The 123203-nt window shown below is 32.8% G+C and overlaps 5 protein-coding genes across 10 annotated transcripts; 4 read left to right on the top strand and 1 right to left on the bottom strand.

Annotated features, from left to right (window-relative positions):
• The first annotated feature begins 18469 nt into the window (after positions 1–18469).
• On the top strand, positions 18470–24589 carry LOC114177942 (ubiquitin-conjugating enzyme E2 2). Of its 2 annotated transcripts, XM_028063554.2 has the most exons (7): positions 18583–18727; positions 18826–18869; positions 19445–19578; positions 19703–19728; positions 20396–20485; positions 21930–22018; positions 24307–24589. In XM_028063554.2, the coding sequence occupies exons 3-7, from the start codon at positions 19454–19456 to the stop codon at positions 24433–24435; spliced, it is 459 nt and encodes a 152-aa protein (XP_027919355.1). In that variant the 5' UTR covers positions 18583–18727; positions 18826–18869; positions 19445–19453; the 3' UTR covers positions 24436–24589. The 2 variants fall into 2 exon arrangements, with proteins under 2 accessions (XP_027919354.1, XP_027919355.1); XM_028063553.2 differs by lacking the exon at positions 18826–18869 and having other exon boundaries at positions 18470–18727.
• Positions 24590–25364: 775 nt separating this feature from the next.
• On the bottom strand, positions 25365–28868 carry LOC114177941 (Leucine-rich repeat protein kinase family protein). The gene is made up of 7 exons (XM_028063552.2): positions 27358–28868; positions 27090–27223; positions 26736–26979; positions 26455–26648; positions 26320–26360; positions 26123–26234; positions 25365–25780 (listed from the first exon to the last, which is right to left on the bottom strand). Exons 1-7 carry the CDS (start codon positions 28604–28606, stop codon positions 25547–25549), a joined length of 2208 nt encoding a protein of 735 aa, XP_027919353.1. The 5' UTR covers positions 28607–28868; the 3' UTR covers positions 25365–25546.
• Positions 28869–74299: 45431 nt separating this feature from the next.
• Positions 74300–75456, top strand: LOC146887836 (protein FAR1-RELATED SEQUENCE 5-like). Its single transcript, XM_085670425.1, has 2 exons — positions 74300–75380; positions 75437–75456. The coding sequence occupies exons 1-2, from the start codon at positions 74300–74302 to the stop codon at positions 75454–75456; spliced, it is 1101 nt and encodes a 366-aa protein (XP_085526551.1).
• A 695-nt stretch (positions 75457–76151) lies between these two features.
• On the top strand, positions 76152–77178 carry LOC114175374 (uncharacterized). The gene is made up of 3 exons (XM_028060148.1): positions 76152–76595; positions 76684–76875; positions 77014–77178. The coding sequence occupies exons 1-3, from the start codon at positions 76152–76154 to the stop codon at positions 77176–77178; spliced, it is 801 nt and encodes a 266-aa protein (XP_027915949.1).
• A 6301-nt stretch (positions 77179–83479) lies between these two features.
• Positions 83480–87330, top strand: LOC114179925 (protein IQ-DOMAIN 29-like). Of its 5 annotated transcripts, XM_028066433.2 has the most exons (8): positions 83572–83589; positions 83722–83836; positions 84181–84325; positions 84647–84910; positions 85083–85271; positions 85505–85585; positions 85933–86854; positions 87031–87330. In XM_028066433.2, exons 3-8 carry the CDS (start codon positions 84230–84232, stop codon positions 87060–87062), a joined length of 1584 nt encoding a protein of 527 aa, XP_027922234.2. In that variant the 5' UTR covers positions 83572–83589; positions 83722–83836; positions 84181–84229; the 3' UTR covers positions 87063–87330. The 5 variants fall into 5 exon arrangements, with proteins under 5 accessions (XP_027922235.2, XP_027922234.2, XP_027922233.2 ...); XM_028066434.2 differs by lacking the exon at positions 83722–83836 and having other exon boundaries at positions 83480–83589; XM_028066432.2 differs by lacking the exon at positions 83572–83589 and having other exon boundaries at positions 83597–83836.
• The last annotated feature ends 35873 nt before the right edge of the window (positions 87331–123203 follow it).

The following is a 123203-nucleotide window of genomic DNA, read 5'->3' as shown; positions in this document are numbered from 1 at the left end:
GGATTTAAATTTTTTATTGGCCTTGAACTTTCTAAATCCAAAACAGACATATTCATTTATGTGTTAGTGATACGATCCTATCCAGGAAAGAGTATGATCGTTTCTGAATTTGAATCCTTAAGAGGCACGACACAAATAAATCAGAGAAGAACGCGGAATAAGACATAGATGGAGGACGCCACAATCTAGCAGATTGATAAGTCAAGTGAAGATTCACCACAAAGATGTTAATCTTTGATAAGAATTAAAGGCCTAAGCAAAGAACAAAGAGAATCCTCTCTTTAATGAAATCAAATTCAATATATGACTAAAGGTGTCTACATTTTTTTTTTGTACCTCTATATATAGGCACATAAGTTTAAGAAAACCTGAGAACCCTACAAGATGACCCAAGCCCAAAACATCAAAACATAAACTAATTTATAAAAGAAAGCCCAAAGCCCAAAAATATAGAACATAACTAATTTCTAAGAGGAAACTTAAAGTCTAAAAACATAAACTAATTTTCCTAAAAATTATCCTCCAAATGTGCTTCAAGCTATGATCTTCATATTCTTTTAATTTCAGATTGCTTGTAACATTAGGAGCCTTGAATAGTTTTGATCTTTCAACCTCTTGTTCCTTGCCCTTGAATTGTAAAGGTTCATCTTCAAGTTCTTCTTGTATGGAATCTTGGGATAGTCCTCTATCATTCCCTCCTTCTTGAAGAGAATTTGACCTCAAATTTGTCTCACTTGAAGATTCTTTATCATTCTCTCTTGTTTGGAGAGAATTCAACCCGAATTTTAGAAGGTCCTATGCACAAACACAAACACAAACATAAATCAATGACACAAATCGAAAATAAAATAATAGAAATTCTACTAAAATGAGATTTGGATCCTGAAAGAGGTCAATCTCTTATTATAAAAGATTTTGGAGTTCTACCTCCAGGGCCAAATACCCACCTGCACCAATCATCAAACAATTTTAAATTAAAGATAAAATGCTCAAAGAGAAGAAAAGGAATATTGCTCAAATAAACAACCCAATTATCGGTATGACTTTGATCACCCATAGGTTTGTTAGAAGTGGATAAACAAGCTAATTCATGAGCATATATTTCTAAGCTCATGTCTTTTTGTATTATCATTTCGTCGTCCCATTGTTGATCTCCTTGTTGCTTGATGAATAAGTCTTCCCTAAGTATCCTTTCGTCTTTCCATTATTGATGTCATTGCTCTTTGATGAATAAATCGTCCATAGGAAATAAAACAATAAGAGGAAAATTAGTAACTTTTTTCATTGACAATTCATAATGCTCTCTTATTTCTTTTTCTTTTTCTCTTTTTTCTTCCTTCTCTCTTTTTCTACTCTCTTCTTTCTTTACTTTTTCTTGCTCTTCTTTCTCTTTTCTCTCTCCTTCTTCTTTCTCCTCTCGCTCGCTTTTTTCTTTCTCTTCTTTTTCTCTCTTTTCTTTCTCGTCTCTTTCTCTCTTTTCCTTTGCTTCATTTTCTATAAGTGTTTCCTTCTCATGAACTCTTTTTAGCTTTCGCTCTTGCCTTCTTTTCAATACATCTAATTTTTGCATTGTCCTTTCTTCCTCCTCTCTCAAGTATGAAATGTAGTTCTTGAGGTCTTCATGAGTCATGGGACTTGCATCCCCATTAGGACATTGATGAGTTTCATGCCCATAGCCTTCACATTTGGAACATCTTAGTGTACTTGTCTTTGGCAATGATTTTCTATCAAGATTGTGCTTCCGTCTAATACTAGCAATCTTGCCAATTAGCGTTATAATTCTGGATTCCAAGGCATTGACGTCCTCTACCAAGGCCTCATAAACACTAGGTGTATCTCTACGTGTCACTCTCTTGGTACATTCAAATCCTCTAACCAAATGATCCTGGTTAGGAGTAGGATAATTTAGACCATATGTTAAACCATTTCCAGAAGGATGCCTATGTGGAAACATGTTGCATTACTCAATATTGGTAGTTCCTGTAAGAAAATGTTAGTAATAATATTTTTTTTTTGGATCTCACCACTCTGCTAAGTGTTTCACTCAATTTTCCACTTGTGTATCACACTTATAGGCTTTTTCTTAAATGTACTTTCTTGTCTTTTACCACTCAAATTCCTTTTAGGACTTGGCAAAGAACTCTAGTAACTTAAGCAAAGAGTGAACAAACAAAGTGAAAAATGTTGCGAGATCTAAATCTTGACTTTAAGAGGACAAAGAAAATTCAAAACTCTAGACAAAACTTCAAGGAATTTTAAAGACACAAAACAAGAAAATTAAAATTAGAAAATAATAGGACTACCAAAGAGATTTAAATGAGACAACACAAAGACTCTAAGAGAAAGTTTGATCGAAAGTAGATATCAATAAACTACAAATAAAATTGCAAAATCTTGTGTTGAACTCCTTGTTTTTTTTATCCTTTTTTTTTTTCAAATATATATTTGTTTCCTTTTGACTTTGATCCACAATAATTTATTTTGTTGTCTTTTTTTTTTTGCAGTTCAACACAAACAAACTAAACAATTTATCCTTCAAACCCTCAAACTCATGTAAATAAAAGTAAATGCACTTGCAAATCTCAAACACAAAAACAAATAATTTCCACGAAACAAATGTAGAAATACACAATTTAAACAGAGAACATAAAGGGGAAAAAACACCAAATTAAAAATAATCAACCAAATTGGAAACAACCTTAGGGTTTTACTCCTTATAAATGAAACAAACAAAATTAAAAATAAAACATAAGACAAACAGACATTGAAAAATTGTAGTTTTGTTTTTTTTTTCGTATGACATAAAAATAACATAGAAGAGGAAATTCAAACCAGAACCTTCCTCTAGATACCAGATGATACGATACTATCCAGGAAAGAGTATGATTGTTTCTGAATTTGAATCCTTAAGAGACACGACACGAATAAATCATAGAAGAACGCGGAATAAGACAAAGATGGAGGACGCCACAATCTAGCAGATTGATAAGTCAAGTGAAGATTCGCCACAAAGATGTTAATTTTTGATAAGAACCAGAAGCCTAAGCCAAGAACAAAGAGAATCCTCTCTTCAATGAAATCAAATTCAATATATGACTAAAAGTGTTTACATTGTTTTTTTGTACCTCTATATATAGGTACATAAGTTTAAGAAAACCTGAAAATCCTACAAGATGGCCCAAGCCCAAAACATTAAAACATAAACTAATTTATATAAGAAAGCCCAAAGCCCAAAAATATAGAGCATAACTAATTTCTAAGAGGAAACCCAAAGTCTAAAAACATAAACTAATTTTCCTAAAAATTATCCTCCAAATGTGCTTCAAGCCATGATCTTCATATTCTTTTAATTTCAGATTGCTTGTAACATTAGGAGCCTTGAATAGTTTTGATCTTTCAACCTCTGGTTCCTTGTCCTTGAATTGTAAAGGTTTATCTTCAAGTTCTTCTTGTATGGAATCTTGAGATAGTCCTCTATCATTCCCTCCTTTTTGAAGAGAATTTGACTTCAAATTTGTCTCACTTGAAGATTTTTATCAATTAGTGTTATTACATTTTATCCCTCCTTAAAGATTGTGACATGCTTACTTGCAAACCATCTTCCATTCCTATGCTTCCCAATCTAAATCTGCATAGTGAATCTAGCACTCCCATTGTTGACCTTGGAATTTATAGACATCTTTTAGGACATTTATTATGTTTAAATATCTATCGTTTTGATATATGTTTCTCTGTTCATAAAAGTTAGTATATATATCCAACCCCCACTCTGAACACATAAAGGCAACTATTGTCCTGCTCTGCCACCTGAACACACTGTTGGCCAAGGCATTATGTTCAAAGTTGAAGCCAACACTAATCTTCATGCCTATGTGGATGTCGACTAGGGGTCATGCCTTGACAACAAACTTCTACACCTAGTTTTTGTGTTTTCTAATCTCCTATAAAGAAAAACGTCAACAAATTGTCAGCAAATCCTAGGTAGAAGTTGAGTGCAAAGCACTACCTTTTGTTTCCATTGAAATTATTCGATTATGGAATTTATTGACTTACTTTCATGTTTCTAATTCTTTTGCACTATTGTCTTGTAACAACAAAGTTCCTATACATGTTACCAACAATCCTTCACACCATGAAAGAAACAAACATTTGGAGATTGACCTCCAGTACGTTAGAGAACAAGTTGAAAAAGGCATTCTTAGACCTATTCATGTTCGAAAGCACCACCAAATTGTTGATGTCTTCACAAAAGCCTTGTCCAAAACTAGTTTTCTACCAATTATCTCCAAGATGGGCATTAACAACGTCCTCCTTCCATCTTAAGGGGAGCTATTGGTTGGGTTTGTTAGTTTGTTTTTAGATTAGTTTTCCTTAGTTCTTTTTTCTCTCCATGTACCTCTTATAAAGTGTGCTTTAAATTTGCGCCTTTTTTCCTTTTGTACAAATAATCTTTTGCCCTTTTAATAAAAAGTTGTTTCCTTTTTTCTTGAACCTTCATTTTATCTGATATGTAAAGATTAAATAAAATGTTGAGTATCATAATAACCAAGTTGTGCACTTAATTAAATGCTCTAATGGTTGGAACAAGAACGTATGTAGTTGTGAATGTAGGTGAAAAGAAAAAAAGGTATTAATAAATTAGAAAGATAGTGACTTTATTGCAAAAGAAGCACTAAGGCATAGTAAGATAGAATACATTAATCCCAATCTATTTGACTGAAATGAAGGGAGAGATAAGGAAAACAACAAGCTACCAGTTACAAAGGAAGAAGATTTGGACTTGGAAGGCCAAGTATGAACAACCGTTACAAAAAAGAAGAAGAAGAGGAGAATTATATAAGGGATTGGAAAGAATCCTAATGCATAAAAGGAGAACATGCAAAGGAACTGACATGTAAGGGGTAAGTAACTAGAAGCAGAATGAACCAACGAACCAACGACGAGGATGTTACAATATAGGAGAAAAGTAGAGAAGAAAATTAAAGGGGTCTAGCAACCAACCAGGAAACTTGGAAGATGTAGCATAAAAAAGGAACTAGGAATATACCAATTATGCAACTGAGACATCGTTAACAAAACTCATAAAAGGCTAGTTGATAATAACAAAGTGGAGGAACAAAATTTTAAGAACAAGGAATGAGTGTAAGATGTTACACTACTATATTATTGATATACTTCATGATATGGAGTAGATGACTTATGGATGATATGGTGGTAACATTTTATGCTAGAGTTTGATTATGTACGAGGATGCCTTAAATTTTTTAATTTATTCAAGTGTAGAAAAACTTACACATTTTTTTTTGTAAATATTGTTATATATTTATATTTTTTGTTGATGATAACAAAATAACAATAATAAACATCAAAGTAAATTTTCTTTAATGTGAGACTTCTCTCCTTATATTATCCCACTCTAGGATATTGATGAAATTAATCATGTTTTCACACCATAACTTATTCTTTGTCGTTTGTGTTTTTTAGTTTTTCAATAGATTAATGTAAGATTGAACCTATATAAACATATTGATGCTTAGCCTAATCAACTTTGTCATAACATCTACTCAATTTTTAGTATAATTTGAATCTTTTGAGTATCTAATCAATTCAAAATAGCTAAAATAATGTGATGTATACGGTTGACCAATCCATTCAATTTTTGACAAAGGATTGATGATTAACGTAAAAGAAAAATACATGAACTCTAGAGATGAATTAAATAAATATTTTAAAACATTTGAAAAGTTTTTGCCAATACGCTCATGAGAAGGTAATGTAATGTTCCATTTAATTAATAAACCAAATTAAAAGGAAATGTCACGTAGAATAATATGTTAAGCAGTCCTAGAGTACAATCACAACTCCGTACAGTAACCAAGGCACACCACGATGCCAAAATAAAACCTAGAGGAATAACGACAAAGTTTTCAAAAAAAGAAGCCCAAAGGCCAGAAAATACATGGGTCATTGCCCTAAAAGAAAAGCCCAATCAGCACAAGAAGTCCAGCCTAAGAAGACTATGCAACGGATTCATCTCTCCCCTATTGACCACGATTTCCTCTCGCATCTGCTCCCATCAATAAAATGATGATCATCGAAAAAGTAGAAGAACAACATACAAGCAATCAAATAAGCAAAGGGTAAGCTAAAGCCAAAAAGATTTTCATCATGCAATCAGGTTTACTTTAACAGTCCAATATACATACAACACCCAAGCATGTTATGACTTTCAAATCAATACACTAAGACTCGACTCGACTCATTCGGATACATATAACCTGGTCAGATTTTGCCGATGCTTGCACTTGTGGTGGATACCTCTGCTCACACCCGAGCTATGTGTTACAAGTGTTATAATGAATCAATTTCCTCACACACAAGGTTAGCCCTTAATGAGTTTCAGGCCTCCTACTACTCTCACAATAGGAGTCAGTCCGCTCTAAGTGAGACTAACTGACTCCTTAGAGTGTCAGGATGCAATCCTTACCTTGAATCCTTACCAAGTTATATAGATAGGGCACCACCATGGACACCCACTAACAAGGGCCATGGAATTACGTCCCAACCACTGAAGCACGACCTTGAAATCTCACATAGAGATTCCAAGGAATTATGCACTGACACAGGCCAATCATACTCCATCAATCAAGAAAGATTTATCATACATATACATATATACATGTCACATACCAACCCTTCATAATCCACCTCTTTCATGTTCCTAGTGAATCCATACCAACCCATTATTCTCAAACCATAAATGTGGAATTTCATCTCATGTCAATACCAGGCCACTTTAAATACCAACTATCTCATTTGTTTCACATGCCAAGATCACACATTCTCATCATTCACCCTCCATAAATCACATCACTCATACATCACTGTTCATCACATATTTTACCATAACAATTATATCCAAGCAAGTGCAACCATCCAAGAACAAGAAATAACCAAACACCACACTTTCCTCGCCTAACTCCTCGCTCAGGTTGAAGGGTCTTGCTTAGGTGAGAGACTCTCGCTCAGGCGAGCCTCCTTCGCCTAGGCGAGGGCTCGAAAAGGGGGAACAATAACCTCACGCGGGATCTCGCTTAGGCGAGACCCCTCTCGCTTGGGCGAGATGTTCGCTCGCTCAGAAAGAACGTAGGTCGCCTAAGCGACTACTAGCGTGAAGTAGCTTGAGCGAGCCTTTGTTGATCTCGCCTAGGCGAGACATGCTCGCTTGGGCGAGAAAACCAGTGCTCATCGCTGTTCTCTCGTGCAACAGTCCAATAACACAGCCTAAACAACACAATACGATATTTTATAAGCTGAAAGCAGTAAACAATCCATGAATCACATAATATCATCAAAGGCATCATGAAAAATCAATGCTTTAACGGAACCCTAACTTCCCTTACCTGGAAATAAGCTAGCAAGGACTTTGACACCCAATAGCCGAGCACAGCAGCTCACGGAATAGATTTATGAACTGAACAAGATAGCAGAACAGATTTTAAAATGAGTTTACTACAAATCCTAATTGGAAAATATGAAAATATGCCTAGAGAGGAGAAGTATGAGCTGGAGAATAACTTACATGGAGCAAGAAATGAGATTGAGTTACTTGACCAAGATTGGGGCTAAATCCTAGCAGAGCCTCTTAGAGAAAAGGAGAGTGTGAGAGTACTATTTCTGCAAGAATGACAGAAGTGAGAGGGGTTTGGTTTCCTTAGGGGCCTTGGACACCCTATGGGCCAGCCCTTAGGCCCGTTAGATTAGGGGCAACCCTTTAAAAATTAGGGCAGAAAAAGAGGGTTTTACATTCTCCCCAACAACAATATTTTCGTCCTCGAAAATTCATCGATGAGATAGGAAGGAGTTATGTTCTCCTTATCTCCTCTGAGAACCACCACTCAAACACGACTGATATAACGACTCCAACAACTATAGTCACTGGAAACTTTGCCTCTATGCTAAGCGATATGTGTTCAACTATGTAAATTAGTTTAGTCACTACTCTCGAAGCACTCCTAATCCTCCAACCTTAAAATTGGAATGGTCCTCCATACTGCCCCACTAACTTGTATCCGATATACTGACTCACTTACCATTTGTACTCCATTATCCCTCGTAGGTTTTTACAAAGCCTCAGATGCCTTCAAGTCTCAAACTAAAGCATGTTAGTCATCACCCCACACTACTTTGTTCCCTGAAGCATCACTCCACTGACTTGATCACCCTTGACTTCTGGTTTATTGCCCCATATCAACACTCTTGGTTACCTTTATCCATGACGACACTCATAACATCTTGCCTACTTTACTAACTTAAACCAATGGTAAGAAGGTCCTCAACCAAGTTATTCCATTTCTAAATCAAGCTTTCATATATTACAACCACCCAATTTATTTCAGCATCTTCCCTTCATCTTTGATCTACTAACTTGTAACCATCCTTCCATAACAGCCTTAGAACTATGTCTTTCCTTGACTTGAAATTTCTAGTTTGATTTATACCTATCAACTCTAAGATACTTTTCAACTAACATTTTTTTCTAAATTGCTTCTTCCCCAACCTTGTTGAGAGACTCACTAGTTCTAGTTGGATGACTAAACTAATGAAGTTTCCTCACACATTCTCTTCCCAACCCAGACACTTATGTTTCTCAACCAACCCTTAATCTTAACTCGTCAAATCACGGATCTTGGATTCCATTCTCTGGCTAAACATCTACTCTCACTTTCTCACTTCCAAGTTGGTATTCCAACTTGAAATCATAACTCAAACCATCTCCTACTACTCTTGCACAACTTTCTCTAAGTAACCCCATAATTCCAACTTTAAATGATTCTCTGAACATCTTTAATTGATACTCATAAGAACGACACTTTTGTTGTTCAACAAAACTGGTTGTCGTAGTAACACTTTAGGTCGTGAGTAAGATAGTTCTTTTCACGCACCTCTTACCCTTCATAAGTATCACTTGTCGTCATCCTATTGCGCTACTTTGATCAACACACAAAGTCACTTATCTGTTTACTCAAAATGATGCTCCTTTCATGTCTGCCGTGACAAGGAATCAATCATCGTTGAGAAACCTTCCTCCAAAACATTTATGGAACTTGCAAAACCCTTTTGACTCCCCTGTTTATAGCCTTAACATCCTATTTTCTCAACATCGCATCCACCCTTTTTAAACCATATGTCTTACTAGTCACTCCGACCTTTGTCAATACTCCTCTCGAACATTCTAAGGACTCTCTTCACACTTGGAAAACTCGCCGCTAAACCTTGATGATACCGCTAACCCGTTTGAAATTTCTTATCTTCATCATGTTTCCACCCTTTAAAACCATAGGCCAAAAATTTTATCCTCCCTTATCCAACGTTTACCCTTGAACAATTTATCCTCCCACTTCCTCTCCTTTAAGATTCCCCAGACTCGCAGTCATCCTTGTCGTTATATTTAGTATAAGCCACTACTTCTCCAACATTTCCCCCACTCTCGTATTTACTTCAAATTCTCAGTAGGAACCATCCAATTAGAAATTATTGGCACAAGTCCTCTTTCAGACACCAATGCAAAAGTGAACTCCACGACATCAAGGTTAAATTTCTAATACTTGCTTCAGAATACGTCTACAAACTCTTCTGTTATCGGGATCCTTTGTGTCTATTATTCACTTCCCTTTATCATATGACTCTGATTCACGTGACACTCTGCCCCCCCCCACTATTTAGTTTGATCCGTACTTCATACGCAATCACTGACTTATCTCTTTTAAATCAAAGAACACCACCTTGTTGGTCCTCTCAGCTCATCGGAATGAGATTGAGAAAATAACTAATTCACCCTTGAGACTATGTCCCAACCTTGCAAAAGAAACAATTCAAATTGGGTTTGAATTTAACGTTTTGATCACCACAAAGGCACCACACACTCGAGCGAATCTTCACTTGGTCGCTACTATAACAAAAACCACATCCTCAAACTCAGCTCTTTTTTGCAGACAACCATGACTCATATACCATACTGGCGACATCAAAGAGTGTACGACCCTAAGCGAAGCCAAAACCCATAATCCGATCACCACCTTTGTAACATGTATCTTTTAAATTAGATCACCTGTGCTGGCCACTTTAGTGCCAATCCCCGCAAACACTCTCATAGCTACACACAAAAATTTGTTTTCCTTTCCCATTTCCTCGTGTTCTGACATTAGTAATTGTCTTTTCCTACAAGAACAAACTTAACTATGTGCTTCTCCTTCTGATGCTTGAAATCATCCATCTCATATCCAATGTCAATCCTTCCTCTTTTGTGGGCCACTTTACTTAGAACATCCATTCTCCTCCTAACTTAGGTAACTACTATTGCTGAGAAGACTCGACTACTCCTTTCGGAATTGATCTGATATATAACTCCTAATATACTCCCTTCTCCTATAACATCATCACACTTGGCTTATCTCTAAAGCTCTGCCTCCCATAAGCTTTCATCTTCACGTCTGCTTTCCATATACAGTTTAGGGCCTCCACCCTCAACTTCAAACCTCCCACATTGTTACCCTTCGAACCTTAGACATTGTCAAGGTGTAAAATCAAGTTGATTTCTCAAACCTTGCCACATGACCACACACCAATATCTTCTCATATATTAATCTCTGAGCTCAACTCTTCTTCTAAAACTTGTGGTGTACGATCTTAGAACTTGATCTTGTACCTCTCTCTCAGCCCAAAGCGTTGCTTCTTAACTTTCAACATCATTTCTCAGCCCTCTAAACCAAGATTCAACTTTCATCATCTATCAATATACAATCTTCTACATCTTCGCACCTTTGAGACAAGAGATTTCCTCCTAGGCCCCACCAATCTTTGTAAGGGTGAGTAGGTCAAGTTTCCCTCATCGCTACAGACACGAGACACAAAACACATAGGCATAACAGGACAAACTAGAACATACAAGGCAACACTCCATCATCTACAGACATCTAACCTTTCGTCTATCACCCTTCCTTCCCCAAACCATTAGAATTAAGAAAGGAAAAACAACCTTTGATCTAGTCATGAGTGTGCACCCTCATCACTTTATCAAGACGTTTTCTGTTCTTAATACTTTTGGTTTCACTGACAATCTCGACTAGACTTGGCAACTTACGTCCGCGAGGCATGACAAACCCACAACCTCAGGTCATCCTAAGGACGAACTGCTCTGTTACCATTAATGTAACGTCCCATTTAATTAATAAACCAAATTAAAAGGAAATGTCACATAGAATAATATGTTAAGCAGTCTTGGAGTACAATCACAACTCCGTACAGTAACCAAGGCACACCACGATGCCAAAATAAAACATAGAGGAATAACGACAAATTTTTCAAAAAAAGAAGCCCAAAGGCCAGACAATACATGGGCCATTGCCCTAAAAGAAAAGCCCAATCAGCATAAGGAGTCCAACCCAAGAAGACTATGCAGCGGATTCATCTCTCCCCTATTGACCACGATTTCCTCTTGTATCAGCTCCCATCAATAAATTGATGATTATCACAAAAGTAAAAGAACAACATACAAGCAATCAAACAAGCAAAGGGTAAGGTAGAGCCAAAAATAATTTCATCATGCAATCAGGTTTACTTTAACAGTCCAATATACATACAACACCCAAGCATGTTATGACTTTCAAATCAATACACTAAGACTCGACTCAACTCATCCGAATACATATAACCTGGTCAGATTCTGCGGATGCTTGCACTTGTGGTGGATACCTCTGCTCACCCCCGAGCTATGTGTTACAAGTGTTACAATGAATCAATTCCCTCACACACAAGGTTAGACCTTAATGAGTTTCAGGCCTTCAGCTACTCTCACCACAGGAGTCAATCCGCTCTAAGTGAGACTAACTGACTCCTTAGAGTATCAGGATGCAATCCTTACCTTGAATCCTTTCCAAGTTATATAGATAGGGCACCACCATGGACACCCACTAACAGGGGCCATGAAATTACGTCCCGACCACTGAAGCACGACCCTGAAATCTCACCTAGAGATTCCAAGAAATTACGCACTGACACAGACCAATCATACTCCATCAATCAAGAAAGATTTATCATACATATACATATATACATGTCACATACCAACCCTTCATAATCCACCTCTTTCATGTTCCTAGTGAATCCATACCAACCCATTATTCTCAAACCATAAATGTGGAATTTCATCTCATGTCAATACCAGGCCACTTTAAATACCAACTATCTCATTTGTTTCACATGCCAAGATCACACATTCTCATCATTCACCCTCCATAAATCACATCACTCATACATCACTGTTCATCACATATTTTACCATAACAATTATATCCAAGCAAGTGCAACCATCCAAGAACAAGAAATAACCAAACACCACACTTTCCTCGCCTAACTCCTCGCTCAGGTTGAAGGGTCTTGCTTAGGTGAGAGACTCTCGCTCAGGCGAGCCCCCTTCGCCTAGGCGAGGGCTCGAAAAGGGGGGACAGTAACCTCACGCGGGATCTCGCTTAGGCGAGACCCCTCTTGCGTGGGTGAGATGTTCGCTCGCTTAGAAAAAACGTAGGTTGCCTGAGCGACTACTCGCGTGAAGTAGCTTGGGCGAGCCTCTATTGATCTCGCCTAGGCGAGACATGCTCGCTTGGGCGAGAAAACCAATGCTCACCACTGTTCTCTCGTGCAACATTCCAATAACACAACCCAAACAACACAATACGACATTTAATAAGCTCAAAGCAGTAAACAATCCATGAATAACGTAATATCATCAAAGACATCATGAAAAATCAAAGCTTTAACGGAACCCTAATTTCCCTTACCTGGAAATAAGCTAGCAAGGACTTCGACACCCAATAGCCGAGCACGGTAGCTCACGAAATAGATATGAACTGAACAAGATAGCGGAACAAATTTTAAAATGAGTTTACTACGAACTCTAACTGGAAAATACGAAAATATGCCTAGAGAGGAGAAGTATGAGCTGGAGAATAACTTACGTGGAGCAAGAAATGAGGTTGAGCTACTTGACCAAGATTGGGGCTAAACCCTAGCAGAGCCTCTTAGGGAAAAGGAGAGTGTGAGAGTACTGTTTCTACAAAAATGACAGAAGTGAGAGGGGTTATACTGTCTTAGGGACCTTGGACACCCTATGGGCCAGCCCTTAGGCCCGTTAGATTAGGGGTAGCCCTTTAAAAATTAGGGCAGAAAAAGAGGATTTTACAGATAATCTAACACTTTATGATTAAAAAAATCTACAAAAATAGCATATTATATATTTTTCATCTATAAGACTATATTGTTTTAGCACTTAAATATTTAATTAATAATATAATATGCGTTAGTTGATTTTGTATAATGAAATTATATTTATAATGTACGTAAATATTTTATATTTGTGTCCTAATTAATTAATTGTAAAAGAGGTTAATATTTTATATCGGTGTCATGATTAATTATGAAAGAGGTTGATAGCTTGTATCTAAATTATCATCTTTGTCACTCAATTTATTGTATTTAAAGTAGTTCTAGAAATCAACATCTCTCTTCTTATCAATGACAATAAGATGCAAAAGACGTTTGCGTATTAATATAAGTATAAGACTCAAAGCGAGTCCAACGCAAAAACAAATGAAATGTTTCTCTAAGCTATTTTACACAGAATAATGTTTCAAATTTAAAATCTTATCCATAAATTTATAATAGTAACAAAATGGTTAAATTACTCTTTTTGTCTCTCTATTTATTAAGAAATTTCAGCTTGGTCCTTAAGTTTTTCGTTCTCTCAATTTGGTCCTTACTGTTAGTTTAACCAGACGGTGTTAAAGTCAACATCACGTGTCAATTTATGGTTTTTTTGAATTTTTTATAGATTTTTTTTTAAGTTTTTTACATGTGTTACTTTATAGTTGTGCCACGTGTCAAAGTGACTCAATTTGGTCCTTATATTTGTTTTTAGTTTCAATTTAGTCCCAATTTTTGTAAAAATGAAGTAATATTGTTCTTCCTTAAATTGACACTAAATTTACTTATTTATAAATCTTATGGTGATATTCTTACTAAAATTAACGTTTTTATTAAATATTTCTATAAATATTTTAAATTAACTTTAAATTCTATCCAAAACATTAGACTTTGGTTTTGTTTTGAACTTGAAATTTAGTTCATAAACTTATGTGTGACAAGCTATAATGCACTGATACTTCAACTTTGGTACTTTGGTTACGTATCTGTGTCCGACACGTATCCGTATTTGATATTTTAAGATACTTTATCGATACTTATCAGTGAAGTATCTAATTTACAAAGTCGTAGTACAATACAAGAAAATATTTTAATAATGATCAATTTTAGTAACAAAAATAATTAGACATTATACAATGACTAATTTAAGTATCAATTTAAAAACTAAAATATATTGACAACTAAAATAGTTCCAAAAAATTATAATTAGTCTTTAAATTGATAGTTAAAATAATTTTTATTATGAATTGATTTCTAATTTGGTCACTAGCATTAGTTATCAAGATTTTGACTACCAAAATAATTGGTTTCTAAATTGATCACTAACATTAGTTACCAAGGTTTTGACTACCAAAATAATTAGTCTATAAATTGGTCTCTAATTAGAAAATTGGTCTCTAACATATTTTATGTTACTAAAATTGGTCATTATTTAAGAGTTTTCCCACAGTGCTACTTTTATGATGACAATAATTTATATTTTTTATGTTGATAACTTTAGTACATATAGTTTTAATTTGGATTAACACAATAACAATCATATATTTATTATATTTTTAAGAATTATTGTACCCACTTTTCAATATTCATATATTTCGTATCTATCACATATCGTATCCTATTATTTTCAAAATAAATGTATCGATGTATCAGATACGTGTCGTATCCGATAAACGTATTGTATTCGTGCATCATAGGTGACAAGTTATTTGATTTTTAATCTTCACTACGTTTGTATAATATGATACACTTGATGCCTTTATATATGATGACAAAATTGTTAATTTTTGAAATTAAGTTTGGGGTTTAACTTTGTTTAATAATAAAACTTAAAAAAAACTTCTTTAAAAATATTTCTACAAATATTTAATAAAAACGTCAATTTTATTAAGAATATCATCATAAGTTGTATACAAAGATTAAATTGAGTGTCAATCTACGGAGGGACAATATTGCTTCATTTTTACAAAAATTGGGACTAAATTGAAACTAAAAGCAAATATAGGGACTAAATTGAGTTATTTTGACACGTGACACAATTGTGAAGTGACACGTGTACAAAATAAAAAAATTAAAAAATATATAAAAATTAAAAAAAAAAACAGAAATTGACATGTGGTGTTGACTTTAACACCGTTTGGTCAAAATTAATGGCAAGGACCAAATTGAATTATTTTTAAGAAAATAAGGAGCAAATTGAGATAATGAAAAAATTGAGGATCAAACTGAAATTTCTTGCAAATAGAGAGACCAAAAGAAACCATTAATGCATATCAAGTCATTCAACACAATTCAATGTTTTAAATATAAGATATATAATAATTACGAACTTCTAATAAAAATATTACAAGATAAATATATATACAAAAAAACTTATATATTAACTGTGTAAATATTTCATTGAAAGAAGTCATTCAACGGTAATAACTTTATATATATATATATATATATATATATATATATATATATATATATATATATATATATATATTATAAAATAATGAATATATTTATAACTTATTTAGTTTTATTTTTATTATAATTTGAGATGAATGTATACTGGTGCAGGAAAATCGACGTAACTGTAGCAGCCTCCCTCACTTCCTCTCACCAATTTCGACGTAACAACGATGATGGTGGTTTTCGAAGAAGGTAAACCCAACAGTAGTGGGGACAATGATGTTCTCCTAACCCAATAATAGCAACGTTCATATGCTGCTGCAGGACAAGAAGATGCAGAGTGCCGTGGTGCTGAAAACGCGAAGAAGAAGATGCAGGAAGCACTAGGGTTCTGCCAAACGTGAAGGAGAAGACTAAAAAATGAAGAAGAAGAAGACGCAACGCGCAATTGTCAAAATTCTCCCCAAATTTTATCCCTAAAATGATATTATGTTGCAATTCAATTTTTATCCATATTGCCTCGGTCAAAATCATACTCGAGGCATAACCACCAATTTCACCAATTATGCTTCGGTCGAAAGCACCTCGTGGCATAACCACTAATTTTGTCCAAAAAAAATAATTGTTAAAGTTTCTATACTACCTCGGCCCAAATCACACCCGAGACATAACCACCAATTCTACCTCAGTTATTTTGACACCCGAAGCATTAAAGTTTGTTTTAATTTCAAAAATGCCACTGCATTTTAATATACCTCATTTCCTTCCAAATCGAGACAGAATGAGCGAGTTAAAAAGCATAAACTGCACTAGTGGCAGTTACTAGATTCATATTAGTAGTAGGAAAAACTACAACTATATTTTTTAAATTTATTTCGTTTATAAACTAAATCGTAATTTTGTATTTTAGCAAAAAATATTATCAAAATCAAGTATGATAGAAAATGTGGTGACATAACATTTAGGTTAAATTATGTCTTTGATCCCTATTTTCGTAGCAAAATATTGATTTGGTCTCTCTATTTATTTTTTTATCTTAGTTTGGTCTCTATTTTGGAAAATATGATGCAATCAAGTCATTTTCGTTAGTGGTGCAATAACAACATTAAAAGGGGTGCCACATATAAGTTTCTGAATTTATTTATTTATTTATTATTTTTTAATTTAAAAAAAAATTAAAAAATTGTCATGTGTCAAGCTGATGTCGTGCCACGTGACAGTGATAGTGTGATGTGACCATGACAATGCCACATGTCACTATGATGCCATGTGTCATTTCCTCATTCTCAATTTGGTCCCTATATTTTTGTTTTTGTCTCAATCTAGTTTCAATTGTTGTAAAAATCGAGTAATTTTGTTTCTTTCCAAATTGAAACCAAATTTAATTTTTATATAAGTGTAAACAAATCTTTTTATCAAAATTGATATTTTTAGTAAATATTTTTAATAAGATTAAGTTTATTTAAATTTATATTTTACATTGAACTAATAGAAAAAAAATTCATAAATTATATTGATGTTTTATTACATCATACTTTAATATTGTTTTTTATTTGAATTTATATTTCAAATAATTGTATATTTTTAAAATGTGTAAAGTTCAATAATTTCTATACAAATGTTTGAGTTGGTATAAAAATAACAATTATATCAATTTTTAAACTAATTTTAACTAGTTTATGTAAGAATCGAAGACAAATAAATTTAAAATTTGAAAACAATTTTAAGTAAAGTTGAATGTGAAACACAAATTTAAATAAACTTAGTTTTGTTAAAAATATATAATAAAAATATCAAATTTAATAAAAATATTTGTATAATATTTATATAAAAATTAATTTTTGTTTCAATTTGGAGAGGGATGAAATTGCATAATTTTTATAAAAATTTGGACTAAATTGAGACAAAATAAAAGTACAATGACTAAATTGAGAATGAAGAAATAACATTTGGTATAATAGTGACACATAATATTGTCACTGCCACATCATATTATCATTGCGATGTGGCACGATGTCAACTTGATACATGACATATTTTTAATTTAAAAAAAAATAAAAATAAAATTAAAAATTAAAATAAATTCAAAAGAAAAATAAAAATAAAATAAAAAAATTTAGGAACTGACACGCGACACCCCCTTAACGCTATTAATGCACCACTAACAAAAAGAACTTGATTGCATAAAATTTATCAAAATAGGAACTAAATTGAAATAAAAAATTAGAGGACACAAATCGATATTTTACTAAAAAATAAAAATAAAAAACATAATTTAACCTAACATTTAACTAAGGAAGTAAAAATAACTTAAGAAAATTATTTACATTAACATTAACCGAAAAACACAATACATCTTTAAATATTTGAATATCATTAATCTTCTTTTTCAAAAAAATTCATATACAAGAAATACAAGACAATTTTACAATTATATGTAATAAACTTGTTAATTTTTGTAACAAACACTTCTAGAAAAAAAGACATTAACAATTATTTAAATTTCGTTAATTAAGTAAAAGTACTTTTGTACTAAAATTCAAAATATTATAATAGTAATAACTATTTGAAGTATAAGATTGTTACATATTATTCATAACTAGATATACCAGAATGTGTTTATTTTTGTTTTACCTTTTATTCGTATTTTTTATCTTTATAGATTGAAAATTGATATATATATATATATATATATATATATATATATATTGTATAATTGATGATATTTTAAAAATAGTGTAAGTGAGTGTGTATACATAAGAAAGTCTCATGGGTTGTTGGGAGTTTGTAGCAAGTTGCCAAGAAAAGCAGATATCACCCCACAAAGAGAGAGAAAGAGAGCGCATTTGGGATTGGGACCGCTCAGCTGACCTGACCATTCTATAAAATCAAAATAATTGGAACAAAAGATTCTCTCTCTCTCTCATTGGAACCATTTTCCTCAAAATTCTCTGTTCCCATTCTTTCTCTTCCTTTTCTGGGTTCTCCTCAATCCATTCAAAGCTTCAATCTTTTCTCTTCCTCTGCCCCTTGCACCTCCCCTCACACCCTTCTTCACTCACAACAAGTCAGAACCCTTTCCTTTTCTCCTTCTTCCGATTTATCCTAAAAATCTTTTTTTTTTCTTTTTGTGTATGTTTTTTCCTGATATTAATTCATACCCAGATTGATAATTGCTTTGGAATTTGTTTCAAAGAAGTCCTTGTCTGGTGGGTAGCTTCTCGCATGTTAAAATTTCTTTTGCTGTATGTTGTGGTGGAAATGAAGAAATCGATCTGAGATATTTACTAAAGATATCGCTTTTGCAATTGTGTAAATAAAGTTTCTTGGGTGTTTAGAAACCCTTGATTTTCCTTTCTCTTGTTCTGTTTTGGGATTTTTAAAGTGTTGAATGATCGTATTCCGACATCGTTGTTCACTTTGCGAGTGAAATGGTTTTTTCTTTCAACTCATTGATGCATGCCCTTAGGACTGTCTTATGAGTTCAGATAAACTCCTGGTATTAGGTTGTTCAGTTTTGATTTCTTTTTGGAAATTCTGGATTTTACTAATAAAGCATCAGTATCTTTGTAATTGTTAAGTTCTGAGAGTGTAAGTTTAGCTTTATCGTTCTCTTTGTTTGCATTTTCTGAACCCTTGATGTTTCCTTTTTTTCTAAATTTTATAAAATATTGTGTTGTTTCACTCACTCTCCTTTTCTTTCTCTCAATTTGTTTTTACCTCTGTATATGAACATGTCAATGGCTGATTCCTATTGTCTGAATTGTGTTTGATTGAGATATAGGTGGTGAAGATGTCGACTCCGGCGAGGAAGAGACTGATGAGGGATTTTAAACGATTGCAGCAAGATCCTCCTGCTGGCATCAGTGGGGCTCCCCAAGACAATAATATTATGCTTTGGAATGCTGTTATCTTTGGGTGTGTAGTAGATTACTAATCCTGAATATTTTGTTTTCTTGACTGTGTTTCTCTTTACTTTGTGGTTTTGGCTGATTAATATATAGTAAATATCTAATTGTGCTCTTCTCTTACTTTTTTTCAGACCAGATGACACCCCTTGGGATGGAGGTACAGTCATCTTCTACCATATATATATATATATATATATATATATATATATATATATATATATATATATATATATATAACTGAGACTCTGTATCTTATTTGAATGTTTCCACATGTTATAATAATTGTGTCTGAGTTTCTAGTCTGTCTTTTAACTGTTTGGAGATAGCATCTGTCTTGCTAAGCTTAGTTATGACCAACATTGAATGCAGAGGATCAACCGGCTTTCATTAAAAAAGTAAACAATCGTGTATGATCAGCAAAACATATGCATATGTATTAAAAAGTAGTTGATAGAGATTAGAGTTGAAGTATTGAACTGCACAGCCAGTTCTATTATGTATATGTTTTGTTGCTTCAATATTATTTAATCAAGTAAGTTTGTTGTTGATCTTAAGAGTGTCTGCTTTGTTCCAATTTGGTTTCAGAAACTAGAAAGTAGAACAATTCAAATTACAATTGAAAGTGTCTTATATGATGTTATTCTTTTATTTGATTCATACAAACACAAGTTCAACTTGTTCGCATGTCACACAAGGTTTAGCTTTTGATGTATTTTAGGTGCATAAATATAATGGTTTAAATTGGCATGTGTAATTTAGTTGTGCCTGGGTACAGAGTCTTCTAATTTCTGGATGTTTGTATGACTGATATCCTTGTCTTTCAGGTACGTTTAAGTTGACACTTCAGTTTACAGAGGATTATCCTAATAAGCCACCTACTGTGCGCTTTGTTTCTAGAATGTTTCATCCAAACAGTGAGTACAAAACTACCCTGCCATTTCATTTTAGTGTTAGAAACTTATAATGACTAATAAAATATTTGTACAATGAATACACTAGTGTTATTTTGAACTAAAAGCTTCAAACAGAAGTGGAAAGTTTCTTTTTTTTTTTTTTTTAAATCAACATCATTCATGTGCTTTTGGAAGTCATTGTTGAAGCAGCTTCTGTGGTGATTTAATCTACCTGGAAGCTTTTTTTAAAGAATAATATGCCTAAAATATAAGGGATCAATTTTTTATACTTCAGTTCAGGCTTGACACTTTCCTTCTTTGAAGGACAGTGAATGTATTTTCCCCCTTTAATATAGTCTGTCTTTTCGGTTATGTTGTCCCTTTGCTGATTGAAAAGAAAACATAAATTTGTCTATAGAGGCTGAAGGTGTTTTCTCATATATCTGTCTCTTTCATGCACAAGCTGGTTTTGGTATTGGTATGATCAAAATAAAAATCTTGAAAATTCTTACGTATGTATTAATTTGTCTGGATATTCTGAACTCCATCTGTAAGGTTTTATGTTATCAAATGGCAGTTATGGCAGTGCCATAAAGGTTTGATATGGAGGTTTTGCCCCCTCATCGCCATCTGCCATATGCTATTTTGAACCTGCAACCTAATGACCTAAATCTTGAAATCAAGCGGTTGTTTTTCTTGTTTCTTTATCTTCTTGTTCCTTCTATTTCTTTTTTTCTTCCTTTTTCTCTCTTCTCTTTTCACGTGTTCTTCTTCATCTAGTTGCTGTTCTGTTTTATAGTTCTCTGTTTTTGTTTTTCAAAATTTCAGAATCAATTATTTGTTTATTGTTGTGTTTTCTTAGAGAACATTGTTCCCAATTTTTTCCACTTATAGGATAATGTCAAGCGTCCAAAACCTAAACAATGCATCCTAAAACTACTAAATGAAATAGTAGTGTTTTTATAAGTTATGTTTAAGACATTATCTGATGAAAATCATGGGAATTTATAAATGTTATGAAATTAGTTTTTGATTATGCTATTTTTAATATATTGTCATTTTTTTTAGTTTTTGTTGTTTGTATATTTATATAAGAATTTGTCTGTCATGAATTTCCACCATATGCTGCTGTGTGCCATCAGCCATATTTGTATGGTAGATTTTTGGCTTACCGCCATAGCCCATTATCTGCTATTGCTAACGTTGATATAATAACTTCATATACATACTTTTTCCAGCGATCTAATCATTGAATTGTATCTTGTTAACAACTTAACATGTTGATCTTACAGATCAAACTTCTGATTAATTTCAACAATAACAGAAATGTGATCAAGTGGTGAATATTTCATTTGTTTTAAAAACCTTTTCTATTTTAATTTAAATTGGATCAGAACTATTTTGTATCTCTTTACGCTAATAACTTCCAATCTAGTTCTAAGCCCGTCTTAATTGGCAATTTTAGTTTATGCGGATGGAAGTATATGCTTGGACATTTTGCAAAATCAGTGGAGTCCTATCTATGATGTAGCTGCAATTCTTACCTCAATCCAGGTAATTGCAATTCACTTAATATTTCAGACTTGCGTTGAGTTGAGACAATACTTGCCAAAAGCGATTTGATTGCACCCTTTCTTTGATTTATTTAAAATATATTTGATATTAGTGTGTAGCCAATGGGGAACTTGTTGAAACCCCAAACATGGATCAATCATGAAGCATTGTGTGTGCAAATGCTTGCCCATTATTTGGAGGTAATTACAGTGTTAAATGAGCTAGAGTCACTACAGTGGCTCCGGAATGTAGTGTTAAATAAGAAAGCTTCCTCACATTTTGTTTTTGACAAATGTGGGTATTTTAAATATTTGTACTTTGACACGAAAGTATTTACAGCTAGTGGTTGCCATGATTTGAAACTTTGCTCATTATTTAGAAGTAATGTACAGTGTTAAATGAGCGAGGGTCCTCACTTTTTTCGTGACAAATGTGGGTATTTGAAATATTTGTAGTTGGACAGGAAAGTATTTGGAGGTAGCATTCACCATGATTTGAAAAACATGCCCATTATTTCGAAGTAATGCACTTGATCAAATACAGTGTCAAATGAGCTAGAGTCACTACACTGGCTCCCAAATGTAGTATTATATGAGCAAGGGTCCTCACACTTTTCTTGACAAATATGGGGGTGTTTGAAATATTAGTACTTCGACAGGAAAGTATTTGGAGGTAGTAGGCACCAAGGTTTCAAAATGTTTTTTTGGAAAGCAATGGGACTAGATGGAAAGAAGTGTGGTAGTATTGTGTAGAATTGAAAAAAGAATTTGGTGGGTGTAAAAAAAATTTGGCAAAAGAATCTCTGAATCTAATCTTTAAAATTAGTGGAATATAACAAACTATCAATGCCATTAACTTTTATGCTCCACAAATAGGGATATGAAGTGCTTGTGTAAGAAAAGTTTTGGGAAGATTTGGGTAAGGTTGGTTCAAGGCTTTCTAAAAGAAGAAATGGTTCTCATAGGCAAAGATCTAAATGTGTTGGGTTGTAGATATTAACTTTAGAATCAAAGCCTTTTTACTTGAATTGTGCAATAAATTACAATTTTAACAAGGAACAAGGAAAATGCTTTGGTGGTAAAATGAGAGATCCTCGTATAAGTTTTGAAATTTAAGCATTTGAAATGAACAGTACAAATTGATGGGAAAACTAATAAAGATGTTAAACATAGGATACGATTTGAGTGGTTAAAATAAAGGAAGGCTTTGGGGTTTATTTGTGATCATAAAATATGTAATGTTCAAAAGTTTTATCGGGCTGTTATACAACCAACTATACATCGTTGTAAATGTTGGGATTTAAAGAAACCAAACCAGAAATAAGTGCAGGTGCATGATACAGAATATCTGTATATTAGGAGACGTGTGTGGCATCTATGAAAAAATGATTAAAACTTGTTACGTTTAAGGTAGTTTAGACATCTGCAAAGAAGGCAATAGAGGCACTAGTGAGGAGAGTAGAAGGCCTAGTTTCTAGCTATGTCAAAAGGGGTAGTGGTAGACATTGGAGAAAAATACCAAAGGAACCTGCATTTGCAAGACTTATCGCTATAGTACTCCATATACCTGAAAAACATCTCCTTATTGCTATAGCCATGTGAAATTCATTTCTAATTTGGTATTGGGAAAAACCTTAGTCCCGCATTGATTGGATATATAACCAAATAGGATATATAAAGGGGGACCCTCATCTCAAAGCCAATTTTGAGGAGTTAAGACTTAAATCCAAATGCTAAGAGGTATGGGAAAAATAAAATTATATATACATTCGCCAGCATTGTCGTTGTTAATGTCAGTCATTTCATTGATTCCCACATTTATAATCTGTTTGGTAAGGGTATATATAGCAATCACTTGCATACTAGGTTCAAAACTCTGGTAAGTGACGGGCATAATAGTGGTGAATATACTTGCAAATAACCTACCAATTAAAGACAATTGCTAAGAATCAAACGTATGCCCCACTTTATTGATACTTCACGGTCGTACAATGTTAAATAATTAAGATAAATTAAAAACAGAACAAATCAATTAAGAATTTGTATGTATCTTGATGGAAGAGAAATTTTAGTTTCTAAAACTCCTTCTCTTACTGGGTTAAATTCATGTAGGTCCCCACTAAATGTGCAGGTCGAATTCCCTAATCAGTGGGATTCATATATAAATTTCACCTAATGGGAGAAAGAGTTGAAAAGAGTGTTACTTTCAAACCCAGACACACTGTTACATTATTTGTGTATTGCTCTGGATTCTTGGTATTTTCCACTAAAGTGGTTTTGTTGTTGCAGTCATTGCTGTGTGATCCAAATCCTAATTCTCCTGCAAATTCTGAAGCTGCTCGGATGTTCAGTGAGAACAAGCGTGAATACAACAGAAGAGTCCGGGAGATTGTTGAGCAGAGTTGGACTGCTGATTAAATCATCATAGATAAAGATAGGGCCTCTGTGGCAATCAAAAGGTTGTCAAAAAGGATATGATTGAATAACCAAGACTTAAAGGATCATTATGATTTTCCAGTCCTTGACTATGTGTTTGCTCAAACTGAGTTAATATTCCACCTTATTTACTCCATTCTGTGGTTCATTTATATCTTTGCTATTTTATCATTATAGCATAGGATGGCGGAGCTACCTTGCGATTTCCATTCCAATAAGCATAATTGGTGGCAACTCGATTAAAGAGTCCAGTATAATTTGAGGACCACTATTTTATAGGGATGAATTTCTTTAAGTAAATCTATTTGTTAGAAAAATACTCAGTAATGAATCATGTTATAAGGCAAATAATAAGCATATAACGTAGAAAATGTGTAATATGAGCATATGTTCGCTATTTAGATGGCTCAATACTGAAGATTCCTTTTTGATCGTGTTCTGTGTCTTCATAACTAAAAAGTTTAGAGGAAATATAACAGTTCGATGGAGATTGAAAATTGAAAAGTTAAGCTGATTAAGTGGAGAAGGCATGAAAGAAAGAATTATTATGAGCAGTGTAGAAAAAATGGTTAAAAGGATTAATAGCGCAGTTTTCTGAAATTTCAGTAGTAATTTTATGTGATTTGTAAGTATACATGTGTGTTTGGTTTTGTGTTGGTTTTGTGTTGAAGTGATGTAGAATTAGTTAGAATTAATTTTCTAATGTGTGTTGAACCAAACACATTATATACAAGTGATTTTAATTGGAGTATTTATTGTTTTTCAATTAGTTGTAAGTTGTTTTTGAATTAGTTACTATTAAAGACAAAGAAAAGATCAATTGTTGGGGGTGTATATGTAAGGATCTGGTCTCTACACAGTTGTGCTCGCGATGTAAATGCTATCGAAGTCAAAGGAGGAAGGAAAATACATTTTGATAGGAACGTAGTTCAGATTTGTAAGAACTTTAGTAACAATACATTATACATATAAGGAAAAATGCAGGCCAAACTGTGTTTTTGGGCCTTAGAGTCACATATGTACATTACCATTTATTATTCATTATGATAATGAACTTATGAAATGTAAGCAAACATTTTTATTAACAAATGGTTTAGAACTTTGTGCTGAGGTTTCCACTGCTGGTCCATGATTCTTGAACTTGCATCGAGTATTGTAAATTCCAAAGAACATCCTCTATTGAAGGACGCTGGCTAGAAACCTTGGAGAGACAGTTGATGGTAATCTGAACTGCAGTCTTCATTGATTCATAGGCATAAGTTCCTCGCAGTGAAGGATCAATTACACTTTTAAGTACTGATGTCGCTTCTGATGAACCATTCTCCAGCTGAACGTAATATAGAGACAGTTAAATATAAGAAAAATAATAGTGTACTTGATTTGGTTACCATAAATTTTTGGTATTCGGTGGGGTTTGGAACAAACATTGTAGGTTGTGAGCATTGTATTTGTCGTTACATTAAGGACTACATCAATTTCAACGACAAAGTTACCTTATTAACTATATTGTATAGTTACACCTACATATCTATTATTAGTACTTTGTTTGTTGAGGATATTATTGAAAAAAGTAATCAGTACATTCTTCATATTACAGTGACATAATTTGAGGCAGAAAATATTCCAAAAGTTGCAAATAAAACGATAGGCAAAAAGTTTTAATGGATACCTCATTCTTCATCTCCTCTATTTCACTAGGGGAAGCAATTTGTTTGCCGGTGATAACTTCAAGAAGAATAACGCCCAGCTGATAGATGTCTTCCTTTTCTGCATTATTTGTGCTGCATATGGGTTTAACAACAAATTATAATTGGCATATAACAGTGGAATAGAAGAGAAGATTTTTCTTTTTAAAAAGAGAAATACCTGCCAATATGATTGGTGGCAGTGTGTTCATTATGTGCACTCTGAAAATTGATCGATGCAAGTTAGATTTATAGATTCAATTCTATTGTACAAATATTAACGAGAGAATGATCAAATTATTTAGTTTGTCCAAACCTTGAATGGCAATGGAATACTGTATCTACTGACTTTTGCATTAAGACTATCATCCAACAAAATGTTCTCAATCTTTAAATTGTTGCCATATATGCCAGGAGCAACTCCTGTGTGTAAGAACTGGACTCCTCTTGCAATGCCTATGCTCATGGCCATTCTTTGTGGCCATTTCAGCATTTCCCTCTTTCTCCCATCTGTTGAATGAAGACTCAAGTTATGCTACACTTTTCAGGCATTCCTCTATTTGCATTAGCATTTCATTCTATGTGAATGTTGTTTACCTTCAAGTTGATCCCTTAATGACACATTTGAGATGTGCTCAAATACGATGAAGACTGTGCTTGTTGTCTGGGGATGATCCTGTTCAGTAATGATACAGTGTCCTAGAACACTCACCATATGCCTGTGCCTCAAATTGGGCAATACCTCTATTTGCTGCATGATGCTGTGGGGGAGACCTTTCTGCCTTATTTTAACACAGTTAACTAGGACCACTGAACCATCTCTGAGCCAACCTTTATATAGCTGTATGAATATGATAGTAAATGCATGTCACTAACCCTTGTCCTTGTGGGTTCCATCTCATTATAAAACGCAGGTTATGAATCCATAAACATTATAGAAAAATATTTTACCTGTCCTTGTGATCCCTCTTCTATTAAATTTGATGGGTCAAAGTTATTTGTTGCATCTTCAATTTCCTCTGATGTGAAAATACGGTATGGTGGAAGTCCAAGTGCAGCTTGCTTCATGGCCTGAGGAATATGTCCTATTCCCGCAGGAGAAACCAGATTAATGCATCACTTAAATGAAGGAAATGAACTTTAAAGAAGATTTGAGATTTTTATGATATCATATAGAATCAATTAACAGTGATAGAAAAAAATATAACAGTGGCCTTACTTGTACCGTTTGGTCCAGGAGATGCACTGGCAGAATATTTATTAGCAACAGATTTGTCCATTTTGTGATGTGTTCTTTCTCCATTGGTCTTTCTAAAGATGAACACAATGAGAAAAACTAGAAGTCCAGCAATTACTACAGCTCCTCCAATTATTCCAATCACTAGGCCTAGTTTGGCACCAGAATTTGATTCATTCTGCTGCTTTTTGGCTGGAGGCTTAACAGCTAAAGCTCCCTCTCTCTTGCAAAATGACGATGGATGTTGATTATTTAACCTTTTGGTTGATAAACAATTTCCAGAATATAGTACTGTGGCCTTTGAAGACATTGAACCAAGGCACGCAGGCAATTTTCCAACCAGAAGGTTGTGTGAGATATCCACAAATGTTAGTGAAGAACTACATGCCATATTCACTGAGAGGTTACCACTTAGATGGTTTGCGGCCAAGTTTAGGGAATGAAGGGAAGGCATAGACATCAAAAAGGACGGGATGTTTCCAAAAACATCATTGGAAGAGACATCAAATACCTGAAGTTTGTCAAAGTGCTCAATTTCTGGAGGAATTCGAGATCTCAGTGAATTATTTCTCAAGATTATAGTGACAAGATTGTTTCCCACTGAAGGGAATTCAGGACCCAGTTTGTTACCTCCCAAGTTGAGCTCTTCAAGAGAAGTTAATCTTTGGAGATCAGGGACACTTCCATTGAAGAGATTATTAACCAAAACGAGACTCCTTAGATTCGTCATTGAGGATATGGATGGTGGAATTTCCCCATAAATGAAATTTGAGCTAATGTTTAGCACTTGCAGAGACCAAAACCTGTTGATTTTGGATGGTAAAGGACCCCACAAACCCAAGGACACTAAGGACAACACCTTCAAATTTGAAAGCTTTGTCATGACAGTGAAGAAAGAATCGATGGAGAATTTTCCTGAAAGTGTTTGAAGGGAAGTCCAGGCACCTGCCTGAGGGGTGTGTGAAGATGGGGAGGTCTTGTTTCCAATGATAGTTAGTTCTGTGACATGCCCATTTGCGCAAACTATCTTGAGGGAAGAAGAGGGAGGGAGGAAGCACACGTTGGTCCATCTTGTCCACCCTTGAAGAGCTTGAGGATATTCAAGAAGCTTCTGAACTTGGAATAGAATTCTATTTTCACTTGTTGATAGCTGTGCAACCGAAGAAGGAGTAAGCAGAAGAAGAATGATTGCAGGAAACAAGTAAGTGAAACAAACCCTCAGGTTCTTCATGTTATGAGGCTAAAGTATTTGTACTAAGACAGAGTCTTGTTAGTCACACACAGCATACTCAACTGCAGAGTTCAGAGTTGAAAATATTGGATTAACATACAACACTGGAATTGCTCAAAAGATTGTATAGCTATGATTTCACTGAGTAGAGCTACACAAAGCAGAACAATCCATGGTCTTTCATGGCTTTGTTTCTTTAGTTTTTTTTCTCACTTTCCAGCTGTGCAGAATCTAATAATTTGCAAAGAAAGACTTTTAAGCAGAAAAGCTATTTGTCATGGGATAATGATTGCAGGAAAAAAGATGTTTTGATGGGAATTATGGGAATAAAGAATTTCAGTAATGTGGAGCAGGTGGTAGGACAATGGGGGAGAGGACTGAAGTTTGTAAAATGAATCTGAGATGAGATCTGAAAAGAAAGAGATTTCAAAAATTGTGAGTGAAGCCACCAAGAAAGTACCACTAGTTTAGTTTAGTAAAGGAGCTTTTATGAGAGATGTCACATGGAAGCGTGCAGAGACATTAAAACGGAAATTCTGATTAGAGAGTGTTCAAAGCATTCTAGTATTAAATAGCCACTTGGTTTGCTAGCTGCTACATGCCCCAATAAATCCAACCTCGCAACTCAAAGTCAACACAATGCTGCTGAAATCAATGTTGCAAAGTGCAGAAACTTTGGTGCTGACCATTTTATCATGGACCTGCATGTACCTTAGCACTACTTTCCGCTAGTAAAGAATTGTTCATGTAATAAACCACGCGCCATCACACGTGATCGCACTGAAGGGTAGATAGGCTCTTTTATTTCATTCAAATTTAACAAAAGGTTACTGCATTATCCAATTATGAACTGTAAAGTACAGGGAAATTGTTAACTTACTTTAATATGATTTAGTGAGATTTTTTGAATAGTATACAAGTACACTATGTAATATGTCTAACCATTACGGGAACTCATAAATCATATATTACATGAGATTATCTGTAATTAAGTTTAATGTTTACATGAACATCATTGTCTTCAAACAGTGTTTTTCAGAAACATGATTCTCTCAGTAAACAATACTTACATTCTCCCTTAGAAGTTATCTTGTTATTATTTTTTTTTTTATAATATCTGAAAATTTTTTAGTACTATTTTTCTAGATCAGTTCATTTTTAGAATAAAGCAATACTAAGTCATTTCATTTGGTTATAAGTGAGAAAGTAAAAAGTTGGTGTTGAATAATGGATCATGATTAAGGTCTTTTTATCCACAATAATTTAGCTTTCATTGTCTATAATAATGCCATAACTGCTAAATGGTTGGGTGAGGTGAGCTTTGGAATTTGGAGCTTTGTGGTGGTGGGGGTCTCTGTCGGTGAGATGTTTCCTCTGAAGTGAAGACAGAACAGAACAGAACACCGAGGTTGCCACACATTCTCGGTAAAATGCGTGACACCAAGACATATACTTTAATATACATTGTGCAGAAAATCTTTGTTAATTTTTGCTCTGAAAATTTGTTCAGTCTATACAGTGATATTATCACAATTAATCTATTAAATTAGAAGTAACCAGTTGCAAGAAAAAAAAAATACTAAGAATTATTATCATAGGTGTTGGCTGCACATAAAAACGTGCTGGACAACCTGTCATGAAAATGAAAATGGAAGTAAAGACAAGATCTGAAGAAGTATTAGCATCGGTTTCTCTTGTATGCATGTTGCTGGTATTGAGCCAGGGATTAGAAAAGTAGTATGCAGCTTTTGGATTTTCGTTTTTGTCACGATTTGATCATTATAATAATTCTGGTAAATTAAAGTATAATCACTATTTTGTTTGTGTGTGTGTATGGTGATGGAGAAGTCAATTTTACTCCTAATAATGAAGAGAAGAGTTTTGACTTTGAAGTATTTGGTTGATATTTTATTGAAACCGAGAATGGAAGAGTTTTTGCATGGAGATGGATGAATAATAGATAATGCATGTGTTCAGATTTTGCAGAATCTTGCAATTTGTTTACGAAGTTTGATACTCTTTACCAAAGAAGGTCATGAAAAAGCGACGGAAGTGTTCACATTGTACTTATCTTGTGGAAATGTTTGATTGTCATTGAGAAAGAGATGACGTGTCAGATGAATCTTAGAAGGTGTCTATGTCGAAATTCTATGTCAATTAAAAAATATAATGATAGAATGCCTCACTTTTTTGACCCGAAAGTTATCCGCCTACGTGGCATTCATTATTTTAATAATTTTAAACGAAACGGTAATTGGAGGCAGCGACAAAGGAAAGTTTGCGTCATGTGCACGCGCTTTGAATTGGAGAAACATTTTAAAAAAACACATTGCGTTGCATCGTTTTTCCTCGTTTCTTATCCACAAGTTTCTTCTTCGAACAGGTTCACACAAGCACAGAGGCATTTGTATCGCAAGACATTCTCTTCCCCAAAAGGCTATCCTTCCATAAAGGTTGGTGTTGTGGGTCGCAGTGGAAGCGGATAGCGGAGTTGTGGAGAATGGTTTGGGTTGTTGGAGGCGGAGGGTTCCGCGGAAAGTGGTGGGTACCGTTCGGTTCATTGCTTGGGCGCTCTCTTGTTGGCGTAGTTGTTGGTTGATTAAAGGTCATTCACAAAACGAAGGGGATCGTGTGCTCTTTCAAGTGGATCACGCTAATGCCGATGAATTCATTACAGTCTTTGTCAACAAATGTTTGTGTGACGAGTAACTATGATGTTCAAACAATTACATGTGATGTAATGAAAGTTAAGTTTTTTTTTAAAAATCTGATATTTGTGTGTTCTGGTATGTGAATGAATTGTCCTTTTATGATTCCATTAATGTCTTTTTACATTGAACATTTTGTACTGCCAGTATTGGAACTGCTTTTAAACTGTATTATTACATGAAATATGGTTTGGACACAATCGAAAGGCCATCCAAATAATTCCATCACCAAACAACTGAAACAACTAAAAGGAACTGCACATTGAATTAAAAACCAACTTTTCTGGTGCGAGATTCAACTGTCCTTTTATGATTCCATAAGTGTCTTTTTATGTTGAACTTTTTGTACTACCATTAGTGGAACTGCTTTTAAACTGTATTATTATCTGAAATATGGATTGAACACAATCGAATGGCCATCCAAATAATTCCATCACCATGAATCATCACCAAACCACTTAAATAAGTAATTGGAATTGAAGATTGAATTAAAAACCAACTTTTTTGGTTCGATAATCAAGTGTCCTTTTATGATTCCATAAGTGTCTTTTTACATTGAACTTTTTGTACAGGCAGTACTGAAACTGCTTTTAAAATGTATTATTACATGAAATATGGTTTGCACAATCGAAAGGTCATCCAAATAATTCCATCACCATGAATCATCACCAAACAACTTAAACAACTAATTGGAACTGCATATTGAATTAAAAACCAACTTTTCTGGTTCGATAATCAAGTGTCCTTTTATGATTCCATAAGTGTCTTTTTACATTGAACTTTTTGTACACGCAGTACTGGAACTGCTTTTCAGGTGTATTTTCACATCAAATATGGTTTGGACACAATCGAATGGCCATCCAAATAATTTCATCACCATGAATCATCACCAAACAACTTAAACAACTAATTGGAACTGTAGATTGAATTAAAAACCAACTTTTCTGGTTCGATAATCAAGTATCCTTTTATGAATCCATAAGTGTCTTTTTACATTGAACTTTTTGTACAGGCAGGACTGCAACTGCTTTTAAACTGTATTATTATGTGAAATCTGGTTTGGACATAATCGAATGGCCATCCAAATAATTCCATCACCATGAATCATCACCAAACCACTTAAATAAGTAATTGGAATTGAAGATTGAATTAAAAATCAACTTTTCTGGTTCGATAATCAAGTGTCCTTTTATGATTCCATAAGTGTCTTTTTACATTGAACTTTTTGTACAGGCAGTACTGGAACTGCTTTTAAACTGTATTATTACATGAAATATGGTTTGGACACAATCGAAAGGTCATCCAAATAATTCAATCACCATGAATCATCACCAAACAACTTAAACAACTAATTGGAACTGCAGATTGAATTAAAAACCAATTTTTCTAGTTCGATAATCAAGTGTCCTTTTATGATTCCATAAGTGCCTTTTTACATTGAACTTTTTGTACACGCAGTACTGGAACTGCTTTTCAGGTGTATTTTCACATCAAATATGGTTTGGACACAATCGAATGGCCATCCAAATAATTCCATCACCATGAATCATCACCAAACAACTTAAACAACTAATTGGAACTGTAGATTGAATTAAAAACCAACTTTTCTGGTGCGAGATTCAAGTGTCCTTTTATGATTCCATAAGTGTCTTTTTACATTGAACTTTTTGTACTGCCAGTACTAGAACTGATTTTAAACTGTATTATTACATGAAATATGGGTTTTGACACAATCAAATGGTCATCCAAATAATTCCATCACCATGAATCATCACCAAACAACTTAAACAACTAATTGAAACTGCACATTGGAAAAAAAAATTTTCTGGTTCGAGATTGAAGTGTCCTTTTATGATGCCATAAGTGTCTTTTTACATTGAACTTTTTGTACATGCAGTATTGCAACTGCTTTTCAGCTGTATTTCCACATGAAATATGGATTTGTACAATGTTACAGCCTTTTCACAATACCAGAACTGCCTATCAATAACTCCCACAACACAACAATTCTTAAATTTCAATAACTGTCTTTTTGAGATATGGTTTCTGTACCACAGACTTACCACATTTTACTTACTAAATAAATGCACTACAAAACAACACAAACACTTTAGAAAAGTCATTATTTATTAATTGCACCATAACGGAACAGAAACACAACAAATAGAATTGTACACAACTTCATGTTTCATAGGTTTCATTTCCATCAAACAAAACAAAATAGATACATATTGCTCATACTCCAACAACTATTTATGTATCATTTTCTTCTTTCGACTATAAACTGTGAACGGAGTTTGGATTACACGACTTTTGAACCGTAACCGTGGATCATTCCTCATATGCACGTACATATCGCTGTTGGTTACATTTTTGTCTTCTGCAGCTTGACTTGGAACATCCACTTCATTCAAATTCATAGGAGAAACAAATTCATCTTTACTTCTATTTTCCCTCTCAGCCAAAGTTGATTTCAATTTAGCAATCGCTCCACCAAGTTCACGAATATCATGTTCTTGCTGCTCAATTACACCCATAAGCTGCTCCTTTTTTTTCGTTCCACCAAAGACACACTCTTTCCTCTTACTTTTATGACGCTCGCCATTACCTTTTGATAAAGCTTCTTTCACAACTAACTCACCTATTTCTTCCTTAGAAAGACAAAGATCATCCACAATCTGAAATTTAATTTCAAACAAACAACATCAATAAACCACAAACAATGCAGGAAAAAATAATAGAAAAGTACCATATTATTTTTCAAACTACTTCTTATTGACACATCTCCAACTTTGTAATCAATCCAACACAACAACCTTGGAAATTTGGATTCAATAACTGCACTCTTTCTCTTCACAAACAGGAAGTGATCAAAAGCCCATAGCTACATCATACAATAATACAATTCATTTCAAACAAAGTTACTCATTCATAACAATAAACCAAAATGCTACAAAACACGAAATTGGAGAAAAACAAACGAACTTACCTGCAATAAATATACGCATCCGACAACATGGAAGTGTTTTTTATCTGATTGCTTCTTTAAAACAACTGACGCATAACTCAAACTACCAACCAAATACGAATAAACCACACCACCCCAGTTATATTTAACAAGACTAGTCAAATCATCTACAATTCTAAAAAGTGAAACAAAGACTGTTCCATTTCTATTAGGCAAAAGAAACTCAGAAATGCCTAAAAGAATGTACAACCGACAATAATCTTCTACATCAAGACACTCACACTCAGTCAATAGATAATTATATACCATACTAATTGTTACCTTTTTTTTTTCAGAAAATTTCTTCCTACAAACACTATCAACGCCAACCTCCTCTAAATCAATTCTATCTCCATAAACCCTCAACCCTAGGCCTATACATACATCTAATAACTTAAACGCTACAAATTCGGAGTTAATCATGAAACCTCCTCTACTCTCCACCCACACATTACTTAACTCACAAAGAAGGTTTCGACTAATCTTAACTCTTTCATGCAAGAAAACAAACCACCAAAATGGTGTTTGTTGAATACATTGTTTTTGCTCCATACTTAACTTCTTGTTCAACAAACCAATATATTGTGTTTTACAAGAATGTCTGAAACTAATCTGCAAATATTCATATTAAAAATCATAGGTTAAACTTAGTCTACTAAAATATAAATTAAGTTACAAAGCAACAAAAAATAAAATACCTGACTTATATCACTACAATCTCCAACCTCACAACCTTCACTACCTTCACTAATGCCACTCATGTCAACTGACCTGCAATTATAAAACGCATTAACTGTCACTCATATCCAAGAACACAAATCTAGTTTGCTTTTTGTACCCACCCAATCCTAAATGTCGAAACCAACAAACTCAGTTTTGAACATCCAACAACACAACTGCACTTCGCATTTTGTACCCACCCCACCCTAACTGCCGAAACAATTCGCATTTTTTGTTACACAAAACAGTTCACATTTTCAATTAACAATCCACAACAACATTTACGATTTAGAGAGCATCCATTTGGGGAACAACACATCAAAATGCCATTTCAATCGTCGAACAAGAAAATACGAAAATGGGGTTTCATTTGGGGAAAAACATCACAAAAATAGGGGTTTCATTTGGGGAAAAACATCACAAAAATAGGGGTTTGTAATCAGATAGTAAAGCATACCAAAGTGCCCTTTGATTTGCAGAAGAAGAACACCAAAATTAGGGCTTCCAATTGTCCACACGAAGCTATGGCAGCAATCCACCTCTGTTATTCTTTCCCAACAAAGCACTGGCACTGTCGCTTTTCCCTAAACCGCCGCACTCTCGCCTTTAGTTTAAACCGCAAAGTTCAGTTCTGTTTTTCTTACTTTTCCTCACGTGCGCGTGTATCACAACCTCAACGTTCACTCCACCTTCTCTCACGCGTCACTGCTCCTCTTTCGTTTAAAATTATTAAAATAATAAATGCCACGTAGGCGGGTAACTTTGGGGTCAAAAAAGTGAGACATTCTATCATTATCCTTAAAAAATAACACAACGACTAAGATCAAAATATTTACAAGGAAAAATTATTTAACACCAACGATCATTTTACAACTAATATATGAATAAAATACATAAAATAAATAAATTTTTGTATTTATATAAAAAAAGTAAAAAATAATAAAAAATAGTATTAAATACGTGTAAAAAAATTGAATGTTAAAATACTATTTTCTTATTTACAAATTCATCATGTAATTGCAGAATTGCATAAGTATTTCATGTAAAATATAATTCTGAACGCCAATTTTGCAACCCTAAGATTATAGATGAAGTACATAACTTAGGGTAAAATCCACATAGTTAGCGGTAGTCCCAATAACAATCCTCAATATAAAAGAAGAGTTTGAACCTATGTTGAATTTTATAATTAGGTTAAAGTTTGAATTTGAGATTTATTGTATAATGTTAATTTTAAATTGTTTAATAGGTTTGATTATATTGTCATATTTAATTTCTACAAAAGTAAATTGATTACTAAACTTATTTGGTTATATTTATGAATGTAGTTTTTTTTTTATATATTGAATTCATCAATGAACTCTTTAATTTCTTGTTTGAAGTTTAATAAAATGATAATGGTTTTGAACTGTAAGACAATTTAGAATATTTGTTTCTTGGTTATTTGATTATTACATATACTTTAAGTATCCAATTTTTATGAAATTTAGGTATATACGCATCACATTTTATTTTTTGTCTTCATACTTGATTATGATGAATTTAATTTAATTATTTTTGTCTTGTATATATCAATGCTGAAAGTAGAGATGACAACGGGGTGGGATGGGGACAAAATTCTCATACCCATACCTGTAGAAAAAAATCACCCCATCCTCATATCCAAACTCAACGGGTATTAAAATTTTGTTTCATCCCATCCTCACCGGGTAACGGGTATAATTTTGTATCCATACCGGTACCCATTTTCTTACTACTTTAATATTAATTTTAATTAATTTTTATAAAATAATAAAAATTACAGTAAAAAAAATATAATATTATCAAATATTCAATGTTAGGAGGATGGTTGTTTTTTGATATCAAATACTTTGAAATAAATTATAATTGTTTACATTTTAGATTTGAATACCAAATAAATTTTCATGAGAACCAAAACATTTATTAAATTTGCAAACATTAATGAAACCTAGTTGATAAAATTTAAAAATATTTTTAAAAAAATATAAAAGGAAAAAAATATTCAAATTAAAATATATTTTAAATGTTTGTTTACTTCAAATTTTTAAATTATATTAAATATCTTTTTTATACACTAATAAAAGATATAATACATCACTTGATCAAAATGACGCAAAGAACAAATAATAAACATAATAATAAAGTTTTAACATAGATATTGTATCTTTTGAACTCTAATATATGTTGGATGATGATAAAAAAAATATTCATGACAATTACATTAAATTTTATATTGTAGTAAATAAATGTCATTTATACAATTATAGTGAAAAAATTACAGTATGATAGATAATGAGTTAAAAAATATAAAATAATTAGATAAAATATATCGAAATAGTATTCTACATGATGAAAATAAACAACAAATAAAAATATTAAAAAATTAATAAATTAATAAATGTGTGTCTTATAAACAATTTGATAGACTATTGAAAAAAATTGCTTAAAGGAAAATAAATGTATAATCAATGGTATGATAAGATGAAAAATATCTAAAATATCTTAGAGATCTAAGAAAACTTTTCAAATATCAATATATATTCAATGGTTGAGAAATAACAAAAATTATTTTAGCGAAACAAAAATTTCTTCAAATGAAAAAAACATTAATAATAACAAGTAAAGATTTTTTTTTTTATGATACCTAGTAAATGAAAGGTTTATGCTATTAAATACTTAAATTGAGAGAGTAAAATATACAATAAATATAAATATAAAAAAATAATATAAATATTCAAATGTGAGATATAAATTTTTTTTAATTGACATACATCATTTTAACATAATTACATAAAAGTTATGATAAGATGAAAAAATATATTAGAGATGCGAATAAGTTTCATGACAAACCAAATAATTAAACGGGAACGAAGATATTGCAGGGACGGGTACTATGGTGGGATATGTACATCTTCATACCTATGCTCATATCCAATTGAAAAAGTATAAGATTTTCCATACCTAATCAATACGGAGATTTTTCGTAAAAATGGAAACAGGTTCAAATAATACTCCCGAAATAGGTTTATTTGGCATATGTAGCCGAAAGGTTACTGAAGTTTTGAGAAAAAAGATGAATGAAACTTTTTTTTAATGTGTATTGGTAGAAAATGCTTTCTTTTTTTACGGAAAAGAAAATGTGACCATTTTTAAAACAAGAGTGACATTCATGATATAAGATGCCTTTCAATACGGTATTTGAAAAATAAATTAGATAAATTCAAGTAGCGGGTCTGAAAAGTACTATGAGGAAGTTGAACACTTTTGGGATTTAAAAACAAAATCGATCTGATAACAATGAAAGAGAAAGATTTCATTACCATAGCATTAATGGTGTGAATGGAAAAATACAACAAATACATATAATATAATAATATTTTTTATCTTAAAAAATTATACCTTCAGAAACCTCGATCGGTGACTCATGTCAAAATTCTAAATTTTTGACTTAGGTTCAGTTAGATCAAACATTAGTTCTGGTTTAACCAACTCTTGAATTTTAATCAAAGATCAAGTTAGTTTAGACTTATATTCGAGTCGAATGGGCTCAAATTAGATATTGAAATGATTCGACTGTTTTTCATCCAAATAATTTACTTTTACTTCAAAAAAAAATTAAATCTTTCATTGTTATCAGCATAAATATCAAATAGGAAAATGTTTTTTCTCGATGAGTTAAAAAGAGTTTTCGAAAAAGCACATGCTCTCATATATGGTAGATTGTAGATTGATTCAAAGACACCTTTTGTAACTTGGATGCACAGGTTTCACAAGGTTATCATTTATTTTAAGTTGCGAATTTTATACAGAATATCAATGGAGTAATTTTCATTAAATTATTTGAAGTTTTGGAAGAGATACTACCAAACAAAAACACAGTCAAATCATGTGTTGAATAAAAAAACTTTGTTCCATGAGTTTAGAATAAAAAGAAATATATATATATATATATATATATATATATATATATATATTATAATGATCGCATACTATATAAAAAAAAATTAAATCTTCACACAAGTATGTATATATTGAAATGTCACACCGTAAAGATAAAGATAAGAATAATAATCAAGAAAATGAAATAAGGGTTCTTCAAGAAATGTTTATTCTAACTTTGATTTTTTTTAAAAGTAAAATGACTTGTTTATGAGGAAATTAAAAGGAAATTGAAATTGAAAATTTTTAATAAGGCATTTCAAATAACTAAAATAGTAGAATTTGAAATTCATTCAAACAGGAAGAGAATTGAAATTCCATAATTTGTGAAATTTCTTATTGTTCAAGATAAAAAAGAACGGGTCAACTTGGTCGACAATAGACAAGACTAACTCAGTCGAATTTGATCAAATTTCGGTTGGTGTGAACTTGGTTGCAATTCGGTCTAGACTATCGGGATCGAATTCGGTCTAGACTAACTGGATCGAATTCGGTCAAATTTCGGTTGGGATCGACTCAATCAAATTTGACTGAGTTCGGCCAAATATTGTACTAGCGCCAACTCGACCGAATTCGGCCAACTTGACCAAATTTGGTCAGAGTTGACTCATTCGAAATTTGGCCGGTACTAACTCGGCTGAATTCAGCTGGGATCGTTTTTGCCGAGTATTGCCAAAATTTCTTTGAGGCCAACTTGACCTAATTCGGTTGGAGTAGTCTAGGTAGAAATTCGACCAACACTAACTCGGTTGAATTTAGTCAAATTTGACCGAGTTGATCAAACAGAAATTCAGCCGAATAAGGGTGAGTCAGTCTTATCCGAAATTGGACCGAATTCAACAAAGTCATCCCTAACAAAAACTTGGTCAAATGCAACCGAACTTGAATCTAGCCAAAATTTGACCGAATTCCGCCAAGTCAGACATGTCCAAAATTTGGCCAAATTTGATCGAGTTGATCCTGGCCGAAATGTGGTTGAATTAGGTGGAGTCAACCTTGGCCGAATTTGACTGAATCTGTTTCGACAAAAAATTTCTCCAAGTATGACCTAATCGGCCTTGAGATAAATTCGGCAAGATGACCTCGTCTTATATTCGTCCAAATTTGATCAAGTTAACCTTGACCAAAATTTGGAAAAATTTGGTTGAGTCAACAACGATCGAAATTTGACAGAATGTGACCGAGTTGGCTATGGCCAAAATTTGGCCGAAATCGGTCAAGTCGACCTTGCCTAAAATTTGGTCGAGTCGACCTTTACCGAAATTTAGCCGAGTCGACTTCATTGAAATTTGACTGAGTCATCCCTAGTCAAAATTGATTGAATGCGACGGAGTTGGCGTAGCGAAATTTGGCCAAATTCGATCGAGTTGGATTCGACTGAAATTCAACCAAATTTGGCCAAATTGATCTTGGCTGCATTTGGTCAAGCCGACCCCGACTTAAATTTGGCCAAATTTGATTAAGTTTATGCCGACCAAAATTTGGCTGAATTCAATCGAGTCGGCTCGATCGAAATTTGACCAAATTTAAATATTTTAAATTGACAGTTATATTTTTTAAATTTAATTTCCAAATTTTATATATTAAAATAAACATTATTAAAGTGAAATTTTATGTCATAAGAGAAATTCAATTATTTTATCCAAACGAAAAATTGAAATGTAATGTAAGATATTGCATTTAGTTTATTCAATTAGATTATTTAAAAAAATAAAGGAAATTCGATTAAAAAATTTCAAATACAATTATTTTAATTTCTTAAAATTATTGAAATGCTTCGTACAAATAAAAAGTCAAACAAGTAAAAGAGAATTATTTATTTTTGATAAACATGTCAAACCTCTTCTCTAAATAATGTAAGATTTTGAACTCAGTTAAATTCTTAGTAGTTTCTTTTTTTCCTAATGTTTTTTATATGCAAGGACATTTCAAGATTTAGTGACTTCTAAACTTTGTTTTTTGCACATTGTATATATCCTCAAACAGGCATTTGTGGTTAAAATTAATGTCGATCTCTTTGATATTATTTATACAATTGCGAACCATTGAGCTGCTTTTATATGCAGGTAAAGTGAAAAATTATAAGTCATTATATAAATTCTTATTCAAATATTTATATTTGATTTGATATTATGATAACAATATACGTCAATCATGTAAATACTCCTCGTGTTTCCATCTTGTTCAATATTTATGTTTATATCAACTATTCCTTTCATAACATTTAATTCTCTCTAAGAACCGACAACTTCAATATTACATAAATTCAGGTAGAAGAGCAAGATACTATATTTAATTCAAAATAATAATTTGTAGATATTTTTTTCCTAATCGTATACTCTTCTAACTTATTTGTATTCATTTTTTTTATCGGCAATTTGTATTAAATGTGACCTAATATAGTTCTAGAAGTTTACTAATTCAGATAAAATGATTAATCACATGGAAGAATTAGGGACGATTACGGGTCGGATAAAGTATGGATAGTGTTTATCCATAACCTAGTCTGCAAAAACAAATTCACTCGTTAGTCTTTCGTTTATCTGATGGGTACTCACTTAAAAAATATCTATGAATTTTTTTAAAACCCACGGGTAATTGTGAATGCCCGCGAATATTTAAAAAATATATATATATATATATATAAGTTTTTTAAATAAAATTTAAAATAAAATATAAAATGATATAAATTAAATATTAATTTAATTTAAGCTAATAAAATAAAAATTTAATTTAATAAAATAAAAATAAAAATTTAATTTTAATTTTGTACATGTAATGGGTACTCGTGGGTATAGGTACATCAGACCCGTTTATAAGCGGGTATTAAAATACTCGCTACCTGCAAGTACTAACTATCCGCTACTAGGGATGGCAAGTGGGTGGGATTGGAACGGTTTCACTATCACATACTCATACCCATCGAAAAAATTCATCCTCATCCCCATACCCAAATCCAACGGGTATCAAAATTTTGTCTCATACCCATTCTCACCAAGTAACAGGTATATATTCGTACCATACCCGTATCCGCTTTCTTATTATTTCAATATTAATTAATTAAGTTTTATAAAATAATAAAAAATTACAACAAAGGAAATATAATATTATCAAATATTCAATATTAAGAGGATGTTTGTTTCTTCAATATAAAAAATATTTATAAAGAAATTATATAATTGTATAGATTTTAAATTAGAATACCAAATAAAATTTCATGAGAACCAAAACATATGTTAAATTTGCAAACCTTGATAAATTCTAGTTTCACTACTAAAAATTCTCATATTACATGGGATTTTTCTTGTAAATTTGTTAAAAAAATGTGTAAGAAAAGACTTTTTCCTGTTATTTTTTCTAAGAATCTTAATTGGCAAATAATTCTTTCGTAGGTAATTATTTCCTACAGACTTATAAAATTCGTAAATATTTTCTATAAAATTTGTTGTGAAAAATGTTTTATACAAAATATTTTACAAAAATATTGACAGCAATTTCCTGCAAATATTTTTCATAACAAAATTTATACATATTTCCTACAAAAAAAATTTCAAAACAAAATTGGTAGGAAATATGAGTTTTTTTTAGTAGTGTTGATAATTTTTTTTTTAAATATAAAAGAAAAACAAATATTCAAATTAACTTATATTTTAAATGTCTGTTTCCTTCAATTTTTTAAATTCTAATGAATCTATTGTTTATAAATTACTAAAAGTTATAATACATCACTATATCAAAATAATGCAAATAATAAATATTAAAATAATAATAATAAAATTTTAGCATATATATTATATCTTTTGAACTATAATATATGTTGGATGGTGATAAAAAGAAATTCATGGCAATTACATTAAAATTTTATATTATAGTAAATAAAATTGATTTATACAATTATAGTAACAAAATTACAGTATGGTAATGAGTTAAAAAAAATTAATAAAATATATCAAAATATTATTTTACATTATAAAAATATTAAAAAATTATCGAATGTGTGTCATAAAAACAACTTGAGAAACCATTGAATGAAATCGCACAAAGGAAAATAAATATATAATTAAGGGTATGATAAAATGAAAAATACTTTAGAGATCTAAGAAAATTTTGCAAATATCAACATAATCAATGGCTGAGACATAACGAAAATTGTTTTAGCGAAACAAAATAGTTCTTCAAATGAAACAAAAATTGATAATAATAGAGTAAGGAAGATTAATTTTTTTATATTACCTAGTAAATTAAAGTTTTATGTTATTTAACACTTAAATATAGAGTGTTAAACATTCTCATTGAAAGGAAAATATACAAGAAATAAATAAAAAATAGAAATATTCAATGTAAAACATAAAAAATATTTAATTAACATAGATAAGATGAAAAATATATTGGAGATGCGAATGAATTTTATGTCAAACCAAATTAGAATAAATAAAAAATAGAAAGTGTTTACTAATATATATATATATATATATATATATATATATATTTACTTAATGGACTAATAATTTAAACGGGGAAGGATATTTTGGCAAGTATGAGGACGGGGACGAGACAAATATGTACATCCCTATACTCTGCAGAAATCATGCAGCGAAATGATTAACGTTTGAATAAAACTCAAGAGGGGAGTGAATTGGTTTTAATATTAAAATTAATACTTTAAAATTTTCTCTGAAATTTTACCGTTTAATTTAATATTAGTTATTTTAAATGCAATCGTAGATACAATAAAGAGATAGGAAAGAAGATTTAACACAAGTATTTATACTGGTTCAGATCAAAAGATCATACGTCTAGTTGTTAATCTCTTTAAACAAAGAGATTAACTCAATCAATAATAATAACATATTACAATCAAATAATCAAGATAGTAGGGAAAAGAAAACACCTATCTTGAAGATAAGAGATGAAAGTAACTTTCTCTGAATCACACAGAAAACCTTGACCTAGCTTTCCTAGCAACAACAACAACACTCAATCTCCTAGAAACCCTCTTAGGAAAAGTTATCGCTCTACCCACACTAGACTTTTCAAAACACTTTTAAGAACTCTCAGAGAACTTCTTTGCAAACACAACACTAAGACTCTACCTCTCAAAAAGGTAAATTTCGAAGTAGCACTGTAGTTCCTTAAATATAGGTTTCAAAAATTAGGTCAAAAATTGAACGGTCATGTTTAAATTGCTAGGGATAATCCACTATCACTTATGATAATCGATTATTTTAGTGAGTTTTCTAAAAGAAAAGTTTGAGCAGATAATTGATTATTCTAGTAGGTTTCTGAAAAATCAGCTTAGCTTAAGATAATCGATTATCATAGTGATTTTTACAAAAATAAGAGAATCAGAGAAATATTTTGCTATTGATTATAAGCTATTCATAACAGATTAAGACAATTAAAAGATAACTTTAAACATAGAACACTTGGCTTTAGATTATCTTCCAGATGACTTTTGAGTTTCTTTGTCATCATCAAAATTTTGCTTCAACATTAACTAGTCTTCTGCTTTTGTCAACATACCCATCCTCATATCCAGTTTAAAAAGTCGGGAATTCCCCATGCTGATACCTATACCCAGTTAATGCAGAGATTCCTCGTCAAAACGGGAAGGGTTGGACAATATCCACTAGGACAAGTTTATTTGTCATCCCTACCCGTCGTGGATTTTATCCCCAAATACGCGAGTATTTTTACCGTCCTTAGGAGGAACTCTTGATTACTTTCTTTCTGTGTTTGCTTTTTAAGAAAAACTAAGGCTTATATGGAGAAAATTATTTCATAAAATAACTAAATATAGTGTAAGAAGAAATATACTACAAAAAATTGCATATTAGCTACGAAAAAATTCACAGCTAATTCGTAGCTAATCTCTCACTAACAACTTTTGCTATAGATTAACTATGAAATTGTTAGGGAATCTTCTGTAGCTAAATCCAGGTAGCTAATTAAAGAGGGATAAAATTCCTCGCTATTTTGTAGCTAATTCGTCTTTAATCCCTCGCTAAAAAGAAGTGTGAAAGTTTTAGAATTTATAACTAATTCGTAGGTAATTTGTCGCAATTTGCCTCTCGCTAATTTGTAGCTAATCTATCGCAACTTTTCTCTCGCTAATCCATAGCTCATCTGTCGTAAATTATCCCTTGTTAATCCGTAGCTAATTTGTCACAATTTTTCTCTTGTTAATTTTTAGATAATTTGTCGTAACGTTTCTCTCGCTAATCCATAGTTAATTTTCACAACTTTTCTCTCGCTAATCCATAAATTTATAGCTAACTTATCGCAAATAAAATTTATAATAAAATTTAAAAATATATAATTTTATTTTACATTATTTTTAAATTACAAAACAACTTATAAATGATTTATTAATTTTACTAATATTAAGACATGAAAAATAGTACTTAAACTAAACAAAATGGAAAAAGCAATGTCTCGATCAAGTATTTTATATGTTGAATATATTATTAAAAAATTAATTAAATAATTTGTGAAAACATAAAATAATTTAAAGATTCCTTAAATAAATTAACTATTTATATATAAAATTACACCATACATAAATTTAATTAATTATTTATTTATAAAAATCTAAAATAAAATATTCTATTTATTAATCTATAATAATGTTATAATATATAAATTATCTATGAAACTCTATTAGCATTAAAATATTTATTTAAATCCAAGCTCAATGTAAATAATCCTCCATTTTAAGAATAACAACGACAAAACTAACATTATTGAAGAAAGAAATATCATTACTATACACCCACAACCCCTCACTATTATATATTTCACAAACATCAATAATGAGATTAAAAATCATGCTCCATGGAGTTATCCATTTTGATATTGATATATAATTTCATCTCTGTTAGTATCTTCCTTAAGCAGATCAAAATTCTTTTAATCGTCGACTTTACTCAAATCCCGTATATTCACAGAACAATTATTGATTTACTTTAACTGCAAGCCCATTTCCTACACCAACCGTTATAATAATATCGTAAATATTATAATAATAATAATAATTTTGATAATAATATTAACAATAATTAAATTACTTATTATAATAATAATTATAAAAATAATACAAAATAAAAATATTTGTAATTGTAATATTAATTATACTTGATATAGTTAAAATCATAATTCATATATTATAATAATAATATTACAAATAATAATATTAATTATAATTATATAATTGAAATTATAAATCAAAATTCTAAAAGTAAAAACAAATTAGCAGCAGTGGGTATGAATCCCGTCCATCAACGACATCTGTTCTTTGGACGTAAGTAAATAAATGATAATGGGGCATTCAAGGAAAAGAAAAATTTAAAATGACAGGAAAACCAAATAAATAGACAGCTGTCACTAAAATAAAAAGGGGTAATTTAAGAAATTTCCAATGTACATTGTTTCCTTATCCGTGTAGTAGAGTAGATAGTAGATTAACTAGTAGGAGACTCATGCATATGCACATGTTGTGTTTTTTTTTTTTTTAATTTTGTTATTTTGAAAATAAATTTTAATATTATTGTGTATAAATAAATTATTTATAAATAAATGATTTTAAAAATTTTAATTGTTAATTTAAGTATATGTACTTATTACATTAATTTAATAAATATATTATTGATATAATTATGTTGAATTAATTATTATTATGTTTTTTTTACTATATATTGTTATTTAATGTTATTGTGTATAAATTAATTATTTATAATTAAATCATTTTAAAGACTTGATTTGTTAATTTGAGTATATGTAATTATTACATTTATTAAGGAAATATAATTTTGATATAATTACATAGAATTAATTATTTTTATATATTATGTTTTTTTTAATTTTGGTTATATTTGTAATGTTATTGGTTTATAAGTTTATTAATTGTCAATAAATTTAAATTTAACGTCATTAGGATTAAATGTTATATATATTGTCATTAAGTTTTTAATTGTTGATTGAACCTACAATAGATAATTTAAATTCTATCACAAACATAATTTTTTTGGGTTAAATTAATATAATTAAATTCAATATAAAATATTTATGGGAATATGAAGAGATGGCGGCAAATGAAATTATTGTATGTCTTATCGAGAGGTGTACAAATTGATATTTTGGAGCATGTTAATCTATATGGTCAGGACGTTTGGATTTGGTGGAGATGTTTCCTTTAGTTTGCTTAAAAGGAAGTTGGATGACTGGGGCTTTGTTTGTTCAAAAACGAAGAAAGAAAGTAGTTATCCTCACGAGTTACAAATGTAGCATCTCTATCTCATATTATGAGTTTAAATAATAAAATAAAATAAGAAAATGAAATCCCATTAATTATAAATCCATTTCCCAAAAATGCGGGAAATTTCAAACTTATTAAATCATTAAAAGCAACCTCAAATTATAAGTATAAAACTCCATTACAAGATCAAAGTTTAGCAATGAAACGGTTTACAATTTATTCCAAGACATAATAAAAATCTGATAAAAACTCTTCCCAGGTCTAGCCCCGCTCCAGCTCTAAGCCTCACCAGATCCACCTGCAACATCATCTACTCACGTATACCACGTATACGATCATCGCCACACACAAGCAGATAGGGTGAGCGAACAAAATAACCATATATTTTTATAGCACACACACACACACACACACACACACACACACACACACACACACATATATATATATATATATATATATATATATATATCACAATCATACCAAATGAATCCCATCCTTTGATTTCATACCACTTGGCCACAACCATGTTAACCGTGTTCTACATCTTCTAATGACTACCTCAACATATCTTGTTGCCATACCTATCGGCCACAACCGATAGAGCACGTGCGGAAAAACCATGCTATGGATCATACACCGTAACACCAGGTGGAGTTCCCAAATACGAACATAGTTCATAATGTCCTAAGACTACCAAACTCATAATCTAATCACTGAGGAGGGCAATCCATCTGGACCTATCCGTACTAGCCATAACCAGCACACTCACACCGGCAACACTCGCCAACCCGAGCTCAACTCAAGGGTTCCTCGTGTTCATCCGTAATCCCGAGCTCAACTCGAGGGATGCCATTCCAAGCCACACTCGAGGAATGCCACATGCTTAACCCCTATCCCGAGCTCAACTCAAGGGATACGTTCCGAGCCACAACTCAAAAAACACCAGCAAGCTGACCTTTAAGGCATCACTAAAGCTTTGTAGATCACGCACGTCAAGAGTAAGAACACCAATACTGTTGCAGTAAAATCGCTTGGAGGGGGACACGTACAACCAGGCGCTGCCCGCTTCCAGATCGCTTGGAGGGTATGATGGGTCGAACCTTTGCTCTCATTAAGTGTTTAAATTTTGGGGATTTATATCACTTTTGCTCTTAAGAATTGTATTTAGTTGCATGCTATATTATTGGATATTCTTGAGTTTAATAATGCAACTGTAATTTAATTTAGGTCCTTAAGAGTGTGAGTTAGGAATATTTCAAGTCATAAAATAAGTCCAAAAATAAGAAATTTTGGAGATAATTAATTCAGGAGCTAAATGCACCTCAATTTTCATTCTTACACCCCCTTCTACAATTGGCTATCTAATTCTGAAAAGGAATATTTTTGGAGCTAAATGCTTGACACCATCACACCAACGCCACCGTCACCTCCATTTTCTCCTCACGCTCCCATTGTTGGCACGAGTGCGAGGAGGCGAAGCAAGATCACGCATCTGTACGCAAGTCTCGGCCTACGCAAACCTGCACCAGTTCTAACCAGATTGAACCACCATTACGCGGTGTACCGAGAGCCTCATCGAAAGTGTATTCGGAGCCATCGCCAACCACCTACGGCAGTCCGATCTGCCACCATCGCAATAATCATCAACCATGAAAGAAACACATAGGGAAACCATAATTCTGGAGAGAGAAAGCACACTGCCACATGTCTGCTTCTTATTGGGCAGTCAAAGAGTCATAACTGGTCAACCAGTCAACTCTGGGCAAGGCTTAGTCAAAGTTGGTCAAATAGACTATTTAGCACTATATTTGGCAGGTGGTTCCTCTACAAGAATCCTGAACATGTCGAATATTTTGTATGTCAACATTAATGTATTTTGGTATGTTGGCATGTATGTTTATGAAGACCTGAATATTTATTATTAAATGGAGTACATCTACTAATTATCTCTACTAATTCTCTCTCATGTTTGTTAAATAATTTTAGATTAAATTATACTTTTAGTCCCTATTTTCGTAGCAAAATTTGAATTTGGTCCCTCAATTAATTTTTATCTCAATCTGGTCCCTATTTTGGGAAATTTGACCTAATCAAGTGCTTTCCGTTAGTGGTGGAGTAACGGTGTTAAATGGGGTGCCACGTGTCAGCTTCCGAATTTTTTGAATTTTTTTATTTTTTTTTATTTTTTTATTTTTTTTGAATTTTTTTAAAATTTTTAAAAAAATTAAAATTTTACCACGTGTCAAGTGGACATCGTGCCACGTGGCAGTGACAGTGCCACGTGTCACTATTTGGGAGGTGTCATTTTCTCATTCTCAATTTGGTCCCTCTATTTTATTTTTTGTCTCAATTTAGTCCCAATTTTTGTAAAAATTATGCAATTTCATCCCCCTCCAAATTGAAACAAAAATTATAAAATGTTCTACAAATATTTTTATTAAATTTGATTTTTTTATTCAAATTGGTATTTTTATTATATATTTTCAATAAAACAAAGTTTCTTTAAATTTGTTTCACATTAAATTTTACTTAAAATTGTTTTCAAATTTTAAATTTATTTGTTTTTTATTGTTACATAAACTAGTTAATTTTTCTTAAATTATATAATTGTTATTTTTATACTAACTAAAATATTTGTATAGAAATTATTGAATTTTACACATTTTAAAAATATGCAATTATTTAAAATATAAATTCAAATAAAAAACAATATTAAAGTACAATGTAATAAAATATCAATATAATTTATGATTTTTTTTATTAACATTATTTTCTATTAACAACTTTAAAACAATTTTAAATAAAGTTTAACGTAAAATATAAATTAAAATAAACTTAATCTTGTTAAAAATATTTACTTGAAATATCAATTTTGATAGAAATATTTGTGCCTATTTATATAGAAATAAAATTTGGTTTCAATTTGGAGAGGGACAAAATTGCATAATTTTTACAAAAATTGGGACTAAATTGAGACAAAAAATAAAATACAGGGATCAAATTGAGAATGAGAAAATGACAACTCCCAAATAGTAACACGTGGCACTGTCACTACCACGTGACACTATGTCCACTTAACACGTGGCAAAATTTTAATTTTTTTTAAAATTAAAAAAAAAATAAAAAAAAATTCAAAAAATTCAAAAAATAAAAAATTCAAAAAATTCAAAAAATTCAGAAGCTGACACGTGACACCCCATTTAACACCGTTACTTCACCCCTAACGGAAAGGACTTGATTGAGTCAAATTTCCTAAAATAGGGACCAGATTGAGATAAAAAATAATTGAGGGACCAAATTCAAATTTTGTTACGAAAATGGAGACTAAAAGTATAATTTAACCATAATTTTATTCCAATAGTTTATATTTTGTTTAAGTAGATGATTATTAGAGTAACAAAAAAATTTGAATAAATTTAAAAATATATATTACCAAATTTAAATTTTCATTGGGTAGATTATTTCAATAAGCAATAACTTTGAATAAATTAAAATAATATATTACCAAATTTTGCATTATATGAAACCTAGTGCAACTAAAATTAAACTTTAATTAACTTATTCTTAATAGCAATTGATAATTAAAATTGGTAATTTATATAATTATCATTATGTAAAAATGCATCCAAGTTACAAAGAGTATAAGTATTCTAGTTCGGAAATATTATTTACTAAAAATTTTTAATTAATTTAATAAAGTTAGTTATAAAAATTAACAATTCAATGTGTACGTTTAAGATTGACTATAATGTTATACTATTATAAAAACTATAATAATTTCCAAATAATAATATTAGTTATAATTATTATAAAAAACTCAATTCAAGAAATAATTGGAAAGATCGTAATTTGATGCAGTTAATATAGGTTTGGATAGTTAGAATTACAATATCTTCTTAATATATGAACATGAATCACCATTTCTAAAGCTTATAACAATAATAACGTCAAAGATGTAGCACATGCACTACAGAATGATGGTGGTTTCTTTAGTTAAATATTCAGTATGAATTTGGCTGGTTATAGGTTTGGAAAGTCTTGGTTGACCTGACAACATTAATAACGTGACAATTATGGCAGGTCCACTACATAATTATGGTGGTGTGTTTAGTAAAAATATTCAGTATCAATTGGGCTAAATATAGCTTTGAAAAGTCATTATTTTGATAAGTAATTACTATATGAACCTACATGAAGACTTATTTGACCTTATTGTGGCAGGTGTACCAAATAATTATGGTGGTGTCAATATAACTACTAACATCAGCTGGTTGAATCTCTGCATATTATTAAATGTTGTTGTGTTGTTGGTGTATGGTAGTTTCGATTTTTAATGCATCTTGGCAAATAAGGATTTCTTAAAAAAATGTAATGGTAAGTTAAAAACATGATAAAGCAACGTATATGATCGCAGCAACAAACCATTTACTTGAATCTCCATCTTTTATTACAATGCATTCTAACAAAAAATCAATACATGACACCAAAACAACATATGAATGCACAACAATTAAGCATTCATATATTTGTAAGTAGTCTTTAACATGTATTTTTCAGAAAATATAGGCCCACAGGTATGTTAACATACATTGCACTTATACATTGTTAAAAATTTCTTTGAAAACTACATTTGTGGTAGTAGTCAAAGGCCTGTTTTCAATGTCATGGATTAAAATCCTTAATCCGAACTTGCTTTTAACTCTAGAAGTTGCAACATATATTTGACCATGACTAAAAATTAGTGTTGGCAAATACAACCCAACACAATCTAAAGATTGTCCTTGGTATTTGTTAATGGTCATAGCATAAGATAACATGATTGAGAATTGTCTTCTAATCAGCTAGAATGGCCAAGGGGACTAGGATGGTGACATAGACATACGTGAAATGTAAATCTCTGTTCCTTTCATTTTCTAGTAATAATCTTTGCATTGATTACATGGTTTTCAAGTTTAGTCACTATTAATCTGCTACCATTACACAAACCTTGAGATTGATCCAAATTTCTTAAAAGCATAATTGGGGCACCAACCTTTAGTTTAATACTATGGTTTGGTAATCCAGATGTTCTTAATGAATTTAGAAATTCTAGTGTAATACCATCGTATGCTTCAACCTCTATTGGCTCAGATGTATCTCTGCAGTCAGATCTTAGATATTCTTTATGTTCACCTGAAATACATGAATCAGATTAAGTTCATAGTTCTTACTGATGATTTAGTAAATTGTTAATTATGAACAATGCCTAACCTGGAATTGATTCCAAAATAGATTGATTGATTTCATCAATTGTTTCAATTCGACTGGCTAGAATAGCTCTTGATATGAGAAACCCTTCATCTTTGTATTTTTGCATTAATCATGTATATATGGTATTGACAATGGCTTGGATAGGATCATTATATTATGATATTAGTAATTCTGATGGGATTTCTATATCAACTAATCCATCGTTCGCCAATTTTTATTATCCAGGAAGAAAAATCTTCAATTTCAGCAATAGTAGACTGATATAATTCATCTTGTAACAGTTGAATGTTCTTTTTCAAATTCAAAATATGGCAATGGTCCCACAAATAGGACGAGTTGATAGTAGCATGAATAATATCAGATCTACTGCCCCGTGGAATAACATGAAGTATTTGTCTAAAATCTCCTCCAAAAACTACTACTTTGCTATCAAAAACAGAATCATATTTGTTCTTTTCTCTCATGTTGTCTTTTAAAGTTCGATCTAATGTTTCAAAACAATACTTATGTGCCATTGGTGCTTCATCCCAAATTATTAGGTTTGCCAATTTCATCAGGTCTAATAGTTCACTACCCTTTGTAATGTTGTAGACAGAGTGCTCTAGTGTAGGAATTGGAATCTTGAATTTAGAAAGAGTTGTCCTACCTCCAGGCAATAACAAAGAAGCTATGCCACTTGATGCAACTGTCAACACTATTTTTCCTTCAGCTCGAAAAGCAGAAGATAAGGCTGTCCACATAAAAGTTTTTCCTGTTCCTCTATATCCATATAAAAAGAACATCCCCCCTTGTTCATGATTGACAACATCTATAATCTTTTGAAACATATGTCTTTGCTCATCTGCAATTCATCATTAATTATTATGTTATATTTTAATGTGTTGTATGTCTAATGCATACAGTTAAAGTTAGATTCAAATATATGTAACTCATCATCCTTGTTGTAATCAAGTTCTATATATACGAATCTATTTCCACAATAATTTACCACAAAATCATTGGGATAAGGCATAAATGACCATTCCTTTAATGTTCTCCTGTTATTCTACAAGAGCTTCTTAATCTCTATCAAGGTTAAATTTTGAAGAGTTTCAATATTCAAATTGAGTTCTGCAACAGAAAAGTTAAGTTAATATACTTTAAACATGAAAGATAGATTTTATATGGTTTAATTGATTATACCTTAGATTTGTAGCAATAATCCTTTCGTTATATAATATTCCATCAGATAACCATTCTCATGTTTTACTCCACAACTCTTTAGGTTTTAAGATACTATTTGACATGAGGATAGTTATAAATAATTTCCTTAAGAAGTGCCCCGATCCCCAATCTTTGGCTTCCTTAATAGCATCGACATATTCGGTATCCTCTGCTAAAAATCCACAAGCTTTACAGGCTTCTCTAAATGTAGGATACGTTATGTTGTCAACAGTTCGAATATCTACATATGATAGTGGACCTTTTACTATTCTTAGCATCCTCCTTAAGTAGAAAAGTTCACTAGTTGCTAGGGGAACCCAAATAAGTCTTCCAATGGTGTTGCCCTTTTGTCTTGGTTTCCAATATCTTTCATTCTTATTATAAACATACTTAGATACAAATTGTGGATATGTTAAATTCCTTGCATCAAAATATTTTTTGTTGCACTCCATCCAGGTTGTAAACATCGACTCCTTAATTGTTGGTTTTGCCATGATTTCATCAATATCATTATCATCCTTGAAGTACAATGACTGTTCACCAGGCAGATGAAAAATAGTCGTTCAACAGCTGGATTTCTTCCGTGAATAGGAAATGAAAATATTCTCCAACATGCTTCACATGGTGAAATATATCTGCAATCAATATACTGTTTGATTTCATCTGTGTCAAATTGAGTAATTCGTTATCATTGGCATTGGAAACTATAGCAGTTGTAATTCTATCATATCCTTTATTGATGTACTTAAATAAGTACTTGATTGAATTGGAACGGTTACACCATTCAACATTGACATGAGCTTGATATTTCAGGATTATATTGTAGGATTATAAGGGACAACAAAACGATTATCTAGTGCTATGTCATTTTTGACAGCAGTGATTTCATTGCTTCTTCGATGATAATGAGGAAAACCATCTTTTGCAATTGTGGTAGTATTTTGGAATTTCTTCGAATAAAATCAGGAACATGATCCATTCTTCATGCATGGAGATGATATATTAGCTAATCCATATGGTTCGTGTATCATATGTTCTTTGACACAAGCATACAATTCTGGCTCCTTTTTGGCACATGGTATGACAGTTGAAATTACCTTATCTATATCCAATGCTGTTAGATATTTGCTAGAAGGATGCAAGAATATTAGCAAATGAGCATGTGGTAAACCACATTTCTGGAATTCAATACTATACATGTCTGTCAAAAATAAATTAAGAATTACGTTGTTAGAATAAAAGAATAATTGAAGTTATTACATTCTATCATAAAAATATTAATACTTACATGCTATGACTATGCCCAATGTATGCTTTTTCGTTAAATCTGATAGCAACTCATCAAATTTGATTCTAAATACTCTTGCAATAATATCTGGCCGATTTGAAGGACTTAATTTTGAAGACTTTAATATTCGAGAAATCTTTGGCCGTTTCGGGTTATAGGTAAAAGTTACAAATAGATCTGGGAATCCTACATGACCATATATTGTCATTCCATCAAAATATAATTGATCCATAAATCTTCTGCCACCAACAAAGCTTGATGGAAGCATAAATCGTTTCCCTTTTTTGAGAGGCTTCAGTTTGGCTTTCATTACTTGGTTAACAAAGGTTATTATATTTATCAACCCTAAGCTTGGATTGATTATTTCTGATGAATGATAATCTCACAGACTCAATCATTGTGTATCCATCAACAAAAAATTGTTGGAACAATCTTCTAGATCTAAGAATAGTCATTGGCTCACAATCTCGAGTTTGAATTCTAAAACAAAACCATTCCTTGATTGATAAGCGATTACATTTTGATGCCAAAGAATCGCGATGACTAATATCATGCCTATAACCATCTTCACCATATGAAAACAACAAAGGATATTGATAACCCAAATAACTGGTGTGCAACTCGTTTATTCTTTGTAGCTTTCCTGTTCTGCTTTCCATAATAATATCTCTAGGAGAAGCGCTATCAACATCAGCTACGATTAATGCAGCTACTTCTGAAACCATTGGCATGTTGTATATTCGTTCATCTTTTTGCCTATCTGTTATAAGTCTTAATTTGAGATCATGAAATGGTTGTTCTGGATATCGATCCCTTGCCATTCTGAAAGATTTGGCATGCACATTGTACTTATCAAGCATTTCAGTTAGTGTTTTTACAATTTCAGCATCAATATCATTATGGTTCCTACATCAAGATTGAATTTCAAATCAAAAAAATTGCCTCATCATATAATATAATTTGGTACCATAATTGTAGTTTACCTCAAAGATTGAATTCTATTGTGTATCTCATTATCAATATCATATATGTATAGCTTAGCAAACTTTGGTTGTTTTCCAATATGTGGCAAAAGACTACGAATTCTATGACATTATTGACCTTGAACTCTTAAATTTGGTGGTATTTATTGTCAATTTTTGCTCTAGGAGATGTGAATGCAAACATCATGTTGTATGTTTTAATGTGTTGTTGATAACTTCTACTCTGTTTACAATCAGATTGAAAAAGTAGTAGTTGAAGTTCATCAGGGGGGTCTTTTAACATTGACAATTGAACTTTTCCATTTCCATAACACAGTTGAAAGTTGGGATTAATATTTCGATGAGATTTGTCAATACGTTCTTGATACCACTTATGACCTTTGCAATGCTGACAAATATAGATTGGATCCCCTATATCTGCATACAACTTGCAAATGAATACCTTAGTTTAAATTGTCATAGATGATTGCAAAAAAATATTACAATAATTGTTTTTAGAAGCCTTATCTTTATTTGTGGTTGACACTTCATAGTTCATATGATACTCTTCATGACTGTCTGCACAATAAGTATTAATGGAATATCATTCTCCTCATACTAAAATAATTACATTATTTCACAAAGTATATCAATATTCATTTCCTTATTATAAAATAGTTTTACCTTGTATTGGGGAATTACATGAATCTGACTTATCTGTGTTTGACTCTAGTTCATCAATATCTTTCAACTGCACTGATTGAGTAAGCATATGGGAATCATTGGTTGTTGTGACCATATTAACAGTGGCTTCAAACTTCCGAAGGAGATTTTGTTGCTTTCTTCTGCTTCCAGTAATATCTCTTTGCTCATTCACGAATGTAGGTTATGGACCTTTCATTGGTAATTCCTTATGAGACCTTTATTCATTCAGAAAACAACTTGTTACATCAACTAATGGTGTGCAATTTCTTCTTTTCTTTTCAGGGTGCTTCTGTTGTATGCATGTAGCATTCATCCTCTTCCGTTGGATTATTAGTTTCCTTTTTATTCTTGCACTTGTACTGGACTTGGTATTTTGATTATCCATCCTAATAGAGAAAACAATACATAATAAAAAATTAGCACAACACTATAACATTTGCAATAATCTGTAAATGTTATACAGAGGTATTGTAATAGGTATTAAAGGTTTAAGATGAACTTCATAGAAAACACTTGTACATGAAATTAAAAAATCATCCACGAGCCAAATAATACTCCTCATTGGTCAAGTATAAAACTTTGTCTGCTCTAATTCATCAGTAGCTACACAAATCTGCTCTTCAACCATATTTGACATTTCCTTTACAAAATACTTCATCAAATTACCATTACTCATATTTTGTTATGTATATGTTACTGGATGGAACAATCCAACAATTTTTAACGCCAAATATAAAACTTGTTTAAACTAATATTAATGGGAAAGATATAATTTTGGTTATTAAATAAATGTCTTTTCACCTTAACATGTTTTATCTGTTACTTACCCTACATTTTCAATTTATTATATTATATATCACATTGTTAATTACACAATCAAATATTATGTTCAATACTTTTGTTATGAGGGAAACCCATTAACAACTTCATCGTAATAGTACATTCCATACTTCACTGTAAAATTTAAATGTTGAACAATAATATCAGTATTAAATGCACATCCTCTCAATCAATATATGATGTCCTTTCAAGAAATCCTAATACATCCCATTGAAACCAAAAACTTTCTTAAGTTCTAAGTATTGGAATGTTCAAAGAATTGTTGTATTATTATATTTCATGAATGTCATCTTTATTGAGACAATATATTGAATTATAAATATCAATGTATTACCATAGTTGTAATCAATAACTCTATTTTAGGACGCTTATTCATTGTCAATATTCTGATAGTATAATTGTTTTGTTGCATAGTAATGACAATTAATCATAAACATGTGTTATAAAATTTGTCATTAGATTTTAAAGCGGATTACTAATGATCTTTAATAAAGCAAATGTTTATTATAAGGCATAAATGATTCTTGTAGTAGTCATTATATATTTTTTTCATCTAAAGTAATTTGAATAATTAATATGCAAAAACAATACTGTAAAGATGAAAAGTAATTGAAAAGAACTTAGAACTATTATTTATTAAAAAAACTTTAATTTAATCATTGAATACTTGATATCAATTACTAAATATTAGTTCAAAACAGATAACACTAATATCATAATGTAATAATATTTTTACTTGTAACAAATTCAAAGATCTAAATTATAATAATAACAATCACGTTATATTAGCATTCTTCGAAATTGTCTTCTACAATTTTGCACACCCAAAATTATTAATGTTGTTTTAGAACATTCATAGTTAAAGTTTCTCAAAACAGGACCAGGAATGAGGTACCATAGAAGTCACAACATGGTTCACAAAGATAAAAAATGTTTTTACAAACATTTTAACATATTTTTCCTCGCAACCTTAATACATTTATAATTTCTTCTTTTTGATACTCTTCATTGGCTTTGTAGTCTTTGTAGCTGAGACTTGAGCTAAAGGAATGTCCTCCAGAAGATCGAACTCCATGATACTTGATGGAATGTCTTGAACATCATTAGTGGTAGCACAAACATCCTTAGTAGGCGTCATACATAAAACTAAATAAGGTTCATCATCAACTGTGGAAGAAAGGCACATCTGCAATGATCAACATCAATCATGTTACAGATTCAAGACATCAGTTATATTAGTATGCTAACTCAAGTAAAATTATACTTACCAATGAACTATCAATATCAGCTGTTAAGTCACATGCAACATTACCAATACATTCAACAAGTTCCATTGCTTGGCAACATATATATATATATATATATATATATATATATATATATATATATATATATATATATATAATTAATTTCAAACATTGTATAACATTTTATCTCACAACTAGTATGGCCAAATTTTAAATACTTACTAAAGAAGTCCCGCTAGAAGTTGGTAAAAATCACAGACACTGCCATTGCTACATTTTCCAATAACCATTGCTTGCATAATTTATTTACTATTAAAATTTAAAAATAGAAACCATTACTGTTCCCATTAGTAAAGAAAATTAAATTGAAGTATACTCACTAAGGAGTTGAAAATATCAAGAATTATGTCTGATGGACCACTAACCATACATTCACCAACTTGGCTTGCCTGCAAAGTGTTATAAAAAAAATCAATTACTAATAAAACTATTATTCATATTTCAGGTATTTACTACAAAAAATTCCATTACTACCTCCTCCTGTGCAAGTAGAGCTTTAACGTGATCAATAATTTCCACGTCAGTAGAAACTCTCATAACTGAAGCAGGTCAGTTCTTTTCTTGTAGCTTAACTTTAAAAGCCCAAGTACATCCTAAAATAACATCTAGATCCTCTGGAAAACACTTAGGATCATCTTCACCATCCTAATACAAAACAAGTACAACGAAATAAAATATTACTAAGTTGTTTACAATAATTTTTTTTGTAAAATAAGTTAAGTTGTAAATGTTGACCATTTCTTCTACCTTGATCATTTTCTTTCTCAAATCAGTAGCAGATACACCAATTAAATTCATGCAATCTTGGTCCCAAAGCATGAAATTGGCCACCTTTTTCCCATCAGTAACTTGAATTTCGAGCTTGTATCTACAAAAGTCATTTGAATTAGAATTAACACTGGGACATATGGTCAAACATATAAATGTAACATTTACTAACCTGATTTTTGGATAATCGTTAAAAGCATCACAACTAAGACACTTAAAAGAACAAACTTCATGAGTTCTTTTCGTACATACGCTACACACCAAATAATTTCATCTATCATTTCCTAAGTTAAATATAAGTGTACGTGCAACAGTTACATAGGAAATCTTCTATATGAATAAAAAAAATGTAAATAATATGATGAACAATTACAAAATTGACTTAAAACAAATTTACGAAGATGAGAATTACCTCTAATACAGTGAAACACTTTTAACAACAATTTTATACATAAACCTATCAGCATGACTAATCTGCGAAGAGCCACTATACTGACTTCCCTCCTCAAAACTTTCACTACAGAGGTTGTACACATTACACATTAGTTAGTGTTTATGAAAATAACTTTTAATCAATAATAGATGGCTAATATATAAACATACTCTACAAATTGATTCTTAAAATCAATCAGCTCAGGTATGTCATCTCCCGTTATCAATTTTGAACCATTCCAAAAATTAGACAGTGACACTGGCCATGGGCCTATACAAAATTAATTACATTAGCTTAAAGAATAATGATAATCTAAAAATATTAATGACATTATTAAAACCTGATGCAGCCTTTATCTTTGCCTGAGTAAGAATAATAGCAGGATTAGATGTTTCACTACGTAGTGAGATTCATATTGCAATAAGTCAATAATTTCTCGCAATATGAATCTCACAATGTGCAACCGATTATAGCACCATTGCATTAATGAAATAACAACACCATATTACAAAATAATAATAAAATTATTAAAACACTACTGTAAATATAAAAGAACATACATAATGAAACCAACTTCAAATCCTTCAGGTCAAAGACAACATTTTTCGCATGTACTTCCTCCTCTACATTGTCCACCACACCAATGACATCTAACATGCAAAAATAAAATAAAATAAAAATAAATCAACAAAAATAGAAAATATAGGACACATCCATGAAGATAGAACAATAAACATTCCAACCAACAAATCAGCACAATACTTTCCATCAATGATATCCTTTATACTTTTGAACTTCCATACCTTTCTAGGCATGCTTGCAATGGGTTAGGGTCGTATGGACGTTGCTCCTATAAACAATAGCTTAAATGGATGCTCACAAACTCTATATTGAGCTCTGTTCTTTAACATTATAAAGTTATGCATTATGTAACTTTCACCCTCTTTTAGCTTGTCTTCCCAAACACCCATATCTACCTTCTTAATCATTGCAACAATAACATCACCCTAAAGAACAGATTAATATATATATATATATATATATATATATATATATATATATATATATATATATATATATATATATATATATATATATACGGTTAAATATATTTGTCATCTTATAAAATACAATATGGAACATGCTAAAATATGATACTTTACATTACTTTTTGATCCATTAGAACCATATCCATATTTCGTTTGGAATCCCATGACTCAACATACCACAAATCTATGATTGTGACAACAAGTTTCAACGTTTCTCTTCTTCCATCAATATTCTTGATCATATCAAAATTTTTTGCCATTTAATACATTACAATAAAATAAGTGTTAAGTTTTAACCAACGACACATCGACTCAAATAACTAATCAAAAAATAGAACAACAAACACAAAATCAAGCTACAGAAACAAACTAACAAACGACAAATCATCTTCCACAAAAAAAAAGCTCACAAAAAAATCAAAACTTTCATCAACAAAAAATGTTCCTACAACTAAAAAAGACTTTGAATAAATATTAAGCAAAGGGAACACAATGATCAACAAAAAAAAAACTCCAAAAAACAAACAAACTTCTTTTCAACAACAACATCTGAAACGTCTTTTAAAAAGGTTCAACACAAAATAACAGAAAAAAGAAGAAGCAAACTTCTATAAACATTTTTTAAAAAATACTACAACATGGGTAAAACAGGTTAAACTAAAAAAGAATGTATAAAAACAAAATCTTTCATGATCGACAACATACAAAAAGGTTCAACATAACAATAACAACCTTTGATGAAGAAGAAAAACCATGCATAAAGAAGAAAGATGCATGAAGAACAATAAATAGGAAATAAATAATATTTAACTTTCAATCAAAAATAAAAAATAAGTATCAAGAACAACAATCAACGAAGAAGAAGTAGGTATGAAGTTACTCAAATGAACTTACGGAGAATAAGCATGAACGAAGAAGAATGAGAAATAGAGAAGAAGGAGGAACATAGAAGAAAAGGTTACCTGGAGAAGAAGGATTCAACTGACTTACCTTCTAGAAGATGGATTTTCAAACCTGTTAACAAATGTCTATCAAACCATTAAACAACCTTCACCGTCAAAACACTACAACATCAAATTGACGAAAATACCATTCATTTAAGACACATGTCAATGAAGTAGAATGTCTAGTTCAGTAACTTCATTATACTAACATTTTCTAACATTTTCTTAGATATATAGTAGACATAGAGTCAAAACACTGCTTTTAAAAGTATACTTCTTGTAAATGAAAGGAAGCTTACGCAGCCTTAGGAACCATTATTTCACCATATATGTAGACACAGTTAATTGATTCCTTAATATACGTATCATTACTCAATAATATAATATTATATTTTAATCTAAACTGCTTAAATTAGAGATTTTTTGGATTACACTTACCTTTACTACAAAACTGACTGATTCTGATTAGGCCCAAGCATGTGAATAGCGTGAGTGAGTCCAACCTTAACAGAAACCATTTAAGAATGTGAGAGTGAGAGGATCTCCAAAATGTCAAAGAGTAGGTATCCAAAAATTATAGGGTTTGGAAATGTTTAGGAGAGTGAATCGTATAACGTGTGTTTGGAAACATCAGTGGAAAAAGAGAGATTGGGAATGAGTGACTTAGGAGGAGAAAAGAAAGGGAGAAAGAACCCGATTGTTGACAGAGTTTCTGAAATTTGGAAGAATATTGGAATTGTGTCCATTGAAGACCACAAGCTGCTTCACTGTGTATGCTACCTTTATCGCCTCTCTTTTCCATCTCGTCTCTCTTATAGAGGAGATGAATGAGTTGGAGTGTGAGTAAGGAGAATAATGTACCAGAGTGTGAATGACGAAGAAAGTGAGCATTTGAATAAGGTTTAATTATACCTTTGGTCCTCATTTTGGAGTCAAAATCTCAAAATAGTACCCAAATTTTTAAAAGTCTCAAATTGCTCCCCTTTTTTGTTAAAAAGTTTCAAGTTTGCCTTTTCTGTTAAGTCAAGGTTGACGTCGTTAGAGGGAGTGACACGTGTTAGTATTATGCCAGATGTCATTTTCTTAGTCTCAATTTAGTCCCTTTATTTTAATTTGTCTCAATTTAGTCCTAATTTTTGTAAAAATTAGCAATTTTGTCCCTCTCCAAATTGAAATCAAATTTAATTTCTATATAAATATACACAAATATTTTCATCAAAATTGATATATCAAGTAAATATTTTTAACCAAATTAATTTCATTTAATTAATATTTTACATTGAACTTTATTTAAAATTGTTTTAAAGTTGTTAATAGAAAATAATGTTAATAGAAAAAATTTCATAAATTAACTAGTTTATGTAACAATAAAACACATAAATTTAAAATTTGAAAACAATTTTAAGTAAAGTTGAATGTGAAACACAATTTTAAATAAACTTAGCTATGTTAAAAATATATAATAAAAATATCAATTTGAATAAAAATATCAAATTTAATAAAAATATTTGTATAATATTTATATAAAATTAATTTTTGTTTCAATTTGGAGAGGGACAAAATTACTAATTTTTACAAAAATTGGGACTAAATTGAGACAAATTAAAATAAAGGGACTAAATTGAGACTAAGGAAATGACACCTAGCATAATACTGACACGTGTCACTGTCACTGCCACATCACTCTATCACTATCACGTGGCACGATGATAGCTTGACACGTGACAATTTTTTGATTTTTTTCAAAAAATTCAAAAAAAAATAAAAAATAAAAAGTAAAATTCAAATAAATAAAATAAAAAAATTCAAAAAATCAAGGAACTGACACGTGACACCCCATTTAACGCCGTCTAACCAGACTTAACAGAAAGGGAAAACTTGAGACGTTTTAACAAAAAAAGAGACCAATTTGAGACTTTTAAAAATTTGGGTACCATTTATAGATTTTGACTCCAAAATGGGGATCAAAGACATAATTAAACCTTTGAATAATTTGAAAATGTGAAAAAGGCACAAAATAATTCCTTGATTCGTCGTCACTTTCAATAAATTAAAAGAAGATATTTTCTAAATTAAAAAAAAATAGAAAACAGCTTTAATATTTTTTTAAAACCGTCTGAGTAAATAAAAATTATAATCAGTTTTAGTTAAAGTTATATATTTATCTTAAACTTATAATTCTTTTAATTTATATTTATCTTAAACTTATAAGTCTTTTAATAAAATTAAAATTTATATATCTAATTTTTTTCTCCATTTATTACATGTTTTAGTTAATTTATTAATATTTATATTTATAATTTATATTTTAATATATACAATTATATTTAAAAAAATTTAAATATTTCAATTAAAAATAATTTTAAAAATTTAAATTAGAAGTATTTTAAAATATTTAAATTAAAAATAGTTTTAAAATATTTAAATTAAAAATAATTTTAAAATATCTAAACTAAAAATAATTTGAAAATATTTAAATTAAAAAATATATATATTTATACTAAAATTTAAAAAAATAATTATAGTACATTTTAATTGAGAAACAATAGTTACAAATATATTTTCTAGTAAATTTGTAGACGAACCAGCTACAATTCTATTTCTTCACTATTTCGTCATAAAATTAGTGAGAGATTAGCTACAAATATATGTTCTAGTAAATTGTAGCTATTTTGCTACGAAGAAGTTACAAATTGTTTCCTTCACTATTTCCTCGTAAATTAGTGAAGAATTAGTTACAAATATATGTATTGACAAATCTGTAGTTATTTTACTACAGACTCACTACAATTTTATTCTTTCGCTATTTCTCACTAATTAGCGAGGAATTAGCTACAAATATTTTCACTTCCTAATTTCTCTAGCTGTTAGAAATATTTTATTATAATTTAAAAAATAAATAATTAAAATAAAAATTCTACTATTACTCATGTTTTTATATACCTTTAATTTATGGGTTAATGTGTTTTATGGCTAACGGCTATATTCTTATTGCAATTTATTGCTTTGTCTCCTTTTGCTACCTATAAATACCACCTAGGTGCATGAGGAACAACAACAATCAGAGAGACAACAAACTCTAGAGTTTTTCTAGAGAAATGTTTTTCTTTTCTTTTCTATATTATCTTTAAAGTGGTGTTCATAAGGTTCGGAATAGGGGCGTTTTCTCTCTAAGGATAGCGCTATGCGTGCCTCAACTCAGGATATTTCTACTTCTTACTTTTTATCTATTATTTATTATTGTTATTATAATTGTTGATCTCTGATTAATATTCATTGTTTTATATATTGTCTTAGTATTATTATTGAGTTAATAATTATTATTATATTATTTCATATTTATATTATTATTAATATTATTTGAGCAATCATTTTCTAACACTAGCAAAATAGAAATTTTCTTGTAATAATAATGTAAAAATGGAATTTTCACTTACAACTCTATTAACTTAGCAAGATCTGGAGAATGGGTTTATTCATAGCTCTAAAAAGTTTAAATGTTCATACTTTTAAATATTTCACTATGGCTATAGGATATCATGATAATTCTAGATTTTTCTATAAATATGAAAGTCAAGATAATTATAGAGCTAAAAAAATTCTAGAATAGTAACAATATTGTTACAATTATTCTGTCTGTTATTTTTATCTTTACAAGAAAAAAAAAACTATTATTCCTCTAAATTTATCTTTGAATATTATTTATGATTTTCACTCAAAGTATAGTTTTTTTTATCATTTTGACTAATTTAGAAACACTACTAAAACATTCATATTTTTTTGCCAATTTTGTTTCAATTTTTTTTAGAAAATACTTGTAAATTTTGTTATGAAAACAAAATGGTGGAAATTGATGTCAATTTTTTTTCAAAATATTTTGTATAAAACACTTTTCACAACAAATTTTGTAGGAAATACTTACAATTTTAATAATTTTTTAGGAAATAATTACCCACGAAAAAATTACTTGCCAATTAAGATTCCTAAAAAAAAATAACAGGAAAAAGTTTTTCTTGCAAATTTGCAAGAAAAATCTCAAGTAATATAAGAATTCTTAATAATGAAACAAGAAATGTGCAATTAATTTTATAATAAATATAATAAAAATTTATATCAACTAGATACGAGATTGATTTATAGTACATAAATAAAAACAATTATCATTTTACAAGCTCATTTTATGATAATAAATTAGATTTAAAATTCACTTTTGATATGGTAAGAGATATTATTCTAGTTAAATTTACTAAATTTATTGTTTTATCAAACCACTTATGAGTAAAAATAATCCTTACCTTCTACATTATAATTTTCTTAAGTTATAATAGGTTGAAAAGAGTGTTTCCAGAAACAATAGATGATTCAGAAACAACAAATATGAAGGAAAGAGGACTTTAGATAGCATCTTAGTAGTTAATGATGTTGTGGAAGATTGTAGGTAAAGAAAAAAGAGTGTGGTAATTGTTAATGTGGATCTAAACTCTAATTACCATTGTGTCTATCTTAGTTAATGGAAGTCAAACCCAAAGTTTAGATCAACAAAAGGTTCGAGGTAAGGGGATCCAATGGCCCCACTTTTATTCCTTGTAGTAGCAAAGGGGTTAGAAGGAATTGTGAGATAAACAACAAAGAAATAATTGTACTAAGGTGTGAGTGTGAGGAACAAGGGCGTTGAGGTTGGCTTACTACAGTTTGTAGATGATACTGTATTTGTTTATGAAGAAAGTACTCACAACATACTAGTTATAGAAGCTAACCTGAGAAGCTTTGAGTTGTTGTGTGGTCTCAAGACTAAGTTTTGTGAAAGTAAGATTGGAGGACCAGGGTTGAACATGGAAGTAATGGATAATTTCTCTAGGATCCTATACTATAGATATATGAAAGCCATGTTTAAGTACCTAGGTATACCAATAAGCAGGGCTGAACATATTTCTTAAACTATACTATAGTTAATTGTACTATATTAAATAAAATTATTTATAATATTAATTGAATTGAATTATATTAGTTTTAGAAAACTAAACTCTTATTAAGTTAACAAAGTTATCTGTTGAACTATAGTAAATAGACTTTTGAAATGAAAGAAAAGACTAAGAAAGTAAAGTACCAACAAATAAGATATTGGTTTTCTGTTTTAGCCTTTGCTTTTTCACATTGAAATATTTTTTTTTACTCTATTTTAATTTTTTTTATACTATTAACAATTAATTTATTAAAAAAATTATAAATTTATGTTAGATCTTATTTTTTATTTTGAATGAATTTTATTATGTAATGTTATTTTTATGTTATAATTTTACAAAAATTTGTTTTCAACAGTTAAGTTGTGTCACAATTAACATTTTTATAATTTTTTTTATTTATATTAAAGTTTTCCGTAACTTAAAATTAATTAAAATATTAAAATTAATATAATAAATATAAGTATCGGTATTAACGTATTTTTTATATTTTAAAATCTTATGTAATATTACTTTTCAGTTTTACGATGTTTATTATGTTGCGTGAAATTTGTCAAAAGGATTTATTTTAGAAAATTCTCAAAATTAATATTTTTTTAACATTTGTATTCATTAATATTTGTGTAAAAAATGTTCTAGAAATTTTATGAAGTTCTAAAATATATTTCGTGAAGCAACGAACCAATAACTTTTTATATTTTTTAAGAATTTTTTAAAATAAATCCTCTTTAAAAAAGTTGATGCCACATAATAAATATTTTAAAACAAAAAATAATATTACATAAAATTTTAAAATAAAAAAATACGTTAGTATCAATATTTATATTTATTATACTAATTTCAATATTTAAGTTACGAAAAACTTAAATCTAAATAAAAAATTATAAAAATGTTAGTTGTCACAAAATTTAATTTTTAAAAATAACTTCTGTAAAATCATAAAATCATAACATAAAAATAACATTACATAGTAAAATTCATTCAAAATAAAATAAGATCTTGAATGAATTTATAATTTTTTTAATAAATTAATTATAAATATTTTATAGTTTTCTCAGAGAAAGAGTAAAGAAAAAAAATTAAGATAAAATAAAATAAATATTTCAATATGAAAGAGAAAGAATAGAACGTAAGACACAAAACACATAAGTCCAATTCTTATCCTAATACCAATATTTTATTTGTGGTATTTTGCTCTTTCAATCTTTTCTTTCACATTAATAACCTATTTACTATAGTTCAACAGTTAACTTAGTTAATTTAACATAAGTTTAGTTTCTTAAAACTGAACTATTTTATAATACAGTTCAACTATTATTATGAATAGTTTAGTATATTTTAGTTTAATATAGTACAATTAACTATAATTTAGTATAGTTTAGTAAATTATGCCAAGCCCTACCAATAAGGGGGAATCCAATAAAAAACAGTTTTGGCAAGTTATGGTAGACAAAGTTAAGCATAAGTTAACTAGTTGGAAAGGTAGGTCATTGTCATTTGTTAGTCATTTTGCCTAATAAAGTCTGTCATTTTAGCACTTCTTTTATATTATCTATCTTTCTACAAAGTGTAAAAAGGTGTATGTAAAGAGCTCATAAAAGTATAAAGAAATTTTCTTTGAGGTTGGGGATCTGAGGATAGAAAGATAACATGGATTAAATGTCAAACCTTATATAAGACTAAGGAAAAAGGAGGATAAGGAATTATAGATATTGTTAACAAAGTCCTTTTAGAAAAATGGAAATGGAGATTAGGCATGGAAAATCAAGGAAAGTGGAATGAAATTTTATAATCTAAGTATAGATCTTGGAGAAACTTAAATGATTTTAACACAACATAGAAGGGATCCTAGTGGTGGAAAGATATATGCTTTATTAGTGGATGCATCCAACAAAGGGTATTGGTTGAAAATAGTGTAATATGGAGAGTAGGAGAAGGAAATAAAATTAAGTTTTGAAGAAAAATGGGTAGGAGGAATATCACTCTATTGTAGGTTTCCTAGTCTATTTACAATTTCAAACGTAAAGATAAAACTATAGGGGAGTTGTGGGTTGGGTATAGGAGAAAGCCCAACATGAATTATTACAATTCATAATGGCCAAACTTTCAAAAGAGATTGTGAGGATTCCTAGGTATGGAAGAAGGAAGAAGAAGAATCATTTTCTATGAGGTTCACATATAATATATTGCAAGGTAGGCTAGGTGGGGAACATGATAGTGCTTTTTAAGTCCTTGTGGAGCTAAAATGTTATTCCGAAGGTGCAAACATTAAGGAAGAGGGTAATGATAATAAGGTGGAAACAAAGGAAAAATTAGTAAGTAAAGGTACATAGTTAGGTAATATCTCTTGTGAGTTGTGTACAAAAAATGAGAACATCAAACATATCTTCTTTGACAATAAAATTACCCAAACTATGTGGGAGATGTGTGATAGGTAGGTGAGAATGACTACAATGCATCACAACCAACCCATTGTTAACTTCCAACACTTTCATATATGCAAATAAATGGAAAACAAAAATAAAATATAGAAAGGAACATGGTTAGTAATTATCTAGAAAATTTGGAACCATAAAAATGGAATAATCTTTAAACAAAGGAAAGTAGACCTAGAAATTTTTTTTGTATGGCACAAGTGAGTGCATGGTTACCTAATGCTACATTTTCATATAGTGATTGGTACCAATGTCCAATTCAAGGCTTAAAGTCATTGTGAAATTTAGTTATGGAATTATTAATCCAAGACATATACACATTAGGATAAACAACATAGGAATGCTGGTTTTCGTTTTGTAGGGATAGATAATGTTAGGGAAGCGTTGGGAAGACCTGTTCTTTTATTGCAAGTACTAGTGTTGGGGAGTACAAATCTTCTTTTTACAAGAATTAGAGCTGTTAAAATAGGTTGGAACCCGTAAGCCAAATCAGCCCACCACGAGTTCGAGTCGGATTGGGTTAAAATTCTTTTACAAATTTCAATACGGGTTGATTTTTGACTTGACCCACTTAGAACCTGGCTCACCCGGGTTGAACCCGTGGTGAGCCAGGTTGGCTCACCAACTCGCAAATAAAGGGTCACACAAGTGTTTTTTTATTAAGTTGGGCTTTACATTTGGGTCGAGTTAGGTTTTTTTTTAGCTAACACATTGATACTTTGTACTTTTATGATTTTAGTTTGTATTTGGAGTTTAACATCTTTTGGAATGTATTTTTGGATTATATTGAAGTTTATTTAGATTTTAATCAAAATTATAATTTAGTTTTGACTGAAAAAAATAAAAAAATTTTATTTTTTTAATTGAGCCAGTGAGCCAACCTGTTTAATCCACTAATCTGTGGTGGGCTAGGCCATGTTTGAATTGTTTTGGCTTGCTAATAAGTGAGTCGAGTTGGGTTGACTCACTAAGTGGCCAACCTGTGGTGGGTCAAGCCAGGTCGGGCCGGGTTACCCATTTTGACAACTCTAGCAAGAATGGAGCTGGGAGATCAAAACCACATGTAGGGATGATGGACGTTGTTTTCGCGTCTCTAGCAAGGGCTACTTCAAAGGTCGTGAGACTTTATCATGGTTAAGACTTTCATGCTGCTTCAAGGGTTGTGAGACTGTATCAACTCAAACCTCCCCTTATTGATGTATTTGGGTAGTCAATAACCGTTTATGATGTTTACACAATTTAATGTAATAGTATTCTTTGTTTGTGATTATATTTATTATTGTAAACATTTTCAGACTAGAAATATGATTTTGCCACTAATTTACTTATTTTTATCAAGTTTTTCTCCCTAATACATAATTAAAAAATTGCTAATTAATGACAGAAAAAATTTTGTTGATAATAACGAATATTTGTCGGTAAATGAAATTTAACAATGGATTACCAATAACCAAAAATCAACCTATAAAATGGTCATCGATAAATTTTATTAACGGTAATTTATTGGTAAGCATATGTTGGTAATTACAGACAAATTCTCACCATTAGTAAAATCCATCAGTAAATGTTGCGATTGTATATTATTTTTCCTCTTTTTTTCTTCTTCTTTTCCTCTTTTTTTCTTTTTCCTTTCTTTCTTCTTCTTCTTTTTCCTCATATTCCTCCTTCCCCTCTACCACCATTGCCACCACCACTGATTTTGGCTCTCCTCCTCCCTATATTCTCCTCATCTTCCATTTCCTTCTCCTCCTCCTCTAACTCTAGCTGCTATCGTTGTCATGCCTCCACCACGAACTTCAACTTCTCCTCCTCCTCCTTTTCTCTTCTTCTTTTCTACTACTCACACATCTCCATTTAACTTATAAAAAAAATCTCATCAGAGTTGGTGAGAAATTTTTTGCTCATTTTACTGACAAATATTACCATTGGATACAATACCAACAACAATATTTGTCGATAATATAAATTCTAATTTACTGGCAAATGCTACCAATAGATTTTACCTACGAATTCATTACGGACAAATATTCTCATCAATAATTAAGAAAAAAAATTCTTGTAGTAATAGGTTATTTTTTAACACATGCTAAGTAATATTGATACCTACAAAATGTGTAAGCCTAATACGATGCTATTTTTTACATATTTTTTTGTAAAATAGTTAGAATATCCTAAATGCTCTAATTTTATTAAATTCATTTTTTTCTAATAAAAAGACATAATATTGTATAGATAAATACATATACCATGAATAGAGTAGGAGTTATAGTTTATGATTTAAATTTTTGGCTTTTCAGATTTGGTAAGTTTTACTTAGTGGGGTAAACTTGTGGTATTGTTTTAATGAACTTTGATCATTCAGAAACGGGAATTGAGTGCTAAGATAATAATGTTCCAAAGCTCCTCTCCAAATTAGGAATTGCTCTACTCATTTAGGAGATCTTGAATAGTATAGGATGGCTATTCTGCATTATATTACTATATAGAATCTTATTTTAGATCGTTTTTATGCTATTTTTTCTTTTGTGATATTTATATTAAGTTACATTTTGGAAGATCATTGAGTTGGAGTTATTATGTTTTAAAATATGTGGATTTCCATAATTTTTTTTTCTTTCGGCAAAGAATGGTAAAAATTTATAAAGGATAACTATGTACTATTCCCATAACTTTTACATTCCATACAAAAATTTGTAGTTTCATCTTTTGTATATATTCACGTTTGGAAATTTTATTAGTGTGTAGGATAAAATTTTATATTCTGTATCAGTTGAAGCTTTGTTGTTATAACTTTGGTACGGGGCCTTCTCCCTGCATCTCCAACAGTTCTTCTGTACCCCCAAAATTGACCATTATACCCTTATTTAACATATGGGTGAGAGTGGGTGAAAGTGGGTAGGGACACAGTAAATTTCATTTACTGCGTCGCCAACGTCCCTGCCCTGCACCCCCAAAATGTAACTATTAGTATTTCTTCTACTCCCGTTTCTTCTCCATCCTAGTGTCTGCTTTCATTTAAAATTTTGCTCAGTTTCATTCTCTATACTCCGTGGTCCCTGAGAGCTTTAATTTTTCTGTCCTTCATTCGTTCATTGTCTCTGGTGGTGGTGGTACCTCTTCTGGTTTGTATCACTTTCATTTATTTTTTTTGTAAAAATCATTATTCTCTCAGTGTCTTCAGTTTGCGTTGTGGTTATTGTGATTGAAGTTTCTGTCATTGTTGGTTCTTTGAAGGAAGGTGGTTGTGAGTAACTGCGTTATCTTCTCTCCAAGTGGTAGTTCCCGTCTATCCAGGTTAGCCTTCATACCAGCTTAAGTTTTTTCTGTTTGCTTGTGATGTGAAACGGAATTTGTTTTCCGTTTCATAAACTATATAACGAAATCTTTTATGAAACGGATTCTCGAATGCGTTTCAAACTTTTACCAAACGGAATACAAAAGTTGTTTCACAAAAAAAGTCAAAATGTATGGGAAACGGAATACAGATTCCGTTTCATAACATTTTGAAACGGATTCTGTAATCCGTTTCATAAAAAAAATTACTATTCTTTTTGAAACGGAATACAGATTCCGTTTCATAACACTGTGAAACGGATTCTGTAATCCGTTTCATAAAAAAAATTGCAATTTTTTTATGAAACGGATTACAGAATCCGTTTCACAGTGTTATGAAACGGAATCTGTATTCTGTTTCCCATAAATTTTGATTTTCCCATTCATAACAAAATTACACCCCACCCCATTACTTTTAAACCTTACTCTGTGGTAAATATATATATAGATAGATATACATGACTCATGTTCGTAGCTGGTTGTGAGGATGCTGTAAGTCACCTTTCTTAATTTAATAATAGAGTTTCTTACAATGACATTTGTTTTTGGTGTTTTAATTCAATGAAGGCATAAGCCTAATGCGTTTCTTAGATGATAAATTAGAGTTGATAAGCCTAATGCATTTCTTAGATGATAAATGAGAGTTGATAAGGAATCCGTTTCACAATTTTATGAAACGGAAAGTGTATGCCGTTTCCCATAAATTTTGATTTTTTTGCTTACACCCCATTCATAAAAAAATTACACCCTCACCCCATTACTTTTAAACCTTACTTTTAAACCTTAGTGGTAAATAAACCTTGCATGATAATCTCTTCAAAATTACACCCACACCCTATTTCTTTCTTCTTGATTCCATTTCCAGTTCCGACAACAATGTGCAAAGAAAAGAAGTCGTGAATAAGATTGGTGGCATGCATGTACATGTTGTCGTCGTCTAAGAAATAGAATTGAATCAGTTATTTCATTCAAATTCCCGCTCCTTATTTGCATGGTTGTTTTGTCCGACAGACAAAACACTGAAACATCAAATAGAAACCAATTTTTTTTTCCAAACGGATTACATAATCCGTTTCTTAAAGATGTGAAACGGAATTTGTAACCCATTTCACCAAGTTGCCTGTCCTTTTTTGTCAAACGGGTTTTGGGATCCGTTTCATATGTTTGTGAAACGGAAGGTATTCCGTTTTATACTTGGATTTTGTGTGTTGGTACTGAATGTTGATACGTGTATATTGTGTTATTGGTGAATTTTTAATGTGAGTAAATGTATACTGTGTGATTGGTGAATTTTCTAACGTAAATCATGCAATCAGTTATGAATATCAGCATGCAATCAGTTTTCAATTTTTGATACGTGTTGCATTCACTCTTTTTCTCTGATACGTGTTGCATTCTTTTTTTAATTGCATTATTTTTTAATATTCTTATGTATTATGTGGTTACCCTGGATGGGTTATTTACGTATTAATTTTTTTATTATAGTTCATTATGGAAGATCATCATTTTAGTTATTTGAGTTTCTTGGATTCTCAAGCGGATTCTCAACTAAATTGTAGTCTCATGTCAGAGTTTTCTGATTTTGTTCATGATATCTGCGAACAAGATTATACATCTCATTTTTCAACCGATGATATTTTCTCAACACGTGAAGATTTAATTAAATGGGTTAGAGGGGTTGCTTATAATCTTGGATTTGTTGTTATTATTCTAAGATCGGATAAATATAATGGACAACCTGGAAGAAAGACCCATGTATTATTAGGTTGTGAAAGAGGTGGAAAATATAGAAAATACAAGTGTGATGCAGAACCGAGTTTATCTTGGACAAGAAAATGTGATTGTCCCTTTAGATTGAGAGGGAGACCCATATCTCAAGGGGAGGGATGGGTGTTGAATGTAAAATGTGGTTACCATAATCACGATGTCTCATCTACTCTAGTTGGTCACCCCTATGCGAGTAGGTTGAAGTCTACTGAACAGTCGTTGCTTGTTGATATGACTAAAAGTCAAGTAAAACCTGCAAATATACTTCTCACTCTTAAAGAAAAAGATGAGTGTAATGTTACAACTCTGAAGCAAGTGTATAATGCAAGATATAGGTACAAACGTTCAATAAGAGGTTTAAGAACTGAGTTACAACAGTTAATGTTGATGTTGGAACGTGATCACTACATCCATTTTAGTAGATGTCTTGATGAATCTGATGTGGTTAACGATTTGTTCTGGACCCATCCTGATGCTGTGAAGTTGTTAAATTCATTCAATATTGTGTTCTTAATGGATAGTACCTATAAAACCAACAAATATCGGTTGCCATTACTTGAGATTGTTGGTGTGACCTCAACAGGATTAACTTTCTCAGCCGCTTTTGCATTTTTATCTAGTGAAAAGCAAAATAATTTCATTTGGGCTCTTGAAAGGCTAAAAGGTCTGTTTATGACGTCCGAGGGTGGTCCACAAGTCATTGTAACTGATAGGGATCTTGCTCTAATGAATGTTGTTGGCATTGTGTTCCCTGAGTGTTATCATCTTCTATGTCGTTTCCACATTCAAAAAAATGTGCAGGCAAAGTGCAAAATGTTAGTAAATTCTGTTGATGCATGGGATGTTGTATTGCAAGCCTGGGAGAATGTGATGGACTGTGAAGATGAATTAAAGTTCAACGAGTGTGTTCATCGCCTTGAGCTTGTTTGCCAGCCATGGCCTGTATTCTTTGAATATGTTGACGACTCGTGGATCATTCCTTATAAGAAATTCTTTGTGAAGGCATGGACGAACAAAGTTATGCATTTGGGGAATACAACATCAAACAGGTATGTTTGCATTTTGCTATTAATTAATTTTTTTTATTAATGGTTTATATGATTTCCTTGTATAAATTGTACTAGGGTTGAGTCTGCTCACTGGAGTCTGAAGAAAGTTCTTGGAAGTAGTATGGGAGACCTTTGTTCGTGTTGGGATGGAATTCACAACGTTATTATCTTGCAACACAACGAAATTAAGGCGTCTTTTGAAAGAAGTATAAATATGATCAGTGACTCTTACAAGGCATTGAGTTATAGAAGATTAGTGGGAAATATTTCTAGATGTGCCTTAGAACTCCTTGCTCCAGAGTTGGAAAGAGTAAAGAAGATTGAATTCGATAGTAGTCGTTGTGGCTGCATTCTCAGACAAACTTATGGTCTACCATGTGCGTGTGAATTAGCACGATATGATCCTAAGATGATTCCTCTCCAAGAAATTCATGTCATGTGGACTAGGTTGAGCTTCTCAAATGTGTCGTCTTCACAATCTGAAGGGCAATTATCTATTCAGTGATCTACTGCTTAATCTTTTCAAAGAAGTTGATATTGCAGGAAAAGTGACCATAAAACATAAATTACATGACATAGTTTGCCCTTCCATGACATCGATGTTACCACCACCGAGTAAAGTTAAGACGAAAGGTGCAGCTAAGAGTCATAGATCAAAGAAGTCAACCAAACGTGATCCCTCATATTTTGAGCATGTGGACGCCTTCATTGAGTCCTCAAGACAAGACACATGTGTTGCAAAAACAGAAAACAACCTGAAGAGCAAACATGTAATTGAAGAGAAAGTAATACCCATGCTAGAACAGTTCAATCTTGTTTTTCATCCTTATATACTCGATGTTGTCGATGTTGTGGCGGACGATCATTGTGGATATAGATGCATTGCTGCATTGTTAGGTATGGGTGAGGAGTCGTGGCCTTTAATCAGACATGATCTATATAAAGAACTTAGTCAATGGCGAGATGAATATACAACATTAGTTGGAGGCTATGATCGTCTGAAAGAATTGAGAAAGTCTTTGCTAGTTCAATCACCATCAGGGGTATAACTTCTATACACCAATGTTGAAATTTATGTATTACAAGTTTTTTATGATTTTGTTTTATTATAATCTAATTAATTATATACAGGCTAATCGAGACAAGTGGATGACTATACCAGACATGGGGTATGTGATTGCTAATCGGTATAATGTAATCCTCGTGTGCTTGTCATCAGTTCAGAATTTGACGATATTCCCACTTCGTACATCCCCACCTATTTCGCAAAGTCAACATCGACTAATTTGTGTCGGACATGTTTACAATTCTCATTTTGTGCAGGTATATATGTTTATATATATATATATATATATATATATATATATATATATATATATATATATATATATATATATATATATATATATATTATTTTTATAAAGAACTTTATTTCTCTATTGACTAATTGCGTAATTACAGGTTCGTCTACAAGAAGGTTGTCCATTACCGACAGTGGATATCATATCATCTAGCAATTGTTACCCAAAGGCAAAAGGGTGGGCATCATTTTATAGAGATAGGATGCAAGCATTCCTAGATTTACACGTAGTGGATCGTAGTTATGTAGATCTCATGGAAGACTGATATTTGTTGATTGTATTAAGTATTTCACTGTTGTAGTTTGTAATTATTTTACCAATATATAAAATTCTAACTCCTTTGGCCAAGGGACTGATATATTTTGGCCTCATTGCTAACATTAAATAACTTAATATAAAATACCATATATAGATGAAATATCTTAATATAAAATCCAATAGAAATGTAAATTCTAACATCAAATACAAATAAATAGTAAATCGACTATCCAGACGTAGATGGTCGTCGACCTCGAACTCTACGTCCTCCTCTAGTCTCTTCCTCTTCAACGCCATCTTGAGCCATCTGCAATAACTCATGAGTGCGATCCCAAGCAACTGTGCCCTCCGTAACGTCTCTACAGTCTATCATCCGCTGAAGACCGCCTACAATGCGTTTCACGAGACCCTATGATAATAACAAGTTAATGTCAAATATTAAAAGTTACTAATAATATGAACAACTAAATTTGTAACATACCAATAAACCACTGGAAGATGATGACGGTGACGTCCTCTGAACTGTTATGTCATCTAGCAAATTTCGACGAAGTCGGGGCACAATCACAAGGCTAGGTCGGTCGGCCTCAGCTCCACGTAAAATCTATGGATGGGAGACTCTCCTAAACCACTGCAAATATCCATCTGAACATGAAAAAGGAGCTGGTGCTTGGACCACTTGATGTACAACAAACTGCTCGTGCTTTTTCCACCGATCATCAATAGCCTCAAAGTCCATCATGGGAAGCGAACTAGGCGGTCGTGGAATAGGCTGCATGAAGCCAAATTGTCGCAACACACGCTCCAGCAGATGACGGTGTACGAGGGTACCAACCCTCAGGAAGCCAAAAAACATGCCATGTGTTACAAGTTGTCGAGCAGCTCTATGTGCTACATATGGGTTCCAAATCATCCCATCATATGTCAAGCCATCCAATTGGACTCTAACATCAGCTATAGCGGAAATGGCGCGTCCAGTGACATAACGTAGAGCACGGGGTTCGGTCTCCACATATGTATCCCGTACTTGCTTCCTTCCCAATGTAGGGAAGTGCTCGTATATCCAAGCATGTATCAAATAACATTTCATTTAACCATTGTCATATAAAACTAAAAACAAGTAAAATAAATAATAAAATGTTATATAAATGGGTATCTGTAGAAGAGGTAGATATCCAGCTAATTGCTTTGTATTTGCAAAGCTGACATCTCCTAGCTGGTCATATAAGTGGACAAGAGCAGCAACTCCCCAAGCATATCTATGACGTGGGGAGATCTCTAAATAGCTCGAGAAAATGTGTACGAACATAGGTGGCGCTTTTGTTAGCAAATATCGTGCACCCTACAAGGTGCAAAAGATATGCACGTGCAGCAAACTCCCATAGCTCATTTTCACAATAGTTGTCATAAAACTCTCTCAGCCAACTAAGTCAGACCTGTGCACCCCGACTTTGATTCAGCTCCACACAATCCATGGCCCAGTCAACACCAAGAATTGTCGTCAAAATCTCAACTGAATCTTCATATTCAAGATTTTCAGTCGAGCAAAAGTTTCCACTGATGGGAAGATGGAGAAGTGACCATACGTCATCTAAAGTGATGGTCATCTCCCCAATGGGTAGATGAAAAGTATTAGTCTCGGGATGCCATCTCTCCACGAAACCCAATACTAACCCAAGATCAATATATTCATATAAAATATCGCACAGAGGCGATAATCCAGAAGCTAACACAAAAGGTGCAACAGAAGGGTGAGGACGTCCTAATTTCTTCACTTTTTTAATATGGGAGACCACTTTCACAACTCGGTCCTAACAAAAGAAACAAAAAAGAATAAAAATACTTAACAACAAAAAAATTAAACATATATAAAAACTTCTTACTGACCTGACCATCCCATATCATGCGTGCAACATGATCCACGTACCGGGTCAATAAAGATGTATCATATGGACCACCAGGAAATCCTCCACCATCGTTATCAATCCCCTGCTCGTCCTCCTGAGGAACGTCGGAAACCTCATTCTCAACAATATCACCTCAACAACATTAGCCTCATGCTGACCCCTTCTACGAGTCGAAGCTGTCGGTCTCTTCTGTGCACCACCCTGTCTGGAACTCTCGGGTGCATCATTTGAACCACGTCTAGATAAATTTCCTCAAGTCCTAACCATATCTATAATAAAATAAAATACAAATTAATAAATAAAAAAGACTCGCCCTCATCTTTCCTTTTTTTTTCCTCGTAAAAACAATAACTCTAAGTGCAAGTTCAATTTCACAAATTGAAGACTGATCATAATCAAATTAATTACATGAAACGAATTTAAATAAAAAACATTAAACGCATTCAAGAAGTAAATCAGATGCTAAAACGGATTTCATACTACGTTTCGTTGGAAAACCAAAAAACACAACCAAAACGGATTCCAAGTTCCGTTTCAGCAGTGTGGGAAACGACTTCCACAATCCGTTTCACCTAAAATAAAAAAAGGAAACGGGAAACGAATTCCACAATTCGTTTCCTTAAAAAAAAGGGAAACGAATTCCACAATCCGTTTCCTAAAAAAAAAACCAAAACGGGAAACAGATTCCACAATCTGTTTCCTTAAAAAAAAAACCACAAAATGGAGTTTGTATTCCGTTTCAGGTTTTTGGGAAACAGATTCCACATTCCGTTTCCTTAAAAAAAAAACACTCCTATTCGTGGAAAACCCTTCTTGTCAAATATTCAAACCAAATATTCAAACCAGTATCTTCTAATCTACTACTAAAAATAAATAAATCAATTAAAATATAAATACACACATGCATGCACTGTACTAATATTAAAAAACCAGTACTTAACTGTCAAAATTGGAGAAGCGGCACGAAAGGATGAAAGGCGGTTGCCGACGCTGGGGAGAAGAATGGTGTGTGGAGGAGAAAAGGATGTTGCGGAGGCTGGGGAGAACAACGGTGTGGAGGAGAAAAGGATGTCGCGGAGGCTGGGGAGAACAATTGTGGAAGTTGTGTGGGATAAGAGGGAGAAGGAGGATGAAGAGTGTGTGGAGGTGTGGAGGCTGTGTGCACAACGTCAGATAAAAGACTTGCACCTAGGTCAAAGATTCCAAGGGTGCAGGTTGCAGGGAATCTGCTTTATTAGGGTGCGTTTTGGGTGCAGGGGTTTTGGAGGTGCAGTGCGGTGAGGGGTGCAGGGGTTTTGGGGGTGTAGTGCGATGAAAGAGATAAAAGAAATAGTAACTGATTTTTTTACCATGGGCAAACATGGAAATAAAGTAGGTTTTGGGGGTACAGGAGAGATTATTGGAGGTGCAGGGAGAAGCCCCCCTTTGGTACAAATATTTTATTGTAACTACTGGATGCTTCATGGTTATGAACTCTATTTAGGTGGTTTCTTCCTCCACATCCCTTTTCTTCTTCCTGCACCTCCCTAAATTCAAAAATTCTCATTTTACCCTTTTGTCAAAAGTAAATGGAAACCCTAATTTCACCCTCCCCTCCATTCAATTCTCACTCGAGCTTTCTCCCCATTGCGTTTGTTCACCTTGCACTGCACCTCCATCTTCGTTTTGCACCTTTATTGCTCACTGCACCACGTCTTCATTGGATTGGTCAAGAAGAAGAAGAATATGGCTCTTGGGTTGTGCATGAAAGAAGAAGAAAAACAAGGGAAGAGATTTCTAGATTATATATTCCTGATGTTATTTTTCGATCTGGAAATATGTTTAGGAACACTCATTTCAAAAAAAACAATTTATATTCTAGATTTTTCGGAAGGTAATTTTTGGATTTGAAGATACCTTCCAAAACACCTAATATGGAAGGTTTAAAAGAAATACATTATGGAATTGGTGTTCTAGGAGATATTTTTGGATAAGGACCTTCCGGAACACTCATTTTGTAGAAAAAATTATTTCGGATTAGGTGTTTCAAAAGGTATTTTTTGGATTAAAGAATACTTGTAGTGGTGATGTCGAACTTTAAGCCTCACTTCTCTACTAGTGTCGCAGTCTTTGTGGTCGATGTCTCTAGTCGACCTTAAGTTCTTGGAACAGTTAATCTACTTGGATGATACCTGCACAAGATACTTTGATACTCAAGTTAGTTCTAATCCGAGATAGGTTTGTAATGAATGCAAATATAAAGATCCCAACTATTATTCTGGGATCCTATATTTATAATGCCCCTAATGAGCTTTTACCTTTTATAGGCCTACCATGGACTAATCACGCCACAATCTTCATTATATAAGTAATCCAAGATTTACATCTATCAATCCTACTTAGTTCACTTTCGCGTGAACTCTCTTAGGTTTCATGACATACCTTGGTTTATATCGTGCGTGGTCATAATCGTGTTGCCAATACCGACAATAATATAGTTGTCGATTTGAGTGCTTGGTATTAGGAGTGGCAATACGGGCCGGCCCGGCCCGTTTAGGCCTAGCCCGCATAAGGCCTGCACAATGCGGGCTGCCCCGCCCCGCCCCGCATACTCCTTGGCCCGCGGGCCGGCCCGTTTTTTTTTAATTTTTTTAATTTTTTTTAAAAATTTTATGATAAAACTTTCAATGTTTAAAAATTTGGAAACTTTAAGAAGTTCACAAAATTAAGTAAAGACTTTGGGGAATTAGATGATAAATTGATAATTCAACATTTTCATCATATTCATACTATGACATACACAATGTATTCTTTAAATTTTAGCACATTAAAAATTATATAATACTTGTCTTTTCCAGTTATACAAGAATTTGAAACGTTAATGCAAGAGTCCATAAAAGAAGTAATTAATATACATAAGTGCAAGTTTTTTTTTAATTTTATGCGGGCTTGCAGGCCGACCCGCGCGGACCGCGGACTAGCTCGTGCGGGCCACGGGCCTATGAGGGCCGAGCCCGCGCGGGCCTGTGGGCTCACTATCCTGACCCGCCCCGCATTTTTTCTGCAGGCCTGCGAGCCGGGCCCGTGAGCCAGGCCCTAATTGCCATCCCTAATTAGTATGGATGTGTACCAAAGGATCTGTATTACACTAATGTAATAGTTTATAATTTTTCTTTTGTTACGGTATATTTTTATTAAAAATTTGAGTAAAAATATGTAATATAATAAACTATCTCTTTACAAAAGATATATATATATATATATATATATATATATATATATATATATATATATATATATATATATATATATATATATATATATATATATATATATATATATATATATATATATATATATATATATATATATATTGTGTGTTCTATTCTTTTAGAGTAAGTTTGGAAAAGTGTGATAATAAAAGATGTTATTATATGCGCCATTTCAGACCATGTAAAAAGGCTTTTATTTTGTTACTATACTGGAAAGAAGAAAAGTAAGCTAGATTACCAAATTTAATGTTTCTTCGAATTTAAAATGCTATTTATATATTATTAAAAAAGGATAATGTGAAACTGTAACAATGTTCAGCAGTTGTATCCTAACCTGCCATCACAGTGTTTTATTTTATTTTTAAACTTTAAATATTTAAAATAAATATAAAATTAACATTTTAATAATTCTATTTTAGCTTATTATTGACCTTCTTTTAATGATTTCACCAATTTTTAATTTGATTACTGGATTTTTTCTCTAAATTTTCAGGTTGATTTTAATGTTTAATCGGCTTTTCACTTCCAGGAAGAAATAACGTGAGGTCCAAATGCATTAAAATAGTATTTTAATTGAGTATTATTAGTAATATTTAATTTTTGTAAGGTACGGGAAAAGAAAGCACGTGAAATGATGCTAGTTTTCTTTCTTTTTTCTTTTTTCCTAATCATTGTTTCTCGCAAGGATAAATTGATAATACATAATTAAACTTACATTGTTTGAATTATGGCTTCGATCAATTACTTACGAATATGGTGATTGTAGTAAAATTTTTCGTTTTGGTACATGTAACAGGAGATTTTGAACAAAAAAAAAAAAACTTATTTCTTTCCATGTTTTAGATAAAAATCAAACGGGACAAAAACTGAGAAATTAATGTCTTGTATTAAAAATTAAAAACCTGAGATAATTTTAGTAACAGTACTAAAATATATAGCAGCTAAAAATACTCAATCCAAAAAGTGATCATAATATTTCATCCATTATTGCAACATGACAAAAGACACCTCAATTTTGAAATGACAAATGATTAGATGGATTTCAATTATTATAAGCAATAAAAAATGTACAAAAAATATATGTTGTAATTTAACAACAGACACGTATTAAGGCATAATAAACATAAAATATCTTCTTTGAGGAGATTTATAATAATCAGGGACCAAAAAACATAGCATAAAATATAGACTAAAATGAAGCATAGATATGTTTTTGTTAGATTTGAAAGATGAAAGATGAAACATGAAACCTCGATGGAGGTATCTTTCAGTGTGCATTACAGAGTCTGTTCAATTCCATAGGACACTGTCACTTCTGTCGGTTCCTTAATGACTGCCACGTTTATTTATTTATCTGTCTCTTAAATTAATTAGTATTGTTTTCTTTCAAAGTTTCTCTTCTCAGTTTCTTCAAATGCTATGTTCATTCTTTCTTTCTCGTTGGCATCAAACGTTTGTGGTTTTCCTACTTTCACTGTTTCCTTATGGGAAGGCGTGCACCCTGAAGGTGACTCTTCTTTGGCATTCTGTACAGAACAACCATTTCTGCTTCTCTTTGACTTCTACTTATTGTCCTTATTATCACAATATAGCCACTGCAGATTTTTTCTTTTTTAAATTACTCGTGGTTATTTCTGTGTGAGCACTGTTTAAATTCTGATAATAATAATAATAACAGTAATGTGTTAGTTCTATGCGAGAAGAAATTACAATGTGCTGGAGCTGATGTAATTGTTATTGTTGGAAGAAACTATTAGAAAATATAATTTGTCTTGCTCTAGATGTTTTACTGAAGCTTCCTCACTAAAGGGTTCTGTTCTGTTATATGTGATGTATATGTGATGCTTGCAGATTCTGATATTGGAATTCTGTGCTTTCTGAAGTATTGATATTTACTGTGATGGGAAGACAGAGTCCTGGAAAATGGATCAGAAACTTGCTTCTGGGGAAGAGATCGTCGTCAAAGTCCAAGTCTTCAAGAGAGAAAGATATTTATGTAAGTTTTTCTTTCTGGCCTTTGTGATAGGCCTCAGTCTTTGTTTATGTATAATCTTTCTCAATGTCTATATTATTATAGAAATAAAAGGGTGTCTGAATGATAAGAATCTTTAACTGGTCAAAATTTACCTGCAGCATTAAAGTGTTGTTTTTTTATTATTTAATCCAAATTATTGCTCATGTGTGAATGCCAGAAGTGCAAAGTCTTTTCTGAAATATTTCTAATTTGCTACTCTGGTTTTTATTGGCTGTAACAGTAATGTAAGCACTTAGACTTTCTAACCTGCAAGTTGTAATTGTGAATTCTGTTGTTGTAAAGAAACCTTTAAGTAACAAGGATGTTCTGGTGGTGTCTTCGGAGACATCAATGTCCTCTTCTATATCTGGTGCAAATGCTATTAAAGGAAAGCTATCAGAAAAGGAAGTAATTAGTGTATCATCAAACGATGGGGTAATTCTTGAAAATGAAGTTGAGCAGGCCAATGGAAAGTCTCTTGATGATTTTTGTTCTGAGGAACATAATGAGAAAAGCAGGCTAATAAAAACAGCAATAACAATTCAGGCTGCTATTAGAGGCTATCAGGTATTCACATCTTACATTTATACAATATCCTTTGGAAGTTATGTTCACTATCAGATTTTTATATGTCACCTGTTTGTACGAGCTTCTCCATATTCTAGGAGAAAAATAGCGAAAACAAAAAATTGAATGGTTCATGAATGCATAAAGTGATTCATATCTTATTCAATTGAAGGCGCGAGGGACATATAAAACTGTAAAGGTTATCATTCCACTGCAAGCTTATATTCGTGGCCAGTTGGTTAGAAGACAAGCTATTTCTGCTTTGTATTGTGTGAAGTCAATAGTTAGATTTCAAGCATTGGCCCGTGGTTACAAGGTTAGGCACTCTGATATTGGCCTTGCAGTGCAGAAAATTTTTAAGGTAAACATACTTGAACTAATGATATCAGCACAATCATCTGTGGTTTATGTTTGATAGACATTTTACAGGTTTTTCATTTAATCAAATTGAGAGATGTTAAAATACAACGAGAAAGTTTTAGTGATTTATGCTTCACATTTCATAGCTTTAATCACAAGATGAATTTTCATCAGCTACTTGACCTTTTACTCGTATGCATCAACTAACTGCTTCTGCAATATCTTTTTGCTCAGGATACTAAATTCTCGAAATCTATTGGAGTAGTTGCATCTACACAGGCAGTGAAGCTCTCAGATAATATCTTTGCTCACAAGGTAGCAAGTTTTTGTGTCTCATATACAAAGTGTAACTTTGCTCTTGTTCGCACTTGAGATGATATAGCTTAGCTTATTCAGTTCACTACAAACAAGAATTAAGATGTCATTATCAACTAATACTTTTACTGTCCATGAAAGATTGTTACCCTAATAAATTTAAGGTTGGTGTTCTTGCTACTTGCGTTCTTTCTTGTTTAGTTTGCTGAAATAGTATGCGTCAGTTATGTTTTGTCTTTCGGTTCTCTCGTGTTAAAGTATCCTATATGATTTTCATATGTTTGTCCTATTCTTGTCCCTTTTTCTTATTGTTTTAGATAATAAGTTATGATATATATGCCTTTCAGCTTCTGGCTTCATCACCCTCTGCTGTTTCTCCACATCTCAAATATAATACTGGTGAACCTAACTTTTGGGAATGGCTTGACCGTTGGACGAAATCACACTTTTGGGTACCTCTTCAAGAAGCGCAGAGATCTGATTCAGTGTCTGATAAGCAAAACGGAAGTTCTCAAACTGTAGAAACTAATAAGGGACAAGTTAAAAAAAATGCCAGGAAAGGACCTCATGATTTAGTCTCAGATTCCATAAAAAGTAAACGGAATCCAAAAAAGGATTCAAACCCCGCATTGCATTCAGCTAAGGAACATCCACCAAAGGAAATTGAGAAAAGGGGTTCTAGAAAATCTCAAATTCAGAATGTTTCTGATAAGTCGGAGGCTTCTAATGAGAAGACAACACACATCAGAAGAAAAGTTTCAGACCATACAAAAGTCAATGATGTTCCAGAGGCTGAAATTCAGAACATTTCACCAGAGAAGATGAAATGTTTGGCAGTGTCAAAGTCAGAAGAAGGTGATGCTGAGAAAAGTCTTACACAGCAAGCAGAAGAGCATGATAATAGTTTGATGAATGGTAAAGATGGAGGAGTGATTGAGGAGTTGAATGATGTGAAGAGTAAGAATTTCCAGAGAAGAGCTTCCCTGCCTGCTAATTTTACAGATCTTGAAAATGTGTTGCATGATAACACTCCAAGACTTCCAAGTTACATGGCTCCTACTGAATCTACAAAAGCTAAGCTAAGAGGACAGTGTTCTCCACGGTCTGTTAGTGATCTGGCAGATGTAAGCAGCATAACTCGCCGGCTTTCGCTTTCATCTTCGCTTAGCGGCAAGCTAGGTTCATTCTCTCCACGATCAGATAGATTGGCTGCCTTGACCAACAAGATAAGGACTGATAGATCTCTATCATCTTCAAGGGATGGAACTGGTAAGAATTTAAGATTTTCCACCCTTTTCACCTATTCATGAGATAAGATTTTTTGGTTTTAGTTGAAATAGTATGTACTTGAAATAAATGTGGAGTGCTTACAATAGTAGTGAACTCTGCATGAAGCCTTACTTTTTGGCATTCATCACTGTGTTGTGCATATTATCAAATTTCAGATAAGTTGATTCAACCTCAGTGGAGAAGGTGACGCTACATCATCCCTCAGATCAAAGATGCTGCAATGAGGTCCAACAGATAGTGAAATATATGCTGACTTTTCCCTTCTTTACTCATAATTCTTATGTATGATCATAAATATTGATGGATATGTCTTGTAATAAGAGTCTGTTTATTACTTTATTTCATGTATTTATGATACTATGAATGTGTTGGTGTTGGTGGGGCTATATTTAAATTTGTGATATTGTACTCCTCAAAAAATGGTTCCAAGGAGATGATTTCAAATTCTGAGAAAACTTTCGGATGATGTGTATAATGCTATAGCAGCAGAGATGAGATCTAAATATGGTGAGACCGATAACAATGCAGCGCTATCCTATGCCTCAATAATGTTAATGGGACAGTTGCATTTCTCAACTTTATATGCCCCCTAACTTTGTTTTCTTCATCATTGCCTTCAACTTATTATTATAACTTACATGTCCAAGTCTCGCATGCACAAATATTGTCTCATTCTTTCTTGTCATGTCTACATATGCCTCGTGTTAGCATCACATATCATGTCTACATATGCACAAGAGGTGTTTGATGAAAACAACTCAGAGAATTTTACGAATATTGATCTATTAGAAACTTGTTCAATATATAGAGTATACAATATCCCATGATATAAAGGAAAAAGTAAAACCTAAAATATCATCATAATACATAATATTTTATAATAATAAAGGAAAATAAAATATATTATATCTTCATCAGTAGAATTAAAATCAAGAGATATGTAATATCTCTAACACCCCCTCTCAAGATAGGCATGGAGTTTATGAAGGTCTAACTTGAAAGTAGCAGTTTTGGAAAGCAGTTACATGAAGAAAATTCTTGAGAACTTGAGAAGAGCGAGAACTTGAAAAATTCAAGAAACTTGTGAAATTCTAGAAATTTGAGAACCTTGAGAAATTCAAGATCCTTGAGAGATTCGAGAACCTTAAGAAATTCAAGAAATTTGAGAACCTTGAGAACTCGACAACCTAGAGAAGTTAATAATCTTGAGAAGTCAAGAACCTGAAGAAAGTCGACGAGAACTTAGAGAAAGTCGCGAGAACATGAAGAAAGTCAACGAGAACTTGAAGAAAGTCAACGAGAATATCCAGAAAGTCGACGAGAACACGGAGAAAGTCACGAAAATCTATAAACAGTCACGAGAACATGGAGAAAGTCGACGAGAACCTGTGAAAGGCAATTAACCAGAAAATGAAGTAGGATTCGCCATGACAAGAAATCAATAAGAAAGGAGAAAATGCGGAAGGTTTTTTTTTTTTTTCTCTAATACCATATTAGATATGTATAAGTCATGGGAAGGAAAAAATGCACAAGAGATGTTTGGTGAAAACAACTTCAAGAGAGCTTGCTTACTTTTCATATTGATCTATTAGAAACTTGTTCAATATATGGAGTATACAATATCCCATGATATAAAGGAAAAAGTAAAACCTAAAATATCATCATAATACATAATATTTTATAATAATAAAAGAAAATAAAATATATTATATCTCCATCAATAAAATTAAAATGAAGAAATATGTAATATCTCTAACATAAACAAACTCAAATTTCCTCTCCTCTATCAATGGTTAACTTGAGAACTTCAAACTTCAATAAACAAGTTCTCTTTCATCCCAGTACATGGTAGAATTGGTCCATTTGCACCTGATGTTGTCCAAAGCGAGGAACAACAGTTGTCTTTTCAATGTAAGCAACAAGCAACCTAGAGTTGTTGGTTGTCACCACCAGACACTCTCCCTTGTACTTTGCCTTATTTAAGAGTTTCTCCTCATCTTCTATTTTATGGTTAGAGAAAACAAAATCAACAATCCAATCACCATCAGAGTAAATTGCTTTGTCACTTATTGTAATCAATGGCATCTCCTCTACTAGTTCCTCCATGTCTGATGTTGCCATTTTCTTGTTGTCCACTTGTAGCTCTTCATAATCTAACTATTTATCATAATTAGATTCTTCCACAACAAATTATGCTTGCAAATCCCATTCTTCATCACTCTTACTAAGTGTAACGACATTACCTTCTCCATCTCAGTTCAATAATCTTAAGAAAAATGACCTTTTTTTTTCTTTTTATTTATCTATCATCTCTGAATTGAAGTTGTCTTGCTCTCCCTCATTGTGGACCTCCCTCACAACCTTGTCTACTCCTTAAGCTTTTTTCTTTATTATTGAATTTGGTCATTGTATTGACTTCTATAAGCAATTTATTTTTGGTAAAGAGTGCCCTAACTCTTTTCATAGACACCTTAGACATTTGTTTTTTGTTTAAAGCTTCTTGGTTAACCAAAATATTCTCTAGCTCTATCAAAACAGTAAGCTTATTCAACCCTTTCCTTTGATATCAAATGTTGAATAACATATAAATGAAAAAGGAGAAAAGTTTGGTGATCAACACCTATTTCTTTCTTGTGTTTTGTATTTGATTATTTTACACCATGTTGTTGCAAGTATTTATAATAACTAAATTTTCTAAAAATACTAAAATTAAAAGTATTCTTAGCCTGATCAAATATAGCAAAATATAGTAGAAGCAAATAATCAGTGTTCCTTAAATTAAGGTAAATGAGAGAGTAGTCCTTACTATTTTAATATAATTGTCTGGTTAAATATATTTTTGGTCTTTTAATTTTCAATCAAAATTACAATTAGTCATTCTTTGAAATTTTGATTCAATTTAGTCTTCAATTTTAGAAATGTGTCAATTTAGTCCTTTTAACCAAATTTTGTTAAGTTTATTTGACGTTTTATGATAATATTTAAGTTAACATTGAAACGAAAATGTAATAAATGGTATAAACAACTAAAATACTATCATGAAATATGTTTGAAACTTCAAATAAACTTAACAAAAATTTGATTAAAGTGACTAAATCCACATATTTCTAAAGATGGGAGACTAAATTGGTTTAAAATTATAAACAATTTTCCCTCAGTTAAAGAACAAAAATAGATTTAACGTCTCTCAGTCTTTCCTGTTTTATTTGAGAGAAGTTGACCCAAATAAAAATAACTTTTAATAAAAAAAACAAAGAAAAATATACTAAATAATTATATACCGTAAATTTAACAACATTATATTTATAAGTTATTAATTATAAACAATATACTTATCATTGAGTTTAATTTATGGTGATTAATGAAGAATTGGTATTATATATACATTTTTTTTAGTTCCTGTAAAATTGGTAAGTTTTTTTTTTTATGAAAACTTCTTTGATTTCCATTACTCAATGTAAGTTTTTGTTTTGGTTTCTTTATTGTATGTATAATGTGATTCTAATTAATCGCTTGTGTAACCTCCTTAAGTAACACTAATTAGTGTACAAGGTTAATATTGGATATTTCCGAAAAAGTAATCTAGGTTTTAAAATAAATATTTATTTAACTTAAAATTATCACTGTGAATTTAAAGTGGTCATTATAATTATGAGTCATTTTTCTATGTTCAATAAATATTAAAATGGAATACAACTACATTGTAAATAGCTTCCAAATGATTATTTAAAATTTAAAAATAAAAAAAATCAAGATCACTAAATGAGGAGAAATTTGACTCACCTGCATCCATATATACATATACAAAATAAAATTCCACGCATCTTCTATAGATGTACTAAAATATGAAATTAAGATAAAATTTTATATTAAAAATAGTTGAGCGTGGGTTTGATCAACGCACATTTTTACCACTTCTCCTACCACCTAATGTGGATTGAATTTTTACATTTTAATTTTAACTTTCAATTTATTTTTAAGCTGTAGAAGTGTTAGAGAAAATAAAAAAAGTCCATTCCGTGCGTGAGTGATCTTTTGGGCAAAAAATCTCCATTCTCTTAGGCATTCTGGAAGCTGCCATTTTTGGACCTCATTTTATCGAACTCACCAAGTCTAATAGAACCTTCACACAGAATCCATTTTTTCATTCTTCACTATACATTGCCAACCATAAGGTAAGAAAACGAAGCTCCTTCCCTCCTATGCACACTGCAACCATAAAGCTAGTGAACGAAGCCCCTCCCATTTTTGAACGAAAGAGATTTTGCACATAATAAAGTTGACAGATTTTGGAAGTCATAAGAATACACAATTCTCTCCCTTACAAAAAGGGTGGACCCTAGTTGTGCACACCAATATACCAAACCTAATCCCACTTTTTCTAAACCGGTGTAAGTTCATTTGGAAAAAAACTAACCTACAACATTTTTAAACTTATCTTGCAACCCAAGCGCAATTAAGGTGTAACCCACCAAGGATTTTTTGCATACAAAAAGTTGACAGATATCAGAAGTGCATAAGAACACACAAATCTCTCCCCTACTAAAAGGCTAGTCCCCAATTGTGCACACAAATACCAGACTCCATCCCACTTATTATACACCAGGTGTAAGTTCATTTGGGAAAAAACTAGTCAGCAACATTTTTAAATTTATCTATAACCCAAGAGCAATTAAGGTGTAACCCACGAAGGAGTTTTTGTACAAAATAAAATTGACAGATTTTTGAAGTGCATGAAAACACACAATTTTTTGCCTTACTAAAGGGTGGACCCCAATTGTGCACACCAATACCAGACCCCCATCCCATTTCTTCTAACATTACAAAAATTTTAGATATTAGCTACGGAAAATTTCGTAGCTGATCTGTAGCTAATTCGTAGCTAAAACGTTTTGCGACAGATTACCTACCAAATTGCTAGGGAATTTTTCATAGCTAAATACAGGCAGCTAATTAGAGCGGGATATAATATGTAGTTAATCCCTCTTTATTCCCTCTCTAATTGAAGTGAAAAAGTTTTAAAATTTCTAGCTAATTTGTCACAATTTTTTTTCTCGCTAATCCGTAGCTAATTTTTCGTAATTTCGTTGTCGCTAATCCGTAGCTAATCTGTCGCAATTTCGTTCTCGTTAATCTGTAACTAATCAGTCGTAATTGTGTTATCGGTAATTCGTAGCTAATATGTTGCAATTCTCTTCTCGCTAATCCATAGCTAATCTGTCACAATTCTTTTTTCGCTAATCCGTAGCTAATATGTTGCTAATCTATCGTAATTTTATTCTCACTAATCCATAGTTAATTTGTCGCAATTATTTTATCATTAATCTATATCACAATTGATTTTCAATACCTATTTAAAAAGGATATATAATCAATCCTACAATGATCAAAGTATATCCATCAAACAGTACAAAATAACATAAAAGTTTCCACCAATGTATAATAGTTTTAGGACACAAAAGCATCAGAGGGTATCAACAAAAAAGTAATGCATCAACACAATTAAAACTAATTTGTCACAATTTTATTCTCGCTAATATGTATCTATTCACTTAAAAATATTATTTTGTTAATTACAATTACTTCATAGTTATTCACTCTTTAATCCATACTGTAAGACCCGTGAAAATTAATTAATTAAATAATTAATTAATTAATAAATGCAGGTAGAAAGCGCCTTTATGGCATTAATTATTGTTTGATATGATGTGGAAAAGTACTAACTCAAATGGTTGAGAGTACTTTGATTGTGTGAGAGGACTTGGGTTTGAGTCCTATGTATGCCAATTATGTGTTGTTGTTTTATTATTGATTTTTAATAATATGTATAAGTATGGAATTGGTAATGTAAACTTATATTGATTGGAGTGTATCACCAAATGTGAATTGGCATAGTGGTTGTGCTTTGGCATTATGAGTGAGGGTCGCAAGTTCAAACCTTGGTAGATAGAACTTAACCTTTATTTTTACTAAATTTAGCTTGGAATGAATGTGGAAAGGTAGAGAGAACCTAGCAGAATGGGGCAGCCAAGAGGGTTGGAAAACCACCATATAATTAACATTGAAGAGGAATTAAAACCACAATTAAGCCCAATTTCGTTTTAGTTTTTAAAACCCATCTTAAAGACACCTATAAAAGCCAAATTGCCACATTTTAGGTTAAGGGAAGGGTTTTGGGTGTGCAAGGGCTGAAGCAAGAAGGCAATTGTGGATCAAAGGTCCTGTTGGTCTCAACTTTGATCACTAATTTCAGGTTAAGGGAGTTGTCCTTATGCGCTTAAATTGATTGACATGTGTTATGGTTTTGGGTCAATTCTGTTTTCAATTGATTTCTGTTGACATGAAATTCGTACATTATGTGTGGTGATAGAAAGCTTAATTAATTGATGTTGTGCGCATAATCCTATAATGCATTATATTTTTGGGAATGAGGGTTTTTGGTAAAGGAAGGGTGGTGGAAGCCTAAATTTTGTGTTTTGGTAGCTTAATGGGATATAATGCATGATTTTGATGGTTGTTTGCCATTACATTGTCTTGTTAATGATTGAGTAGAGTTTTGGTATTGGTTTGGTGCACTGTGCGTGTGATCAGACTCGAAACCCTGCAAGTCTCACCCAAGCGACTCCATCTCGCCTAAGCGAGAGTTGCAGAGTCTCGTTTTGGTCCTGGTTCGCGTTACTCGCCCAAGCGACCTTGGATGGGGTTTAGCGACTTAGTCTCTCGCTTAGGCGAGAGACACTCGCCTAAGCGAGGTTGCGAGGAAATCTGGATTGTTTTGAGCGCGAAACCTCGTCCAGGCGAGGAGTTTGGTGGGTTTGAGCGAACCAGGGTCTCGCTCAGGCGAGATGGTCTCGCCTAAGCAAGATGTCGCGATCAAGTTGGATGTGTTGCTTGCATTGTAGCTCAGGCGAGATTGAATTGGGTGTTTGGGCGAGAGATGATCTCGCCTAAGTGAGATAACGTGATGAGGCTGTTCGTTTAAGCTCGCTCAGGCGAGGTAAATTAGCCTAAGCGAGGCTGAGGGCTTAGCTTGGACGAGAGTCCCTGGCTTAAGCAAGTTTATACGAATTACTATGTTTGTATGTGCTTGTGTGTGTTGGTTTGGATACTTTTTCCTAAGTATAGGAAGTATATGCATGGGGTGTGGTGTTTGGGCTTGAAGGACTAAGTCCAATAGGGGTCTGGGATGTGTTTGATGGTTGGACACATGATGGGCATGGAACTGGTTGAGTTCCCGTCGGCTACTAATGGGCGAGGAGTCCTTAGTATGGTGATTACATGTGTCGACGCACGATGGGCAAGGAACGGTTATGTTCTCGTCGGTTACTATTGGGCGAGGAGTCCATAGTATGGTGATTGCGTGCGTGTTGTAAGACCCGTGAAATTAATTAATTAAATAATTAATTAATTAATAAATGTGAGTAAAAAAGAGCCTTTATGGCATTAATTGTGGGTTGGTGTGACGTGGAAAAGTACTAGCTCATGTGGTTGAAGAGTACTTGGTTTTTGTGAGAGGACTTGGGTTCGAGTCCTATGTATGCCAAATTATGTGTTGTTGTTTTATTGTTATTTTTAATAATATGTATGAGTATGGAATTGATGATGTAAACTATTTTGCATTGGAGGGTATCACTAAGTGTGAGTTGGCATAGTGGTTGTGCTATGGCCTTACGAGTGGAAGGTCACGGGTTCAAACCTCATTTGATGAGAACAAATTAATCTCTTTATTTTTGCTATAATACTTGTGGTCTGAATGTGAAAGGGTGGGCAACCACTAGAGGTAATGGGCAGCCAATGGAGTTGGAAAAACAGTCCATAATGGCTTATGAAAGGTAATAATAGGCATTAAAAAAGTCAATTTTCGTTTTATTTCTTTTTACCACAATTAGGAGTCATATAAAAAGGAAGAATTAGGCCATTAGAAGGGTTTTGGAAGTTTGAAAATTTGAGTGAGAAAGGATCACGAGTTTTGAGTGCGAAAGCTAATTGGGATTAAGAGCAAAGCGGTGGTGATTGAGAGAGCAAAAAGGGAGGGTTCTAGCAATCAAAAAGTCAGGGTTAGGCAACCTTTGGAAGCAAAGATTCACAGGTTAGGGGAACTGAACCTAATTTTCGTATTATTATTTGAGGTGTATGAAATTGCTGATTGTATGTATGAATTTCGTGTTGAATGCAATCTGAATTAGTGATTGGGGTATTTGGAAATTGTGGCTTGAAAGTCCTACCAATTGTATGGTTGGGAGGGGCTTACGCATTGTTCACGTGATTATGGTCTTAAACTGATTTTTGAAACTATATTGGGTCTCCACTGATATAAAGGGTATACTGTGAAATCAAAAATTTGTGTGTCGTGTGCTGTAATTTGTAATTTGGTGGATTGAGATGATGTGTAAAGACATGTTATGTATCCTTATGATTAGAGTGAGGGTTTTGGGAATTTCATGGTTAAAATTGGACAAATGTTGTGTATTGGTAGTCCCACCGGGTGCAAATATGTACACTAATATGTGGATGGTTGATTTAGGATGCTTGGTATAGTACCTATTGGGTTTTGGAGTATGGTGTGGGTTGTTTTCGTGATGGAACAGTGGCGAAACTCTGTGATTTTCGCCCAAGCGGCTCCTTCTCGCCTAGGCGAGAGTGGCAGGAGTCCATTCAGCGTTCATACTCAGGTAACTCGCTCAGGCGACCAATGTTGGGTTGAGCGAAATACAGTCTTGCTTATGCGAGATTGGCTCGCCTAGGCGAGGGCACGAGTAATTCTAAAAGATTTGAGCGCGATATCTCGCCCAGGCGAGACGTTTTGAGTTTTGAGCGATGGACACTCTCGCCTAGGTGAGAGTGGCTCGCCTAAGCGAGTTCTCGAAGTGTATTCATGTTGTTTTTGTCGAATACTCGTCTAGGCGAGGTTTGTGTGTTGTTTGGGCGAAGGTGTGACTCGCCCAGGCGAGAGGATCTTGCCTAAGCGAGATGATGTGTTGATGTTGCTGTTTTAAGCTCGCTCAAGCGAGGTGAGCTAGCCTAAGCGAGGCTGAGGGCTTAGCTTGAGCGAGAGTCCCTATCTTAAGCGAATTTATGAGAAATTCCATGTTGGTGTGTGCTTGTGTGTGATGATTTGGCTGTTTTATCCTAAGTATAGGTTGTATATGCATGTGGTGTGATGTTTGGGCTTGAAGGACTAAGTCCAATAGGGGTCTGGGATGTGCTTGGTGGTTGGACACATGATGGGAATGGAATTGGTTGAGTTCCCGTCGGCTATTAATGGGCGAGGAGTCCTTAGTATGGTGATTGCATGTGTCGGGCGCACGATGGGCTAGGAACTGTGATGTTCCCGTCGGCTACTATTGGGCGAGGAGTCCATAGTATGGTGATTGTGTGTGTGCCAGGGTCCAAGTTATGAGACTTGAATGTTTATACTACAGGCGAGGAGTCTGTAGGGCAGGACTATGAGCGGGATAGGCTCATAGGGTTGGACCATGAATGAGTTAGTTTCGTGGGAGCACAGGGAAGTCCCAAGACCTAGTTCATGCATATGACTCATGAAGGACTATGAGGTCATGGTTGGGTGATTTGGAAATTATGAGTTTTGTACTTATGTGGTTTTGGGTTGGGAAACATGTTTATTTCATATATCTGTTTATATTTTATTGTGCATAGCTCACCCATCTGTGTGTGTGGCGATGATCGAATATCTTGTTATCCGGGAGTAGATGATGTGACAGGTGGGCCAGGAGATGCATAGACTCGGAGCGAGGGCTAGCAGGGGATATTTTGTATATACATATAGTATATGTTTATGATTTTGTTTTGAGAACCTCATGTAAACTTGGCGGGAGCCATTGGTTTTAATTCAGTTTCATGAAATTATGGACTCCTGGTTTTTATGACTTTATATATATTAAAGTTTTAAATTTCCCGTGTTTTGGGAAATAGTTTATATTAAATGCGGACTTTATTGTATTTCGGATTTTATTTATTTATTATTAGTAATATTTCATAGGGATGTTACACGTGTTAGGGTCCAAGTTATGAGGCTTGGATGGTTTACTACAGGCGAGGAGTCTATAGGGAAAGACTATGAGTAGGATAGGCTCATAGGGTTGGACCACGAATGAGTTAGTTTCGTGGGAGCACAATGAAGTTCCAAGACCTAGTTCATGCATATGACTCATGAAGGACTATGAGGTCATGGTTGGGTAATTTGACAAATCGTGAAATTTTAGTTATGTTATTTTGGGATGGGCGACATATTTATTTCATGAATCTATTTATATATATTATGCATACCTCACCCTTTCTGTGTGTGTGTGTGGCGATGATCGGATGACTCGTTATCCGGGAGCAGATGATTTGATAGGTGGGCCAGGAGATGCATAGACTCGGAATGAGGGATAGTTGTGGATTTTGTTTATATGTTATTATTTTAATTTTTGAGATAAATATGTAATCCTTTGGGAGCCAAGTGAATATTATTTTAGTTTTATAAAATTATGGACTCCTGGTTTTATGACATGTATATTAAAGTTTTAAATTTCCCGTGTTTTTGGGAAATGATTTTATATTAAATGTGAACTTTATTTTTATTTCAAATTTTAATTATTAAATATTAATAATATTCCTTAGAAATGTTACACATACTAAGTCTTGTCCAACCTGTGCCCATAATGAAAAGGGAGAGAAAAAATGAATGATTCACAAGAGTGTCTAAACAATTTCAATATTGTCACTACACATTTAGAAAGAAAACTAATTCTTCCATGATCAAAGTATTCCTAATAATTATATCAAACCGTGCAAAACAACATAAAAGTATGTGCTTCCATGTAGTAACATTTTTAATAATTATAATAAAAAAATGTTAATAAAAATAGAAAAAAAGTGTAATAATATATGTGACATTTTTAAAATTGTTATAATATTATTGTTAATACTCTTTATAATAATACTTTAAAAAAATTTAGCTATATAGTATAATTTAATGTAATTTAACTAAATTTATCTTAATGTTATTATGTAAAAACATTTTTGTCAATATTAATATTTCTTTTGATTTAATTAACTAAAATAATTTTAAAGCTTACAATTAATTATTATATATATATATATATATATATATATATATATATATATATATTTCAATTAATTTTAATTTTAACTTTCTAATATAACTTAAGTTGTTTCTTTTAAATTTATAAAAAATAGTTACATAGGTAACTAATAATATTTCATTTTATTGATTAAAAAATATATAAAGATATTTTCTAAATAAAAAAATAGAAAACAACTTTAATATTTTTTTTAAAAGTGTCTTAGTCCTAAAAAGTATAATCAGTTTTAGTTTAGTTAAAGTATATCAAGGCACCTCTTTCTTTAATTTATATTTATCTTAAATTTTCGATTCTTTTATTAAAATTAAAATTAAAATTAATATATTTAATCTCCTCTTTTACTGTATTATATATTTTAATTAATTTATTAATATTTATATTTATAGTTTATATTTCAATATATACAATTTTATTTTAAAAAATATATAATTTTAAAACATTTAAATTAAAATTAATTTTAAAACATTTAAATTAAAAAAATATATTTATACTAAAATTAAAAATAATTATAGTACATTTTAAATGAGAAGAATTAGTTACAAATATATTTTCTAGTAAATTTGTAGTAATTTTGCTACGAACCAGCTACAAGTTTATTCCTTCACTATTTTGTCACAAATTAGTGGAAGATATTAGCTATAAATATATGTTATAGTAAATCTGTAGTTATTTTGCTTCGAAAAAGCTACAAATTGTTTCCTTCGCCATTTCTTCACAAATTAGTGGCAAATTAGTGAGGAATTAGTTATAAATATATATTATGGCAAATCTGTAGCTATTTTGCTACAAACTTGCTACAATTTTATTCTTTTGCTATTTTCTCGCAAATTAGCAAGGGATTAGCTACAAATATTTTCCCTTACTAATTTCTCTAACAAAATAGAATTTTTCTTATAGTGTAAATTGGGTGTACATTTGGGAAAAACTAACCTACAACATTTTTAAATTTATCTTGCAACCCAAGAGCAATTAAGGTGTAACTCACGAAAGAGCTTTTGCACAAATCAAAATTGACAGATTTTGGAATTGCATGAGAACATGCAATTTTCCCCCTTACTAAAAGGTTGAACCCCAACTATGCACACTAATACCAGATCCCATCCCACTTCTTCTAAACTAGGTGTAAGTTCATTTGGGGAAATTTAGCATGCAACATTTGTAAATTTATCTTGCAACCCAAGAACAATTAAGGTGTAACCCACGAAGGAGTTTTTACACAAAATAAGGTTGACAAATTTTGGAAGTGCATGAGAATACACAATTCTCTCCCTTACTAAACGGGTGGACCCTAGTTATGCACACCCATACCAGACCTCATCCCATTTCTTCTAAACCAGGTGTAAGTTCAATGGGGAAAAACTAGTTTGTAACATTTTAAAACTTATCTTACAACCTAATCTTAGGCGACGAAGTAGATGAATAACAACATTCGTCTCCACAAAACCCCCAATGTGTCGTGCATTGGACGCACAAAAATTATGATCAAAATCCTTCGTTTAGGGCTTGCAAAATTCAGTCCAAAGAAAAGAAGGGGAGAAGGGGCTAGAAGGGTTATGGTTTGCAATGTAATGAGTACAACAGAAGGGACTTCATTTGCTAGTTTTATGGGTTGCAATGTGCAAAGTAGAAGGGACGAGGCTTTGTTTTCTTACCTTATGGGTGGCAATGTTCAAAGAAGTAGGGAAAAATGGGTTATATGTGAAAGTTCTAGAAAACTTGGTGGGTGCAAAGAAATGAGGTCCGAAAATGGCAGCTTCTAGAATGCCTAATAGAATGGCAGCTTTTGCCCAAAAGCACTACAAAAAAAAACAGCTATTACCGACGGTCTAGATCCGTCGATATCAACACAAATTCGTCGGTAATCCAAATTTTCTGACAGATTTTCGACGAGCCAAAATTCTTCGATAAAAGGGGCGTAGCTAATATCTACTTACGGATAACGCCTTTTGGTAATTACCGACGGCCTTATGCGTCGATAATTTTCGAGGGCCTACATCCGTCGGTAATTATCGAGGTCCTATATCCGTCAGTAATTACCAACGGATAATGTCATCGGTAATTACTGACGGACAGTATCCGTCGAAAACTTCATGAGTTTGGCGGATCTTTTTTGACAGATTTGGCGACGGAATAATCCGTCGGTAATTTCATTAGCATTTTAAAGTGCATTTTGTTTTCGCACAGCTCACAAAATTTATCAAACCTGCAATTTCACAAATACAATCAGACCTGTCAATCTTATAATTATATCCCTAGCCAATCAAAACAGGTATCTTATACAGACATCACATGCATATATTCTAAGAGTCTACATATGAAAGTGAAATAAAGGTAAACATCTATCAATCATAATCTCATAGGTTATATTTAGCTAATATAAAAGCAGACATAAGTAACAAACTTAATATAGAAAAAAATCCTAATAATCTACATAATCATCTAATGATTTTCTTCTACAGGGTCTTCTTATTGCTCGGTCTGTGGCTGGACTACGGTGGACTGGACTGGAGTGGGTTGGACTGGAGTGGACTGGATCAGAGTGGGCTGGACTGCAGTGGGTTGTTGTTGGGGCAGTGTTGAGCTGAACTACTGTTGTTGAAGACGGTTGTGGGCATCAGCAGGTAGAAAGGCCATGACTAGATTTTGGAAGTTTTGAAACTGACTGCTCAAATTTTCATAAGCCTGATCACGTTCTTCTAGTCGTTGCGTGAGTCGGTTCACGACCTCCTTAGCGTTGCTGGAAGAAGATGGTTGTTGTTTGTGGATACCTCTTCCATAAGTGAAACCTTTGCCAAGTTCTCCAGTGCCATAAAGTCTTCCTTTATTTTTTTCGCCAACAACATCAACCCAGCACGGTGTCCTAATGACGTCTTCCTTATCAGCATCATCATTATGCTCTGACGCATCAGCACAAGACCCTTGCTCAGATCTGACCTGTGAGACTCTAGTTGAAAATTCTTGTTGTTAAAGAAAACAATGACAAATTAGTTAAATAAGGTACAACATTTAAGTTTAAAGGAAATAATAAATAGTAAAAGGATTTCCTTACATGTGTTCTTCGAGACCTTTCATCAACAAACTGGCCAGATCCCTTGCGAAGATGAGCTTGGTAAAATACCTCATCAATGTATGCATGTCGCCCCAGCTCTTTTGCCTTTAACAAAATAAAGAGTTATATATACATCGGTTTTAAAAGAAGTAAATTATATCATAATATGAAAATAAAAAGAATTAAGATTTATACCATACGAAGGGCATGCTCATGAGTGGTAATGGAACTACCTATGTGTAGGGTCCCACCCTTTTTTGAAGCTCTATTCCTCTGGGCTATAATACATTTATTGCGATAAGAAGGAGAATTTCAATGTTCTAGCAATCAATTCCAGATATGGTCCCCAATCCAATAAGGGCGCTCTCCTGCAATCTAGGCATCTTTAAATATCTCAGATAGCCTATGAGATGCTCTATTGTGGAAATGTTTTTTAATTTGACCTTCGTGCTCAGGTCTCCACTAAACTGACCTCTGTAATAATAAATCAAGTACATATGATCTTGACAACATAATATGCATGGTGTTTAAAGTCTAATAGTAGTTAACATCTATTTTTCATTTGAAATACATACATAAATACGGAATGAAAATAAGTTTCATGATATTTTACCTTAAATCGTTGTCAGAAAGGTTCTTTCTCTTCTGGAGGTATGGCTCCCCATGATGGCCAAGGCGAAAGAAACTATTGCTTAATAGATCTTGTGATGGCCTGAGAAGCAACTCTAGAAGGAACAAACCTAAATATAAATGCATAAAAGTCATAAAAAAGAAGGCAAGGCAAATAATAAGTCATGGCATACAAATTAGTATTTAAGATAATCGGATATTACCCTCGATTAAAAGGCTCAATCATTAGTCGCTCATGGAAAGGAGGGTCAACATCATCATCAACAGCTAAATCAGGAGCATCTGCTACAGGAGCAACAACAGAAGAGGGATTAGAAGATGAGGAAGGTCTACAAGAAGTTTGAACCACGACAGGGGATGGTCCTTGATGGGAAGGTTGTGGTGTGGATGTAGTTGGTGCAATAACCACAATAGGGTGTGGTGTGGAGGTAGGTGGTGCGGGAACCACAATAGGGTGTGGTGTGGAGGTAGGTGGTGTGGAGGTAGGTGGTGTGTACCGCAGCAAGTGATGGTGCCTGAATGGGCGCACTCTTATGATATACCGTGGTAGCTGTCTTCTTGGCTTTGTCTTCTTCTTCCCTTTATCAGAACCAGATTGAAGTCTAGGTGACATTGGAACAATCAAACTATATAAAACCATAAAATTGAACATCAAATATGAACAAGATAGTTATTTTACAGTTTCAAATGACAAGTGTTATTTCACATTACCACCATAAAATTATACTTTTATAAGTTATATATTTAAAGTTTGCCAAAACATAATAATGAATCTTTTACATAAATTTAACAATTACAACAACCATAACAACATCTCACAACAACTAAATAATTCAATCATCGTCGTCATCCTCCTCCTCCTCATTTTTGTCATGATCATCATACTCGTTGTCGTTATCATCATCATCATCATCTTTTTCTTCTTCTTCTTGGTCGTCTTCATCTTCTTCGTCTTCTTCTTCTTCTCCATCTTCTTCTTGTATTTCTCCTTCCAATTCTTCAGGAGCACCATCAAAGTCATGCAATGTAGATACACTTTCAACTTCAATTATTTCATGGGCATGTGACATTTCATCAACTTGATAGGGAATATCCTTTTCCACCTCATTTGACTAAATGTGACCCCTATGCTTAGTTTGTATCGCAACACACCAACCATTTTTGTCAATGCTCCGAAATGCTGGAAATGGGACATAGTAAACTTGTCTAACATTATTTGCTAGAATGAATAGATCAAAAGGTCAGTATCTTTTACTCATATCAAGTTCAACTATATTATACCTAGGATTCACCCTTGTACCATCTCTAGAAGGATCAAACCATTCACAATAAAAAACAACTACTTTCTTTGGAGAAGTACAACGGTTGTACTCTAGCTCAAATATTTTATGAATTATTCCATTAAAACCATCATAACCACCATCTGTAATGCCCTTGGCGTACACACCACAGTTAATTGTCTTCTTTCATTTGGACCATTCATTAGTGTGAAACTTGTATCCATTAACAAAGTACGTGTGTCATTCTTTAACGCATCTTATGGGCCGATTTGCCAAATTCCTTACATCTTGATTTTTGGGACTTAATGGCGCATTATAAACTTACAGACATGCAACAATAAATTGTTACATGAATTTCGATAACAACAATTTGTTTAAGTAACAAGAGCATACATACTTGATGTTTGAGCCAGTAAGGAAACTCTGAGTATATTCGAGCAAAAGAAGTTCCTTCATGTACTTGGTTAGCCATAACAAATGGGTTATAAGATAAGAATACAATTAGTAAGTATATAAATTTCCTGATTAAGGTGCATAGATTGAGATTGGAACATACTCAAGGTACGATTTAACTTCAGTGCAATTGATTAACACATGGACATGAACAGAGTTGAATTCAGCATCACTTAACCAATAAGTCAACTCCTTGCCTGTGTGACGACCAACTTGTCGAAACACTGATAATGTTGAGTCACATGTTTCATTTTGCTAGTGTGTTTCATTCCTAACATTGCTAGGCGACAAGATGAAGTTCTTGAAATAATGAGAACAAAAATATGTTGTTTCATGATGCAAGTAGGATGCACAAATTGATCATTCCACTCTGGCTTTGTTTTTTATAGAACGTTTTGATTCCCCCATAAATCTATAAAAAGAAATGAATAGATTGTGATTTGAAACGAGAATATAAGTCTAAAACATACAAAGATATAGTAATCATGGTTTATCACCTTTCAAATGGATACATCCACCTATATTGCACTAGCCCACCAAGCCATGCTTCATATGGCAAATGAACAGGGAGATGCTCCATTGAATCAAAGAACCCAGGAGTGAATATTCTTTCCAATTTGCAAAGAATAATTGGAATATTTTCCTCTAACATTTTCAGTGAATGCTCCTTTAGTGTCGTTGAACACAAGTCTTTGAAAAAATGACTAATTTCTATTAGAGGATTTAACACGTGCATTGGCAATGAGCTGAACGCAACAGGGAGTAATGTCTCCATGAAGACATGGCAATCATGACTTTTCATACCGTGAATACTACCCTTTTTTATATTAGCACATCTTGCCAAGTTTGAAGAATAACCATTTGGCATTCTTAGTTCCTTGATCCAACGACAAACTATTTTAGATTCATCTTTTGTGAAGGTGTAATTTGCTTTTGGTTTGAGCAACCGTCCGTTAGATTGTGGCTTCAACTATAAGTTTTTTCAACCACAATATAAAGATAAATCTTTTCTTGCTTTGTCATTATCTTTGGTCTTACCACTAACATTCATCACGGTGTTGAAGATGTTGTCAAAGAAATTTTTTTCTATATGCATGACATCGAGATTATGTCTTAGCAAGTTATCTTTCTAGTATGGAAGATCCCAAAATATGCTTCTTTTGATCCAATTATGCCACTCTCCATACCCATCTATCCTTGTCACACCATTTTCAGTCACTTTTGGATAATCTTTGACTCTTCTCCAAACTTGTGATAGGGTCAACCTAGGAGGTGGCCTATCCGTTTCAACTTCCCCTTTGCGAAAGGCTTTTTTGTTTCTCCTAAATGGATGGTCAGTGGCCAAGAACCTCCGATGGCAATCAAACCAACAACTTTTCTGACCATAATTCAATGTGAATGTCTTAGAGTGCTCCATGCAATGCGGACAAGCTAATCTACCATGTGTGCTCCAACCAGATAACATTTCATATGCAAGGAAGTCATTAATAATCCACATCAAAGCCGCCCTCATAAGAAAATTTTGCTTCCTTGAAACATCATACGTCCAAATACCATTCCACAACTTATTCAAATCATCAATCAAAGGCTCCAAATAAACATCTATGGATGCCTTTGAATTAGATAGACCTGGTATTAGATATGTTAAAAACATGAAAGGCTTTGTCATACACATCTCAGGTGGAAGATTGTATGGAGTAACAATCACAGGCCAACAAGAATATGGTGAAGACGACGCCTGGATGTATGGATTAAATCCATCCGAACATAGACCAAGTCGAATGTTACGAGGATCACAGGCGAAGAATTCATGCTTTCGATCGAAGTGCTTCCAGGCTTCATCGTTAGATGGATGACGTAGCACTCCTTGACTTTTGTTCTCATAATGCCATGTCATGTGTTGTGTTGTTTTCATTGAAGCAAACATTCTTTGTAATCTTGTAATTATAGGCAACTAGAACATAAACTTCAATGGAATTGGTTTCTTTTTGCATTCTTCCTGCATGGATTGTGTGATATCGAGCTTGTCCACAAAATTTGCATTCAAGCAAGGATGCATCACTTTTGCCATTATCGTTGTCATAAAAAAGCATACACCCATTAACACACAATCAATCTTCTTAGACTATAATCCCAACTTTGAAACTAACTCTTGGCTTCATAATAATTCTTTGGCAAAGAATTATTTGGTGGTGTTAGATCTAAATATATTTTTTGTCATATTGTCTAATGTTTGGTTGGGAATGTTCCAATTAGATTTGCAAGATAAAAAGTCTAACACATATTGACATTTTTTACCCTGTTACCCCTTCAAATACAGGTTGATTTGCCTCTGCCAACAAATTGTAAAACCTCTGAGTGGCTTCATTTGGAGACTCTTCTAAACGACTATTGTCTCGTTGTTCAAATGAAGCATGTCAATTAAGAGCATCATTCACCATTTCTTGTATATACATAAATTGATCCATCTCAGAGGTGTGTGCAACAGTAGTTGAACTATGAAGGCAATTTTCTTGTGCAGTCAAATCAACAGAGGGCATTTCTTCACCATGAAATGTCCAAATCTTGTAATTTGGCATGAATCCTTTTTGGTATAGATGAACTTTAACCACCTCGTCTTTCAAAATTTTAGTGCATTGGCACTTTAAGCATGGGCATCTAATCCCTCCATCAAGAGCATAATATTTATATTATCGAGTCGTCCGAACAAAGTTTTCAACTCCTATGAGAAAATCTTCCTTCAAACCTCTTCTTCCAGGATAACAACAGTCATACATCCAACCACGGTGGATGGGAACTTCGGCCATGTCCTGGGACAAGCCAAAGGAGGAAAATTTTATGTTACACTATGCTAGTGGAACAAAGTACAATTATCAAACATGGGACTTAAGTAATAAACCTATTACTACTTAAGCACATGCATGTAGAAGGCAAAGATATAGGGTGCATGAATAATTTCTTCATTCTAGCACACCTCTAGTTAACTTAATTTCAATTTTTGCACCAATTTTATAGTATTATTTTAATCCAATAGCAATTCACATATACAAATCATGATCAAGGTACCATTTATATAACGCAATTGGATGGGAAATTTGACCATGTCCTAGGACAAACCAAAGGAGGAAAATGTTATGTTACACTACATAAGTGCAACAAAGGACAATTATAAAACATTGGACTTAAGTAATAAACCTATTACTACTTAAGCCCATGCATGTAGAAGGCATTTGATTTCAAGGTAGCAATTATATAAAGCAATTGGTATTTGTTATAATCATACTTCTATCATATATATTCAAACAACAAAAACAAATTAAAATGAAAGCTACATACCAAAACAACAGAGAAGGGTTGAGGTTGAGTCAAAGAAGAAGGAACTACACAAAAAAAAAAGATAGTCAATGTACCTGCAAAACAAGAAGCCATTTAGAAAGTTGACTAAACTTTGACTTTTTTAACCTTAAATGCAAGTGCAAACTGATGGAGAATGTTTAGGGTGCTTTAATACACATATTCTAATTAACAAAAGAAAGGTGGAGAAAAGATCACAACTCAGAATTAATAAGGTAATTCGAGTTTGTCTAGTCAAAACCCAAAAAGTGAACTAGAAATTGGCCAAAATGACTAAGACTACCAAATTAACAAAGGAATTGTTAAGCAATGATGCAAACACATTCTAATTAGTATAAGAATGATGAAAACTAAGGCCAAAGTGAGGAATAACATGGAAAATGAAAATTCATATGTGGAGGTTAACTTGTGTGACTTAGTTTATGCATATAGAGATGATGTTGCTTTTTAAATGGTTCCACTAACTCATGTGGGGTAGTGAAGGGAAGTAAATGTGAACATATCAGCATTTGTTTGTGAGTTGTGAAAATGGACATGGTTGTTTTGTTGGGAAAACAAAAGGGTGAAGGTGAGTAAGAGTGATTATGGATAAGAGAGAGTGGGTGGGGCCAACATGAAAAGTTCCACATAAACACAAGACATGAGAATCCTATATAGAACTAAAATAAAATTTGGAAATTGCATAGGTTGTTTTCTGCAGCAAATTATTATGGGTGTGTGCAAAAAAAAAGCAAAACACAAAACACTGGAAAGTGATATTTCTGTCCAAATCAACCACATGTCATGATAAGAGTTAAACCTTATTAGGCTAATGACACAATAATGAAAACAAGCCAAAGTTGGCGTCTCCAAGTCAAGTACAACTACACTTCTATGTTTTCTTTTCCATTTCCATTATTTCAATCTCATCTGCTTCACATCCTTATTATTACATGTATTTAATTTTCAGGTTTAAGAGGCATGTTTTTGGTACAAATAATTATAATAAAATTAAGCTTCTAATCACAACAGCAACATGCTCTATCACATTCAATTCAATTTAGAAATGGTTTAAATCACATTCAATTAAGATGCATATCTCATTCAATTCGTATCACATTCAATTCAGATGCACTGTAGTAGGAAGGAAAATGGGTACCTCCACGACAGCCCAGCAGCACCAAACCCCCAAGGTCAGAGCGCCTCGATGGCCGGAGCGCCTCAACAGTCGGAGCAGCACTAAACACAACACCTTCCTTCCACAATAACCCCTTCTTCGCAGAAACCCCCCACTCACACGGAACCCTAATTCGAATTCCTCTCGCCACAAAAATGGAAGCAACTACAACATAAAAATGATTGGTAAGGATGAATTAAAAGGTTGGATGATTGCTCAAACAACAAAACCCTTACCGAAACGGTTTCTGGAAACTGAGTTTCAAGTTTCGCAATGGGAGGAGGCCAGCGATAGCCTTACTAGAAGGAGGTCGTCACGATGCCGATTGTGAGTGACACGACAGCGGAAGTGGCAGCAGCAACGAGTGGCGACAATGGCGGCGACTACGGTTATGCCCTTAGAGTAGAAGACCTGCGTTTTGCAGTGGGGGAGCCAACGACAACGCTACCGGAAGGAGGCCGTCAAGGCGGCGATTGGGAGTGGCGAGGCAGCGGCAGTAGCAGGAACGGGCAACAACAAGGGCGGGAACAAGGGCGGCAATTTCGGTGGTGATGCGTTTGAAGAAGAAGAAGTGAGTTTTGCGATGGGAGGAATGGGTTCAATATGATTTTTTTAAGTTTAATCTACGAACTTATCGACAGATCCATCCGTTGGCCAACTGTCGGTAATTGTCTTGTCACCTTACCGACGGATAAATACATCGCCAAATCTCCCTTGTGGTATTACTGACGGATAAGTCTGTCCCCAAATGTTTGTTGTGTTATTTTTCCGCTCTAGATCTGTCGCTAAATCATAGTTACGACGACTATTAGTCCGTCGGTAATTAGCAGATTTCTTGTAATGAAGATCACCCACGCGTAGAATGCACTTTTTTATTTCCTGTGACACTTCTATAGGTTAAAAGTATATTGAAAGTTAAAATTAAAATGCAAAAGGTCAATCCACATTAGGTATTAAAAAAGTAGTCAAGTGATATTTTCCCACATTTATATTACATTTTTCTAATGATATGTCATGTGTAATTGCATAATTTTTAGGTCATGGGTGAACAAATTGTTTACTTCATAAATTATTTGGATCTAGAATTTCGTGATTGGATATTAATTTGTACTTGGAATGATTTCATTTTCTGGGTATTAGTTTATGTTTGGCATGATTTGAGATTTTGCAATTTTAGATTTTGGTTTTCGCAATTTGAAATTGAAAAGGCAGTAATAATCAATAAATAGTGTGTTGAAATAAATTCCAACCCTAGTTTATAAACACTCTGTTCCAATTGTAACTGTTTTGTAGAAAAACAAATGGTGTACTCCTCTATATAAGAGTACCAATAAAACATTTCCACGGTGAATAAAAAATAATTCTCAATATAAGAGTACCAATAAAACATTTCCACGGTGAATAAAAAATAATTCTCAATTTTCATTTCATATTAGTGTTTGTGTATGTTATACGTGTGAGAAATAGAGAGAAGGGAGTGTGAAGCACTTACCTTGTGACGGTGTAAAAGGGAGTGCGTGAGTGTGGAAGGCATTGGGTTCTGAACCCTAACACAGAGGTGCACAGAGGTGATTCTTCTCTCGCGTAAGTTCTAAAAGGTGAAGGTTGGTGTGTTGTGTTTTGGTGGACAACAGCTTGAACCTTTTGTTTCAAGCACGTGGCATACAAGAAAAGTTGGGCCAAGGAAGTGGGTCGGGTTTAATAGTGGTATCAGAGCAAGGTTTGATTCTCGAAAAAGAAGCTACAGGCATGGCTGCTGGTAATGGTAATGGGGGTTTCTTTTCAAACTTACCTATTCTTGATGGAAAGAATTCTGATCATTGGGTCATAAGAATGGAGGCCATTCTTGGTTACAAGAATTGTGGGAGGTTGTCACGGAGGGTGCTAAGGAGAAGGACGAAGCCGCAAATAAGAAGAAAGATTGCAAGGCTCGATGTCTCTTGCATCAATGCGTAGATCCAGTGAATTTTTAAAAGATTGACAAGGCCAAGACAACAAAAGAATGTTGGGAAATCCTACAGAGGGCTCACGGTGGTGCTGAAAAAATCAAGAAAGTAAGGCTGCAATGTATAAGAAGGCAGTTTGAGTTGGCTAAGATGGAAGATTCAGAAAAATTAGCAGACTATTTTAATAGACTACAATTATTGGTGAATCAGATTAAGAGCTGAGGGGAGGCTATCACAGAGATCAGTGTGGTGGAAAAGGTTCTACACATTCTGAGTGAAAAATTTGATAACATGGTTACAACCATTGAAGAGTGTGGCAGAGATTTGAAGACTCTGTCAATAGACGAGCTGTAGGCCACATTAGAAGCACATGAGATGAAGCGTTCAATAAGAAGTTCAGAGAAAAAGGGTGAAGAACAGGCTTTAAAAGCCCATATCAGCAAGAACAGAGGTTCTGGCAAGGGCAAATGGAGGAGTAATAGAGGTGGTGGCAGATTTGGTAGAGGTGTTCATTCCTCAGTCCAAGAATCAGGTTCTGGTGAGCAATCAGAACAGAAAGTGAAGGGTGGACGTGGATCTTGGAATAACAGAGGAAGAGGAGGAAGAAAGAATGTTGACATGAAGAAAATTCAGTGTTATAATTGTGAAAAATGGGGCCATTATGCAGCAGATTGTTGGCATGGAAGAGGGAAGTAGAAAAAGGTATCAGATGATGCTGAAGCGCATGTGGCTCAAGATGATTCAGAAGAGGAACCTGTGGTGCTAATGGTGACAACAAGTGAGGAGGAGTTTGGACGTGAAAACTGGTTTCTTGATACTGGATGCTCTAATCACATGACTGGGCATAAAGAATGGCTATCAAACATAGACACCAACAGTTCCAGCAAGATAAAACTGGCAAATGATAATGTGATTAAAGCTGAAGGAGTCGGGAATGTGGTGATCAAGAAAGATGGTAAAAAAACTATGGTGATTGAGGATGTTTTATATGTACCAGGAATGAAATGCAACCCGCTGAGTGTAGGACAGCTGGTGTAGAAAGGATTTTCAGTTTCCATGAAGGAGGAAGTGTTGAAAGTTTATGATGCAAGGAAATGACTTGTGTTGAAATCACCCCTAGCAAAGAACAGGACATTTCAGACAAGGCTCATTCTGCCAGAAAATCAATGTTTAAAGGCAACCACAGCAGAGGATGTGAGTTGGTTGTGGCACAAGAGGTATGGTCATCTGAATTTCTCCAGTTTGGAGAAATTAGTAGATAGAGGGATGGTAATTGGACTGCCTGAAACTCTAACTGTTCCAGGAAAGGTTTGTGAAGGTTGTTTGGTGGGCAAACAGCCCAGGAATGCTTTTAAGAAGCAAATGCACATGAGAGCAAAAGGTTTGTTAAAGGTGGTTTATTCTGATGTTTGTGGACCATTCGAAGAACTGTCACTTGGAAAAAATAAATATTTTGTCACATTTATTGATGAATACAGCAGAATGATCTGGCTGTATCTAATAAAGGCAAAATCAGAGGTGTTTTCTGTTTTCAAAAGGTTTAAATTGATGACAGAAAATCAGAGTGGAAAACTGGTGCAGATTTTAAGAACAAATGGGGGAAAGGAGTATTTGTCTAATGAGTTTGAAGCTTACTGCAGTGAAAATGGTATGCTACATGAAGTTACAGCACCATATACTCCACAACATAATGGAATGGCAGAGAGAAGAAATAGAATGATATTGAACATGGCTAAAAGTATGATAAAACAGAAGAAATTGCCTCACTCATTATGGGGGAAGCTGTTTCAACAGCTGTTTATTTGTTGAACAAGTGTCCTACATAGAAGCTGGAAAACAAAGTTCTAGAGGAGGTTTGGAGTGCTAGTAAGCCATGGGTTAAACATCTAAAAATATTTGGCTCGAAATGTTACAAACATGTGCCATATATTAAGAGGACAAAGTTGGCATATAAGAGTGAAGCTATGATCCTAGTTGGGTATCATTCTACTGGAGCATACAGGTTATATCATCCTGTGACAAAGCAGATCTGCATGAGCAGAGATGTTGTTGTAGATGAAGAGGAAGCGTGGAACTGGAGTGAGGATGAGACATGATCAAAATAGAAGATAATGGAGTATTTTGAAGAAGAAGGGATTATTATAGATGAAGTAACAAATGAAGCATATCAACATATTGAGCCACAAACACACAGAGGTACTAGGCAACGCAGGAAACCAAGATCCTTGGTAGATTTTGAAGTATATTCTGATGATGCAATAACTAGAGATGAAGATTTAGTTCATTTTGCATTAATGGCATAAGCTGAACTAGTAGGTTATGAAGAAGCCATGAAAGAAGAGAAATGGAAGAATGCTATGATAGAGGAGTTGATTGCTATTGAAAGAACCAAAATCTGGGAGCTAACAGATCTGCCTCACAACAAGAAAAGTATAGATTTGTAGTGGGTGTTCAAGCTGAAATTGAATCCCAATGGCAGTATAGATAAAAGGAAAGCAAGATTGGTGGTTAGTGTAACATCCCGTCAGGATATTACTGGTTTAAATAAATAAAACGATTAAATATATAAAGACATCGTATTTATGAATAACCTCATTTCCCAAAAACGCGGGAAATTTAAAATTTATTAAATGTTCGCATAATGTTTATAAACATCTATTCCATAAACCAAAACAACATGGTTATCGTTTCACCCATCAGGGTTTACAACAGTTTCCAAAGACAGATAAAGTAAATATAAGAAGTTTCTCCCAGTAGAACCCCCACTCGCAACTAAGCATCACTGGCTCCCCCTGCATCAACATTCTCTGCTCCCGTGTATTGCGTACATGATCATCGCCAAACACAAGCAGATAGGGTTAGCTTATGAAAACAACATGCAACATCATAGATATCATATAATCAATTTAACATATATAAGCTCCACAATTAACAAAGTACCATCTCTTAACCAATTCTCTAACGTCTGGCCACAACCAGACCATTCAGGTTCTACCTCTTCTAGTTATTACCTCAAGGTAATTTGCTGCCAAACCTATCGGCCACATCCGACAGAGCACGTGCGGGAACCAATGCCACAGATCACACACCGTAATGCCAGGTGGAGTTCCCAATTACGAACATAGTCCGTAATGTCCCAAGACTACCAAACTCGTCAGTCCACAACTGAGGAGGGCAATCTAACTGGACCCATCTGTACTGGCCACAACCAACACACTCACACCGGCAACAATCGCCAACCCGAGCTCAACTCAAGGGTTCCTCGTGTTCATCCGCCATCTCGAACTCAACTCGAGGGATGCTATTCCGAGCTCAACTCGAGGAATGTACGTGTTTAACCCCTATCCCGAGCTCAACTCAAGGGATACGTTCCGAGCTCAACTCAAGGAACCCAGCAATCTTACCTTTGAAGCACCACCAAAAGTCTCGTAGAACACCCTACAAAGTCCAATAACTAGGACTTACAGTAGCCAAATCGCCTAGTGGGGGACACGTACCGTTAGACGCCACAGTTTCCAGACCGCCTGGCGGGGGACACGTACCGCCAGGCGCCAAGCACCTCAAAATCCACAAAGTCTACAACCACCGCCTACCGAAATCACACATACCGCCAGGCGGACGCACTCCAGTGCGCTTCTGTTTCATTCCCTTCTCGCTTGGCGGAACCTCTCACACCGCCAGGCGCCCCCTACACCAGAACCCTACTACTGCTTCACTATCGCCCGGTGACCTCCACCTTACCGCCAGGCGCTATACCAATTTCACCACTGTGTACTGTACAACACTGATTTATGGCACAGGAATTTGCATCTAGACCTCTGTAATCACTGAACCAAGTTAAATAGCTAACTTTAGTGTGTTACCCTACCACAATACCCCATCTGTTAACATTACTGGATTTAACCTATCACATGTGTCTCCCATTCTTTATCAAGATCCTCTATCTTAAGTCTGCCATATTGTTTGTATTGCAAGTCAGATATCACCAAGTTTCAGTGCCAACCTCCTCATACACCTTTTCTACTTTCAAGTTCTAGCTAAATAATATTACTTTGATACTTTGCTCCTCAAGTGGCCAGATCCCTTACCAAAGTTTTCCACTTCCATCCATGGTACATCCCAATAAGTGTGATAAACTAAACAGAATTGTCATAAGGTAATATTCCACACCTATCAGTTCAAAATTCACTCATTACCATTACCAAGTTGTCTCTAACTTCCCACGTACAACAACCCCAGTGCCTGTCGACAATTTTTACTACCTCAACTCACTTCGCTAATGGTACAACTCTCATTCCCCCTCTTTAACCTTCCTAATTCATGCACCCTTCGACCTGACTTCGAGCTCCTTCCCACTTCCTTATTGTCCCGTGCAAACACCCAAGAACAGCACTGCCGCGAAGGCGCCTGGCGGCAAGGCCCGTGCCGCCAAGCGGCACATAGATTTCTGGGTAATTTCCCACTTTTACAACCCCTGCAAAAATGATTCTCATACCATCTGGATGCCCCCTTTTGTTCCTAACCTTTCCAAGAACCTAATATGAGTGCCATCAACCCGCGCTTAGTCTAATTCCAACACAGTAGTTTTATTATAATAAACTTTGTCCAGTTTAGTGCTACCAATCCGCCAATTCCCAAACCCTACAACTCAATTTCACTGTTCCATCAGATTAACCTTTCCTTACGATCAAAATCAATGGAAAACAATTTAGAACTTCCAATAACCACTATCCCGTTGCTTTTCCCCAATCAACTCAATTCAACAACACCCAAAATCACCCAAAATCGAGCCCAACAGACTCGCATCGCCTGGCAGAAATTCATCACCGCCAGGCAGTGCATCAGCGAAACCCAAAAAAAAATGTAAAACTTCACGCAGCGCCTGGCGGCCGGGAGTGTGCCGCCAGGCGGTTCCTCGTCCAAGAACCCAGAGCACATATAATTACATGCACCGCCTGGTGGCTATGAACAGCCCGCCAGGCGGTTTCTGGAAATTTTCCAGAAAACACAACAATTCAACCAGAAACGAACAATAATCACAATTATACATATATCCATCAATTCAAATGCACTTATAAAAATTCTAACGTATAAAAGCTCCCCTAACCTAGATCCTTTTAAGCTTTAACCCTTGAAAATTTGGATAGTTCTCCTTCGCACACTAGCCCTCCTTGGCTCCTCTCTTTTCAGCCTCTCAATCTCTCCCAAACCTCACCAAGTTCCAGAATTTTTGTGCTCTCTCTGTAAGTCAAATTTCTAGATTGCCAAACCCTTCTCTCTACCTCACTATGGCCTTTTAAAGGTGCCCTAAAAACTATGTGATAACATAAAAACGAACCTAAATTTAATTGGGATTTTAATTGCCATTCATGGACCCCTTTATAGGGTTTACGTTAACCCTTCACCTTCATGTCAAAACCAAAAACAATGAATAAAAAAAATGTTCAATTTGAGTTCACCAAGACTTGAACCCTTCACCTTGCCAATCGCCAAATCAATATCAAACCATCATGCCAATTCATGTTTCATGCTAACAATCACAATTCAATTATCATATTATTTCACAACATGATAATGCTATATTAAAATAACAATTAATAATAATACAAAAATGGCATATATAGGACTTAAACCCAAGTCCTCTCACACAATTAAAGTACTCTCAACCACTTGAGCTAGTACTTTTCCATGTCATCCCACTCATAATTAATGTCATAATTAATTCTCCTACCCGCCTTTATTAATTAATTATTTATTTAATTAATTAAATTTCACAAGTCTTACAGTTAGAGGTTTTTTACAAAAGAAAGGATTGGATTATACAGAAGTCTTTGCTCCTGTTGCAAGAATTGAAACAATTCGAGTAGTAGTGGCATTGGAGAATGGGAGGAAGTGGCCCATGTTCCAAATGGATTTCAAATCGGCTTTCCTAAATGGACCACTTGAGGAGGAAGTATATGTTACTTAACCACCTGGTTTTGTGAAGAAAGGAGAAGAGGATAAGGTGTACCGGCTGAGGAAGGCTCTTTATGGCCTTAAACAGGCACCCAGGGCCTGAAATAAGAGAATTGACTCGTTTATGGTGAGTCATGAATTTAAGAAGTGTTCAGTAGAGCATGAAGTGTATGTAAAACATGGGAGGAAGTCTGAATTGGTGTTGATGTGCATATATGTGGATGATTTGCTCATTACTGGGTGCAATATCAATGAGATAAAAGAATTTAAGAAGTTGTTGATGAAAGAATTTGAGATGACAAACCTGGGCAGACTTAAATATTTTCTGGGAATGGAATTTGTAGAAACAGAACAGGGCTTGATCCTAAACCAAAAGAAGTATGCTTCAGAGATTTTGGCCAGATTTGACATGGAGGAATGTAACATTGTTGTTACACCAGCAGATGGAAAGTTTACAGACACTGTAGAAGGTGAAGGTGAAGAGAGTGTGGATGACACCTTATACAAACAGGTGATTGGATCACTTAGATACTTATGCAATAGCAGACCTGATATCTGCTTTGCAGTTGGAGTATTGAGCAAATTCATGCAAAAACCGCAGAAGAAACACTTGCTAGCAGCTAAAAGAGTGATGAGATACATTAAAGGTACTTTGAATTTTGGAATTTTATTCCCAAAACCTAGTCAAGTACAGAATATGCTTATTTACTATTCAAATGCAGATTGGTGTGGAGATGGCACAGATAGAATAAGTACTACTGGGTGCATTTTTTTGTTTATGGAAGCACCAATTTCTTGGTGGAGTAAGAAACAGTCAGTGGTGGCTCTATCTACGTGTGAGGCTGAATACATTGTAGGGTCAAGTGCAGCTTGCCAAGCTGTTTGGCTGAACTCGGTTATGGAGGAAATGGGAATTGAATTGGAGAAACCTATTAAGCTCTTGGTAGACAACAAGTCAACAATAGATATGGCCATTAACCCAGTTTCACACGGGAGAAGTAAACATATTGAAACTCGATTTCACTATATAAGAGATCAGGTGAACAATGGAAAGCTGAAATTGATTCATTGCCCTACACAACTACAGATAGCTGATATCTTGACCAAACCTTTGAAGAAGGAGAGGTTCAAGATGCTCAGAGAACAAATAGGAGTTTACAGCGTTGGAATTAAGGGAGGATGTTGAAATAAATTCCAACCCTAGTCTATAAACACTCTGTTCCAGTTGTAACTATTTTGTAGAAAAACAAATGGTGTACTCCTCTATATAAGAGTACCCATAAAACGTTTCCACGGTGAATAAAAAATAATTCTTATTTTTCATTTCAAATCAGTGTTTGTGTATGTTATACGTGTGAGAAATAGAGAGAAGGGAGTGTGAAGCACTTACCTTGTGACGGTGGAAAAGGGAGTGCATGATTGTGGAAGGCACTGGGTTCTGAACCCTAACACAGAGGTGCACAAAGGTGATTCTTCTCTCGCGTAGGTTCTAAAAGGTGAAGGTTGGTGTGTTGTGTTTTGGTGGATAGCAGCTTGAACCTTTTGTTTCAAGCACGTGGCATACAAGAAAAGTTGGGCCATAGGTTGGGTTTAACATAGTGTTAACCTAGCGTAGTTAAATAAAAAATCCTGATGTAAGGGCGTTGCAGACATCACCATTAACATTATATCATATATTAATTAAAAAGATAATAATATTTTATTTTTTATTTTTTTTATTTCTATTACTATTGATTAATATATTATTATTATTTTTTAAAATCAATAATTTACGTTAAATCACGATAAAAAAACAGAAAAATAGGAATCATATATCATTGCTAGTAAGAAATTATATTATAAAATTTAATCAAAAAGGGACGGTTGTGCCATGGTACTTGTGACGCAAACGTAAAGCTGCATAAAAAATGAAAAAAGACCCTTTTGGTTGGATGGTGCCGTCCTTATTTTACTTCTCTGTTACATCGCACACAAAAACGGAAAAGCTTCTTGCTGTGACGCATAGGCTGATAATGGACGCAAAGCGCACGTATTAGCATCCGTTATTCGTTGTAGGATGGATTTAAGTGGGACTCTGCTGTTAATATGTTTTCTTGTAATGTGTATTTTTCAGTGTGGCTTTGTCTTATATACAGAGTATTTTGAATAGGCATATATAGTCAATGAAAAATAAAACCATAAAGGTGAGATATTAAAAGGATTAAAACGAATAATAATATTGTCTCTGTCTTTAAATGTATAACACTTATAATTAACTCATGCTTATTAAGAACATTGCTTAATTTAGTTAATAACATAAATTTGTTTCTCAATTGTCTATTTTATTTGTTAAATTATTCTTATAGAAAGTCTTGTTAAACTTCAAATGTTTATTATGTAAATCCAAAAAGAAAAATATGTGAAAAATTAAAATACTAGTTCACTAATCTCATTTGTTTTTTAAAAATTTTACAAGGACAAAAGTGGAGCTTGGAGTATAAAAAGAAAGAGTGAAAATTTTGTTCGATAAATTATATATGGGTTAAGCGGAAATGAATCAAAGAGGGACAATTCCTTTATTAAATCAACTGTGACTATTATATATATATATATATATATATATATATATGTATGTATATATATCAAACATAAGATTTGGAATTAAATGAGAGTGTTTAATCTATGAACTCAAGTTGAATTATTTTCTTTTGACAGTGAAAGTGAAAGACATGCGAAAGTATAAGGTAAGAGTGAAATGGATAAAAAAAAGAGAATAAAATGTTGACAGAGTAATAGAGTCCACTTTATTGTCTAGGTTCAGAATTCACAATTGAGCTAATTAAAATTTATGGAAATAATAGCTGGAACTGGTCAATGACAAAACTACAAACACAGCATATATTCAATAAAAACACGTGACGTAGGTTTCCTCAGCACTGAGCAAAAGGGCCAAAAAAGCAACTGGTGTTCCCCAGAGTTCCTCTCACCACTTCAATACTATGGATTTTCATCACTTTTTTCACTCACAATCTCTATCACTTCCTCCCTATTGAAGTGTTTGGAGGAACTCTCGGAATCACTGTTGAACACCCAAAAAGCTAAGTTTATGATTATGTTGTTGCTTATTACCATGTTTTTTATAATACCTAAAGTTCTTTCTTCATTTCAGAGTCTCAGAATTATTATGGTTAGTTCTAGAGCGTGTTCAACTATAAGACTACTAGCTTTTGCTGTGTTTTGCCAAATAGTCATACCTTTTATTTCTTCCTCTCATATGATTTCTGATGAAAAAGAAGTTGTATGTTTTCAATTAGGGCTTCTTAACCATGTGATTTCCTTAATGTTCCTTTTTTAAATGAAAATTGGAATGGATTTTGAGATGGATGTAGAAGAAAATATGGACTTTAATTTCCTGTAACCCATTTCTCTATGTATTAGAAGGATTTATCCGAAATTGAGATCCTTTTTTTTTATATCACTTACAAGTTGTCTTCATATTAAAAGAAATGCTATCATTATCATTATTTGTATCTGCATAATCTTTCAAGTCTTGTATCACTGGTTTAGGGTAATTAGAAGATGATGATGAGGATATTAAATGTGTATTAATTTACTCATTTGTGTCTTGATTGATTACCTATTTATACATTTTCATGATGGGCTTGGGTCAAGGTGATGTGAGCCCATGTTTAGAGGAGATAATCTTTGATTATGCAGTAATGTCTATAGGTAATTTACTTAACTATTCTTTGTAATGTGTAACTATCCTGCTATGAGTATCTGGTTGTATTGGCCAAGGTGGGAAGTTGATAGAGTAAAAAAGGGTTGTAACTCTTCGGAAACGTGTTCAGGAAGCATTGTAAGATGCATTTAATGTTGGGTTAGAACTTTAATATTAAATGTCTTGGTTAGGTGGATTAAGAAATTAAAATAATTGAATATTTTTCTGTAAGGTTTAAAGGACTTATGATCATTTCTAAGACATTGTTGTAGTTAATATATTTTTTTTCTTCTTTAGGTGTAAAATAGTCTGCATACAATGATAATCAATTTTTGATTTTAAATTCTTGATATTTAATATTCATGTATTAATTATTAACAATTTGTCCTTAATTATTTTGCAAAATGATGATTCAGAAAATTAAGACATGAGGATGCTCTAAGATAATATTTTAGGAACGGTTGAAGGATTGGTTAGAAGTTCAGTAACTTGGAGATTATTAGTCGACGTGTTTCATTGAAATTTATGTCAATATGGATGAAACTTGAGTCATTAATACAAAATCTTTGGCACATAGAATCTATTTGAAACAACAATTACATTTTAAGATGATAAAATCAAGAACAATAGTAGAGTAACTTGTAACAGTTAACAAGATATTAAGTAATCTTGAAAACATTGAGGTCAAACTCAAAGACAGAGATAAAACTTTACTACTTCTTAAACTTCCGTCTAAGATGTTTGAGCGTTTTTAAAGACTCTGATGTTTAAGAAGGAACATACCATTTATAAGGATGTTTAAACCTCAATTTGGACTATGAACTTTCAAAAGCTTGAAGAGTCTAAGGTAAAATGGAAGAACTCAAAATATTCATTACACAATAAGGTGGAGAAGCTTGCGTGTAGTAATTGGCGGACCTATGTGGTGACCGGGGAGCCGTGGCTCCCCCAATTTTTTTTTTTGAATTTTTTTTATATATATTTATATATTTTTTAAATTATATTTATATATTATTTATATTAAGTTTATATTATGAAATTATAATAAAAGATAAAATAAAAAAATTTAATGGAGACATTGATTTATAAAAAATATTAAATTTGTTTTTTCTCGCTATAAGATTTTTTCACCATGTAAATTATGATGAAAGTGTGTGAAGAGAAATAAATACAAAGAGATAGATTGGGAAATAGAGGTTGAAAAACACATAAATTGAGATTGAACATGATCTCTCATATCAAGGTTAATATTTTATTATGATTTATGTATGCTAAATTTATGATTCTTTTTAGAATGTTTATCCAAATTAAGTTTATCCCAAATTAATAAAACCCTAATTATGATTTTAGGGATTCTTTTATGAAATTGGTATGAACCCTAATTATAATTTTCCCCATATTATTATAATCCTTAATTGTGAAATTCAGGGATTTTGTATTTTTTTGCTGCCTATGGTAATTTTTTTAAAAAAGTTTTGAACTCATACGGTGTTGTTTATTTAATTAAAGTGGTATGAGCTTTGTTATGTTTTGCATTGTGATCATTGTGATTTGTGAATATAAATTTTATTTTTTTCAGATAGGCGAGAGATGATAAATTTATATTAGAAAGATTATGATAAAAAATAAAAAAATTGATTCTTTTTTTAAAGAGGTAGGTTTGTGATAAAGATAAAAAAAATGCATTTACGTTAACTAAACTTGAGAAATTTCATGAAAATCAAGAATTCAAGAAAATAAAAAATAAATATATAAAATTCTTAGAGTTATAATATACTGAATTTAAAAATTAATTACAACACGAGAAAAACGGCCTCAAATTTGACAATACCACAAAATCAAATTGATAAGGTACAAATGGCTTATCTAAAATGGTGTTCATGGTTTGGTATCATGAAATAATAGCATGATATAATAGTGAATGATAGTAATATTTTTTTTGAATTCTACTATTATGTGTGCTTATTTTAAGCAGAGAAAATGAAGAGAAAAGATGAAGAGCTTTTTTTCTAACTAAAAATAATTATATATAACAAATCTATTTGGCTTCCCTACATTTTTTGTCCAAGTTCCGCCACTGGCTACAAGACAGGTCACTACAAATAGATTGCTAAAAAAAGGAGAAAAATAAGAGGGGAAGAAATTCTCATTTTCAAAGTCAATCTATAAATGTTGTTGTTGCGTTTGATAGTTATGAATTTGCTAGAGTGTTGGTGGCACTGATTTAAATACACATAGAAACTAGGTTATGGACTCAAGTTGCACTTAATTATATATGTCTAAGAAATGGGTTTTTTGAGACCTTATAACTAAAAGAAGGAGGTGTGGTTCTTCTTGGGAACAATAAACTTATAAAGTGCAAGATATAAGGTCAATCAAATTGAAAATCTTTAAGAATCAATATATGTTATTGAAGTAATCTAGAGTTGAAGACAAATATTTTGTTCTCATGGTTTTAAAAACCAACATTGAACATGGTACTATAAAGATTTTGAAGGAAATGTATATAGTTGTTAAGAAGGTGAAATTAAAATATTTGTATGGTTTCGTGGTGATTATACATGAGTCTTGCAACTACTAGTCAAATGATGTGTAAGGCAAGATGAAGTTGTGGCATTTAAGATTGAGACATATGTGAGTGAGAAATTTTTAGTGAAACTTAGCAAGAAGAATATGTTAGGAGGTGATAATATAAAGGAACTGAATTTTGTGATCAATGCATACTAGAAAAGTCTCATAAATTGAAGTTTGAGACTAGTAAAGCATGTCTTTAGTAGACCATTTGAGTATACTCATCATACCTTTAGGGTCCAACATGAGTTCAAACTCATGGTGGAGGCTCTTACTATTATAAATGATTACTCAAGGATGGTGTGGACATATATCTTAAAAAGTAAATTGGAACTTTTCAAAGTAACACATCATGATAAAAAATAAACAAGCAACCAAACTTAAAATACTAATTGAAAATGGATTATAGTTTGTATAAGATCAATTTAACGAGTTCTGTAATAAATAAGGTATAAAAATGTATAAGATGGTTGCAAGTACACCTAAACAAAATGGTCTTGCTAAGAGATGGATAAAATCATTTTGGAGCGTCATAAGGTGTATGTTATTAGGAGTTTGTTTGCTTAAGTTCTTCCAAAACGAAATTGCAAACACTCATAAGAATTAATTTTAAGACTCCATGGAGGTTTGGAGTGGAATGTTAACAAATTATGCAAGGATGATCGATATATTGGTATTTTCACATGTGCAACAAGGACAACTTAGAACAACAAACTAAAAAGTGTATTTTTATTGGATATGTTGAAGGAGTAAAAGAGTACAAGTTGTGGAGATTAAAACCTAGGGAAGATAAACACTTCCTAATATGTTTGGTGAGAGTCGAATGGCTATGATGTGATAAAAAGAATGACAAGCATAAAGCTCAAGTTGAAGTGATAAATGATGAGGCACCTAACAATAAGGATCAACCTTCTACTTCTCACTCGAGAAGGCAAGGATGTGCACATTTTGACTCCAACTATTGCCTTACACATAAGTAGAAAATGAAGATCAATCCAACACATTGGTTTTAGGTATGTTGATCTTATTTGTTATGCTTTTACCTAAGGTTCAAAATGTTTGATGATTTTCTAAGGCGTACTTATGTTAACTGAAGCTACATCTTGAAAAGAGAAGAAATAAGTGT

Source organism: Vigna unguiculata, chromosome 3 (assembly GCF_037176805.1).
Source record: "Vigna unguiculata cultivar grain cowpea cultivar isolate G323 ecotype 2 chromosome 3, ASM3717680v1, whole genome shotgun sequence".
Classification (NCBI taxonomy): Eukaryota; Viridiplantae; Streptophyta; class Magnoliopsida; order Fabales; family Fabaceae; genus Vigna; species Vigna unguiculata.
Note: the sequence above shows the minus strand (reverse complement) of the source record. Positions and strands in the feature narration are given on the sequence as shown.

What these genes read in the sequence shown, in the direction of transcription:
- LOC146887836 (XM_085670425.1), top strand. Translation starts at nt 74,300, where the DNA reads ATGTCAGAGTTTTCTGATTTTGTTCATGATATCTGCGAACAAGATTAT. An exon ending in CTGGGAGAATGTGATGGACT is followed by an intron (nt 75,381 to 75,436) that starts GTGAAGATGAAT and finishes CTTGTTTGCCAG; the next exon opens with CCATGGCCTGTATTCTTTGA.
- LOC114177942 (XM_028063553.2), top strand. Translation starts at nt 19,454, where the DNA reads ATGTCGACTCCGGCGAGGAAGAGACTGATGAGGGATTTTAAACGATTG. An exon ending in TGGAATGCTGTTATCTTTGG is followed by an intron (nt 19,579 to 19,702) that starts GTGTGTAGTAGA and finishes ACTTTTTTTCAG; the next exon opens with ACCAGATGACACCCCTTGGG. An exon ending in TGACACCCCTTGGGATGGAG is followed by an intron (nt 19,729 to 20,395) that starts GTACAGTCATCT and finishes CTTGTCTTTCAG; the next exon opens with GTACGTTTAAGTTGACACTT.
- LOC114177941 (XM_028063552.2), bottom strand. Translation starts at nt 28,606, where the DNA reads ATGAAGAACCTGAGGGTTTGTTTCACTTACTTGTTTCCTGCAATCATT. An exon ending in ATTAAGGGATCAACTTGAAG is followed by an intron (nt 26,649 to 26,735) that starts GTAAACAACATT and finishes TTCATTCAACAG; the next exon opens with ATGGGAGAAAGAGGGAAATG. An exon ending in TAGAGGAGATGAAGAATGAG is followed by an intron (nt 25,781 to 26,122) that starts GTATCCATTAAA and finishes TATTACGTTCAG; the next exon opens with CTGGAGAATGGTTCATCAGA.
- LOC114179925 (XM_028066431.2), top strand. Translation starts at nt 83,749, where the DNA reads ATGTTCATTCTTTCTTTCTCGTTGGCATCAAACGTTTGTGGTTTTCCT. An exon ending in GGAAGGCGTGCACCCTGAAG is followed by an intron (nt 83,837 to 84,212) that starts GTGACTCTTCTT and finishes TGCTTTCTGAAG; the next exon opens with TATTGATATTTACTGTGATG. An exon ending in ATCTTCAAGGGATGGAACTG is followed by an intron (nt 86,855 to 87,030) that starts GTAAGAATTTAA and finishes ATCAAATTTCAG; the next exon opens with ATAAGTTGATTCAACCTCAG.
- LOC114175374 (XM_028060148.1), top strand. Translation starts at nt 76,152, where the DNA reads ATGTTACCACCACCGAGTAAAGTTAAGACGAAAGGTGCAGCTAAGAGT. An exon ending in TAGTTCAATCACCATCAGGG is followed by an intron (nt 76,596 to 76,683) that starts GTATAACTTCTA and finishes AATTATATACAG; the next exon opens with GCTAATCGAGACAAGTGGAT. An exon ending in ACAATTCTCATTTTGTGCAG is followed by an intron (nt 76,876 to 77,013) that starts GTATATATGTTT and finishes GCGTAATTACAG; the next exon opens with GTTCGTCTACAAGAAGGTTG.